General features: G+C 43.9%; 2 protein-coding genes and 1 long non-coding RNA gene across 7 annotated transcripts in view; all 3 read right to left on the reverse strand.

The window, feature by feature from the left end:
• RNF7 (ring finger protein 7) overlaps window positions 1-5,795 on the reverse strand; it is a 7,962-nt gene extending 2,167 nt beyond the window's left edge. The window contains exons 1-2 of one of the 5 annotated variants that reach the window (XM_055295210.2): window positions 5,485-5,795; window positions 680-727 (exon numbers count right to left, since the gene is read on the reverse strand). In XM_055295210.2, the coding sequence (XP_055151185.1) occupies window positions 680-727; window positions 5,485-5,652 (216 nt within the window). In that variant the 5' untranslated portion in view covers window positions 5,653-5,795. The other 4 variants (XM_055295208.2, XM_063610701.1, XM_063610700.1 and 1 more) reach the window with 4 other exon arrangements.
• A 13,900-nt stretch (window positions 5,796-19,695) lies between these two features.
• On the reverse strand, window positions 19,696-88,361 carry LOC129491646 (uncharacterized). Its single transcript, XM_055296165.2, has 9 exons — window positions 88,150-88,361; window positions 85,072-85,224; window positions 68,748-68,896; window positions 65,153-65,293; window positions 64,332-64,477; window positions 59,525-59,620; window positions 35,028-35,163; window positions 23,115-23,221; window positions 19,696-19,862 (listed from the first exon to the last, which is right to left on the reverse strand). Exons 1-9 carry the CDS (start codon window positions 88,327-88,329, stop codon window positions 19,696-19,698), a joined length of 1,275 nt encoding a protein of 424 aa, XP_055152140.2. The 5' UTR covers window positions 88,330-88,361.
• A 12,659-nt stretch (window positions 88,362-101,020) lies between these two features.
• LOC129491219 (uncharacterized) lies at window positions 101,021-121,385 on the reverse strand. The gene is made up of 3 exons (XR_008660487.2): window positions 121,039-121,385; window positions 107,935-108,050; window positions 101,021-101,183 (listed from the first exon to the last, which is right to left on the reverse strand). It is a non-coding gene; the product is annotated as an uncharacterized lncRNA (long non-coding RNA).
• Between the last annotated feature and the right edge of the window lie 13,776 nt (window positions 121,386-135,161).

The raw sequence follows: 135,161 nt of genomic DNA on the forward strand, positions 1-135,161 counted from the left end.
CAAGAATCAATATTAAGTTCTATGTACACCATGTATTTGTGTTCTATGTACACCATGCAAACACAAAATACAAAGCCAATCTTTTATTCTAAGAAAATCTATAAACATGTTTATATAGCAATCTAGACTTGATCACCTCAAGAACTAGGGCATAAAAATCTTTAAACTGACTAAAATATTTAGCCTACGACAACTTTCGTAGTCTAAGACTCTAAAGAAAATTTGATACACAAACCACATTCCAAAAACATACTTGAGACTTAGAATTTTTCTACTCTGGTTTTAAAGTTAAATACTGTATTATAACAGTATTGAAAAGTGAAATGCATTATTAGAACCAAAAGTGACCTATAACAGCCAAAATTCAAATAATGTTTTGACAAATTTCTGATTTTATAATTTTCTTAATAGAAAATATTTAATTTTTGATTACCAAAATGTTTATTATGACCATGTCTGGAATATATAACCAATTCTTCTTAATTTTGGCAATAAAAGGATTTGCAGGTTCATTCCATTAAACTCTTTTGAGAACCAACATATTTTATATTAATAATGGATCACTGCTTTACAGTTTATTTTTGTGTATTGATAAAGTCAATCTTAATTTCAAATTCAAACATCCCTACTGAGAGAAAACCTTCAGTTGAAAAAGCAAGAGAACGAAATTACAACATACCAACACAGTCCTCTTGTTTGTTTTCAGCTTGACATCTAAGACAGGCATCTAAAAGTAAACAAATAGCAATTCTCATTCTGATGCTCAGAATACAATTTTTAAAAACCAGACACTTCAAAGTCAAAAGCCCTAAGGGTTAGAGATGGCAATAAAGACTCATACTATTAATTTCTCATCTGAACATAACTACTTAAAGAGGAATAAAGTACAAGGCATTCTACTAATAATAACCAGGAGCAATTTCACAAGGGTTAACAAATCCTCTATTTTTATAAGCTCTGATGAAAAGATGTCTTGACAGTGCCAATAGAGAAAACTACTAAAGAAAAATATGCCACACTCCATTATATTCAAAGTTACTATACGCTTACTGGGCATGCTCATGGGCAGTTTATTTTCAAGACACCCTTTAAATAAACCATATATATATATGTTAGCATTTGTTCATACATACATCAAGAAACACTAGGATACCCAAGGAACTAATAATAAAGTTTACCGGGAGGGTTTGGAATGGGAAGGAGAGTTTTTACTCCTCTTCCAGGTAATATACATACCTTCCTCAATTTCTGAACTGTGTGAATATATAACTTATATAAAAATTAAATTGAAAAAAATTGATTCTTTCATAAACAAGTTTTTTGAAGTCATCCATACTTACTGACAGAAGCTTTCCTTCAGCAACTCATAAGAAGTAACTTTTTACTTTCTACCCTAAGACACTTCAGAGTTCCTCTAAAATGAACTGCTTTGTATGCTTCCAATAGGTTGCTACTGATGGTCATTCAGACAAGGCTGGTGAGAAGCCAGTGAGACACAGAGGGGAAAGCAAGGGCTGTGGAGCCAGATCTACAGTCAAATCCCATTTCACTGGCATTTATCAGGTTCATGGCCTCGGACCAATTACAAACTCCAATTCCCTCATCTATAAAAAAGGGACAATACTGTGAGGTATTTATATATTAAGTGGGGATGATACAAACTGGTGAGAATTTTACAGATAAAATAAGTAAATACTAGATATCCCTAAACACTTAAGGTTTTTTCTTTGTAAGAAAATGCTTGGGAGCTAAATGATGAGAATACATGGACACATAGCAGGGAACAACACACACTGGGGCCTTTCAGAGGGTGGAGAGGATCAGGAAAAATAACTAACGTGTACTAGGCTTAATACCTGGGTGATGAAATAATCTGTGCAACAAATCTTGTGACATAAGGTTCGTTTCATGAAGCCATAAACAACAAACCCTTGTGACACAAGTTTACCTATGTAACAACCCTGTACTTGTAACCCTGAACCTAAAATAAAAGTTAAAAAAAAAAAAAAAACAAAGAAAATACTTCCTTTACAGATAAGTCTGAGCCCAAAGCATTTACCCAACAATGGTAAAATATTTTAATAAATTACTTTATTACTGGTTTCTTGGGTATCCTTCTAGAATTTCTTGATATATATATAAACAAATACTAACATTATATGTATGGGTTATTTAAAAGGGTGTCTTGAAAATAAACTGCCCATGAGCATGCCCAGTGAGCTTATAGTAACTTCTAATATAGTGGAGTAGGTGTAAATACTAAAAATGAGATCCTAAAGGCTGTACTAGAAGTTTTCAAAATTCAATTTGGAATACTATCAGCTTAATGAAAAAAGTAATATAGAATATTTTAGGGACCAAAAATGGACTCATTCACTAGCTGGAAGAGGAGTCAGAGTTGGGTAAAAGGAAGTTCGAACCAACAGAAAATAGTTTTTAACATAAATAGGGGATAAATAATCCTGTAAAAATAGAAACACGGTGAAGGTGAAGGCTGCTTCTCTTCTTATACTGGATTCTGCTCAGGCATTTGTTTGCTCCTCGCCACATGCTCTTACCCTTAAAAAAACACCACTGCCCTAGTCTCTTCAGTGTGGATTAAAAACAACCACTGCCTCCTGAGGTTTTCTTCAATCCCACAATTACTATCTCCTCTGTGCAAGGAGTTACGCACTGGGGACACCAAAATGACCAAGGCTGGGTCTCAAGGGGCTCACCAGCAAATGGGGACGTAGACAACAACTAAATATCATGAGGGTTGTGATATAACAGTGAAGACATCCTACCTGAATCTGGCACTAGTTCTGTGCAATCACAGAATTTTAATATTAAGGTTGGTGATCCCAACTGCCTCTTTACAAATTAGGAAAATAAGGCTCCAAAAAGTTATGTGAAATATCCAAGGTGATACAGTCATGAAGGGTTACTCTGGCTATTATAACTGGCTGTACTAGCAAACCTATTCCCCTTTTCATCAGCACTTGCTCACTGTGCAATCATCACTCCTTTCTGAATGAAGGGAGGAGAGTGGAAACCAAGATGAGAGTGTTATCCATATCAGAATGGGCTGACAGGCAAGTCTTGGGAGCAGAAAGTATAATAAATCACAAGTGTGTGAGATAAATTCCAAATACTAAAGAAAGGGAACTAAGTGGGTTCTTGTTGCTGAATCTAGGAATCTCTAAATTACACTTATAGCTCTGATGTAGATTATCAAAACTGACCCAAATCTACACAAATTCCTAAAGTTTCAGATAAAAGATGAAAAATTGCTTTAATGATCTTCCTAGAATCTAAAAGAGTACATTTCTAAGGAGTACAATAACACCTTTTAGAATGATGCTAGGGTAAGGACTAGGAAGTCTGGAAAAAAAAATTTCCTTCTGCTGTCACCTGACCTCTAAGTGGGTTTTAACACCTCATAAACAAAATACAAAGGTCTAGCCTAGAATACTTCCCTGAACCCAAAGTACAGCTGTTGTAAATACGCAAGACTGATCCTGTAGCAGCAGAATACCTGCTATAATTAGAAAGTTTATGATGAAATGTGTCATTTATAGCCTATACTTTGACCTACATTAAAATCTCTCAGTAAAGTTTATTTGTTGCCAAGTTTCAATCATTATTTCAGGTTATACATTTCCACTTACTCTTTAAATGTTTTTCCTTTGAGGAGGAAATAGCTTTTTGGGAGATCAATCTTTTGAAAATACCCTTTGGGAACATTATTTTTAAACTGGAAAGGAACTAAGTGAAAGCTTAGTTTCCTTTAAACTAAAGAAAACTTATTTAGGAGATAAAATGTTTAGCAAAACTTGTCTTAAAAAAAAAAAAAAGCGTCTCCTGGATCAGTTAAAAATGCTTCCCAAACTGGAAATTATGATTCCTAAGTGGCGGCAGAGACAGCTGTATTGCTGGCAAATAAACTAGATACTTTTAAAGCCTAATGTGTTTTGTTTGTTGCTGAGACAGGGTCTCATTCTGTCACCCAAGCTGGAGTATAGTGGCAGTGGCAGGAACAAGGCTCACTGTAGCCTCGACCTCCTGGGCTCAAGGGATCCTCCCACCTCAGCCTCCAGAGTAGCTGGAGGCCACCATGCCTGGTCAGTTTTTTTATTTTAATTTTTAATTGTACAGACAGGGTCTTGCGATGTTGCCTAGGCTGTTCTCAAACTCCTGGGCTCAAATGATCCATGTAAAATAAGTGGGTCATGTCTAATATCAAGGTCTTTCAAAAGAAAGAGATAAAAATATCTGAATCCAATTGTTTTAAACCCTCTTTGAAACAAGCCTTTAGGAATAAAAGACAAAAGAGCATAAACTGAGAAATCTCTTGATTCAGGTATGTTTAAAGTCTCACCCCCCTTAAGGTGAGCAATTCTCTTTATGTTCTCCAATTCTCTCATTCTTCAAGACAAGTCACAGTTTTCAAACGACAGAAATGTCCGTTTTCTTTAACTACCCTCAATAAAGAACTCCACTGAAGATGCTCTCATAGTAATTTTAAATGCCCTATCTGAAAATACAACTTGCATTTAAGTAGCACCTGCTTTTCAAAGTGGTCTGAGATCTTAGAACCATATAAAATATAACAAGATTAAGCTGTTCTGAAAAGTTTCGCTTGGTCTAATATTTTAACTCAAAATATCACAGAAAGAAGACGTATTTGTAAGAGGGTTCTCCACAAAGGCATGCCTCAGAGCAGCACAGTATCTTCTCCAGGAAATGGCATCCGATATGGAGAGGGGGTGTGATGGAGGTGAAGTTTTACGTTTCTGAAAAAAGGGCTTACAATTCTTCAGCTTCCATGAAACTTAGATATTCTTGAACCACACTGTCCCCTTCAAGCCACGCTAGTGCTATCTGACCCGTCTTAGATCAATCCGGATTTAAAAGCCATTCGAAGAGCGGCGGTAAGCTAATCCGGAAATGCAATGGCTGTGAACACTTTCCTGCGTCCCTCGAGAAGAACTAAGGGTGTCGTTTTGTGGAAGATGACTCCGGAGCATCACTTTCGTGGTGACCAAGACTATTAAAGTTCACTGCTGAATCACGGCCTTTACCCTGACCACCTTGTGACGAGCTTTTAGAGCAGGGGCTGGGGCTGGCCACACAAACCGAAGTGTTTCCGGCTAGTTCCCAACAATCACCCAGTTTTACTTTCTTGGTCACACCCATCACTACCTGAAATTACCTTATTTACCTCCGTTTATTGCCCGTCTCTCTCCCTAGGACACCAACCACCCGGCGCCAGGCGCCTGTTGCACAACCCCGCAGCCCCAGGCGGCGGCCGCAGCCCTCAGGAGCCGCAGCAGGAGTGTGGCTCCGCGTTCCTCCGGCGCCGGGGCAGGGCAACCTCCACCCACTCTCCCAGGCGGGCACTTTCCGAGGCTTCTGGCGGACGCCCGTCCCTTCCCAACCCCGAAGTCGGCTCCCGGAGGCCGCAGCGCGGCCCTGGCCTCGCGTGCAGCGCTTACCCATCACCTGGACCCTGCAGATGGCGCACGTATCGCACTCCACGTCCCAGCTCCACATGGCCACCGCGTTCCACTTCTTGAGGGAGAACATCTTGTCGCCTCCCGACTTGGAGCCTGAGCTCCCGGAGTGAGAGGCCAGGGTGCAGGTTTCCTCTCCGTCTTCCACGTCGGCCATGGCGGCGCCGCGGAACCGCCGGCGGAGACGTTGGCTTGGGGAAGGCGGGAGGCTAGGGCGGCTCTGTGGGGCCGCCCGACGGGCCACAGCGCCGCCCGCAGGCCGCCAGCCACCATGGTGCCTAGACCCCGGCTGCCCACGATTGGCTGGCGCGGCCCAGTGACGTCACCTGACGCCAGCGCCGGGGGGCGAGCAGGCCCCGCCCTCGCCGTCCTAGGGCAACTGAGAGGGCTCGGGCTCTTCCGGGGCGACGCCGCTGAATCTGCCTGCTGCGCTGCGGGGTGTTACGTCTGAGCAGGCGCACAGATTGTGCAGGAATATGTGTCCTGCTTTATGGCTTCATTAAACCTACTGCTCTCCTTGTTAATTTATTCGTTTGTCTCTTCCCTCCCAAATGTAAAACTCTATCAGAGCAGGGAACATGTTGTTATCACCACGTTATCCTCGGTATCTACAAAATGCCTGGCCACAGGAGGCACAATTATTTGTTGAGTGAGTTAATGATCTTAAAGATCTAGAAATCTGGTTCAGTGATTCTCAAACATTTTGGTCTCAGGACTCCTTTTCACTTAAAAATTATTAGTACATTAAAGAACTTTTATTTATGTAGGAAATGTATAAATATATATATACACACACGTATGAATATATATACATATATACAATGAATATATGTACATACATATATACAATGAATATATGTACATACATATATACAATGAATATATGTACATACATATATACAATGAATATATATATATACAATGAATATATGTATATATATACAATGAATATATGTGTCTATATATACAATGAATATATACATATATACAATGAATATATGTATATACATATATACAATGAATATATGTATATTCATACATACAATGCATATATGTATATACATACATACAATGCATATATGTATATTCATATATACAATGCATATATGTATATACATATATACAATGAATATATGTATATTCATATATACATGAATATATGATATATTCATGTATATAATGAATATATATTCGTACATTTCCTGTATATGTATACACACATAGAGATTAATGTTTGCTTTTTAAGAAATTAAAACATATTTTAAAATGTATTCATTAAAAATCACAGTAATAACCTCATTACAGGTTATCATTAGAGGGATGACTTCACATACCATGTAGTTGCTGGAAACTCCGGTGTACACTCGTAGAATGAGAGTGAAAAGAGAAATAGCTCTAAATATTGTTAAGCAACTAGTTTGCCCTCTTTTGACCCCTAAAAGAGGTCAGGATCCCAGGAGTCCCGGTGTGTGGCGACACAACCCACACTTATTTTTCAGGCCCCGCTCCCTCAGCTGCACAATCTCCATTCCTTCTGCTCAGTACATTTGAGCTAGTTTAACTTCCTCTTTTTATATGTAGGACTAGTGAGGTCCGAAGAAGTGAAATGACAAAGATCGCATCGTTATTACAGTAGTGCTTCTACGGCTAGCTGACCATCACATGTGTTTCCAAGAAAGCAGGTATCTCTGTTGAAAAGAAAACAGAAGCACAGACAGCCTAAGGAGATGCCTGACCCCACCATCACCTAGTGGCGGACACCTACTCTGTCAAGTTTGGATTCTGAGCCTCTCCCCATCCCCTCATCTCCTGATACATGGGCAAAAGCTAACCAGACTAATGGAGCCTGGCAGGGGAAACAAGAATGAGTTAATATATAGAAACATAAATATGGACACAGGGTCACATTTGGTTAGATGTAAATGTGTATTTTTTGAGTGGTGTGTTAAGGGCTGTGAGGATACAGGATGCAGTGAGGGAAAGCCTCATGAGAGAGGTGAAGTTTGAACTGGGGGAACATGGGAGGCCTTCAGGGCCAGTGGAGAGAGCAAACCTCTCTGAGCTGTTGACCAGAGCAGGGCACAATGGTGGCAGCAGACAGGAATTGGACCACACCTACTTTATAAGCCAGACACCCATTGGAGTGAGCACACAAAACGTGTTCTCTTCTTACTGAACGACCACACATCTACCTAGAGATTGCTGTAAATGCTAGGTATCTAACAAAGAAGGAAGGCTGGCACCAGAGGAGGACAAAACGCACCCAGTTGGTGAGAAGTTTGAAAGACAAAAGGATGAAATGGTGAAAAGGAAAAGAATGGTTTCGCTGGAGGAATGGTATGTGCCCTTGCTGAGGCATGAAATCTGGAGAGAGGTGTCTGCTGCAATGAAATTTAAAAAAGAAGCCAGGAAGGAGCATAGGCGCGGGAAGTGGGAAGGCAGGTGGAGGAGATGAGTACGGTTTTGACACATTGCATGTCAGGAGAACTTTTTCTCCTTACAAAAGAACAGGAATGAGTGATGCGCCAGAGTTCAGTGCAACAAGCAAGCACGCATGGGGAGAAGGGAAAGCAGGAGTGAGGCAGAAAGTTCAGGCTGCAGTAGCTGTTCAGGCGTGGTGGGGCCAACGGGTCCCCTGTGATTACCCTTCTTTGGTTCACCTTCATGAGGGCTTGTCTGCCATCATGAGCACCCAAAGGGCAGGAACTATAGGCGGCCTTGAATGCAGCAAAACAAATATCTGTCCTCCTCATGGCCTGCTCAGTTCCCGCTTCACCGCTGTGTGTTGTTCCTCTCACCAGTCCTTGGTGTGTGGTGACACAACCCACAATTATTTTTCAGGCCTGGCTTCCTCAGCTGCACAGTCTCCATTCCTTCTGCTCAGTACATTGAAGATGTAGTTTCTTTCATTTTGAGGACTTCTCTTAAGCAAAATATTTAAGGACTAACTAGTAAATATTTAGGAAAAACTTGTCTCAGTACAAGTGGACATTTTTGTTATTTCTTTGGTCCTCACTCCGACCATCATTTCCCCCTTCTGTGCCATTCATCTTTAACAAAATAAGTTTTCCTGTTGCCAGGAAGGTAAAACTTTCACTCTACCCTCTTAGGTTCAGTATTCGGGGGATTGCAAATTAGACCAACAAAACGCAGCTTAGCAGGAGAAAAGATAGATTTTTATTCACTGAAGCAGAGTTCACAGAAAGTTATGACTCAAGGAGCAATTAGAATTTGGGGCTTATATACTGTCTAAATAAAGGAAAGGGAGAAGGAGAAAGGGCATTTCTGGGAAATAACATTCAGAAAAGATAAACAGGCCTTTGGGAGAATAGATGGGAGATATGATAGTTTTGTGACAAAGCCTATTAGGTGATTTATTACCCGAGTACCAGCTTCTTGTTTCTAATGATAGGGTCAATCTTCCCTGGTTTTGAAATTCCTGGGAAGGAATTTAAGACAGTTGAATTCTTTTGAGAGGCATTGCTTTTAGGCAGGTAAGTTCAGGGAAAAAATTAAAATAAAATAAAACAACTCTTTCTGCATCCACTGATTCTCAAATGCCTTTAGCTCAAAATAATCCTTATGCTATAGTGGCATATTCTGGACTTCTTTCCTGTACTAGGGAAAGAAATAAACACAAAAACAAATCTGATGACATTTGCTTGTTGAGCTGGAGTAGTTTCCTCAAAGGGAACAATGTTTGGAACCATAATGACAAAGCAAGAAAATCGTTCCTAGAGGCTAGAGATCAAAGCTAGCCCGAAATGTATACGCTATCTCCTCCTGGGAATGTCCTTCTAAGCAAGTCTGCTCTCCATCACACTTGTCAGACAAGAGTTATGGCTCATCTTTTTTCTTGGAAATAATTGTGTTCATGTCCATAGGTCTCTGAGCATTTTCTGGTCTTCTTTGGTCAGATGGAACCCTCCAGTTCATTTGCCTCTCTTGGTCTTAGGTGAAGGTGCTATGGCTGGAAATCATTAGTCCTGCCACCCCACTCCCCCAACACACACACACACACACACACACACACACACACACACACACCATACTGAAAGCATACATTTGACCAAGGCAATCAGCCTTTGTTGGAGAGTTCCTTAAATCCTCCCAACATTATATTTCATTAATTTTAAGACATCAATCATCAATTGTGTGACGTAAATCAATTTCGGATGTAAAAAAAGAAGTGATGTAGAATATTTCAGAATAGATGAAAAATGAAATAGAAAAACCCATGCCTAAATCTCATGATGCCTTCTTTAGAAACCTGGTGACTTTCCTGAGAAAGCAGAGTTTTGGGGATTGATTTTAATCCATTTGTCTACAATTGCTCCACATTGAGTCTTCTTGAGCTGCAGGTGTGGAGGAGTATAGCACTGTGTGTATGCTTTTGTCTCTGTTTTGAAATTTGCTGAGTTTTTCTATTAGATATTGGTGACATCTGCTTGAATGGCTCCTTGTTGCTTCAAACTCGACAGGTGAAAGGGAGTTCATTTCCTTTCTTGCAAAATTTAGCTTTCTTTCAATTCCGTTTCTCTGCTTGAGATGTAATTCTCTCCTAGGTATAACTGTCCTGGTCTGAAACCACAGTCGCTGCTGACTCTTTCCCTTACTAGCCCTTCATACATAATTATCTGTTCATTCTTTAGAAATTTCTAGAATCAACCAAATTTTCCATTCCCTATTGTGGAGTCTTAACCTCATCACCCTGCTTCTGGATTACAGTGTCCTGACTTCTTCCCTGCCTTTCCTCCCCAGTCTAACTGCCATTCAATCTAACATGCCTGGTTAATTTTCCTACCTCCTGACACTTTCCTGCTCAAAATGTTCCAAAGCTCCACATTATCATCAGAACAAAATCTAAACGTCCTGATTGTTCATTTAAGTCCTGCCACAATATGGCCCCAACCTACCTGTCAAGGCCATCCCCAGCACCCCTCTGCAGGATCCTGGTGAGATTGGTCTGCACAGTCATCCAAGTGTCCCATGGACTGTCTTTTCCTCACATGTTAACATCTCTGAAATTGGACAGAACTTCCCCTACCTTCTTCAGCTGGATTGCCCTCTGTGCTTAGAAAAAAATGTACTCATCTTTGTGTTCTCACTGGCCACTCTTTGCCACTACATATTCATGTCCTCCCAGGAAATCACAGCATTTACTGTGCTTCTTCTACACTTTTGGCACCAGGTCACACAGCAAGCAAAGAGTGCTGTTACAGATGTTTAACAAGCTCATCATAATTTATGGAACAATTTTAAGTTTTTAAAAATTGGCAGCTCACAAATGATAAAAACAGTAAAACAGGAATACAATAAAAACCCAAGTACCATTAATGGACTCTCCAGAAATTCCTGTATATGTACAAGCAGACACACAAGGCATCAATTTAAAAATTTTTTTAAATTGTGGTAAAATTTGCATAACATTTACCATCTTAACCATTTTAACTGTACAGTTCAGTAGTGTTTAGTATGTTCACAGTGTTGTGCAAACAATCTCCAGAACTTTTTCATCTTGCAAAACTGAAACTCTGTACCTATTAAACAATAACTCCCTCCTCACATGTCCTCCCAACCACCATTCTACTTTCCGTCTCTGATTTTGACTACTGTATCTAAGTGGAGGCATGCAGTATTTGTCTTTTTGTGACTGACTTATTTACTTAGCATAATATCCTTAAAGGTTTATCCATGTTGTAGCATGTGTCAGAATTTCCTTCATTTTTAAGGCCAAGTAATATTCCATTTTATGTATAGATCACATTTAATTTATTCAGTCATCTCTCCATGGACATTTGGGCTACTTCCACCTTTGATTTATTGTAAATGATGCTGCTTCGAACATGGTGTTCAAATATCTCTTAATAACGCTACATTCAATTCTTTTAGATGTACACACAAGTGAAATTGCTGGATTATGTCAATTCATTTTTGTATGAATTTTTCACATATACTATTCTCTCACCTGTTTTTAAAAATGGTGTTACTTGGATACTTTTCCATATAAGCACTTACGTATCCACATTATTCTTTCAATGGCTGCATAGTATTCTACCACTTACATTTACTGTGATTTATTCCCCTGAAACTCTTTGAGAAAAATTTAGTTATTTCCCATTAAAATAAAGAGTGCTGCAGTGAACATCCCCATACATATTTCCTTGCACACATGTGACAGTAAACAAATTTCTAAAAGTAGAATGGCTGAGTCGAAAGCTATGTATTTTTCATTTTAATAAACACTGCCAAAAGACCCGCTAAAGGGATATTCTGATTTTACACTCCTACCCAGTAGATATGTGTGGCAAATTTCAAAAAAGGTCTTTCTAAATTTTATTTTCATTTCTTTTTTTTTTTTTTTTTTGATGGAGTCTCGCTCTTTCACCAGGCTGGAGTGCAGTGGCATGATCTCAGCTCACTGCAACCTCCAACTCCCTGGTTCAAGCGATTCTCCTGCCTCAGCCTCCTGAGTAGCTGAGATTACAGGCATGTGCCACCACGACCAGCTAGTTTTTGTATTTTTAGTAGAGACAGGGTTTCACCATGTTGGCCAGGATGGTCTCGATCTCCTGACCTCGTGATCCACCCACCTTGGCCTCCCAAAGTGCTGGGATTACAGGCGTGAGCCACGGCACCTGCCCAGCCTATTTTCATTTCTTTTAAGCAGGAACAGCTCTCACATATTGGATACATCAGTTCTGGTAAATTTGTTACATTGATCTTGTTACTCTACGGCTTTTCTTATCCTGCTTAATGACACATATTTTTCCAACTCGTATACTTTATTGTTGTTCACTTTTAATGCAAGAAAATCTTGTCTTTTTTTTTTTGGAGACAGAGTTTTGCTCTAGTCACCCAGGCTGGAGTGCAATGGCGTGATCTCGGCTCACTGCAACTTCCGCCTCCCGGATTCAAGTGATTCTCCTGCCTAAGCCTCCCGAGTAGCTGGTATTACAGGCATGTGCCACCACGCCTGGCTAATTTTTGTATTATTAGTAAAGACGGGGGTTCACCATGTTGGCCAGGCCTGGTGTTGAACTCCTGACCTCAGGTGATCCGCCCGCCTCAGCTTCCCAAAATGCTGGGATTACCGGTGTGGGCCACCGCGCCTGGCCGAAGATCTTGTCTTCTTAGCTAGATCCTAAGACCCTGGAGAGTGGAGCTAATTTACTATACCATTCTTACCCTACAGTTAGTTTGATTCCACAAATTTGCTAGCACTTGTTAAATTTGTAGGTAGAATTAATGAAGTTTTTGTTTTTTATTTTTACTTCAAAGTGAAGAGGTCTGAAGTCTCCTTTTTTTCATTTCTTTCCTGTTTCTCGTGTGGTTGTCATAGGCAAAATAACGGGAACCACTCAATTCTAACATCCACAATAACAGCAGCAATAATAAGAGCCACTCATATTTATTTTTTAGTGTATAATATGAACAAGGCATTGTTCTAAAATGCTTGACATGTGTGGTCTCATTCAATGCTCACCAATTGAGATAGGCGCTACTCTTTTTTTTTTTTGAGATAGGATCTTACTTCCTTACCCAGACTGGAGTACAGTGGTGCAATTACAGCTCAGTGAAGCGTTATCCTCCTGGGCTTAAGCAATCCTCCTGCCTCAGCCTCTCAAATATCGAGGCCTATGGGCACATGCCACCACAGCTGGCTAATTTTTAAATTTTTTGTAGAGATAGGGGGTCTCACTATGTTGCCCAGGCTGGTCTTGAAGTCCCGGCCTCAAGAGATCCTTTTGTCTCAGCCTCCCAAATTGCTGGGATTACAGGCATGAATCATTGCACCCAGCCCTGCTACTCTTAACTATATCTTACATAAGAGGAAACTGAGGAGCAGGAGGTGAACGACTTGCCCAGGCTCAGTACCTGGAAAGCGGCAGTTCCTCCATAGAGACTTCAGGTTCATCTAACTGCCCAGGCCATGCTCTTCACCCTGCACCATATTGTTGTGGCATATAAAACCCAACTCACCCACTGTCATCTGTACATCAATCAACCACACCTCTTCCATTTCTCACGGGGCTATGTGGCATCTTCATGGTGGGGCAGAGGGATTAAAAGTTTCCTCATGTGGCCGGGCGCTGTGGCTCACGCCTGTAATCCCAGCACTTTGGGAGGCCAAGGCAGGTGGATCACCTGAGATCAGGAGTTCGACACCAGCCTGGCCAACATGGTGAAACCCTGTCTCCACTAATAATACAAAAAATCAGCTGGGCGTGGTGGTGCGCACCTATAATCCCAGCTACTCAGGAGGCTGAGGCAGGAGAATCGCTTGAACCCAGGAGGCAGAGGTTGCAGTGAGCCAAGATTGCGCCATTGCACTCCAGCCTGGGCAACAGAGCAAGACCCTGTCTTAAAAAAAAAAAGTTTCCTCATTTAGGGATGGTCCTCATTTTTAGGGATGGTCCTCATTTTTAGGGATGGTCCTCATTTTTAGGGATGGTGTCTTTTAGGAAGTGGTTATAATTTCCAAGCATTCTTACTATTCCCAACTATAGGTATGTTTATGAAAGAGGATTCTTTCTTTCTTAGATAAAAGTATGACTTCCTTCAACTTATAAATTTCATATGCAGGAGAGATGAAGCCTCAGAGAATTGAGTCTTTTTTTACTAAGGCCTACTTGTGAAACCCACATTTTAGAAAATGACAAGTGTAATCATCACAAGACAGGATTATCATATGACTTTAAACTTTCATACAATAATCATCAAATTTGAGAACTTGAAAGGGACTTGGTTACAGTGAAAAATATTACTATAGAATAAGCAATATCTATCTAGGCATGTCTTCTTGGCCATGGAAATAGATGACATCCATATGGAAATATAGCACCCATATTCAGTTTTTAGTCTGTGAAATAATAAACAGGAAATCATAAATTACAGAAAAAAGGGAATTCAACTTCTTACAGTAGAGAATAAACACATATAAAGCATTACCTCCTAAGACGTAGCACAGCCTTCATAAAGAGTTTAGGTAAATTTAAAAGTAAATTTATCTTTTCAGATCCACAATAGGCTAGCAGCAACTAGGATTTGGGTAGGGGTGGGAATTAAAGAGGTGAGGCCCAGTCTGTGCCAATCTTTGAGGAAACTGTTGTTCTCTTACGTACTTGTCTCTTGGTTCAATCATCATCCATCAGATTGGAATGATGGTTTAGGGGAGCATGAGCGAGAACGTAAATTCTCATATAATCAAATGCAAAACCTGCAGCTGATGGTGCCGTCTGCCCCAAGGGCCCAGGCTCCACACAGCACTCCCTGGTGGCTGCTCCTCACTGACACAGACGTCCAAGAACTTACCTTTTTCTTCTTTTTACAGATAGTATTAGACTTCTTGCTATTTTTCCAAATTGATCTGAAGGTATCTGAAGAGATCTGGGGAGTGACTGTAATTTTTAAGACCGGCAGCTTACCTGCACGGGGAAAGAACATAATCATAAATAGGTAGGATATCTCACAACTACATTAGAGGGAGTGGGTCTTAGGCTTCTGAGGGAGGCGTTCTCCCACATTCTTATTAGCGGAGCGACTTTCCTCTGACCTCATACCTCTTCTTTATACCTTCTTGGTGCGAGTGATGCTGACAATTAATTTACCTCTGAAGTAACTTCTTACACTTGTCCTGTCTTTCCTATTCTCACTGTCATGTCTCTTACCTGGATGATAGAGCAGCCTCCTAACTGGTTTTCTAAATCCCAAACTTCCCCAACCCCAAGCCCATGCTGGACCCTGCTTCCAGATTAATCATCTGAAAGCAACATTCTGATCTTATCATTACCAGCTCTAACACCATTACTGGCCCTCTTTCTTTAGTAGACATCTCGTTTCCGCCTACCCAGCTTCCATTTGAGCTTCTTTCTGCAACAGCACCTTGAATTTGTTTTAGGGTTCCACTCCCCTGCCCTCCAGGGATGTCTAGTGTATTTCATCTCCCTGGCACAGTGATTGGTTAACAGGTGTGCATGTGACTCATGGTAATCCAGTGAAAGTCCAAAAAAGAGCTCCTCCTTCAGATTATTAACCAGGCAGAATGTAACCCTCTGGCTAATGCTGCTCAACTTGCCCCCATGTGGGAAAGAGCCTGCCTGAGAGTAAAGTCAAGAAAGCAGCAGAACTCCCAGGAGATGGAGGTGGGTGGCGTTATGTGAACCCTTGATTCCAGCTGGACTTTTAGCTAGAGCCACCCTGGACTTACAGGAGTCAACAGATTTACTTTTGTACTTGTCAGTTAGAACTGGTTTTGTGTCACTTGAAACCCAGAGTTCTCACTGATTTTCCTATAAAGACCCAAATCCCTAATGTGTTATTAGAGAGCCTGTGTCAACCCCTCCTCCATATTCTTTTTCATGGAACTCTCCCTTCTCCTCCTTCCTGCCTCTCATTTAGCCATACGGCCAGGTCCTGCTTATAAGGCCGGAGGTGCCTAACACTACAGTTTCTGGAGGCCAGGCTTCTCCAGGGACAGTCCAAAAGTAGAAGGGAAAACAAGAAATACAGTTGAGAGGAAAAACAAGAACTTTAGAAAATAGTACTGAATTTCAGCTCCAGAGGGTAAATTGAGGTTGAAGTATGAAAATCGTTGCACAGGTATGAGATCAAATCAGGCTGGGCACAGGAAAGAGCAGTGGAGGGCAAGGTGGATGAATATGGAAAGGAACCTAGAGGTGTAAGACAATGTGGTTTAGAATGTCACAACTTGAGGCCGGGCGTGGTAATCCCAGCACTTTGGGAGGCCGAGGCAGGTGGATCACCTGTGGTTGGGAGTTTGAGACTCCCTAACCAATGTGGAGAAACCCCGTCTCTACTAAAAATACAAAATGAGCCAGGCGTGGTGGTGCACGCCTGTGATCCCAGGTATTTGGGAGGCAGGAGAACTGCTTGAACCCAGGAGGCGGAGGTTGCAGTGAGCCAAGATCACACCATTGCACTCCAGCCTGGGCAACAAGAGCGAAACTCTGTCTCAAAAAAAAAAAAAAAAAAAAAAAAAAAAAGAATGGGCCAGAAATCAGATACTAGCACTTCCTCCTTGTCCTTTCTTCTCCTTCTTCTGGTCTGGAATGGAGATGAGAGGTCACAGGTGTGGCAGCCACCTTGCAGCCATGAGGATAAGGGCCACTTGCTGAGGCAATGGTGGAGAAGGAGAGAAGGAATCTGGGACATTGATGATGTGGTGCAGTAGCTGTACCTGCCCAGTCCTCTTCCACCTGTGTAGGGCACTGTGGCTGGTTCTGTTACCTGTAGCCAAACACTATCTCTATATGATGCAGTATTTAATCAGAAACAGGTATAAATCATGGTCAAGGAGAAAAACAAAGCTCGGAGTTAGAAATATAAAGAGGACAGGTCCAAAGCAGGGGAAGGCAAAGCCTTCAGTAGGAAAACAAAGGTCAAAGTCTTGACCACTGAGGCAAGGAGGGAGTGTGGGAAGCACGGCGCAGGCCGTGAGGTGTTTCATGTGCTACGGACCATTTGAAATGGGGCCAGGAGTGTGGAATGGAGGCCAGCTGAGACCTCAGAGGATTCATGTGTCACCTAAGCTCACAAAAGACTATTACGTTTCCTGGATGCCACACTTTCGGTCATCCTTTCTACTTATTTTCCACTTATAAAATTCTACTCATTATTCAATGAAGCATATCCCAAGTGTATGAGACTTCCTCTTCTTTTGTGGAAACTAAGATGATTTAAGCCAGCATTAGGTATTGACCTGGAGTTATATAACAGCAAATTACATGGTGAGAAAGCTAGGCACTTTTCAATTCTCTCTTTAAAAATATTTTTGGCTGGGTGCAGTGGCTAGTGGCTTATGCCTGCAATCCTAGCACTTTGGGTTTCAGGAGTTCAAGACCAGCCTGGGAAAAATGGCAAGACCTAACTTCTACAAAAAATTTAAAATTAGCCAGGCATGGTGGCACATGCCTGTAGTCCTAACTACTTGGGAGGCTGAGGTAGGAAGATCACTCGATCCTAGAAGTTCAAGGATACAGTGAGCTAAGATCATGCCACTGGATTCCAGCCTGGGCAACAGACCAATTTATTTTCTTTCTTTCTTTCTTTCTTTCTTTCTTTCTTTCTTTCTTTTCTTTCTTTTCTTTCTTTCTTTCTCTTTTCTTTTCTTCCTTCCTTCCTTCCCTCCTTCTCCTTCCTTTTCTCTCTCTCTCTTTCTTCTCTTTCTCTCTCTGTCCTTCCTTCCTTCTTTCTTTTCTTGTCTTCTTCTTCCTCTTCCTCTTCCTCCTCCTCCTCTTCCTTCTCTTTCTCCTTCTCTTTCTTCTTCTTCTAGAGATGGGGTCTCCCTAGGTTGCCCAGGCTGGTATCGAACTCCTGGGCTCAAGTGATCCTCCCACCTTGGCCTCCCAAAGTGCTGGGATTACAGGTGTAGGCCACTGCACGTGGCCCCAAGTCCTCTTCTGCAGAGGCAGCCATTTTCAACTTATTCGGCAGTTTTTCATGATATTTACTGCCTGATTTTAAACAAAGTGCTTATTATATTATTTCTTGATATTTCCATTTAAAATTTTACATACTGACTTTTGTAACTTCCTCTCACCAAGCCTCCCAATAAAGATATATCACAATTTTTAGTTAAATCAACACTTGGTGTATTCATTGGTATATTTTTGTACATATTTCATTGTATATCTATCTTTTGTCTAAGTTAATAATTGCCTGTTTTTTCATTTGCAGAGTTTTCTGTGTACCTATTCTAAATATTTTCCCACAGGTTTCTGTCATTTCTCATATACTTATCAATATTTCTTTCAAAATACCTAAGTATTTATTTTTTATTTTTGTATGTTTAGTAGAGATGGGGGTTTCCTCATGTTGGCGAGGCCGGTCTCGAACTCTTGACCTCAGTTGACAAAATACTTAAGTATTTCACATGCTCTATAAGTTCAGTTTTTAACCAAGTCTTTCTCCTTTCCAAAGTCTTCTACTTTTCTGCTCCAATTTGGACTTACCTCAACCATCATCTGGGACTCCCTTTTTTACTGTCCTGTATTGGGCCTTCCGATTTCTGAACTTGGCGTTTTTTGTCTTTGTGGTTTATTTTATTTTATTTTCATTTATTTATTTTTTTGAGACAGAGTCTCATTCTATCGCCCAGGCTGGAGTGCAGTGGTGCAATCTCGGCTCACTGCAACCTCCACCTCCTGAGTTCAAGTGATTCTCCTGCCTCAGCCTCCTGAGTAGCTGGGCTTACAGGTGTTTACCATCATGCCTGGCTAATTTTGTATTTTTAGTAGAGAGGGGGTTTCGCCAAGTTGGCCAGGCTGGTCTCGAACTCCTGACCTCAAGTGATCCGCCTGCCTCAGCCTCCCAAAGTGCAGGGATTACAGGCATGAGCCACTGCGCCTGGCCTGTCTTCATGGTTTATTTTCTCATTTTGCCCAAGCATGTTCTTTGGAAGTTTCCTAAGAATAGACTCAGAGGAGGCACATGTTTGGAATGCTTGCATGTTGAAAACAGCTTTATTTTGGCCTCATATGTGGTTAGAAGTTGGGAATGTATAGACTTCTCATAGAATTGTCACAGTAGCACTTTGTTGCCCCTAGCTTCTAGTTACGATGTCTGATATCATTCTAATTCCCAGTCCTTTGGATGCAAATTGTTTTCTTTTAGTTAGTTGTAAGGATCCCCTTTTTATTCCTAGTGTTCTGAATGCCATCATGATATACTTTTTGTATTTCCCTGTGCTGGACACCCAATGGGCTCTTTCAACATGCAGATTTATGTTCCTTGGTTCTGGGAAAGTTCTTTATTTATTCCTTTGATAATTCCCTGTCTTCACTTTTCTGTTTTCTCTTTCTGAAAACTCTTAGGTAGACACTGATGTTCGTAGGTTGATCCTCTGTCTCTTATACTTTCTCACCAATTTTTCATCTCCTTATCTTTTGTTTCACTTCTGAAGCTTTCTTTCTTTTTTGGGGGGTGGGGGGGGGCTGAGTACAGGTGACTTTGTTGATGGTACACAACAAAGCAGGGTTCCCCAGCCCTTCCCTCTGCAGGTGTCTGTGTGGAAACCGAGGAGGGGGGAGTCTCAGTGTGGTGGGGGACTGAGTGCAGCAGGCACTCCCCAGCAGCTGAGGGCCTCTCTCGTCCTCTTTGCTCTGACTGGTGGTCCAGGGGTCTTACTCCTTGGAGGTCATGTGGAACTTGGCCTTGTTCATACTGGAACATGCTCATACTAGAACATGTAGGCCATGTAGTTGTGGTCAATGAAGGGGTCATTGATGGTGACAACATCCACTGTGCCAGAGTTAAAAGCAGCCCTAGTGACCAGGGCCCACTGTGGACACATCTGTTTATTCTGGCCTTCACCTTCACCCTGGTGTCTGAGGGGCACAGCTGGCGCTGCATGAGAAAATGCAGCTGTCTGTCGAACTGGAGGAGCAGAGGGCTGACTTTCTTGATTTTATCTGTCTACCCTTTTTTTCCCCCAGAATATTTTGTCTATCATTTTTACTGTCCAAAAACTTTTTCTTATTTTCTAATTGTTCTTTTTTCATAGTACCCCATTCCCTTTTTATGGATGCCTTATCTTTTCTTCCATTCAGAATGCTATAATGTTACAGCTTTTTTTGTTTTTCTTTAGTTTTCTGCATTGTTTCTGTGTCTTCAGGGTTCCTTCATTCCCTCTGTTTCAGGGTTGGTCTCTCGTGTTGGAGACTTGCCTCAAGTGTCTGGAGGTTCTCAGGTATCTGTTCACAATGAAGCATAAGACATACAAAGGCTGATGGGCAGCTGTCGTGTATGTTCAGGGCTTGCTGACCTGCTAGGCTGCTTTGAATGGTGAGGAGATGGCCAGTTGTCAGCATCTAGAATTTCTTTTTCTAGGGCTATTCAATTTCTCAAGGAATACCCCAATCTTCTACATGGCTGTCAGCCTTCTGGAAGCAGGGCAGACAAGCCTGGGTGGTGGTAAGGACTGAGTTTCAACTGCTCGATGTATACAATTTTCCTTAATTCTCATCTTTGTAGCTTCTCCCCAACCCACATTTTCCACCTTGCTGGGTGTTCTGGGTCTGCTGAAAGGCTCTGTGTAGTTTTCCCAGAGAAAACTCCCTAACTAGAATCCTTGTTCTGCCCTTGCCTCCCCTATAGTCTATTTTTAACATAGAACTGAAGCAATCCTGTTAAAACGTGGGTTACATCAAGTTACTTCTAGGTTTATCATTCTCAAAAGCCTTTCCATGTCAACAGTTACACCTGAAAGTCCTCATAAGGGTCTAGAAGGCTTTCTGCTCTGCATACTTGCATCTCAAATTGTTCGTCCTCTGACTCTCCCATTCTAGCTCACTCCATTCAGCCATGCTGGCTGCTTTACTGAACACACCAGGAGGCTCCTGCCTTAAGGCCTTGGCACTTGCTGTTCCTTCTAGCCAGAAGCTCATCTCTCAGCTATTCACATGGCCTGCTCCATCACTCCTTTAGGTCTTTACTCAAGTGTCCCTCCTCAGCAAAGCCTTCCCTAGCTACCCTAACTAAGACGGCAACCCCCATGCTCTGACACACTCTTTACCCCCCCATTGCTTTATTTTTCCGCTAAGTATGATCCCCATCAGATATACAATCATATATATGCCTCATGAAGGCAGGAATTCATGACTCTCCTCCGCAGGTCTAGAACAGGGCCTGGTACATGACAGGCATTTAACAAATGTATATTGAAAGAAATAAGAATGAATAAATGAAATGTTCCTTCAGTACTCTGTTTTCTTGTTAGTGAAAAAGCAGTAAGACAGGATAACAGCTTATTGTTTCGCTAGCTTTTTTTTTTTTTTTTAATGAAATGAGCTTGCTAATGTTTCTGAGGAAGATTTCATTGGGCCTGGTCCATCATTAAAGGCAGATCATTAAGATCTCCTTGATAGCCAAGTAAGTGACCTCAGGCTGTTAATTTGGATTTCATGAACGAATTAGAATTAGAATTAGAAATTAGCTTGTTAACTTGCAAATATTAAGAAACAATCAATTGAAGAACATTAGTTCTATAATCAGCAATACTACTAATTGCTTTTAATGTTTAAAATGATGCCATTAGGGCTAAATGGGAAGATATTTTCCCTATAAACCCCAACCAGTTAACCCTGTTTTGAGGAATCTTCTTCGTGTTCAAACTAACAATCCAATTGAAGTGTTCCATCAGAAACACCATAATTATTTCATCTCAAGAGAGGGATGCATTAAGGCTACTCATGATATATATTACTATATTTGAAAAAAATTATTTCTTGAAGTATAAATTACTTTTTAATGCCTTCTAAATGAGTATTTGTATTTTCAGGTGGATATTTCATAATTATCTTCTCATTTATGCAAATTAAAACATTTACTAAGCAAAGCATGATGTTTTCCAGCTCCAAATACGTACTCAGAGATAATCATTTTCCATCAAGTCATCTGAGACTGACTGTCATTAGCATTCACTATAGTCATGGTCACAAGACTGCCTGCAGACTTGTAATGTCTTCTCCCTCAATGTACAATGAAAAAGTTACTATGATGCCAGGAAAAACAAAATGAAAGCATTAACCTGCCTTCAGTTTATCAAGCTTAAAGCTATATTTGAACTAAATTTAACAGAGTAATTCTGCTGAAATTGAATTCAACTCTAATGGAATAGAAAGTAGATATTCTGTTTCTCTAAAACAAAGGGATAATTTAAACATCATGGAATCACTTGATTGGCTGTTAAAAATGTAGGAGTTTCAGTTTTAAAAATGTCAATATAATATATAGTAATATCGTTATAATTCTTTTATCTAAAACTCTAGAGCATTAAAAGAAAAATGCAGTCTATGATTATGCTATGTCTCTAAGACCATTCTGAGGAAATGGTAGAGACAGAGGCTTGGACTGCTTAATTTTCTCTGCTTGACCTGCCCAGTAACATACCAAGAGTTCTTTCTACTTTTCTTAAGGTTGAATTTGCATTTTCAAATCTGTTTATGAAGTCTTCCACTGAGCTTCGTTTAAAATGACATTTCTTCACCTCCTCTGCATTAGCAGGGCAAGCAGCCGTCATTAATTCCGGTCATGCACGCTGGCGATGGAGAGGGCAGGAGTGGCCATAGGAACCAACTCCTTCCACATGTGATTCTCTCCTTTTCAAAGGATTGCAGGATCATAAAAGACTTACTGCTGTCCCTATGCCAATCACAATTTAATCATCCTTTGATGATCCAGAAAGCACATCAAAATCTTATGGGGGGGTGTTACTTGAGTTTTCCAATTGATATCTGGAGACCTCTTTGCAGGTTGGGCTGAGAGGAGAATGGAGAGTGGGAGAAGCATTTCTTCGAGAACAGGCAAGGATGAGAGGAGCAAGAGAGAAAAAAAGCAATAGAGAAAATTTCCCTTTAAAAACATGCATTACTTAGATCGAAGGCTACATATGACATCCTAGAAATTCTTGAACTCTGCACAAATCACTGGGAAAATTGACACAATGATGGCTGGCCTGTGACAGTGTTCCTGGTCATTGCATAGATCGGGCCAGTTACTTAAATGAAAACAGCGGAGCAAGTTGTGAGTAGTCCAGCATTTAGGAGTGCGTGGTTGTGGGCAGGTGGAGGGGAAACACATAACCTGAAAACACTCTACCTGTCTTTCTGGCTCTCAGCACTTCAGGTATGTTAGCAGCAGCCATTTCTCCCAGAACATTGTTTCCAAGGTCAATTTCCCTTAAGTGGGCAGAGTATTTGATCAGGCTGTCAAAAGAAAATCACACACACACACACACACACACACACACACACACACACACACACGCATTGTGTCAAGCATTGTTACTCAAAGAACCTCAATCTAGTTATTTTGGAGAATGATCTCTCTTTTTAAACCCCCTCCCCCAACCCCAAACCCAAGATGATGTATTGGCCCAATGTGAGACCAAAGATACCCCGAAACCAATTTTTACCAATCTACTCTCTCTAGTTTGGATACTTCTCCTAGGTAAGTTGGTAGAATAAGGATTTTTGGTTGCTTGAAATCCTTCATTCGTTTATTTACTCAAAAGATATGGTATGATATAATGTGATGCAGGACTTCCTGGTTTAGATTTTACATACCAGCAAATGTCCAAAAGTTTAGAGGGACAGACAAAGGTTTGGCAACTTTTAGTATGTCAAGAAATAACAACTATCAACACTGTAAACGAGCAAACGTTTTTACATCAAATTAGGAAGGGCATAGTCTGAAAACAAAGGATAGCTCTTTAAATCAAATAACTTTAGTTTTATGAATAGTAAACTGTACTGTCATTACATTTGTAATTTCTTTGAGGACTATTGAAAAAAAAATTTTTTTTGAGGCAGGGTCTCACTGCGTCACCCAGACTGGGGTGCAGTGGCATAATCTTGGCTCACTGCAATCTCCATCTCCTGATTTAAGCAATTCTTGTGCCTCAGCCTCCCAAGTAGCTAGAATTACAGGCATGTGCCACCATGGGAAATTTCTTAAAGTACAGGCCTTGCACTGGACTGCTGACTGGTCTTTGGGACTCTCTGGCGTCATGAGTGAATAAGAAATCTGGGCAAAGGCCTGGACTCCTGGTCAGCTTTGACCCCTTGTCAAATCATGTGTCAGATCATGTGATGATGGCAGGCTATGTGCCCTCACCTCCTTCATCTATAAAACTGGCCTGAAAAGGCTGTTCTGCCTATTTCATAAGGTTGTAGTGAAAACAGAATGAAGCCATTTCTATGAAAGCATTTTGCAAATGCAATGCCAATGATGGTATATTGAGTGCATACTTATTACCTGCATATTATGTACCTAGCACTGCAGGGATTAAGAGAAGTTTGACACATGGCCTCTGCTCTGAAAGAAGTTATATGACTATCAATAAAACAGTTTCAAGCTCTTACCATTGGCTGCAGGTATGAAATTTCAGTTAGGGTCCACACTGAATATGAGGCTACTTTCTCGCTCATTGTATATGTTTTCCACTGATTCAGCAGCCGGAATGCAAGGCCAGAGCTGAATGGTCCTGCCAGACTCTCTCAAAGGTCTTGCTCTTGAGGAAACAGTCGGCCTAGTCAGCATTTGACCAGCCTTGGCTTCCTGAACTGCCTGGCTGTGTGCAGTGTCTTCAGACAAAATGAGTGAACAGCAGGGATGTGAGGTAGAACAGAAGGTCCATAGAAGGAGGGCAGGAAGTGAGGAGGACAAACTTCATAACTCAACGATTCTACATCTAGGTAGACTCCAGAGGCCGTGGATCTCACCACTACACTGTGAAGCCTCACATGAGCTAAGGTTTGATGGAGCATTCACTACACGCCAGCTGTGACCAGGGCCACCCACATGGTTAAGTGCTTGTGCCCTGCACAAGGTGCCTTCTGAGAAGGTAAGTGGGGCTGAAATCCAGCAGAGTTCTGCTTGCCAAATGCTGGGCTCCAAAGCATGGACCTGGAAGGGGAACTTCCTCTGATTCATTGGCCAGAGGTGGTGCCTTTTTAATTCATCTGTGCAAAGGGACTCTTTTTCTAATTTGTACAAAGGTGCTAGCTGGATCCCTGGCCGCTATATTTAGCACCTTACACACATGATCTCATTTAATCCTATGACAGTCTCTTGTGTTAGGCACTATTATTATCCCCATTTTTATACATGAGGAAATTGAGGTAAAGAGAAGTGATTTAACCTGCCTAGGGTTACACTGCAAGTAAACTGTGGAGCAGGGCTGTGCAGCCAGCCAGTGTGCTTGAGAATAACCATTAAGCATGATTCAAGTATACCAAAATACACATTCATCTCCAGCAGTTGTCAATTCCTACACTTTACAAAAGAAGACAAAATGATTTTTTTTTTGAGACAAAATGATTTTTTTTTCTTGAGACAGAGTCTCGTTCTGTCACCCAGGCTGGAGTGCAGTGGCATGATCTCTGCTCATTGCAACCTCCACCTCCCAGGTTCAAGCAATACTTCAAGCCTGCCTCATTCTCCCAAGTAGCTGGGATTACAGGCGGCTGCCACCACTCCCAGCTATTTTTTTTTACCTTTATTTTTAGTAGAGATGGGGTTTCACCACGTTGGCCATGCTGATCTCGAACTCCCAGCTTCAAGCGATGTGCCCACCGCGGTCTCCCAAAGTGCTGGGATTACAGGCGTGAGCCACCGCACCTGGCCCAAAATGATTTAAATATTTTATATCAGCTGAAAAAAAAGCAAGGGAAAGGAATCCCTGGTGCTAACGTACATCGTTAGTGGTATTCACACACCCTGTCACACACAGCCCGGCGCTCTGAATGTCCCCTCACCTGGTTTAGTGCTCTGCTACCATCATCATGAAAGTCTTCATAATATTTGAACAAAGGCTCACAGATTTTCATTTTTCACTGGATCCCCACAAATTTTGTGGCCAGTTCTGCTGTCATGTTTTGTGTGGTCAGAGCCAAAAGCAAAATCTGATAAAAGGTCAGCCTTAAGTAATTATACTGTTCTGCCAGCCCCTTAGACCACTGCTGGATGAGTGCCGATCAGAGGGAGGCCTCGCTCATAACAAGAGGAACCAGCAGGGCCATTTGGCTCCTGCCTTAAGCTCAAAGAAGTCACTGGTATTGTCTGTAGGGGTAGACTTAAGCAGCAAAGCTCGGTAAGGCCTCATCACAAACAAAAGTCCTGGTATCATTTGTCCCTGGACTAGTTAACCTGAAGGTGGGGATAGACCCAAGTAGTACCAAGGGTGACCAGGGCTAGTAGGTAGGTGAGTGGTTAGTGTCCTCTATTCTCCATCATCAAACTTTACCCCAACATAAATGCATATGCATAAGCCATTCCAAGTATATTCAGGCAAGCAGACTCCAGGAACTGACTGTGCTAACAGCCCCTGGACAATCCCCTCGGCTCTCTTGCATCCACTGAGCTCCTCTTCCTAGATACTCAGAGCCCCCAGTGATGAAAGGTGAGGAGCTACAAATCTGTTCCCTGAAGTCCTCCTGAAGTCTGTGATCATCCTCCAGCTCTCTCTACAGCTGGCCCAGAGTGGGGCCTGCCAGGGTGGGCTGGGGCTGCAAAGACGGTGCTTCTACTTCTAGGGCACAGCCTGTCAGCACTGCAGAGAGGCGCAGCAGGAGAGTGGGGGTTTACCTGAGAAGGTGGAAATGGAGACGGGTAGCTGTGCTTGAGGTGAGCATGCAGTCGACTGCACAAGTCACATCAGAAAGCTACCAGCTGCCCATGAGATGGGGTGAGGCTGAAAAAGTGGGGAAGAGTTCAATGATACAATATTTAAATTAGTCAAGTTAAATGGATGCTAAGTTTGCACTAAGTTATCATTATGAGTTCAAGTCGTTCAGGTCGCTAGAGTAGGAGTAGTTGAAAGGGAATGCAAAACCAAGGATATTAGCTACAATGGTCAGTGGAGGCAGGTGGCAGTCATCATGAATGAGAGCCAGGAGTGGTGCAAGAAACATCAGAGTGAAATGAGGGTGAGCTGGGTGGAGAGGGGAACATGGGAGTACTCCAGGGTTCTGGGAGGGTAGGGATGCTTCAAACAAGGAACTTGGCTTAGACTTTGAGTCAGTAAGACCCAGGTTTAAAACCTATTTTTTTTTTTTTTTTTTTTGAGACGGAGTCTCTCTGTCGCCCAGGCTGGAATGCAGTGGTGCAATCTCAGCTCACTGCAACTTCCATCTCCCAGGTTCAAGCGATTCTCCTGCCTTAGTCTCCTGAGTAGCTGGGACTACAGTTGCGGGCCACCACACCCGGCTAATTTTTGTATTTTTAGTAGAGATGGGGTTTCACTATGTTGGCCAGGCTGGTCTCGAACTCCTGGCCTTAGGTGATCCACCTGCCTTGGCCTCTCAAAGTGCTAGGATTACAGGTGTGAGCCACCACGCCAGGCCTAAAACCCAATTTTACAGTTACAACTCTGACTTTCTGGGCAAGTGACTTACCCATTTTGAATCTCAGTTTCCTCATCTGTAAAATGAGAGTAATGATATTTATGACTTAGAGTTGGTGTGAAGAGTAACAAACCTACATTCACAGCATCTATTGCATTATAGGTGACCATAAAGTGATGCAGGACTTCTGCTTTTGATGGAGTAACAGGGACTGGATTTACCCTCTGCCCAAAATCAAATTTTAAAAACCAGAGAAAATATATGGAACAATGGTTTTCAGTTATCAGACAATAGGCAGGATAGGACAACAAGCTCTGAGAAGGGGAACACACAAGGTGAGCCCTGTGAGTGCCCCACTTAACTGCCTGGAGAGCCTTTCCGGGTCCCAGCACTGCGGGGAGGGAGGGCTATCAGATTCTGTTGGCCTCACTGAGTTGAGACACAGACTTCAGAGTTTGGGTAAAGGTGGCTAGAATTTATGGGACAGAATTCTGGAAAGGAGAGGGCCTTATAGAAATAGAGAGTTCTGTGCCTTTTCCAGAGAGTTTACCCTAAAACTTTGGTTGAGTACACTTTTGAGGAAAGTGCTAAGGCTAGGGAAACACTCAGAGGACAGGCAGGTGGAACAACCCCTGAAGCTCATACAGGGCTGAGAACAGATAATATTCCCAACAGCCAGAGGGTAAAAACCTCCTAATACATGAGGCATCGAGAGCTAAAAAGCGTATTGCCTCAGTAGTGGGACCAAATTAATCCTACAGTAAAAGCTGTTCTGGACGTGTCCAAACAAAGCTTTAAAACAAGCCTTGGCCGAGTGCGGTGGCTCATGCCTGTAATCCCAGCAGTTTGGGAGGTTGAAGCAGGCAGATCACTTGAGACCAGGAGGTCAAGACCAGCCTGGGCAACATGGACAAACCCCATCTCTACTAAAAATACAAAAATTAGCAAGGCATGGTGGCACGCGTCTGTAGTCCCAACTACTCAGGAGACTGAGGCACGAGAATCGCTTGAACCTGGGAGGCGGAGGTTGCAGTGAGCCGAGATTGTGCCATTGCACTCCAGCCTGGGTGACACAGTGATGCGAGTGACAGAGTCTCAAACAAACAAACAAACAAACAACCCACCCCAGAAGCCTTAAAAGGATCCAACTATTGCCAAGAAATTAACTGCATCAGAGGGCAAGCCTGTAAATATTAAAAAGAATAAAAAAGGAATTTAAAAAATCCATCACCCAATAACATAAATTCACCATGTTTGGCCTCTATTAAAAAAAGAAGCAGGAAAATCTGACTTATAACTGGGAACAAATATTAATCAATCAAAACATCCAAAAATGATACTGAAGATAGAATTAATAGTCAAAGATATTAAAACGTTTAAGTATACTCTATATATTCAAGAAGGCAGAGGAAAATATGAACATGAAGAAGACTGAAATGGAAGCTATAAAAAAAACTCAAATTGAGCCAGCGTGGTGGCTCACACCTGTAATCTCAGCACTTTGGGAGGCCAAGATGGGCAGTTCACCTGAGGTCAGAAGCTCAAGACCAGCCTGGCCAACATGGTGAAACCCTGTCTGTACTAAAAATACAAAAATTAGCCAGGCATGGTGGCGGGTGCCTGTAATTCCAGCTATTTGGGAGGCTGAGGCAGGAGAATTGCTTGAACCTGGGAGGTGGAGATTGCAGTGAGCTGAGATCACGCCACTACACTCCAGCCTGGGTGACAGAGTGAGACTCTGTCTCAAAAAAAAAAGAGAAAAGACTTAAATTGAACTTTCAGAGATTAAAAAGTACAATGTCTGAGATAAGAAAAATACAATGGATGGACTTGGCAGCATAGTAGACATTGTAGACAATATGTGAAGACATAGCAACAGAAACTACCCAAAGTGAAATGCAGAGGAAAAAAAGACCAAAAAAAAAAAAAAAAAAAAAAATACAACATCATTTAGCTGTGGGACAAAATCAAGTAGCCTAACATATATGTAATTAGAGTTTCGGAAGGATAAAAGACAGGAGTGATAGAAAAAAAATACTTGAAAAGGAGTGTTCTAAAATTTTCTAAATTTGATGAAAACTGCAAATGCATAGATCTAAGAAGTTCAACAAACTCCAATCTGAAAAAAACAAGAAGAAAGTCACACTAAGCAAGTCATACTTAAATTGCTGAAAACCAGTGATAAAAAGAAAATCTTAAAAGCAGGCAGAGGCTGGGCACGGTGGCTCACACCTGTAATCCTAGCACTTTGGGAGGCTAAGGTGGTTGGATCACTTGAGGCCAGGAGTTTGAGACTAGCCTGGGCAACATGGTGAAACCCCATCTCTACTAAAAATACGAAAAAAATTTCGCTGGGCATATTGGTTGCACGCTTGTAGTCCCAGCTACTTGGGAGGCTGAGGCATGAGAATTGTATGAACCAGGGAGGCAGAGGTTAAAGTGAGCCAAGATCACGTCACTGAACTCCAGCCTGGGTGACAGTGAGACTCTGTCTCAAAAAAGAAGCAGAAAAAAAGCATACAGAGGAATAAAAACAAATTATGTACAAAAGATTAGAGATAAAAATGATGTCTCTTCGGAAACAATACAAGCAGAAGATAGTGGTGCCTCTTCACAAACAATAAGAGCAGAAGACAGTGGAGCAACATCTTAAAAGTATTAACTGTCTGCTGGGGGCAGTGGCTCACGCCTGTAATCCTAGCACTTTGGGAGGCCAGGGCAGGTGGATCACCTGAGGTCAGGAGTTCGAGACCAGTCTGGCCAACATGGCGAAACCCTGTCTCTACTAAAAATACAAAAATTGGCCAGGTGTGGTGGCACATGCCTGTAATCCCAGCTACTCAGGAGGCTGAGGAAGGAGAATCACTTGAACTCAGGGGGTGGAGGTTGTAGTGAGCCGAGATTGCACTACTGCACTCCAGCCTGTGTGACAGGAGTGAGACTCCATCTCAAAAAAAAAAAAAAAAAAAGTATTAACTGTCAAGCAAATATTTTGTACCTAGCCAAAAAAAAAAAAAAAAAAAAAACACTTTAAAAATTAAGGCAGCATAGACTTGTTAGATACACAAAGGCTTAGATAATTCATCACCAGCAGACCAGGATTATAAGAAATGTATAAAGTAAGTCCTTCAGACAGAAGAATATTGTATCATGTAGAAATATGAATATAGCCAAAGGAATAAAGAATGCCAGAAATGGTAAATACTTGAATAAACATAAAAAACTCCTATTAAAAAAACAACTGCTTAAGATAGACATAATAACAAGGTATCCTTGGATTTATAACACTTGTAAAGGTAAAATATGTGACTACAAAATCACAAAGGATAGGAAGAGAATGGAAGTAGACTGTCGTAAGGTTCTTATACTATAAGTGAAGTAGTATAACATTATTTGAAGGTAGACTGTAATAAGTTAAAGATGAAGGCTGTAAACACTAGAGCATCCACTAGAAAAAAGAAGACTAAGAGGTGTAGCACACGAGCCAATAAAAGATATAAAAATGGAATTATAAACATTACTTAATCCAAAAAGCAACAGAAAACTAGTTTAAAAGGAACAAAGAACAGATGAGACAAATAGAAAACAAATGGCAAGATGATAGATTAAAAACCAAACCATAAAGATAATCACATTAAATATCATGGTCTAAACAATTAAAATACAAAGATTGTCAAATGGATAAAAAAAGAAGGTCTCAGCTATACGCTGTCTATAAGAAACCCAATTTTAATATAAAAACACAGATAGGTTAAAACCAAAGGATGAAAAGAGATATATTATGTAAATATTCATTAAAAAACCTGTAGTGGCTATATTAATATCAATCAAAGTAGGGACCATTACCAAGGATAAAGAAGACCATTTCATAATGATGAGTGTCAATTCATCAAGAGGCACAACAATCAAAAATGTTTATGTACCTATAAACAGAGCTTCAAAATACATGAGGCAAAAACTGATTAAACTACAAGGAGATATGAACAAAATCACAATTTTCCCCTCTCAATAACTGATTGAACACGTAAAAATTTGTACATATATAGAAGACTTCAATAACACTGCCAACCAACTTGACCTAATTGACATTTATGGGACATTCAATCCAGTAACAGCAGAATACACATTCTTTTCTCATGCATATGGAACATTTACCAAGATAGATCAGATCTGGGCCATAAAAGAAAGAAAACAAGTGCGTTTCTTTTTTCCCCTAGAGATGAGATCTTGCTATGTTGCCCAGGCTGATCTCAAACTCTTGAGCTCTGGCAATCCATCCACCTCAGCCTCTCAAGTAGCTGGGACTACATGACCACACCAGGCATGGGACCTGTAGTCCCAGTTACTTGGGAGGCGGAGATGGGAGAATCGCTTGAACTGGGGAAACAGAGGTTGCAGTGAGCCGAGGTCATGCCATTGCACCAGGTATATTTTCCAACCACAGCAGAATTTAATTAAGAATCAAGAGATTCTTAATCTCTTAATTAAAACAGAATGATATCTGAAAAAATATACACATATGTGGAAACTAAACAGAGCTGTTCTAAATAACCCATAGGTTAGAGAAGAAATGAAAAGGAACATTAGAAAATAGTTTGAACTGAATGAAATGAAAATATAACATATCAAAATTTATAGGATACAATAAAAGGAGTGCTTAGTGCTAATATAAACATTTATATTAGAAAAATTAAAAGATTTAAAATCAATAACTTAAGCTTTCACTTTAATAATCTAGAAAGAGAAGAGCATATTAAACCCAAGGTAAGCATAATAATTCCTACTATTATAAAGGAAATAATAAAGACAAGATGTGAAATCAATAAAGTTAAAAACAGAAAAACAGTAGTGAAAATCAAGAGTGGTTTCTTGAGAAGACCAATAAAATTAATAAATTTCTAACCAGATCAATCAGAAAAAGAGAAAACACAAGTAATCAACATGAAGAATGAAAAAGGAGACATCACTATAGATGCTACAGACATTAAAAGGATCATAAGAAAATATTACAAAGAACTTTATGCCAATAAATCTGACAATTTAGATGAAATAAATTTCTTGAAAGACACAAACTACTAAAGCTTTACTCAAGATAAAATATCCAGGATAGCCTTATACCTATTAAAGAAATTGAATTTAGGCCAGGCACGGTGGCTCATGCCTGTAATCCCAGCACTTTGGGAGGCCGAGGCCAGTGGATCACGAGGTCAAGAGATTGAGACCATCCTGGCCAACATGGTGAAACTCCATCTCTACTAAAAATACAAAAATTAGCCGGTCATGGTGGCAAGTGCCTGTAGTCCCAGCTACTCAGGAGGCTGAGGCAGGAGAATTACTTGAACCCGGGAGGTGGAGGTTGTAGTGACCCAAGATTGCACCACTGCACTCCAGCCTGGTGACAGAGAGAGACTCCGTCTCAAAAAAACAAACAAATAAACAAACAAAATTGAATTTGTTGTTAAAAACCTTCCCATAAAGAAATCTCCAGGTCCAGATGTTTTCACTGATAATTCTACCAAATATTTAAGGGTGAGATAATGCCAATGCTAAACAAATTATTTCATAAAATAGAAGAGAGGGGCACACTTATTAGCTCATTCTGTAAGGCTAGAATTACCCTGATCTTAACGCCAGACAAAGGTGTTATGAGAAAAGAAAAGTACAGCCGGGCATGGTAGCTCACACCTGTAATCCCAGAACTTTGGGATGCCGAGGTGGGCAGATGATTTGAGATCACAGCCTGGCCAACATGGTGAAACCCCATCTCTACTAAAAATACAAAAAAGTAGCCGGGCATGGTGATCTGCACCTGTAGTCTCAGTTACTTGGGAGGCGGAGGTGGGAGAATCGCTTGAACCCGGGAGGCAGAGGTTGCAGTGAGCTGAGATCGTGCCATTGCACTCCAGCCCAGGCAACAGTGCGAGATTCCATCAAAAAAAAAAAAAAAAAAGAAAAGTACAGACTAATATGCTTCATGAGCATAGATGCTAAAATCCTTAACAAAATTTTAGCAATATACTAAAAGCATAATATATCAGCAATATATTAAATCTGCATTGTATTAAAAGGGCAATGAAATGAAGCTTATTAATAGGATTATTATAGAAAAAGCAGAGAAGCTATTAAAGTTGAAAATCTTCCCATCCTTCCTGAATAAGTATATTAGAGAAAAATCTTTTCCTTCTTCCTTCCTTCCTTCCTTCTTTTCTTTCTTTCTTTCTTTCTTTCTTTCTTTCTTTCTTTCTTTCTTTCTTTCTTTCTTTCTTTCTTTCTCTTTCTTTCTTTCTGTCTCTCTCTCTCTCTCTCTCTCTCTCTCTCTCTCTCTCTCTCTCTCTCTCTTTCTTTTCTTTCATCTCCTGTTCCCCAGGCTGGAATGCAGTGGCACAGTCTTGGCTCACTGCAACTTCTGCCTCCTGGGTTTCAGTGATTCTCCTGTCTCAGCCTCCTGAGTAGCTGGGATTACAGGTGTCTGCCGCCATGCCCAGCTAATTTTTTTGTATTTTAGTAGAGACAGGGTTTCACCATGTTGGGCAGGCTGGTCTCAAACTCCTGACCTCAAGTGATTTGCCCACCTCGGCCTCCCAAAGTGCTGGGATTACAGGCATGAGCCACCATGCCCAGACAGAGAAGGAATATTTTTCTTCTAAAATAATAAGTAGACCGGGCGCAGTGGCTCACGCCTGCAATCCCAGCACTTTGGGAGGCCGAGAGGGGCAGATAACTTGAGGTCAGGAGTTTGAGACCAGCCTGGCCAACATGGTGAAACTCCATCTCTACTAAAAATACAAAAATTACCTGTGTGCGGTGGCGCATGCCTGTAGTCCCCGCTACTTAGGAGGCTGACGCAGGAGAATTGCTTGAACTAAGGAGGTGGAGGTTGCAGTGAGCAGAGATCGCACCACTGCACTCCAGCCTGGGCAACAGAGCAAGACTGTGTCTCAAAAATAAAAATAAAAGTAATAATAATAATAATAAGTAGCCATCCATCAAGCCCTCAAGCCTCAAGTCTTGGCTGTGTTCTGTTGCTCTTGGCTGTGTTCTGTTGCCCTTGACTGTCCCCATGGTGCTGTCACTATCGACTACCTGAAACTATATATCTTGGAGTTGTCTCCACCCAGCAAGCTTTTTCTACAGTAGCTGCAAATCCTATTTGGCGCACTGAGGATGTGGACTCAGTAGGCCTGGACAGGGAAATGCCTAAGATTCTCAAGACAAACATGGCAAGGAAATATCCTGTTTTTGAGAAGCTTTTGAGAATAGCTGTGTCCTTCTGCCTGAGGAGGTTGGGACAACTTTGTAATCAAACACAAAAGAGTGTTCACTCCTGAGTAGGCCGCCCTTCTTCCTCAGGCCACATTGATTACATTTTACATTATATCCTGACTTTAAGAAAGAAAAATCGGGAGGTCATATACTTCCTGTTTTTTCTTGGTTGCCAACTTTTTAAAATGGGGCTTCTAGTGAGGTCTTTGAAACTGCTTTATGGTCCACACACAACTGTTTGCCACGTTAGGTACCAAGACCAAGATGGGTCACTGCTTGGTTCTCAGAGCTGAAAAACCTCACTGGAAACTGCTAAAAAGGTGCAGTTAAATAATTATCCCCATGATTTAATTCACTTAGTTTTAAAAGGTGAACAAATAAAGCCTCTTAACTTGCTACTTACCATGTTAAAGTTTGAATGAATTCCAATAAACCATTTTCTCCTTCTTTCCCTTTTCCATCTATGCCATTATCTGCCAAATGCAACTTCACTAACCAAGGACCAGCTTCCATCAGACCTTCAATTTTCTTCTTGATTCCTACAAGAAAATCAGAGTATTTTATTATTTTTAGACAATAGTTCCCCTGTTTATCACAAGCTAAGCTGACTTTATTCTTTTAGATTGTACTTTACTGGACTTGTGTAAGTAGATGCATTTGCAATATAGTCAAGGAAATACTGTATATATAATTTTTAAAGTCCTTGTTTTATACTCAGTACATCCTTCCTTCTTTAGAACAAGAAGCCCAAAATTACTTTGCATGAAAGGAAATTCCATCTAAGATTTAGATTGTTGCCTTTACTTTGAAGAGGAAAACTGATGTATCTAGAAATTTCCTGGAAGAAGATGAATGAGTTGCCCACTGATCTAGGGGAAGTGATAGTTCTTATGAAGGAATTCAGCCCTTTAAAGGAGGCTGAAAAGCTGTTACCTTTTTGAGCTTTAAAAGAGAAAATCTGAAGGAGAAAGAACCATCCTGCCTTTGTAGAATTCATGACTGGGCTCAGGGATCCTGGGGTTGGTTCACCCTTGTCAGTCGACACAGCTTTTGTAAAGAGTCTATTGTCAGTGCTGGGAAACAGCATCAGGTCCACGTTTAATTTATGTCAGTTCAAGTTTAGGAGTTTGGCAAAGAAAAACACAGGAAGGGAATGGAGGAAAAGAAATAATCACAGGCATAATGCGGGCTCATCCACTCAGTAAGTATGAGATGGGAAATCGGAATTGGCAGTCCCAAGTTCAAACCTTTTTCTGGGGGCCTACAAGTGTTTAGAGTTATATGTGCCCCCTAAACACTAACCAACTACTTCATCTGGACACAACTGAAGAAAGACCAAGTGATCTGTTCCAAAACTGGGGAAGAAACTGTGTGGGACTCAGAGATAATATGCCTAGATGTTGTAATATGTGGGCAAATTACGGAATTTTAAAGGATCATTTAACTATACACTAACTTTGTCCACCATGTCCACCATCGTGAGCCTAACCCTGGAGCTAGACAAGACTTGAATTCCTTCAGCATTTAACAATTATTTTCAAGCTCCTATTATGTGTCAGGCAGTGGTGTAGGTGCTAGGGACCCAACGGAGAACAAAAGAGACAAAAATCCCTGCCCTTATGAAGCTGACATTAAGTGAATGTTAACTAGCGTGGTTAGAGCAAGGAAGAGAACAGAGTCCAGGATAATCAAGCATAAGTTTTCAAGCCTGGAGGAAAAACTTACTTTTCAGGAAAAGGAGATAAATTTGGACATCAGGCCTTCCTAGGTTGCCGATTGGGGAAAAAGAGTAGAAAGTATGCTTTTAAAAAAAGGATTTGATTGGTTTCTTTGGACATGAATCTAATCTGCTGGGTTGTTGGATGAAACAGACAGGATTGGCTGGGCGTGGTGGCTCATGCCTGTAATCCCAGCACTTTGGGAGGCCAAGAAGGGCAGATCACTTGAGGTCAGGAGTTTGAGACCAGCCTGGCCAACATGGCGAAACCTATCTCTACTAAAAATACAAAAATTAGCTGGGTGTTGTGGCATGTGCCTGTAGTACCAGCTACTTGGGAGGCTGAGACAGGAGAATTGCTTGAACCCGGGAGGCAAACGTTGCAGTGAGCTGAGACTGCACCACTGCATAGCCTGGATGACAGAGCAAGACTCTGTCTTGAAAAAAAAAAAAAAAAGGAAATAGGCAGGATTTATTTTCCTTTAGAATACAGTTGGAGGGATGAACACTGGCCCATCTTTTGGTTTTATTAGGGGTAAGCCTAACTTGTCTAAATCTCATTCATCCTTACATCTAAGTAAGGCATGGGAATGATAGCAAACGACAGCTGTCATGAATGATATAACAGTGCTACATTATTCACACTAGAATAGTATCTGGTACATGGTAGGTATTTAATAAATGTTTGTTCAATGAATCAATGACTAATAGAGTGTAAAGTGCAATCGTGTTACGGAAACTTTATCTCACTGTTCAGTGCTTTTCCAAATACAGTGTTGCTAATAATGCTTTGAGACCACTCGTGAACAAGATGAAATATGATTTTTCTATTTGTAAAATCTCTTCACAAAGAAAAATGCATTTGAAAACATAAGTTGACTGCCCAGAATGATGAACGACGTGGATACTGATCACATGTGGCATCCATTTCTTTTTGTCCCCTTCTGGCATGATAGAAAGCAGTGGTGACCAATAAGGCCAAGGCTGAAAGCCAAAAGCTAAATTCCTTTACAGCTGCTCAGCTTTGCAAGGAAATACATCATCTTAGCCAGCCTACATCCCTAACTTAGCCAGTGTGGCACCAACGTGTGCCCTTGGAGAGGAAGGGACTTCCAGGCCTGTGATTGGCCTGGTCCAATGTGTACTCCCATGGGAAAAACAAACAAAGTCTCCCTCCGGCTGATGATAAGACAGGTCACAATGTCATCTCTGTCCATGAAAAATAACCAGTTTGGAAAATGCTAGCCTAAACCACTCTCCAGAATTTAGACCTCTAATGAGTTATGGTGGCCCTGTTAGATAATAGGAAGGCTGGCATTGCTCAGTACAGGAACTTCCTGCTCCAGGGCTTTAACCGAAGTTCAAGCAAAACTGGATTCTTTTCCCTAGGTTGAAAACAAATTCCTTGGAGTAAGGGTGGGTATGTGCTCAGGCCTTGGTAATACTTGATACACTCCAGCTGTATTCACCGTAACCCATTTTTACCTAAACTTACATTTCTTTACTTTGAAACAAAAACAAGCTCACCAACAACGACCATTTTAATTTACCCCCTCCGTCTGGGAGAATTTAGCAGTGGCATAGCTATGCCTGGTTGTGCCCAAGAGGCAGGGTGGTATAGTCAGATGTGCGGAATCTCCAGGTTTAAAACCTCTCCGGAAAATGCTATGAAACGCCTTGGAAAGTCACTTGACTTCTCTGAATCTAAATTTCCTCTGGCAAAATAGAGATCATAATACCCATCCCTTAGAAGCACTGTGAGGACAGCTGGGAAGCATTGTGAAATAGTGGTGGTAGAGGCACATAGGACACAGTTTTAGTGCCTCACTTGCCAGCGTTATCTCTGGATTTCATACGTCACTGAAAAACTGAAATGGGAGCAACCTGGTGAAGAAACTTCGTGTGCAAGTGTCCTTCCTTCTACCACTGTCTCCCTGAGGATCAGGAGGACAATGGCACGCCTTCCCTGGCAGCCACTCCACAGACCCAGTATGGACCCACCCAGCCTTGGGCTTCCTCTCATTTTCTCTTTGGTCAATTGCCAAGCTTCCCCAGGTGTCTTGGACTTCAGAATCTTTCTCACCACCCTCTTTGAACTGGCTACTTCCTTCTAAATAAATCAAGACTCCATCTTTCTATCACTGCAGCCTCACTTTATCTGCTCTTGCCTGAACCAGTGTAAAAGCTTCCTGCTTTTCCTACTGCTCCCCTCTCATCCCCAACTCCCGACACTGCTCCAGAATCCCGCTAAGCTAGTGCAGTTGTCCCCGTCCTTCAGTGGACCTCGTCAGACACGATGAGAGGCCCTCTGACATTGATGAGATCTGGGAGATTGTGGATAGACTGTGCCTGACAGTGGAGGAGAAGATAATCACCAGGACAGAGGGTAACACTGATGATTTGCTCATTGGTGGAAATGCCTCCTCTGAAGGCCCCAAGGGCAAAGGTATCCAAAGCACCCAAAGTCATCACTGGTGTTGATACTGTCATGAACCATCACTTGCAGGAAACCAGCTTCACAAAGGATTCCTACAAGTACATCGGCAGGGCAAGGTGGTTCACGCCTGTAATTCCGGCACTTTGGGAGGCTGAGGTGAGAGGATCATTTAAGCCTACCAGTTTGAGACCAGCGTGAGCAACGTGAAGAGACCCGGTCTGTACAAAAAAAAAATTAGCTGGCCATGGTGGTCACACTGTGGTCCCAATTACTTGGGAGGCTGAGGTGGGTGGATTGCTTGAGGCCAGGAGGTCAAGGCTGCAGTGAGTCATGATCACACTACTGCACTCCAGCCTGGGCCACAGAGTGAGATCCTATCTCAAGAAGAAAACAAACCAAAAAAGAAGTACATTAAAGATGACACAAAATTAATGAAAGGCGAACTTGAAGAAGAGAGATCAGAAAGAGCAAAACGTTTTATGGTAGGGCTGCAGAATAAATCAAGCACATCCTTGCTAATTTCAAAAACTACCAGTTCTTTTTTGATGAAAACATGAATCCTGATGGCATGGTTGCTCTACTGAACTACCGTGAGGATGGTGTGATCCTGTATATGATTTTCTTTAACAATGGTTTAGAAATGGGTAAATATTAACAGATTTGGCAATTACTTTGAATATATCACCTATCGTCATAAATGGCTGCTGCTTGCCATCCACAAAACACCAGGTCTTAAGATAAATGGGCCCTTCATTTATTTTCACTGTGATTTATGTGGAGTGAAGGCCTTGTTTTTTTAAGAAAAAAAAAAAAAAACAAAAAAAAAAAACATGTCACATAGGTTGTCTAAAAATAAAATGCATTTAAATTAAAAAAAAAAAGCCCATAACTAATCTCCTGTCCTGTAGCTATTCCTCACTCTAAAGCACATTCTGCAAAACTGCCAAAGATGCTTTTCAAAAACACAGTTCTCACTATGCTACTGTCCTGCTTCAAAACCATCATGTCTCCCCCTTTGCACACAGGAGAAAATCTAACTCCTGAACTCAGCATTCATGGCTTTCAGTCATGTGGGTCCACTGTCCTCTTCAATCACATTTCCAGCCTCTTTCCCAATGACCGCTCTACAGCAAAAGTCACCCCTCCAGATGCCTAATACACCAGGCACCTTCCTCCTGTGAGCCTTTTCTCATGTGGTCTGTCTGCGTGGAACCTCCTCTCTTAACGCAGCTGACAAACCTCTTCTCATTTCTTCCAAGGAGAGCCCTGTTTCCTAAATGGGCCAGTACTCAAAGGTCAAGTGTAAATTTTCATGGAACCAGCATCCCCCAGAGAGGCTCTCCATATCCTTCACTTGCTGGCCTCTTCTGGGACCGCCAGAACAGGTGGGCATCCTACATTCTGGGGGGCTTCAGATTAACCACTACTCAAATGTTCATCTGTGGATGCCAGGCCCTGGTAGGACCTTCTCCTTGTGGTTGAATTATTTTTTTTAACTTGTTAAAAATAGCTTCTTTCCATTGAAAAGGAACGTGTGTAATTTCCTGTGTAAGTCCTAGTTTTATAAACCAGAACATAAACTGTTTGCTTGATTATAGGACTTAAGAAGGCAAAATGTAGTGTTTGATGATTCACACCTTGGGCCTTGGGACCTTTCTATAAAGGTTTCCATTGTTTAGCTGTCACCCCAGGATGAAGCCCCAAATAAAATAATTGCAGGATTATAACTGGCAACTTCCTGTTTTGGAACTAATAAAGCTGTTTTCAAGATTACATCTTGACTTTTGAACTTGGTCTTTGCATTCCTTAATGCCACTGGTATTTCTGTGGACTGTGGCTATGATATAAGCAACGATGCCTTATTTGGGGAAGTGTATTTGCCACTTGGGTGGCATGGTACTGTAGTAAAGTTCTGATCAATCCCAAGTTTGTGGACATGCCATTTTATGCTTGGATTTTTGCCCCATGTACATGTCTAAGTCACTTACTGGCTCTCCCTGTCCTAAATCCTCCAAAACTGAAACAGCCCTGGAGGTTGTCTGTGGGGCTTGGGCTGGGAGTGAACAGGCACAGGATACCCCAAGTCCTCACGGGGTCTTTCAAGAACTTTGGGGGCCTTGAGGCAACAAGGCAGCACTGGCTGAATAGGGCTCAGGGAAACCATCTAAACTGAGGTTGGCTATTCCTGACGACCTCACAGTGACTTCCAGTCTTCAGCTATCTTTTGGCTCTTTGTGGACCTCGCAGGTTTATGACTAGGCATAGACCAAGCCTGACATCATCCACTTGAGCACTGATCAACTTCCAGGCCCATGATTCCTAGTTCCTGTAACCCCATGGTACAGAGAGCCATGGGGCTCAGAGGTGGCTTCCCTGAGTATAGAAGAAGAAAGTATAGAAGACAGTATAGAAGAAGACAGAGAAGCCAGAAGGGAAATGGGACTGAGTCTTGTCGGTTCTGTGGTTTTCAGGGCAGAGAAGAGGCATCTCAGAGCCTGGTTCTGCTCTCTGATTTTCTTCATTGTGCAAAAAAAATCAGGAGCAGACGGTATGATTTTTTCAAGTCCAAAACAGTGGTTCTCAAAGCATGATCCTCGGACCAGCAGCATCAGCACCCTGGGAACTGGATAGAAATGCACACTGTCCAGCCTCACTCAGACCTACTCACTCAGAACCTGGGGGGTGGCGCCCAGCAATCTGTGTTTTAACAAGCCCTCTGGGTACCTCTGAGGCTGCTCAAATTTGAGGACCCTTGTTCTAATGACTCTTCATCTTCAGGGGTGCACTGAGGCAAGACTGATTTGGGCAAAAATCTTTAACTCCTGCAAACATAGAAAGAAGATATTTTGCTTCCTTAATTAACGTATAAATGGTTGCTCAGTGTAAAGCTGTCAAGTTCCTGTATTGCTCTAAATGTTCTTATCACTCCAAATGAGAGGAATAATAGGCATCAGGTTTCCTAATGGGGGGTTTTGCCTCAATGGCATTGTGGGGACAACTTTCCAAGCAGCAGGCCAAAAGCCTCTTGTCCACAAAGAGGCCGGCATGGAAATCGTTTGACTGTTTCCAGTCAGAGCCAAATGGAAACCATCTGGACTTGTCACCCAGGAGGCTGATGTAGACCAATCTAAACCTTTACTTTGAAACAAGTAGAACTCTTCTACCAAAGACCAAATTCACCCCCCAAACACTTTATGATAGCAAAAACAATTGTCAAATGTGGGAAGCTGTTGTTGAATTTGCTTTGTAAACTCTGGAAAGCATGACACTAGTCTGCCCTGAAAGGAAGCTATAAAATAAGTATAATATTAGATACAAAAGGATTTGAGGCAAAGAATTCCTTGGGAAACAAAAGACTTTAATGGCTCCCAATGTCTACTAGGTTAAGTACAAACTCTCCACCTGACATGCAAATTCTTCCTTACTATGACCCTCCCCTCATCCTCTTATTCTACCTAAACCTCCAGGCTCATGGCTTGCATTAAGGCCCTTCTTCCTCACTTAAGTCCTTCCTCACCTAAGTCTTTCCTTTGAAAAAAATTTTTTTTTTATTTCCATAGATTATTGGGGAATAGGTGGTGTTTGGTTATATGAGTAAGTTATTTAGTGGTGATTTGTGAGATTTTGCTGCACACCCATCACCTGAGCAGTATACACCAAACCCTATTTGTAGTCTTGTATCCCTCATGCTCTTCCCAGCCTTTCCCCCAAGTCTCCAAAGTCCATTGTGTCATTCTTTTTTTTTTTTTTTTCCAAGACAGAGTTTTGCTTTTGTTGCCAGGCTAGAGTGCAATGGTGCGATGTCGGCTCACCAAAACCTCTACCTCCTGGGTTCAAGTGATTCTCCTGCCTCAGCCTCCCGAGTAGCTGGGATTACAGGCATGCGCCACCATGCCCAGCTAATTTTTTGTATTTTTAGTAGAGACAGGGTTTCTCCATGTTGGTCAGGCTGGTCTTGAACTTCCAACCTGAGGTGATCCATCCCCCTCAGGCTCCCAAAGTGCTGGGATTACAGGTATGAGCCACCGTGCCCGGCCCCTTGTGTCATTCTTATGCCTTTGCATCCTCATACTTAGCTCCCACTTATGATTGAGAACATACGATGTTTGGTTTTCCATTCCTGAGTTACTTCACTTAGAATAATAGTCTCCAATCTCATCCAGGTCGCTGTGAATGCCATTAATTCATTCCTTTTTATAGCTGAGTAGTATTCCATCATATATATACACCACAGTTTCTTTATCCCTTCATTAATTGATGGGCATTTGGGTTAGTTCCACGTTTTTGCAATTGCGAATTGTGCTGCTATAAACATGCGTGTGCAAGCATCTTTTTCATATAATGACTTCTTTTCCTCTGAGTAGATACCCAGTAGTGGGATTACTGGATCAAATGGTAGTTCTACTTTTAGTTCTTTAAGGAATCTCCACACTGTTTTCCATAGTGATTGTACTCGTTTACATTCCCACCAGCAGTGTAGGAGTGTTCCCTGTTCACTGCATCCACACCAACATCTATTACTTTTTTATTATGACCATTCTTGCTGGAGTAAGGTGGTATCGCGTTGTGGTTTTGATTTGCATTTCCCTGATCACTACTGATGTTGAGCATTTTTTCATATGTCTGTTGGCCATTTCTATATCTTCTTTTGAGAATGTCTATTCATGTTCTTAGCCTACTCTTTGATGGGATTGTTTATTTTTTTCTTGTTGATTTGTTTGAGTTCATTGTATATTCTGGATATTAGTTCTTCGTCAGATGTATAGATTGTGAAGATTTTTTCCCACGCTATGGGTTGCCTGTTTACTCTGCTGACTGTCCCTTTTGCCGTGCAAAAGCTCTTTAGCTTAATTAAGTCCCAGCTATTTCTCTTTGTTTTCATTGCTTTGCTTTTGGGTTCTTGGTCATGAAATCCTTGCCTAAGCCAAGGTCTAGAAGGTTTTCCCAATGTTATCTTCTAGAATTTTTATAGCTTCAGGTCTTAGATTTAAGTCCTTAATCCATCTTGAGTTGATTTTTGTAGAAGGTGAGAGATGAGGATGCAGTTTCATTCTGCTACATGTGGCTAGCCAATTATCCCAGCACCATTTGTTGAAAAGGGTGTCCTTTCCCCACTTTATGTTTCTGTTTGCTTTCTTGAAGATCAGTTGGCTGTAAGTATTTGGGTTTATTTCTGGGTTCTCTATTCTGTTCCATTGGTCTATGTGTCTATTTTATACCAGTCACGGCTGTTTTGGTAGCTATGGCCTTATAGTATAGTTTGAAATCAGGCCGGGTGCTGTGGCTCACGCCTGTAATCCCAGCACTTTGGGAAGCCAAGGCGGGCAGATCACCAGAGATCAGGAGTTTGAGACCAGCCTGACCAACATGGTGAAACTCCATCTTTACTAAAATACAAAAATTATCCGGGCATGGTGGTGGGCGCCTGTAGTCCCAGCTACTTGGGAGACTGAGGCAGGAGAATCACTTGAACCCAGGAGGCAGAGGTTGCGGTGAGCCGAGATCATGCCACTGCACTCCAGCCTGGGTGACAGAGCAAGACTCTGTCTCAAAAAAAAAAAAGAAAAAGAAAAAAGAAATCAGATAACGTGATGCCTCCAGATTTGTTCTTTTTGCTTAGCCTTGCTTTGGCTATGCAGGCTCTTTTTTGGTTCCATATGAATTTTAAACTTGATTTTTCGAATTCTGTGACAGTATTTTGATGGGAATTCCATTGAATTTATAGATTGCTTTTGGCAGTAGTCATTTTCACAATATTGATTCTACCCATCCATGAGCATGGGATGTGTTTCCACTTATTTGTGTCATCTGTGATTTCTTTCAGCAGTGTTTTGTAGTTTTCCTTGTAGAGGTCTTTTGCCTCCTTGGTTAGGTATATTCCTAAGCATTTATTTTTTTTTTTTTACAGCTATTGTAAAAGGGATTGGGTTCTTGATTTGATTCTCAGCTTGGTAGCTATTGGTGTACAGAAGAGCTACTGATTTGTGTACATTAATTTTGTATCTGGAAACTTTGCTGAATTCTTTTATCAGTTCTAGGAGCTTTCTGGAGGAGTCTGTAGGGTTTTCTAGGTAAACAATGATATCATCAGCAAACAGCAATAGTTTAACTTCCTCTTTACCAATTTGGATGCCCTTTATTTCTTTCTCTTGTCTGATTGCTCTGGCTAGGACTTCCAGTACTATATTGAAAAGGAATGGTGAGAGTAGGCAACCTTTTCTTGTGCCAATTCTCAGAGGGAATGCTTTCAACTTTTTCCCATTCAGCATTAGGTTGGCTGTGGGTCTGTCATAGATGGCTTTTATTATGTTGACGTATGTCCCTTGTATGCTGACCTTGCTGAGCGTTTTAATCATAAAGGATGCTGGATTTTGTCAAATGCTTTTTCTGCATCTATTGAGATGATCATGTGATTTGTTTTTAATTCTGTTTATGTGATGTATCACATTTATTGACTTCCATATGTTAAACCATCCCCGCATCCCTGGTATGAAACTCACTTGATCATGGTGGATTATCTTTTTGATATGTTGTTGGATTCAGTTAGCTAGTATTTTGTTAAGGATTTTAGCACCTATGTTCATCAGGGATATTTGTCTGTGTTTTCTATTTTGGTTATGTCCTTTCCTGGTTTTGGTATTTGGGTGATACTGGCTTCATAAAATGATTTAGGGAGGTGTTAGAGACAAATCACCCCCAAAAAGCTTCTTGGTATCGCCAACATCCCTCCCCTTCCCCCAAACCTTTTTATATTTCTAAGCCCTTATCTAGGCACCACGGTGAAGCCAGCAGACTTTACCTATCAGGCCTTACTGCTATAAAGCAAACCCCAATCACAAACCATCCAGACCGCACAAGGGGAGGTCGCGGAAAGCATAAACAAACTTTACCTACACCCTTGGTACCATAAACGTCACAAGGTGATATGTGGCAGAGTTAACCAACAAACAACCCCAGGGTCTCTCTCCCCCATATAAACCCTTCCTTTTTTAAGCTCAGGGCTGCCTCCTCTGTCTGTAATGGAGCAGCCGGCAGGTTCAATAAACTTACTTGCCTGAACTTGGGTCTCTCTCTCTTGTCCTTTCTCTCGGCTGACCTTACATTCTGGTTCCAAAACCCAGGAAGGGGATAGACTCTGGCTGGGACTCTCTTTCTCTCTTTCTCTCTTTCTCTCTCTCTCCCCTATCACCCCTCTTCAAGCCAACTTCCCCTTCCCTGAAGCTGCCGAAGACCCAGAGACTCTCCTAGAATCTCCCATTCCTGGCAACCTCATCCACCATCAAAGCCTCTGCCAGGGTGAATGAAAAAGAGACGGTTACCATTCCCCAGAACCCTTGACCGTCCGTCTCTCCGTTTCCAAAAGACCCAGCGCTGGGCCAAGGGTTTTCTCCGGCCTCCGGGCCTCTGGTTCCTCCGTTTCAGGGACGCCTGACTTGGCGATTATCTCCTCTATTCCAGACAAGTTCCACGGGAAAGGGGACGCCCTCTCCTGCCATCCTCGTCACCAGCAGTCTCTTTTTCCTCTACCCCATCCCCTTTCCATTCACTATGACAGCCTCTCAGTCTACCCCTTCCAAGACCACCCTCCTTAGGCGTCTGCTCCTCAGTCTCAAGGCTCTCAGCCTCCGTTCAGAAATCCGCCCTAAAAGGCTTATTTTTTACTGTAATACTGCATGGCCTCAATACAAATTGGACCGTGGCTCCTAATGTCCCGAAAATGGCACTTTCTATTCCGACGTGCTCAGAAACTTAGACAACTTTTGCCATTGCAATGGGAAATGGTCTGAAATTCCTTATGTTCAGGATTTCTTCACCCTCCATAGCCGCCCTTTCCTCTGTCAGTCCTGTTCTACTTTCCAAATTCTCCTCACCCTCTCCAAACCTGACTCGCCTCCTGCCCGCACTCCCACAGCCCTAGCCGATGATTCCTCTTCCTTTGACACCGCTGATTTTCCCCCTTCCCAACAGCATCATAATCCTCCACCGTATGTCCCCGCTCCAGCTCTATCCCTCTCTCCCCCACTCTCTAACCACCCCGCTTCTGACTCTGAGTCTTCTCCGTCTCCGCCCCTCACCCGTTCCCAGGCCCAACATGCTCGGCAACCAGCTCCCTTGCTTCCTCTCCAGGAAGTAGCAAGAGCTGAAGGTATTGATAAAATTCGTGTTCCCTTTTCCCTCACTGATTTCTCTTTAATTAACAAAAGACTCAGTTCATTTCCAGAGGACCCTGCCTCTTATATTAGGGAGTTTCAGTACCTTACCCAGTCTTATGAACTAACCTGGCATGACCTCTATGTTATCCTCTCTTCCACCCTCACCGCAGAAGACAGGGACTGTCTCTGGACCCTAGCTCAGGCACATGCTGATACCATTCATCACCAGGCTCCTGCCCAGCCTACTGGTGCAAAGGCAGTCCCCAGCCAAAACCACCAATATTCAGCACAATGACCCTCAAACCCCACCTTCTTAATTTAGCCTTCAAAGTCTTTAACAATCATGATGAGGAAAAAAAGGCAAAAACAGGCAGAGTTTCAAAGCTTACCTCTGTCATCAGGGGCTCTGCAGGCCTATGGGGCCGCAGCTCCAGACGGAAACCTCCTAGCAATCCACCTCCACCTGGCACCTGTTTCGAGTGTGGCAGTGAAGGCCGCTAGTCCAGACAATGCCCTAACCCAGCTAAGCCCACCAGGCTGTGCCCCCTCTGCGGAGGACCCCACTGGAAGTCGGACTGTGAGCAACCCCCACAAGGACCGCCCCCATCTCTTCCTGAGCTGGCCAAAACCTGCTACTGGGATCTCATCGGCCTTGCCGCTGAAGACTGACGGTGCCCTGGAACACCCTGGCAACTACCATCACTTCACCTGAGCCAAGGGTAACCCTGATCGTGGCAGGTAGGCTAGTATGTTTTTTCTAATTAATACCGGGACAACCTACTCTGCTTTACCTAATTTTTCAGGACCCACCGAGTCCTCCCCGCTCTCTGTTATAGGAATTGATGGGCAAGTCTCCAAACCCCGAGCCCCGCTCCACCCTTCTGCTCCCTGCACACCTTTTCCTTCACTCACTCTTAGTCCTGCCCTCATGCCCAACTCCATTCCTAGGCAGAGACATCCTTTCAAAACTCCACACCACTCTCCACTTCCAAGGTGACCTACTTAGAAATTCAACTTTCCCCTGAGGCCTGGGCTATGAGGCCAGCCCAAGCAGCATTAATAGTCATCTACCTGCTTCCTCCTCCAAAAGCAAAATCCTTTCCTTCCTAGGGTTAGCAGCCTTCTTTAAAATATGGATTCCCAACTGTGCTTCCTAGTTCGCCCCCTCTATAAAGCGGCCAAAGGCCCTCTCAATAAACCCCTAAATCCCTCACATAACATACTCCCCAGCTTCCACAAACTCCAAACCGCTCTTGTCCCTACACCAGCTCTGTCCTTACCTGATCTCTCCCAACCTTTCACTATCTATACAGCCAAAAGCTGAGGAACAGCCCTCGGTGTCTTAGGACAACAAAAAAGAAATCCTCCTTTCTTCGCTCCCTGTAGCCTACCTCTCTAAACGGTTAAACAACACAGTCGGAGGATGGCCAATCTGTCTTAAAATGCTAGCAGCAGCGGCCACTTTAACTCTAAAAGAGCAAAAAACTAACATGCAGTCAAAATATCACCATTTACAGTCCTCATAATGTACAGGATCTCCTCTCCCCCTGAGCGTTAGGCTCCCTTCCTCCTTCCCAAATACAATTACTCCATGCTCTCTTTATCAAAAATCCTAAATTCAGTCTTGCCAACAGTGCTCCCCTCAACCCAGCGTCCTTACTCCCTGTGTCTTCTTTCCCTCCTACTCATTCTTACCCTGACATCCTAGATCACCCGCAGCCACACTTTCCAAACATTTCCTCCCAGCCTTTCACCAACCCCGATGACCAGCTATTTATAGATGGCTCCTCTTCTGGGCCCACTGGCCCTCCAAAAAGTGTTGGGTATGCGGTTGTTTCCCTTAACTGAGTAATCGAAGCTAAGCCCCTACCTCCAGGAACCTCCTCTCAGAAAACAGAACTCACAGCTCTCACCAGAGCCCTAACCCTCTCCAAAGGCAAACGAGTCAACATTTACACAGACTCCAAATATGCATATCACATTCTTCATTCCCACACTGCCATCTGGCACGAGAGAGGATTTCTTACTGCCAAAGGGACCCCCATTACTAACGGCCCCCTTATTTACCAACTCCTTCAGGCCGCACACCTCCTAACTGAAGTGGGAGTTATACACTGTCGGGGACATCAAACAGGAACAGATAAAGCCTCAAGAGGGAACAGAAAGGCTGATTAAGCAGCAAAAGAAGCCTCCCTTTCTTCCGCTCCTGCCTCCCTCCTCCTCATTACCCCTGCAATCCAACCTCAATACGCCTCCACTGAAATAGCCTCATTACTACAACAAGGAGCCTTCCTCCAGTGGGGCTGGAGAGTTAAGGACCAGAAGCTAGTCCTACCCCAGTGCCAAACCGACAGAATCCTGACATCTCTCCACCAATCCTTACATATTAATGCACGTCCCCTGTATCTCCTCCACCACCCATATTTCTTTTCCTCTCACCTATTCACCTCACTAAAAAACGTAACTTCAAACTGACATATATGCTCTGCCACCTCCTCTCAAGGAGGCCTCCATTCCCCATCTATTATACTACTTACCCTATTGTTTACAGTAAAATTATATAGTGTAACTCCTTCCAGTTGGAATACCAGCCAAAAAGTCTCCCTCACTTTAGCCTTCTGCCTAATCGTTATCCTTATAGCAAAAATCACAATCACTAACAAACAAGCATTCCCACATCCTCCCTAGATGCCCTGCTTTTGTCTGTCCTGCCACTTCACTCTCTTCCTTCGTGCCTGTCACAGAATATTTCCTGGTTCCACCCATGGAAAAACACTATGGAAGCCTTTTTCGAGTGGATAACCGAACTTTTCCTCCAAGGCTCTCTCTATGGCTTCACTCCGGGCAAAATCAAACTATTTACTTTTCTACTCACTCTCTGCCTTTCTAACCTGTCCCATAATTAATACTGCAACCCTTCTTTCAGCCCAACCAATACCTACAACCCCTATACAGAAACTAAAAAACTCCAGTTCCTCCCTGGAAAGAGACTTCTGGTTCTGCGCATCCCTCCACTCCACAACATACAATATAATCCCTGCCTCAACCTATAACTGAACTTCCACCCAAGTAACCTACCATCCTAAAATCCTCATTAACAGCCCCCTCAAACTCAACATACAGGCATTAACAAAAATCTCCCCCCAGTTAGCTAGCGAGTTTGGCCTGGCAGTTACAATCTTACATCCTTACTTACACAACCTATCCCCAACCTATCCCCCTGCCACAGCCGTAAATAAAACCCACATTAGGAACCCATATTAGGAATAAAACCCACACAATCTTATCCTATCTAGCATCATTGTGCATCCAACGACATCTACCCTCTGGCAGTCCCCTCAGCCACCTAAATTCCAAACTGTGAAACTATAACTTACAACTCAAACCTTCCACCAAACATACTACTCTCAAAGCTGCCAACAATAAAGACAGGCTTCCTTTCTCCAGCCCCCCAGCCCTTGACACCTCCCACCTCATTAGCAAAAATTCAGAGTACTACAACGGCCAACATCTCACCTGTTTATCCCTCTTCCCTTGGCTCCCTTCTCCACACACCATTCCTGTACCCACCACCCGCAACTGTCTCCTTATCCCAACATCCAGCCACACTCCCACATGAATCTTAGTAAACACAAAATGCTTCCTCTCACACTGGGGAAAAACAGCCTCAAAGCCTCCCAGCCCAAACTAAACACCCCTTTACAACCACTTACAGCAGCAGCCCTAGCCAGGACCCTAGAAGTATGGATGCATGAAAATAACAAAATAGAACATCTTTTCAGCATATGCCACAAGTTCTGTCTACCAAGCCAAGGCAGACTTTCCCTCTGTGGTACCTCAACTTATATTTGCCTCCCCTCTAACTGGAGAGGCACCTGCACCCTGGTTTTCCTCAGGCCAAAAATCAACATTGCCCCAGGAGACCAGGCCCTACCAATCCCAGTTAATACCCCTATCTGACACCACCATGCTATGCAACTCACACCTCTGTTAGTAGCCCTCGGAATAACTACAGAAGTTGGAACTGGGATTGTGAGATTAGCCACCTCCGTTTCCTATTACCAATCCCTCTCCAAAGACCTCACAAATAGCTTGGCAGACATAGCCAAATCCATTACAACTCTCCAATCACAAATAGATTCTTTAGCAGTGGTAGTTTTTCAAAACTGCAGAGGCTTAAACCTGCTCACAGCCAAAAAAGGAGGATTCTACCTTTTTCTAGATAAACAGTGTTGCTTTTATCTTAATCAATCTGGCTTAGTACAAGATGCTGTAAAAAGACTAAAGGACTGAACACAAAAAATTAAGAAAAATGTCCCCCAGTGGCCAGCGTGGCCCTCCTGGTCCTTTAGCACCTGGTTTCCATGGCTAATGCCCCTCCTAGGCCCAGCCATAACCATTCTTCTCTTTCCAGCATTCGGCTCATGTCTCCTATGCCTTCTAACCCAGTTTTTACAGGACCGTATCAGCCTTCACCTGCTGGACAATACAAAATATGATGCTTCTCCAGGAATGCCAACAGCTCCAAGAACAGCAGTCCCTACTGTCCAGCCTTCCCCCATAACCGTCACCCCTTCCCAGCAGGAAGTAGCCAAATGACAATGGCGTCCCTCTTCTATTACCTATTAAAAGGCTGGAATGTTAGAGACAAACTGCCCCCAAAAAAGCTTCTTGGTATTGCCAATACCACTCCCCTTCCCCCAAGCCTTTTTACATTTCTAAGCCCTTATCTAGGCACCACGGTGAAGCCAGCAGACTTTACCTATCAGGCCTTACTGCTATAAAGCAAACCCCAATTACAAACCATCCGGACCACATAGCGGGAGGTCATGGAAAGCATAAACAAACTTTACCTACACCATCCGGTACCATAAACGTCACAAGGTGATATGTGGCAGAGTTAACCAAAAAACAACCCCAGGGTTTCTCTCCCCCATATAAACCCATCATTTTGTAAGCTCAGGGCTGCCTCCTCTGTCTGTAATGGAGTATTAGTAGCTGAAAGGACTGTTGTAACTTGGGCCTTGTCAGGCCTCTGAGCCCAAGCTACCCAAATCCTATAAAACTGTCCCACCTCTAACTCCCTTTACTGACTCTCTTTTCAGACTCAACCCACCTGCACCCAGATGATTAAAAAGCTTTATTGCTCACACAAAGCCTGTTGGTGGTCTCTTCACACAAACGCACATGACATTTGGTGACTTGGATCGGGGGATCTCCCTTGGGAGATCAATCCCCTGTCCTCCTGCTCTTTGCTCCATGAGAAAGATCCACCTACGACCTTGGGTCCTCAGATCAACCAGCCCGAGGAACATCTCACGAATTTTAAATCAGGTAAGCAGCCTCTTTTTATTCTCTTCTCCAACCTCTCTCACTATCCCTCAACCTCTTTCTCCTTTCAACTTTGGCACCACCCTTCACTCTCTCCCTTCCCTTAATTTCAGTTCCTTTCCTTTTCTGGTAGAGACAGAGGAGATACATTTTAACTGTGAACCCAAAACTCTGGCATCAGTCATGGACTCTGGAAGACAGTCTTCCCTTGGTGTTTAATCACTGTGGGGAAGCCTGCTTGATTATTCACCCACATTTCAGAGGTGTCTGATCACTGCGGGGATGCCTGCCTTGATCCTTCACCTTGGTGGAAAGCACCACCTCCCCTGGGGGGTAAGTACCCCCACCCTACGTGTCTCTACCCTCTCTTCTCTGGGCTTGCCTCCTTCACTATGGGCAACCTTCCATCCTCCATTCCTCCTTCTTCTCCCTTAGCCTGTGTTCTCAAGAACTTAAAACCTCTTCAACTCACACCTGACCTAAAACCTTAATGCCTTATTTTCTTCTACAATACCGCTTGACCCCAATACAAACTCGACAATGGTTCCAAACAGCCACAAAACGGCACTTTCAATTTCTCCATCCTACAAGATCTAGATAATTCTTGTCGTAAAATGGGCAAATGGTCTGAGGTGCCTGACGTCCAGGCATTCTTTTACACATCGGTCTCTCCCTAGTCTCTGTGCCCAATGTAACTTGTCCCAAATCTTCCTTCTTTCCCTCCCACCTGTCCCCTCAGTCCCAACCCCAAGCATCGCTGAGTCTTTTCAATTTTCCTTTTCTATGGACCCATCTGACCTCTCCCCTCCTCCCCAGGCTGCTCCTCGCCAGGCCGAGCCAGGTCCCAATTCTTCCTCAGCCTCCGCTCCCTGACCCTATAATCCTTTTATCACCACCCCTCCTCACACCCCCTGTCTGGCTTACAGTTTCATTCCATGACTAGCCCTCCCCGACCTGCCCAACAATTTCCTCTTAAAGAGGTAGCTGGAGCTGAAGGCATAGTCAAGGTTAATGCTCCTTTTTCTTTATCCGACCTCTCCCAAATCAGTTAGCGTTTAGGCTCTTTTTCTTCGAATATAAAAACCCAGCCCAGTTCATGGCCCATTTGGCAACAACCCTTGGACACTTTACCGCCCTAGACCCAGAAGGGCCAAAAGGCCATCTTATTCTCAATATATATTTTATTACCCAATCTGCTCTTGACATTATAAAAAGCTCTAAAAATTAGATTCTGGCCCTGAAACCCCACAACAGGACTTCATTAACCTCGCTTTCAAGGTGTGCAATAATAGAAAAGAGTTGCAATTACTTGCCTCCGCTGTGAGAGAAACCCCAGCCACATCTCCAGCACAGAAGAACTTCAAAATGCCTGAACTGCAGTGGCCAGGCATTCCTCCAGGACCTCCTCCCCCAGGATCTTGCTTCAAGTGCTGGAAATCTGGCCACTGGGCCAAGGAATGCCCACAGCCTGGGATTCCTCCTAAGCCATGTCCCATCTGTGTGGGACCCCACTAGAAATCAGACTGTCCAACTCAGCTGGCAGCCACTCCCAGAGCCCCTGGATCTCTGGCCCAAGGCTCTCTGACTAACTCCTTCCCAGATCTTCTAGGCTTAGTGGCTGAAGACTGACGCTGCCTGATCGCCTCTAAAGCCTCCTGGACCATCACAGATGCTTTGGGTAACTCTTACAGTGGAGGGCAAGTCCGTCCCCTTCTTAATTAATACAGAGGCTACCCACTCCACATTACCTTCTTTTCAAGGGCCTGTTTCCCTTGCCTCCATAACTGTTGTGGGTATTGATGGCCAGGCTTCTAAACCTCTTAAAACTCCCTAACTCTGGTGCCAACTTAGACAACATTCTTTTATGCACTTCTTTTTAGTTATCCCCACCTGCCCAGCTCCCCTATTAGGTCGAGACATTTTACCTAAATTATCTGCTTCCCTAACTATTCCCGGGCTACAGCCACACCTCATTGCTCCCTTTTTCCCCAGTTCAAAGCCTCCTTCACAGCCTCCCCTTGTGTCTCCCCACCTTAATCCACAAATATAAGATACCTCTACACCTACCTTGGTGACCAATCATGCACCCCTTATCATCCCATTAAAACCTAATCACCCTTACCCCACTCAACGCCAATATCCCATCCCACAGCAGGCTTTAAAAAGGTTAAAGCATGTTATCACTTGCCTGCTACAGCATGGGCTTCTAAAGCCTATAAATTCTCCTTACAATTCCCCCATTTTACCTGTCCAAAAACTGGACAAGTCTTACAGGTTAGTTCAGGATCTGCACCTTATCAACCAAATTGTCTTGCCTATCCACCCCATGGTGCCAAACCCATATACTCTCCTATCCTCACTACCTCCCTCCACAACCCATTATTCTGTTCTGAATCTCAAACATGCTTTCTTTACTATTCCTTTGCACCCTTCATCCCAGCCTCTCTTCACTTTCACTAACCCTGACACCCATCAGCCTCAGCAACTTACCTGGGCTGTACTGCTGCAAGGCTTCAGGGACAGCCCCCATTACTTCAGTCAAGCCCAAATTTCTTCCTCACCCATTACCTATCTCGGCATAATTCTTCATAAAAACACTTGTTCTCTCCCTGCTGATCATGTCTCACTAATCTTCCAAACCCCAACCACTTCTACAAAACAACTCCTTTCCTTCCTACGCATGGTTAGGTAGTTTTACCTTTGGATACCTGGTTTTGCCTTCCTAACTAAACCATTAATTCTCCCCATTTCCCCATATTTCCCTCTTTCCTGTTCCCCACCCAGACCACATTTGGTTTATTGATGATAGTTCTCCCAGGCCCAGTCGCCACTCACCAGCAAAGGCAGGCTATGCTATAGTATCTTCCACATCTATCCTTGAAGCTACTGCTCTGCCCTGCTCCACTACCCCTCAGCAAGCCGAACTCATTGCCTTGACTCAGGCCCTCACTCTTGCAAAGGGACTACGTGTCAATATTTATACTGACTCTAAATATGCCTTCCATATCCTGCACCACCATGCTGTTATATAGGCAGAAAGAAATTTCCTCACTACACAAGGGTCCTCCATCGTTAATGTCTCCTTAATAAAAACTCTTCTTAAAGCTGCTCTACTTGCAAGGAAGCTAGGGTCATTCACTGCAAGGGCCATCAAAAGGCATCAGATCCCATTGCTCAAGGCAATGCTTATGCTAATGAGGTAACTAAAGAAGCAGCTAGCCTTCCAACTTCTGTCCCTCAAGATCAGTTTTTCTCCTCATCTTTTCACTTTACATTTCCAGTTTTGCCTTACAAAAGGTCTCTTCTTCCTCTGTGGCTCCTCCACCTACATGTGTTTACCTGCTAATTGGACAGGCACATGCACACTAGTTTTCCTTACTCACAAAATTCAATTTGCAAATAGGACCGAACAGCTTCCTGTTCCCCTCATGACACCAACACTTCACTACTGTTTTGTTTTGTTTTTCTTATTATAAATATAAGAAGACAGGAATAGGCCTCGACTTACTCACTGCTGAAAAAGGAGGACTCCGCATATTTGTAAATGAAGTGTGTTGTTTTAACCTAAATCAATCTGGCCTGGTATATGATAACATAAAAAACTCAAGCATAGAGCCCAGAAACTCACCAACCAAGCAAGTAATTATGCTGAACCCCCTTGGGCACTCTCTAATTGAATGTCCTGGGTCCTCCCAATTCTTAATCCTTTAATACCTGTTTTTCTCCTTCTCTTACTCAGATCTTGTGTCTTCCGTTTAGTTTCTCAATTCATACAAAACCGTATCCAGGCCATCACCAATCATTCTATATGACAAATGCTCTTTCTAACAACCCCACAATATTGCCCCTTACCACAAAATCTTCCTTCAGCTTAATCTCTCCCACTCTAGGTTCCCACGCCACCCCAATCCCGCTTGAAGCAGCCCTGAAAAACATTGCCCATTCTCTCTCCATACCATCCCCCAAAATTTTTGCCGCCCCAACAGTTCACCACTATCTTCTTTTGTTTTTCTTATTAATATAAGAAGACAGGAATGTCAGGCCTCTGAGCCCAAGCCTGCATGTATACATCCAGATGGCCTGAGGCAATTGAAGAACCATAAAAGAAGTGAAAATGGCCGGCTCCTGCTGTAACTGATGACATTACCTTGTGAAATTCCTTCTCCTGGCTCAGAAGCTCCCCAACTGAGCACCTTGTGATCCTCGCCCCTGCCCACAAGAGAACAACCCCCTTTGACTGTAATTTTCTGCTACCTACCCAAATCCTATAAAACTGCCCCACCCCTATCTCCCTTTGCTGACTCTCTTTTTGGACTCAGCCCACCTGCACCCAGGTGATTAAAAAGCTTTATTGCTCACACAAAGCCTGTTGGTGGTCTCTTCACAGGGACACACGTGACAGGCCTCAACGATGCTGTTATTTAAAAGCAGAAGGATGAGTAGTTGTATTGCTCTTTTTTTTTTTTTTTTTTTTAACTATTCTCTCAAACTATCCACCTTCTAAGGGGGTTTAACACCTGCAAGGGCTACCCTAGGGGTGTGACACATAGGAAGAGTCACATTTACAAAGGGTCACAGCCACCTTCCGGTACTGTTGCCTAATGATGTCATGCAGGCATTCGCTGGGATTTTATGTGTGTTAGGAGAGTTATTGCATCAAACATAAAGTCTTCAAATATTATGCTATTTATTTTAACCTTCTTTGCCATTAATTAATTTTTGTTTTTAAAATCAGGAAGGCTCAAGAAATATGGGTAGTCAGGGCCTGACCCCAGCCTTCAGAAGGCTTGAAACTCCCAAACAGATCTTGACCCGCTGGTTTTTCTGCGGTGCCGAGTTAGCTGCACAGTGTGATGTAGTTAGATGCTGCTTTGTTCTTTTACCACTTTCCGGTAAAAGATATTGAGCCTAGATTCCAAGTTAGGATTGGTGATCCAGAGTTCCTGTCCCCTCTGAGGACATCCAGCCCAGTGCAGGGCCACTTGTCCTGGAGATGCTGATTATTCTCATCTTCACAGGAATCCCAACTCCTGTGGAAGAATTTCTGGCTGAATATATTTCCAAATGGTAACTCTGTTATGGACTGAATGTTTGTGTCACCCTAAAATTCATATGCTGAAACCCTAAACCCTGATGTGATGGAATCAGGAAGTGTAGGCCTCTGGGAGATAATTAGGTCATAAGGGTAGAACCCCCATTGAATGGGATTTGTATTATGAAAGGAAAGTATCTTGGGCCCCCAAAATCACTAAGGAAAACTCAAGCTGGAAACTGCTTAGGGCAAACGTGTCTCCCATTCTATTCAAAGTCACTCCTCTGCTCACTGAGATAGATGCATATCTGATTTGCCTCCTTTGGAAAGGCTAAGCAGAAACTCCGAAGAATGTAACAGTTTGTGTATTGCCTATATGTGACCTGGAAGCTCCCTCCCCGCTTCCTGCCTTTGCTTCAAGTTAACTTGTCCCGCCTTTTCAGACCGAACCAATGCACTTCTGACATACATTGATTGATGTCTCATGTCTCCTTAAATGTATAAAACCAAGCTGTGCCCTGCTCGCCTTGGGCACATGTCGTCTGGACCTCCTGAGTCTGTGTCTAGGGGAGTCCCCAGTCTTGACAAAATAAACTTTCTAAATTAACTGAGACCTGTCTCAGATTTCCTGGCTTCACAGTACTTTTAGGAAAGAGATCCCAGGGAGCTCTCTAGCCTTCTTCCCATCATGAGAGAACACTGGAAAAAAATGGCCATCTATGAAGCAGCCCTCTCCAGACTCTGAATCCTCCAGTGCCTTCATCTTAGACTTAGCCTGTGGAACTGAGGGGAATAAATGTTTGCTATTTAAGCCACTCACTTTATTGTATTCTATTCTAGCAGCCCAAACTGACTAAGACACTGTCAAAAACAAGTGATAACCTCACTTTGTTCTTTTTTTTTTTCTTCCTTTAATAGACTTTCCAAAACTAGCTCTGCCCAGTGGAAAAGCTATATTAATAGCCTTTATTAGCCAGTATCAGATAACAGAGACAGTCTGATGAATTTTCTTTTTTTTTTTTTTGAGATAGAGTTTTGCTCTTGTCACTCAGGCTGGAGTGCAATGGCGTAATCTTGGCTCACCACAACCTCTGCCTTCTGAGTTCAAGTGATTCTCCTGCCTCAGCCTCCTGAGTCGCTGGGATTACAGGCACCTGCTACTATGTCCAGCTAATTTTTTTTTGTATTTCTTTTAGTAAAGACGGGGTTTCACCATGTTGGCCAGGCTGGTCTCAAACTCCTGACCTCAGGTTATCTGCCTGCTTCGGCCTCCCAAAGTGCTGGGATTACAGGCTTGAGCCACCACACCCGGCCAGTCTGATGAATTTTCTTACTTTACATTTTCATTTGACATTTTGGATCATAAGAATTTGTAATTTTCTAATTCAATGAGATTTCACGGAGGAGTTATAAGGATAATTTCCAGGACAGAAAAAGACTGCAGAAAAACAGATGAATATTGAAGAAGAGAAAGCCAAAATGTGACAAGCTTCATTATAAGGGCCAGTTGCCCTCCCCTAGACTCATGGTAGAGAAAAACATGAAACGGACTAAAACAGAACAACACAAATTTAGATTAGCCTCCACACGGAGCTTCCCAAAGACCGTGTTCATGACCACGCAGTGATAATCTTGCGTTGTCTCTTTAGAATTTCAAAATGGTAAAGCTGGGGTGGAATTTAGGATCCTGTGAGTGAAAAGTTCTCATTTTGCAGAAGAGGATTCTGAGAGCCAGACATTAGTGGAAACGTCAGGGATAGAATTCGGGTCCCTAACGCTTAGCTGTCCACCTTTAATACTTAGATAGCTTCTCATATGGTCTAACCCAGTTCAGAGGTTACGGAGTGGTTGATTTCTTAAAATTCCTTCTAGATTACACAATTGCTGATTCTAAGTAAATATCATAGGATAGAAGTCTGTGAGCTGAATTGATCAGATTCCACAGGCTGTTCATTGCAGAGATATTCCCAAACCAGCTGAGGCCCCATTACTTTTTTTTTTGGAATGTTGAACATGTCAAAGATGAATTCCTCTGATGGCCGTGGCAAAGCCATTTGGTGTTTGGTTTACATGAAGTCACAAGACATTGAGTGTTCTTTTTTCTCCACTTGAGTTTTTCTCTGTTTGGTGCAACTACTTAGTAGTGAAACACACAGCTCATGAAAGAAGGAAGTGATTTAGAAGATGAGGGAAGTGGAAGGAACAGTTGAAACAACAACAGAAAAAATACCTTTTTTTCTCTTTTTCCTCCCTGATGTAGTTTTCACTGTTACAGCTTCAGACAATTTTGTAATCTGGTTCATAGTTGAACTTCCTCTCTGTTTGGCTGGTTGAAAAAAAAAAGACTTTTTAAAGAGCATCCTGTTCAAAGTCAAATGAATGGGTTTCTGACACACCTTGATGTTGGTTACGGCCTTTATTTTATGTTCAATTTAGGCAGAGATATTTCTCACAAAAGAGAATAAGCTGACCTCTTGTCAAGATCACATTCACTTCGGTTTAGTCCTGCATTTTTTTTCTTTGTTTTTTTGTTTTTTTGAGGTAGAGTCTTGCCCTGTCGCCCAGGCTGGAGTGCAATGGCACCATCTCGGCTCACTGCACCCTCGCCTCGGGGGTTCAAGTGATCCTCCCACCTTAACCTCCAGAGTAGCTGGAATTACAGGTGTGCACCACCCCACTCGGCTAATTTTTTGTATTTTTAGTACAGACGGGGTTTCATCATGTTGGCCGGGCTGGTCTCAAAGTTCTGACCTCAAGTGATCTGCCTGCCTCGGCCTCCCAAAGTGCTGGGATTACAGGTGTCAGCCACTGCATCCAGCTGGGTCCTGTGGTTTTTGTGTTCCTTTCCTTAAAGTCTCAGGGTGAACATGCAACCAAGTAGAGCCCCCAGAACCATCCTGCCAGCCTCGTGTTGCTTCTTCTTTACATTTCAAAGCTGCCCTCTATAAAAGTGACTCCAAAGCCCTGGAATTAGTAAGAATGTAGCAGAGAGGAACTCTTTTTTGGCATGTTTAAAGCAACATATTAGAACATACCACTCCGCAGTCATTCTGGACTCTTCCTTTCTCTTGTTCCCTACATCCAATCTGTTAGGAAATGGGATAATGCAGAGTCTGACTGCTTCTCGCTGCCTTCCCTGCTATGGCCCTTGTCTGCCCTAGGTAGACAGCTCTCTCCTAGAGGTCAACGGCTACCCAACAGGCCTCCCTGCCCACCTGCACCCTTTCCTGCCCACAAGGGAATAATGTAAAAATGGACATATTACTTATATTTCAATTCTACTTATTCTGCAAAATCTTGTATTAAAAAGTATTTCAGGCCGGGCACGGTAGCTCAAGCCTGTGAGCCCAGCATTTTGGGAGGCCAAGACAGGTGGATCGTTTGAGGTCAGGAGTTCGAGATCAGCCTGGCCAACATGGCGAAAGCCCATCTCTACTAAAAAAAATATATAAAAATTAGCCGGGCATGGTGGCTCATGCCTATAATCCCAGCTACTTGGGAAGCTGAGGCCGGAGAATAGCTTGAACCCAGGAGGTGGAGATTGCAGTGAGCCAAGATCGCCCGACTGCACTCCAGCTTGGGTGACAAAGTGAGACTCCATCTCAAACAAAACAAAACAAAAAACAACAAATAAAATTGTATTTCTGCACTGTAACAAGTAATTATGATTAAGAAAACAAACTTGTCTTTAGGTCCTAAGGCATTTGGGCCCCTTGGGTTGTTATCAACTGAAAGCTTCTGTGGCTGACTCTGGCCAGAAGGAAGAGTTACCGAGAGGCCTGGGAGTAGCTCACAGAACAGGAGGTCAAACATTTGGTCCTCAAAGAGCAGTGGTCTCAAACATTTTTGTTCTCATAATAACATAGAGGAATATTAAAAAGTTTATGGACCATCTTGCACATTTTTAGGTTGGTATCTAAGTTTTTCATCATCACTTTTTTTTTTGAGACGGAGTTTCGCTCTTGTTGCCCAGGCTGGAGTGCAATGGCACGATCTCGGCTCACCGCAACCTCTGCCTCCCAGGTTCAAGTGATTCTGCTGCCTCAGCCTCCCAAGTAGCTGGGATTACAGGCATGAGCCACCACGCCCAGCTAATTTTATACTTTTAGTAGAGATGGGGTTTCTCCACGTTGGTCAGGCTGGTCTTGAACTCCCGACCTCAGGAGATCCGCCCGCCTCAGCCTCCCAAAGTGCAGGGATTACAGGCATGAACCACCGGGACCAGTCCATCATCACTTTTAAATTTTCAAAAGAGATTTTTGGAATATGGAAAATAGTGACATTTAAAAATAAAATCTGTTATATCATTCCCTTAAGTGTATCAAATAGAATATAAACCAAACCATTTGATACTCACCATCACTTACCAGAATATCACAACAACAGAAAACATGAGCAAACTCTTCTTTAGCAATTGACATTTTTACATTATTCCCTTTTCTTCTTGTGTTTTACTTATATTTCCATTCTATTTATTCTGTAAAATCTTGTATTAAAAAGTATTTTATAGGCCAGGCACGGTGGCTCACACCTGAAATCCCAGCACTTTGGGAGGCCGAGGTGGGCGGATCACGAGGTCGGGAGATCGAGACCATCCTGGCTAACGCGGTGAAACCCCATCTCTACTAAAAATACAAAAAATTAGCCTGGCGTGGTGGCGGGTGCCTGTAGTCCCAGCTACTCGGGAGGCTGAGGCAGGAGAATGGTGTGAACCCAGGAGGTGGAGATTGCAGTGAGCCGAGATCATGCCACTGCACTCCAGCCTGGGCAACAGAGCAAGACTCCAACTCAAAAAAAAAAAAAAAAAAAGATTTTATAGGTAATCCTGTTATACTTCTCTGTAATAAAAATGTTACATGTACAAATACTCAAATTTCAAAATTTCTTGGGATCAGGCTGGGCACGGTGGCTCACACCCGTAATCCCAACTTTGGGAGGCTGAGATGGGTGGATCGCTGCCGTCCAGGAGTTTGAGACCAGCCCAGCCAGCGTTGAGAAACCCTGTCTCTGCTAAAAATACAAAGATTAGCCGGGTATGATGGTGGCCTGCACCTGTATTCTCAGCTACTCTGGAGGCTGAGGCAGGAGAATTGCTTGAAACTGGGAGGCGGAGGTTGTGGTGAGCCAAGATCGCACCACTGCACACCAGCCTGGGTGACAGTGAGACCCTGTCTCAAAAAAAAAAAAGTTTCTTTTCCAGTTATTCATCAATTTTTAGAAGTATGTAATTGATTCTAATTACATAGAAAAATAAATTTTTTGAATGCATTGCTCAGTGAGATGGATAGTGCAGTTTTATTTATTTGTTTTTATAATTAATTCATGTATTCATTGAATATTACTGCTAGCATGAGGCAGATTTCAGCATCAATTCTATTTCCATTTTTCATTGTTATAGTTGAAATGCTGAGGAACCTTGTTCACACATGATGGGAATGGAATAGAGTTGCCAGATTTAGCCTCTCTTTCCCATCTACTCCTCACCCCACTGTCTAATATGTGGCATCGGCTGAAGTTAAATGTCAGCTATGTAAAGCCATTTACAGGGGAGTAAGCAGCTGTTGTTCTTGTCTGTCCTGCCTTTGTCCTCCATCTGCCTACTCTTTGGGGGACTGCCAATTCCCCACTGCAAATCCAGTGGTGCTGGCAGGGCTGCCGGTCACAGTGCTCTACCCTCCAGGATGGGCGTGGGATGCGTCCTGGCCAATCACATTTCGCCCTGACCTGAGATTGGGCCAAGAGGTAGGTATGTGACCCAAGGAGGGTCAATCAGAATCTCTGTATGGGATCTGATACATAGTCATTGGAAGAAAGAAGCTTTCAGTTTCTGTTTAATTACAGTCATGATGATGTAGCCCTGGGACTGTTGGCAGGCACATCAGCTGTCTTTTCCTGCTTGGAGAAACCCTGGCTGCAGCCAGAGGGAGAAAGGCCAACCCTTGGAAGGGAAGTAGAGTCAAGAGCAGCAAATTCTGGGTCTCCTGATGGGGTGGTTTGAGCCCCTGAATTCAGTCATCTCTGAAGACAGCTGTACCCATGGATGTCCCAGTTATGTCAGCCTATAAACCCATAGTGGTCTTTAATCTTGTTTGGGTTGCTTTCACTTTTAACCTAAAGAATCTGATTAACACACTATATTAGTTTTCTATTGCTGCTATTGCAAATGACCACACACTTAGTGCCTTAAAACAATACAAGTTTCTGGCCGGGCGCGGTGGCTCACGCCTGTAATCCCAGCATTTTGGGAGGCCAAGGCGGGCAGATCACGAGGTCAGGAGATCGAGACCATCCTGGCTAACACAGTGAAACCCCGTCTCTACTAAAAATACAAAAAATTAGCCGGGCGAGGTGGCGGGCGCCTCTAGTCCAAGCTACTCGGGAGGCTGAGGCAGGAGAATGGCGTGAACCCGGGAGGCGGAGCCTGCAGTGAGCCGAGATTGTGCCACTGCACTCCAGCCTGGGCGACAGCAAGACTCTGTCTCAAAAAAAAAAAAAAAAAAAAAAAAATACAAGTTTGTCATCTTATAGTTCTGGAGGTCTGAACTCTGAAATAGGTCTTAAAGGCAAAAGTCAAGGTGTCAGCAGAGCTGTATTCCTTTAAAGGCCCTGGGGAAAATTAGTTTACTTGCCTTTTCCACCTTGCAGAGGCCACCTACGTACCCCAGCTCCTGGCCCCTTCCTCACATCACTCTAACCTCTGCTTCCATCCATGGTCACATCTTCTCTGACTCTCCTGCCTCCTTCCTATAACGATCCTCGTGATTTCACTGGACCCACGAGGATGATCCAAGATGATCTCCCTCTCTCATCCTTAACTCCCACAGGCAGAGTCCCTTCTGCCATGTGAAGCGACATGTTCACAGGTTCTGAAGATTAGGCCAAAGACACCTTTGGGAGCCATTATTTTGGCTCCCACACGTACTCAAGAAGAAGAATCACACTTGACCACTGAGAAGGTCACTTTTCATCACAGAGCAAAGCGTCCTCCTTTTAGGTGGCCCCAACAGGATTTTAGTGCCAAGTTCCCCAGCACTTACCTTGGAGCCGCGGAGGGGGATCTCCAGCGTCTGGTGAGCCTGGGGCCAGCTGGTCTTTCCCCTGTGTCTCTGCAAAGCCTGCTATGGGCCTGAGAAAAACCAGTGCTCTGGAACGTTCTAAGTAATTGCCATCAAGGAACAGCTCGCTGGGGAAGGGAGCAGAATACATTGTTTATTTTATGTTAGTTCTACTTCCTCAAATTCGGATTTAAGGGCTGGGCACAGTGGCTCACGCCTGTAATCCCAGCACTTTGGGAGGCCGAGGCGGGCGGATCACAAGGTCGGGAGATCGAGACCATCCTGGCTAACATGGTGAAACCCCATTTCTACTAAAAATACAAAAAAATTAGCCGGGCGTGGTGGCGGGCGCCTGTAGTCCCAGCCGCTGGGGAGGCTGAGGCATCAGAATGGCGTGAACCCGGGAGGCAGAGCTTGCAGTGAGCCGAGATTGTGCCACCGCACTCCAGCCTGGGTGACAGAGCGAGACTCCTTCTCAAAAAAAAAAAATTTGGATTTAAGGTTTTCATCTGATGAAATAATACACCTAGTCTTAAAATAATAAAGAAATAATCATAATTAATTAATTAATAATAGGCCATGTCATGAAAAATAGACCTAGTGACCACGTCAGCTGGCCAAACACCTGCATTCAGTATGACACCACTGATTTTCAAACTTAACTAAAGGACCTTCTCTTACGGTTAAGAAAAGGCAAGCAAAAATAACAAAAGTGGGGAAAAGATAATTAGAATTATAACATTATATAACTCAAGACAGAATAGAGCCAAGATAAGAAGGGGGCAGTGGAGGACACATCTCACCAAATGGCACTCTGGCTGATGACCGAACCCAACCTTAGCCCGCTCTGACGTCCCAGACCACAGTAACGCAGACTGAGGCCTTGAAGCCTTTGGTTGTTCTCCAGGCCTGAGAAAATGCTCTCAAGTTCTTCATTTCCAAATCTAAAAAGAAATGACAATGTCAACTTAAATAACAGAGAGGCTCTCTAAAAGGAGCCTGTTTATTCGGAACCAGAATTGCAATGGGAATGGGAATACACAGGCCATGGTAAACTATGCGCATATTCAGGGAGGCAGAGGAAGACAAAGGTCTTTCAATGAAAAGTGAGGAGGATTACATCATTGTTTTCAGATAATTATCCTTGACTACAAGGATCAATAACAAGGGTGGCACCAGACTAAGGCTGGACAGTTGCTGGCTAGATGTCCTCGTAGAAGTATTTTTTTGTGTAAGGTTATGATGGCTTTGTGCAAGGCTGTGGTTGCTGCAGGGTCTTTTGTGATAGTTCTTGTTACCAGGCATTTATGCATGAGAGCCCTCTTTCATGGCCTTCCCTGGCTCTGTTTGTCAGGTTTTCTTGTTGTTGTTCAACACAAGTGACTCCATTTTAATCTGACAATTTTCACAATAGAAACAAATTAGTGACTTTTTTCTTTTTCTTTTTTTTGAGAGAGAGTCTTGCTCTGAAATTCACCAAGGATTACAGGCACACGCAACCACATCTGGCTAATTTTTGTATATTAAGTAGAGACAGGGTTTCACCATGTTGGTCAGGCTGGTCTCGAACTCCTGACCTCAGGTGATCTGCCCGCCTCGGCCTCCCAATGTGCTGGGATTACAGGCGTGAGCCACAATGCCCAGCCAAATTAGTGATTTTTTAAACCTGTGGGGCCGGGCGCAGTGGCTCATGCCTGTAATCCCAACACTTTGCGAGGCCGAGGCGGGCGGATCACAAGGTTAGGAGATCGAGACCATCCTGGCTAACACAGTGAAACCCCGTCTCTACTAAAAATACAAAAAAATTAGCTGGGCATGGTGGCGGGTGTCTGTAGTCCTAGCTACTCGGGAGGCTGAGGCAGGAGAATGGTGTGAACCCAGTAGGCGGAGCATGCAGTGAGCCGAGATCGTGCCACTGCACTCCAGCCTGGGTGACAGAGCGAGACTCCGTCTCAAAAAACAAAAAAAAACCAAAAACCTGTGCCACTCACTGGATTATTAATTGTAAAGCCCATGCCAGGATAATTAGCAGCATTTCTGCTGATCCCTAATTTGAGCTTCCAGGGCCAGGGCTGGCTATGGGGGTGGGCTGGGTTGGCCACAGTGGTTAGCCTGGGCATGAGGGAAAGGGCCGGAAGTCTGCCTCCTGGGTAAAGGGAGCAGAAGATGGTTGGAACTACTCAATCCAGGCAGCGGATGGAGAACAAGCTCTAAACTCCAGACAGAAGAGCTACAGAGAAGGGCAGAGACAGGTGGAGTCCTAGAGACTCCGAGCAGGGCTGTTCCCTCCTCTCGCATTGCAGGCTTCACTTTGCAAAGTGAAATCTTGTGCCTCGTCCGCAGCCTCTGGCGGCAGGTAATGGTAAAAGCCATGGGTCAGGAAACCGAGGCTTGGTGAAGGAAAGCAACATCTTTAAGGAATTTGGAATGTCAAAGCTTGAAACTTAAAATGAGGTGGGTAAGATGAACAGAAATAACTTTTAACATGTATCAATTCATGAACAAGTAATGACTGAGGGCCTTCCCTGAGCCACCTACCAAGGTGGGCGTGGGGATGCAGCTTGCGTGAGAAAGAAGGACTGTCTGATGGACCTCATGGCCTCTCAGTGGAGACAGTGAGGAGAGAACTGCAACCCCCAGAGGCCAGTATCCTGCAACGTTACCAGTGTTAAGGTCTCGGGTAGTGATTCCCAGCTAGGCAACCCTGACAACACTAGGTGTCCTGGCGTCAGCGGCAGTATGTCATCTGACTATTACAACAAGCTGTCTCCTGAAGAAGAGAATTCCTTCTTTCTTCCTTCTCTCTTCCCACCAGTGCAGGTCTCTGGGTGCCCCTCCCAGGAGCTGGGGCCTGGAGGGGTCTCTTAGCAGTGGGGCTGGTGCTGTCCAATAGAGTGAGAAACTGGGGGACTCGCAAGAAGATCCTACAGTCACTGCATGGTGTCCTGTGTGCATTGGGTTCCTGCTGCCCCCTGTTGCGAGACCCTGCCTGACGTTCCTCCCAGCATTTCAGAAACCCTGAGAACAGCATTTCAGAAACAGAGAATGCCCTCTCCCCAGCTTTTACCACCAGGGCCCTGACCGGATCCCAGTTCTGTGTCTCTGGGCTACCACTTCTCAGGCTTGAATCTCCTCTCTCTCCTCACAGCCCACTGGCCTTTTGAGTCTAAGACCCCACCCAATTGCATGGGAAGAGTCACAGAATCACAGACTCCTGGAGTAGGGGAGATCATTTCATTACAGACCAGAAAGGTTCTGTGACTTACTCCAGATCGTACACACAGTTTGAAGTTGTTTGTGGACGGCAACTTACAGACCCCAGGCAATCTATCTAGTGTCATGGATCGGAGGTGGGCTCTGTTTCAGACAACCCGAATCCATATCAAGGTTCCATCCCCCGGGGACTGAATAGGCTTGAACAAGTCTGTGGACCTCATCCACAGTCTAGGGATAGTAATGGTGCATAGCTCATGAGGTTATTGGGAGGATAAATGAGCTTATTCCTGCATCATGTTTGGCACACAGTAAACACTCATTAACCATTAGCTGGAAATATTATTATTATTCTAATCTTGTGGACATTCCCTTAACATGCTTGGTACCCTAGCTCTGAAGGACTTGCTCCACTCCTCCCCACCACCACACCTTTCCCTCCCTCTTTCCCTCCCTCCCTCCCTCCCTCCCTTCCTTCCTTCCCTCCTTCCTTCCTCCCTTCCCTCCTTCCTTCCTCCCTTCCTTCCTTCCTTCCTCTTTCTTTCTCTCTTTCTTCTGTTTTCTTTTTGAGACAGAGTCTTGCTCTGTCACTCAGGCTGGAATGCAGTGATATGATCTCAGCTCACTGCAGCTTTCATCCCCCACCTCAGCTCAAGTGAGCCTCCCATCTCAGCCTCTCAGAATGCTGGGATTACAGGTGAGGGCCACTGTGCCCAGCCCACCACACCTTTCTTTCTACCTCCTCATCTGGTGAATATTGACCTGTCACCCAGGGAATTGTGGTTTCCCTTGTCCAAACTACCAAAATAATATACATGGACATCTTTTGTGGTCTTCAGATTTTCTACCTTGCATTAAGAGCATCTCTTCTCTACTGTACCAAGGACACCCTGGAACAGCAGCTTTGCCTTCTATATTTGTATCTTTCTTAGCACTGAGCACAATATCTTGCATAAACTAGCTTTCAACAAATATTTGTTGAAAGAACAAATAAATGAAAGTGACTCTTCTTGAGAACTCTAATATTTACTCAGAAACATTAACTCTAAGAAGGTTTTAGAGGGTCCTCTTCAGCCATGCCTTGATAAGGCGCAAGGAAACTGGACATGCAAGCCCCCCAACCCTCCCCATCTTTGCTTCCTCCAGCTGACAGCAGTAAGAGCCCTGCAGGAGTTTCAGCCTTACTTGCAGTAATCGAGGACAAGAGAATGCAAACTACTGAACCGCAGAGCCTTCCCAAGTCGCTCTAGAGAGCACAGATCCATCTTGCAATCAATGATTTCTAGGGTGGTAAATGGGCAGGTGGTGTGCCCCTTCAATTCCAGAAGCAAAGTCTAAGAATGCAAGATAAAAAAATGCTTACATAATGATGACAACTATGCTCTGTGCTTTAAAATGTTGCTTTCAAGTCCATCATGTTAGTTACCTCAACATTTTTGCCCCAAGATAACTTTCTAATCATCTAAGGAAAAGGTCGCATGAAAATAAAACACTTTCCCTTTAAAACAAAGAGTCACTGAAGAATTACAAGGGAAACATCAAGCTTTATAATGAGATAAGACACATTGCAGATTATTATTTTAGATGTTGTTATGGGCTGAATTGTGCCCCTGACCCAAATTCGTATGCGGGAATCCTAACCCCCAGTACCTCTGAATGTGACTGTATTTGGAGATAGGATATTTAAATAAGTAATTATTAAAATGAGGTCATTAGAGTAAACCTTAACCCAATATGACTGGTGTCCTTATAAGAAGAGTAAGCTTGGACACACATGTACAGAGGGAAGACTGGGGAAGACACACGAAGAAGGTGGCCATCTACAAGCCAATGACAGAGACCCCAGAAGAAACCAATCGTGTCAAGTTTTTTTTTCTTTTGAGACAGGGTCTCCCTCTGTCACCCAGGCTGGGGTACAGTAGTGCTATCACAGCTCACTGCAGCCTTGACTTCCTGGGATCAAACGATCCTCCTGCCTCAGCCTCCTGAGTAGCTGGGACTACAGGTGTGTGCCACCATGCCCAGCTAATTTTATTTTTTCTAGAGACAGGAGTCTCGCTTTGTTGCCCAGACTGGTCTCGAACTCCTGGGCTCAAATGATCCCCTCGCCTTGGCCCTTCAAAATGCTGGGATTACAGGCGTGAGCCGCTGCACCTGGCCCAACCCTGTCAACTTGATATGACTAGCCTCCAGGGCTGTGAGAAAATAAATTTCTGTTCGTTAAGCCACCCAGTCTGTGGTACTTTGTTATGGCAGCCTGAGGAGACTGTAACAGATGTTGATGTTCTAATGAGCACATTTATCCTCCTATGGTTGTGTTATTTTTTTTCTTTTCTTTTAATTTAATTTTTTGTTTTTGAGACAGTGTCTCCCTCTGTCACCCAGGCTGCAGTACAGTGGCGCAATCTCAGCTCACTGCAACCTCCACCTCCTGGGTTCAAGCGATTCACGCCACCCGAGTAGCTGGGACTACAGGTGCCACCACCATGCCTGGCTAAATTTTGTATTTTTTGGTAGAAATGGGGTTTCATTATGTTGGTCAGGCTGGTCTCAAACTCCTGTCCTCAAGTGATCCGCCCACCTTGGCCTCCCAAAGTGCTGGGATTACAGGCATGAGCCACCTCACCTGGCCTGGTTGTGTTATTTTTAGTAGAGAGGTGTGACTATGCCAAACTTCTAATAATTAAATAAAAATTATAATAGTTAAATTATCTGTCATTCATAGTCCTAAATATATTATTAGGAGTTGGAGGTCCACTGAGAACTGGACTGTGCAGATTCAGCAACTAGGAGCTCCTCATATGGAAGCATCTGGATTGGAGCCAGCACATGAGCACTGGAGCCAGCCCAGGTTCCCACAGTTTCCTGTGCGGAGGGCCCAAGGCCAGGTCATTTCCTGTGGTAACAATGGATACCAATGACAGATAAATCCCCACCTAATGAAAGGAGAGGGTATTTAAAAATGTAAATCACAAGAATGTCGTGAACAGGCCATCTTTTAGCAATTAGAGCCATCACAACCTGAGGATCCTTCAGTTCAGAATTTAAGCCTAGTTGATGGAGTTTGGAGAATTCAGAGTTTTTTGAGGTAATGACATGGTCAGATATAGGATTCCAAATTATACCTTGGCAGAGATTAAAAAGGCACTTGTGACCTTAACTACAGAGCTGGTGCCCAAGGCCTCTTTAATGAGAGGTGCCTCGTTTGAGTGCTGGATTGGATTCCGCAAGCTGTGTTTCTGACAGAGGAGCCAATCAATGTGGCATGTCAGCGTCTATGTTAACATCGGTCTGTGCTAAATAGGCTCTTGACTGGGTCCTAAAGCTCCTAATCAGAGGTTTGTGCGTCACTCCTTCGGCACCAGTACTGCCATGGGCAAGGGCCATGCTATCCAAGATAGAATTCCTCAGCAGCCTCCAGATTAGCAAAAGGGCTACATTTAAGGAACTATTAAGGATCACTTTTAACATGCATGGACAGCACCTTATTTCCAGTTTGAGTGGACTGAGTACCCTGACTCTCTGAATAAAAGCAACTAAAATTGCAGGATCCATATTTAAAGTAACTTTAAAAATGTATTTCCTTTTTTTTTTTTTTGAGATGGAGTCTCGCTCTGTTGTCAGGCTGGGGTGCAGTGGCACAATCTCAGCTCACTGCAACCTCCAACTCCCTGGTTCAAGTGATTCTCCTGTCTCAGCCTCCTGAGTAGCTGAGATTACAGGCACGCACCACCACACCCAGCTAATTTTTGTATTTTTAGTAGAGACAGGGTTTCACCATGTTGGCCAGGATGGTCTTGATCTCCTGACCTCATGATCCTCCCACCTCGGCTTCCCAAAGTGCTGTGATTACAGGCGTGAGCCACTGTGCCTGGCCAAAAAATGCATTTCTTAACTGTGGCAAAATGCACATAACATTTACCGCCTTAGCCATTTTTAGTATACAGGCCAGTGGCATGAAGCATTCACATTGCTGTGCAATCCTAACCACCATCCATCTCCAGAACTCTTTTCATTTTACAAAACTGAAACTCTACTTATTAAACAATAACTCCGTATTCTCCTCTTCCCGCAGACCCTGGTAACCACCATTCTGTTTTCTCTCTGTATAAATCTGACTACTCTAGGTCCATCATGTAAGTGGAATTCTACAGTATTTGTCATTTTGTGACTGGCTTATTCACTTAGCACAATGTCCTCAAGGTTCATCTCATGCTGCAACATGTGTCGGAATTTCCTTCCTTTTTAAGGCTGAATAATATTCCATTGTCTGTATACAACACATTTTGTTTATTCATTTGTCTGTTGATGGACACTTTGGTTGCTTCCACCTTTTGGCTATCATGAATAATGTTGCTGTCAACATGGGTATAGAAGTCTCTCTCTGAGATCCTGCTTTTAATTATTTGGGGTATATATTCACAAGTGGTACTGCTGGATTATATGGTCATTCTATTTTTAATTTTTTGAGGAACGATTGTACTGTTTTCCATACTGGCTGCACCATTTTACATTGCCACCAACAGTGCCCAAGGTTCCAACTTTTCCCCATCCTTGCCAACACTTGTTATTTTCTGGGTGTTTATTTTTATTTTTATTAGTGAGGTTGGCATGTCATTGTGGTTTTGATTTGCATTTCCTTAGTGATTAGTTTTATGCATGTATTGGCCATTTGTATATCTTCTTTGATGAATGTCTATTTAAATTCCTTGCCTATTTTAAATCAGGTTGTGGCCAGGCATGATGGCTCACACCTGTAATCCCAGCACTTTGGGAGACCAAAGCAGGTGGATCGCTTGAGGTCAAGAGTTTGAGGCCAGCCTGGCCAACATGGTAAAATCATGTCTCTACTAAAAATACAAAAAAAAAAAAAAAAAAATTAGCCAGGCATGGTGGTGTGCACCTGTAGTCTCAGATACTCGGGAGACTGAGGCACGAGAATCGCTTGAACCTGAGAGGCGGAGGTTGCAGTCAGCTGAGATGGATCACGCCATTGCACTCCAGCCTGGGTGACACAGCGAGACACCATAAAAAAAAAAACAAAAAATCAGGTTGCTTGCTGTTTTGTTGTTGAGCTGTAGCAGTTTTTTTTTTCTTTTTTCTTTTTTTTCGTGACAGGACAGGCTGGAGTACAGTGGTGTGATCTCGTCTCACTGCAACCTCCACCTCCCGGGCTCAGGCAATCCTCCCGCCTCAATCTCCTGAGCAGCTGGGACTACAGGTACATGCCAGCATGCCTGGCTAACTTTTTGTAGAGATAGGGTTTCACCATGTTGCCAGGCTGGTCTCGAACTCTTGGACTCAAACAATCTGCCTGCCTCGGCCTCCTGAAGTGCTGGGATTACAGACATGAGCCACCATGCCCGGCAAAGTTGTAATAGTTATATATATATACACATACATATATATGTATATATATGTATTCTAGATGTTAACCTCTTATCAGATATACAACTTGCAATTATTTTTTCTCATTCCATAAGTTTGCCTCTTCACTTCATTGATTATGTCCTTTGGTGCATGGAAGTTTTACATTTTGATGTAGCCAAATTTATCTACTTTTTCTTTTTTTTGCCTGTGCCTTTGGTGTCATTTCCAAGAAATAATTGCCGAATCCAAGGTGAAGAAGCTTTTCCTCTATGTTTTCTTCTAAGGATTTTTTAAAAAATCTCTTTTTAAAATGTGTCAATTGGCTGGCAGTTTAGTGAGGAATACCCAAAGATCAATGAATGAGAGAAAGTGGGAGCCCAGTGGGGTATGAAGCCCACTGACTTCAGCTTTTCCTTTGAGAGTATCACTCAAACAGTAGTTGGTTTTCATGGATCGTGGAGTCCAGGGAATAGGAGCTAAAGTCATAGATACTGGAGACAAGGAGTCCAGTAGAAAATGCTGCATGAAGTTATGGCCCCAAATACAAAGTGGCCCATAGGTTTTTTCTCTTAGAGTAAGGATAACTAGAAATAAAAACCTAACTCTCCTTTTTCCCAAAAGACCCTAGGGAAAATTGCCCATCTCAGACTGATAAATATAAGGAAAAAATGTATCTCCTGAGAACTCACAAACTGGCTCTAATACACTTTTGCACCCTGCGTTAATTAACCATCTGGATGGTTCAAATAAATCACAGGTCAATAATTTAATTTAATGTAACCCTGGGATGGTAGAACCCAGAGTGAATGGCAGACACAAATTCAAGCCCTGAAGAGGAAGTTCTCGTCAAACCAGAGCTCAGGAAATTGCCACAACCATTTTCCCAGGAAATATGAGTTAACAGTAAAAAAGAAATCACAGGCCGGGCGCGGTGGCTCACGCTTGTAATCTCAGCACTTTGGGAGGCCGAGGGGGGCGGTTCACGAGGTCAGGAGATCGAGACCACGGTGAAACCCCGTCTCTACTAAAAATACAAAAAAAAAAATTAGCCGGGCGTGGTGGTGGGCGCCTGTAGTCCCAGCTACTCGGAGAGGCTGAGGCAGGAGAATGGCGTGAACCTGGGAGGCGGAGCTTGCAGTGAGCCGAGATTGCGCCACTGCACTCCAGCATGGGCGACAGAGCCAGACTCCGTCTCAAAAAAAAAAAAAAAAAAAAAAAAAGAAATCACAAAACACACAAATTGGTGTCACCATGAGTAAGAGCCAATAGAAGCAAGAGATCACAATATCAGCCCCAAATAATTCAGATTATTGAAACTATTAGACAGAATACAAAATAACTTTAACACATGCAAAGAAATAAAATAAAGGATTTTTTTTAAAAGTAAGAGACTAGAAAATGACTACTAGTGTCCTTTCCTATTCTCTACTTCCTCCTTCCTCCCTAAACATAATTTTGTGATAATCAAACATTATAGTCGTACCTGTTTTTTGAACTTTACATAAATGCAAACATACAGTATTCATTCTTTTGTGCCTTTCTTCATTTGTAGACATTATGTTGGTGAGAGTCACCATATTTTATGTTTGTACAGCTACAGTTAGTTCATTTTCATTGCTACATAGTGTCTCACTATATGAATATGCCACAATTTATGTATTTATTCTATTGTTGATGGAAATTTGGGTTGTTTCCAGTTCTTGATTTCCAAGAACATTTTTCTCTAAGTCTCCTGGTGCCCATGTACATGCATTCATGTTGGATATATACCTAGAGTGGAACTGCTGGATCACTGACTTTGGAATCAGTAGATACTACAGTATAGTTTTCCAAGGTGACTGTGCCAATATACACTCCCACCACAGTGTATAAAAATTCCAGTTGCTCCAATTCCTCACCAACACTTGATGAAGTACTTTTATTTTCACTATTTCAGTGGATGTGTATTGGTATCTCTTAATGTTTTTTATTTGAATTCCACTCATTCCTAATGAGGTTGAGCACCTCTTAATATTCTTATTGGCTATTTTGATAGGGTTTTTTTTGTGAAGTTCCTGTTCACGTTTCTTGACCATGTTTCTATTGGATAATTTGTCTTTTTCTTAATGATGTGTGGGAGTTATATATACATCCTGCCTAAGAATCCTTTTTGATTATATATGTAGCAAATATCTTTTCCAGTTCTGTAGCTTGCCTTTTCACTCTCTTAATGGTGATACTTGATGAACAAAAGTTGTTAGTTTTAATGGAATCTAACTTAATCAATCTTTCCTTTTATGATTAGTGCTCTTTGTGTACTTTAAAAAAAGTGTTTCTCCACTCCAAAGTCATGATGATATTTTCTTATATTAACTTCTAGAAACTTTACTGTTTTGCCTTTCAACTCTGTAATCCACCAACATTGATTTGGGGGTATGATGTGAAGTAGGGGTCAAGCTTCTTTGTCCCCCACACTTATCTCCAGTGGTCTCATTATCATTGATTGAAAAGATCATCTTTTCCTCAATACCATGCATTGTCATCTTTGTCAAAAATTAAATGTCCATATAGGTAAGACTCTGTTTCCAGCCTTTCTCTTCTTTCCCTTGGTTTACTTATCTACACTTGTAGCAATATTACACTATCTTAATTTCTGTAGCTCTATAAGAAGTGTTTAACATCTGTTAGAGAAAATTCTCCAACTGTGCTCTTCTGTTCAAGATCGTCTTGCTTATTCTTCACCACTTATATCTCCATATAAAATTAACAGTCAGTTCTTTTTTTTTTTTTATACTTTAAGTTCTAGGGTACATGTGCACAACGTGCAGGTTTGTTACATATATATGCATGTGCTATGTTGGTGTGCTGCACCCATTAACTCATCATTTACATTAGGTATATCTCCTAATGCTATTCCTCCCCCCTCCCCCAACTCCACGACAGGCCCCAGTGTGTGATGTTCCCCTTCCTGTGTCCAAGTGTTCTCATTGTTCAATTCCCACCTATGAGTGAGAACATGCAGTGTTTGGTTTTCTGTCCTTGCGATAGTTTGCTCAGAATGATGGTTTCCAGGTTCATCCATGTCCCTACAAACGACATGAACTCATCCTTTTTTATGGCTGCATAATATTCCATGGTGTATATGTGCCACATTTTTCTTAATCCAGTCTATCATTGATGGACATTTGGGTTGGTTCCAAGTCTTTGCTATTGTGAATAGTGCCACAATAAACATACATGTGCATGTGTCTTTATAGCAGCATGATTTATAATCCTTTGGGTATATACCCAGTAATGGGATGGCTGGGTCAAATGATATTTCTAGTTCTAGATCCTTGAGGAATCGCCACACTGTCTTCCACAATGGTTCAACTAGTTTACAGTCCCACCAACAGTGTAAAAGTGCTCCTATTTCTCCACATCCTCTCCAGCACCTGTTGTTTCCTGACTTTTTAATGATCGCCATTCTAACCGGTGTGAGATGGTATCTCATTGTGGTTTTGATGGCCAGTGATGATGAGCATTTTTTGATGTGTCTGTTGGCTGCATAAATGTCTTCTTTTGAGAAGTGTCTGTTCATATCCTTTGCCCACTTGTTGATGGGGTTGTTTGATTTTTTCTTGTAAATTTGTTTTAAGTTCTTTGTAGATTCTGGATATTAGCCCTTTGTCAGATGAGTAGATTGCAAAAATTTTCTCCCATTCTGTAGGTTGGCTGTTCACTCTGATGGTAGTTTGTTTTGCTGTGCAGAAGCTCTTTAGTTTAATTAGATCCCATTTGTCAATTTTGACTTTCGTTGCCATTGCTTTTGGTGTTTTAGACATGAAGTCCTTGCCCACGCCTATGTCCTGAATGGTATTGCCTAGGTTTTCTTCTAGGGTTTTTATGGTTTTAGGTCTAACATTTAAGTCTTTAATCCATCTTGAATTAATTTTTGTATAAGGTGTAAGGAAGGGATCCAGTTTCAGCTTTCTACATATAGCTAGCCAGTTTTCCCAGCACCATTTATTAAATAGGGAATTCTTCCCCCATTTCTTGTTTTTGTCAGGTTTGTCAAAGATCAGATGGTTGTAGATGTGTGGTATTATTTCTGAGGGCTCTGTTCTGTTCCATTGGTCTATATCTCTGTTTTGGTACCAGTACCATGCTGTTTTGGTTACTGTAGCCTTGTAGTATAGTTTGAAGTCAGGTAGCGTGATGCCTCCCAGCTTTGTTCTTTTGGCTTAGGATTGTCTTGGCAATGCGGGCTCTTTTTTGGTTCCATATGAACTTTAAAGTAGTTTTTTCCAATTCTGTGAAGAAAGTCATTGGTAGCTTGATGGGGATGGCATTGAATCTATAAATTACCTTGGGCAGTATGGCCATTTTCACAATATCGATTCTTCCTATCCATGAGCATGGAATGTTCTTCCATTTGTTTGTGTCCTCTTTTATTTTGTTGAGCAGTGGTTTGTAATTCTCTTTGACGAGGTCCTTCACATCCCTTGTAAGATGGATTGCTAGGTATTTTATTCTCTTTGAAGCAATAGTGAATGGGAGTTCACTCATGATTTGGCTCTCTGTTTGTCTGTTATTGGTGTATTGGAATGCTTGTGATTTTTGCACATTGATTTTGTATCCTGAGACTTTGCTGAAGTTGCTTATCAGCTTAAGGAGATTTTGGGCTGAGACGATGGGGTTTTCTAAACATACAATCACATCAGCTGCAAACAGGGACAATTTGACTTCCTCTTTTCCTAATTGAATACCTTTATTTTTTTCTCCTGCCTGATTGCCCTGGCCAGAACTTCCAACACTATGTTGAATAGGAGTGGTGAGAGAGGGCATCCCTGTCTTGTGCCAGTTTTCAAAGGGAATGCTTCCAGTTTTTGCCCATTCAGTATGATATTGGCTGTGGGTTTGTCATAAATAGCTCTTATTATTTTGAGATACATTCCATCAATACCTAATTTATTGAGAGTTTTTAGCATGAAGGGCTCTTGAATTCTGTCAAAGGCCTTTTCTGCATCTATTGAGATAATCATGTGGTTTTTGTCTTTGGTTCTGTTTATAGGATGGATTACATTTATTGATTTGCACATGTTGAACCAGCCTTGCATCCCAGGGATGAAGCCCACTTGATCATGGTGGATAAGCTTTTTAATGTGCTGCTGGATTTGGTTTGCCAATATTTCATTGAGTATTTTTGCATCAATGTTCATCAGGGATATTGGTCTAAAATTCTTTTTTTGATGTGTCTCTGCCAGGCTTTGGTATCAGGATGATGCTGGCCTCATAAAATGAATTAGGGAGGATTCCCTCTTTTTCTATTGATTGGAATAGTTTCAGAAGGACTGGTACCAGCTCCTTTGTACCTCTGGTAGAATTTGGCTGTGAATCTGTCTGGTCACGGACTTTTTTTGGTTGGTAGGCTATTAATTATTGCCTCAATTTCAGAACCTGTTATTGGTCTATTCAGGGATTCAACTTCTTCCTGGTTTAGTCTTGGAAGGGTGTATTTGTCCAGGAATTTATCCATTTCTTCTAGATTTTCTAGTTTATTTGCATAGAGGTGTTTATAGTATTCTCTGATGGTAGTTTGTATTTCTGTGGGATCGGTGGTGATATTCCTTTTATCATTTTTTATTGCACCTATTTGATTCTTCTCTCTTTTCTTCTTTATTAGTCTTGCTAGCAGTCTATTAATTTTGTTGATCTTTTCAAAAAACTAGCTCCTGGATTCATTGATTTTTTGAAGGGTTTTTTGTGTCTCTATCTCCTTCAGTTCTGCTCTGATCTTCGTTATTTCTTGCCTTCTGCTAGCTTTTGAATGTGTTTGCTCTTGCTTCTCTAGGTCTTTTAATTGTGATGTTAGGGTGTCAATTTTAGATCTTTCCTGCTTTCTCTTGTGGGCATTTAGTGCTATAAATGTCCCTCTACACACTGCTTTAAATGTGTCCCAGAGATTCTGGTATGTTGTGTCTTTGTTCTCATTGGTTTCAAAGAACATCTTTATTTCTGCCTTCATTTCGTTATGTACCCAGTAGTCATTCAGGAGCAGGTTGTTCAGTTTTCATGTAGTTGTGTGGTTTGAGTGAGTTTCTTAATCCTGAGTTGCAGTTTGATTGCACTGTGGTCTGAGAGACAGTTTGTTATAATTTCTATTCTTTTACATTTGCTGAGGAGTGCTTTACTTCCAACTATGTGGTCAATTTTGGAATAAGTGTGATGTGGTGCTGAGAATGTATATTCTGTTGATTTGGGGTGGAGAGTTCTGTAGATGTCTATTAGGTCTGCTTGGTGCAGAGCTGTGTTCAATTCCTGCATATCCTTGTTAACTTTCTGTCTCGTTGATCTGTCTGATGTTGACAGTGGGGTGTTAAAGTCCCATTATTATTGTGTGGGAGTCTAAGTCTCTTTGTAGGTCTCTAAGGACTTGCTTTATGAATTTGGGTGCTCCTGTATTGGGTGCATATATATTTAGGATAGTTAGCTCTTCTTGTTGAATTGATCCCTTTACCCTTATGCAATGGCCTTCTTTGTCTCTTCTGATCTTTGTTGGTTTAAAGTCTGTTTTATCAGAGACTGGGATTGCAACCCCTGCTTTTTTTTTTGTTTTCCATTTGCTTGGTAGATCTTCCTGCATCCCTTTATTTTGAGCCTATGTGTGTCTCTGCATGTGAGATGGGTCTCTTGAATATAGCACACTGATGGGTCTTGACTCTTTATCCAATTTGCCAGTCTGTGTCTTTTAATTGTAGCATTTAGCCCATTTACATTTAAGGTTCATATTGTTATGTGTGAATCTGATCCTGTCATTATGATGTTAGCTGGTTATCTTGCTCGTCAGTTGATGCTGTTTCTTCCTAGCATCGATGGTCTTTACAATTTGGCATGTTTTTGCAGTGGCTGGTACCAGTTGTTCCTTTCCATGTTTAGTGCTTCCTTCAGGAGCTCTTGTAAGGCAGCCCTGGTGGTGACAAAATCTCTCAGCATTTGCTTGTCTGTAAAGGATTTTATTTCTCCTTCACTTATGAAGCTTAGTTTGGCTGGATATGAAATTCTGGGTTGAAAATTCTTTCCTTATCGCAGGGACAAAAAACCAAACACCACATATTCTCACTCATAGGTGGGAATTGAACAATGAGAACACTTGGACACAGGAAGGGGAACATCACACACCGGGGCCTGTCGTGGGGTTGAGGGATGGGGAGGGATAGCATTAGGAGATATATCTAATGTAAATGATGAGTTAATGGGTGCAGCACACCAACATGGTACATGTATACATATGTAACAAACCTGCATGTTGTGCACATGTACCCTAGAACTTAAAGTATAAAAAAAAAAAAAGAATGTTGAGTATTGGCCCCCACTCTCTTCTGGCTTGTAGAGTTTCTGCCGAGAGATCCACTGTTAGTCTGATGGGCTTCCCTTTGTGGGTAACCCGACCTTTCTCTCTGGCTGCCCTTAACATTTTTTCCTTCATTTCAACTTTGGTGAATCTGACAATTATGTGTCTTGGAGTTGCTCTTCTCGAGGAGTATCTTTGTGGCGTTCTCTGTATTTCCTGAATTTGAATGTTGGCCTGCCTTGTTAGGTTGAGGAAGTTCTCCTGGATAATATCCTGAAGAGTGTTTTCCAACTTGGTTCCATTCTCCTCGTCACTTTCAGGTACACCAATCAGATGTAGATTTGGTCTTTTCACATAGTCCTATATTTCTTAGAGGCTTTGTTCATTTCTTCTTACTCTTTTTTCTCTGAACTTCTCTTCTCGCTTCATTTCATTCATTTGATCTTCAATCACTGATACCCTTTCTTCCAGTTGATCGAATTGGCTGCTGCAACTTGTGCATGTGTCAAGTAGTTCTCGTGCCATGGTTTTCAGCCCCATCAGGTCATTTAAGGTCTCTACACTGTTTATTCTAGTTAGCCATTTGTCTAATCTTTTTTCAAGGTTTTTACCTTCTTTGCGATGGGTTCGAACATCCTCCTTTAGCTCGGAGAAGTTTGTTATTACCGATCGTCTGAAGTCTTCTTTTCTCAACTCGTCAAAGTCATTCTCCATCCAGCTTCGTTCTGTTGCTAGCGAGGAGCTGCGTTCCTTTGGAGGAGAAGAGGCATTCTGATTTTTTGAATTTTCAGCTTTTCTGCTCTGGTTTCTCCCCATCTTTGTGGTTTTATCTACCTTTGGTCTTTGATGATGGTGACATACAGATGGGGCTTTGGTGCGGATGTCCTTTCTGTTTGTTGGTTTTCCTTCTAACAGTCAGGACCCTCAGCTGCAGGTCTGTTGGAGTTTGCTGGAGGTCCACTCCAGACCTTGTTTGCCTGGGTATCAGCAGTGGAGGCTGCAGAACAGCGAATATTGCTGAACAGCAAATGTTGCTGTATGATTGTTCCTGTGGAAGCTTTGTCTCAGAGGGGTACCAGACCGTATGAGGTGTCAGTCGGTCCCTACTGGGAAATGCCTCCCAGTTAGGCTACTCAGGGGTCTGGGACCCACTTGAGGAGGCAGTCTGTCTGTTCTCAGATCTCAAACTCTGTGCTGGGAGAACCACTACTCTCTTCAAAGCTGTCAGACAGGGACGTTTAAGTCTGCAGAAGTTTCTGCTGTCTTTTGTTCAGCTATGCCCTGCCCCCAGAGGTGGAGTCTACAGAGGCAGGCAGGCCTCCTTGAGCTGCGATGGGCTCCACCCAGTTCAAGCTTCCCAGTTGCTTTGTTTACCTACTCAAGCCTCAGCAAGGGCGGGTGCCCCTCCCCCAGCCTCACTGCCACCTTGCTGTTGGATCTCAGACTGCTGTGCTAGCAATGAGCAAGGCTCTGAGGTCACGGGACCATCCAAGCCAGGCGCAGGATATAATCTCCTGGTGTGCCGTTTGCTAAGACCATTGGCAAAGCACAGTATTAGGATGGGAGCGACCCAATTTTCCAGGTGCTGTCTGTCACGGCTTCCCTTGGCTAGGAAAGGGAATTCCCTGACCCCTTGTGCTTCCCGGGTGAGGAGATGCCTCGCCCTGCTTTGGCTCATGCTCTGTGGGCTGCACCCACTGTCCTGCACCCACTGTCTGACAAGCCCCAGTGAGATTAACCTGGTACCTCAGTTGGAAATGCAGAAATCACCTGTCTTCTTTGTCACTCACCCTGGGAGCTATAGACTGGAGCTGTTCCTATTTGGCCATCTTGGAGCCCCCTTAAGTTCTATAAGAAAGCCATTTTCATGGCTCTTTGATTCTTCCTGCACCTCCAGCCTTCTATCTGGGATCATTTTTCTTTGAAGAATGTGCTTTAGTATTTCTTTTAGGGAAGATCTGCTTGTGACAAATTCTTCTAGTTTCTGTTGGTCTGACAATGTCTTTGTTTCACTTCCATTTTTGAAAACTATTTTTGTTGGGTGTAGAATTCTTAGTTGGCATTTTCCCTTCAGCATTTTGAAGATATTCGATTGGTAACGGACTTCCATTGTTTCTGTTGAAAAGTCAGATACCAGTTTTATTGCAGCTCCTTTGAAGGTAATGTGTTATTTCACTGACTAATTTTAATATTTTCTCTTTCTCTTTGGTCTTTAATAGTGTTATTATGATGTTTCTAAATTTTCTTTGTGTTTAACCTTCTTGGGATTAATAACTCTATTTGAATTTGTGGTTTATGTCTTTCACCAGTTTAATTAAGTATTGCTTTTGTCCCATTCTCATTCTCCTCTCCTTCTGGGACTTCAATTACACATATGTTGATTATCTCACTTATCTACTACGTCTCTCTCTCTCTTTTTTTTTTTTTTTTGAGACAAGGTCTTGCTCTATTGTCCAGGTTGGAGTGCAATGATGTGGTCATGGCTCACTGTAGCCTCCACCTCCTGGGCTTAAGCAATCTTCCTGTCTCTGCTTCCTGAGTAGCTGGGACTAGAGGCATGTGCCACCACATCTGGCTCATTAAATTTTTTTTTTTTTTTTTTTTTGAGAGGAGGTCCTGTTATGTTGCTCAGGCAGGTCTCAAACTCATGGCATCAAGTGTTACTCCCACTTTGGCCTCCCAAAATGCTGGGATTACAGGCACAAGCCACAGTGCAAGCTTATCTACTTATGTCTCTTACCTTTTCTTCTGACTTTTCTTTCTTTTGTTATTTCATGCTTCATTCTTTCTTCATATTTTCTTCTGATCTGTCCTTATTTTACTAATTATCTCTCTATATCTATCAAAAATGCTGTTAAACCCATTTATTAAGATTTTAGGGTGGGCGTGGTGGTTCATGACTGTTACCCCAGCACTTTGGGAGGCCGTGGCAGACAGATCACCTGAGGTCAGGAGTTCGAGACCAACCTAGCCAAAATGGCAAAACTCTGTCTCTACTAAAAATCCAAAGGTTAGCTGGGCTTGGTGGCACATGCCTGTGGTCCCATCTACTCGGGAGGCTTAGGCAGGGGAATCACTTGAACCTGGAAGGTGGAGGCTACAATGAGCCAAGATCATGCCACTGCACTCCAGCCTGGGCAATGGAGTGAGATTCTGTCTCAAAAACAAACAAACAAACAAACAAACAAAACCCCAAACAGAAAAACAAACTTGTTTACAGGTGTAATTTGTAATTTGAGGCATAAGACATTATAATTGTCTTTCAGGGGGTATTTTCATATGCTTCTGGACCCATGAGGGCACCAGCAATCCAGGCTCCTTCAATCTAATTTCGGGACTTGAGATTATCAGAAATCAATCTATAGTCCCTTGAGGACCTGTCTACCTGCAGTTTGGCTTTGTTCTTAGGCTATGGCCCTTCATGGTCTCAAATCAAAGCACAAGAAAGTTTATTAGGGCTTCCCCGGAAAGTCAGTGTCTCCTAGCATTGGAAAGATTGTCAAAAGCTCTGTTAAGTTTCTCAGCTGCCTTCTAACAAATCAAATGCTTGTAGAGATAATTGCCTCTGTGATGTTCTCCTCCCTGGGTCTCCTCCCAGTCTCTCTTGGATTCCTTGCCTAATATGTATGTATGTATGTATGTATGTGTGTGTGTGTGTGTCTTCAGTGAAAGGGTTGGTGTGAATTATCTGATTTGCCCTTTTCAGAAGTAAAGTCCTATAAATGACTTCTCACTAGTAATAATAGAATTTGTTTTGTTTTTTTTTTAATAGTTAATCTGCTGGGTGCTGAGGTGGGTGGATCACCTGAGGTTGGGAGTTTGAGACCAGTCTGGCCAACATAGTGAAACTCTGTCTCTACTAGAAATACAAAAATTGGCTGGACGTGGTGGCTCATGCCTGTAATCCCAGCACTTTGGGAGGCCGAGGCAGGTGGATCACCTGAGGTCAGGAGTTCGAGACGAGCCTGGCCAACATGGCGAAACCCCGTCCCTACTAAAAACACAAAAATTAGCCAGGCATGGTGGCACATGCCTGTAGTCCCAGCTACTTGGGAGGCTGAGGCAGGACAATCGCTTGAACCTGGGAGGCAGAGGTTGCAGTAAGCCGAGATCACACCACTGCACTCCAACCTGGGTGACAGAGCAAGTCTCCATCTCAAAAAAAGCAAAACAAAACAAAACAAAAAACACAACAAAAATTAGCCAAGTGTGGTGGTGGGTGCCTGTAATCCCAGGTACTGGGGAGGCTGAGGCAGGAGAATTGTTTGAACCTGGGAGGCGGAGGTTGCAGTGAGCTGAGATCATGCCACTGCACTTCAGCCTGGGCAACAGAGTGAGACTCTGTCTCAAAAAAAAAAAAAAAAAAAGTTAATCTATAATTATATATCCAGCAAAACTATCTTTCAAGAATGAAGGTTATGTATGATATGATAGCAGTCAAAATTTATAAACAGGGAGAAATCTTGACAACATAATGAGAGTAAAAGAGTGAGTCACAAAATCATACACAGAGTGTAATTCCATTTTTGCAGGTAAACACATGCATGCATATGTAATAATATATTTGTCAATATCTGCAAATTTTGTGCCTTTAAAAAAATATATTACATTTGGGTCACGCGTCCATGGATGTCAGTTCTAATATTTTCTCCAATTTTATGTTTGAAATATTTAACTTAAAATATAGTGTTGGTTTTTGTTTTGTCTTAGAGAAAACCTTGTAGCATATCAGTCAGTAACCACATGAAATACAGCCGGAACACATGATATAATATGCTTATATTCAATTTTAAGGTTTGAAGAAATATTTTTAAAACCATAACTCACAAGTCTGGCAATCTCTGGGTTGCTCAGTTGAAGGCCCCAGATGCAAATCTCTTTTGCTAGTGTGTAACACTCATCTTGAATGGTTATGAGCAAAGGTTCCAAGGAAACTGGTAGGATTCTTGGTGGGGAGTCATCAGGTCTTACAAGCATAAACTGGAGTGTAAGAAAAAAACAGCATCACAGTGGATATCATAAAGAGAAGTCTATGTGGAAAAGGAATACTCTTAATAGACAACAACATTAGAAGAGCATTTAAAATAGTATTAACGTTGGGCCAGGCATGGTGGCTCATGCCTGTAATCCCAGCACTTTGGGTGGCCCAGGTGGGTGGATCACCTGAGGTCAGGAGTTCGAGACCAGCCTGAACAACATGATGAAAAATTAACCTGGCATGGTGGCGCACGCCTGTAGTCCCAGCTACTCAGGAGGCTGAGGCAAGAGAACTGCTTGAACCTGGGAGGAGGTTACAGTGAGCCAAGACATGCAACTGCACTCCAGCCTGGGTGACAGAGCAAGACTCTGTCTCAAAAAAAAAAAAAAAAAAAAAAAGTAGCATTAACTTTGGATCAAGTGTGCATTGAAGTGGTAATTAAAGACAAACTTATAAAGTTCCAGCCATGTACAAAGCTCCATGAAAAGTCCTATAGGACAGAGATTTTTCTGGCAGGTTACCCAGTGTTATTGGGTCAGAAAATCAATCTAATTAGTTGCAACCAGCCCTTCCTTCCCTCCTTCCTTCCTTCCTCCCTCCCTCCCTCCCTTCCTTCTTTCCTTCCTACTCTCCTTCCTCCCTCCCTCCCTTCCTTCCTTTCCTTCCTTCCTTCCTCCCTCCCTCCCTTCCTTCCTTCCCTCCCTCCCTCTCTCCTTCCTTCCTTACTTCCTACAGAGCCTCACTCTGTCACGCAGACTGGAGTACAGTGGGGTGATCATAGCTTACTGCGCCTCAAGCTCCCAGGCTCAAGCTCCTACCTCAGCCTCCCAAGTAGCTGGGACTACAGGTGGGTGACACCACACTTGGCTAATTTTTTAATTTTTTGTAGAGACGAGTCTCACCATGTTGCCCAGGCTGGTCTCAAACTCCTGGCCTCAAGCAACCCTCCCACCTCAGCCTCCCAAAGTTCTGGGACTATAGACATGAGCCACCACACCCAGCCTCTTTTTTCTTCTTTAACAAAATAGAAAAGAAGGGAAATTGTCTGAGTGCCTCTTATGGAGTAAAAATAATAATGATTATCTCATGAGACCATTATTTTAATGATATTCAGAATCATAATGAAGACCCCACTCAAGCAACCCACCCAACAAAAACAGCCTTTATGGTGGTACTGATGCATGCTGATACTTACACCTGGGGTCATGATGTTAATTGTATTTCTTACAGTGATTGCAGTGAAAAAAATAATTGAATATTGCTGAAGGGACTGGTTTGAACAAGTTATGATTAGCCCTTATAATTAAGTAGTGGAGGCTGATTATAAGAACCGGAGTTTTAAAAAAATGACTTAGGAACAATTTTACCACAAAAGGGCTGGTTCTGGGAAGGTCCTCCATTGGGATGGGCAGGGAGACATGGCAGGGACCCCAGCAAAGGCACCGTGAAGAAGGATTAGAGAGACTGGGGAAGGCGGATGAGGGAGGGCAGAGTGGAGGAGGTGCTGGGTGGAAGGAGGCTTGGGGGAAGGAAAGGAAAGAGGGAGCCTCAGCTGGGGATCTGGAAGTTCAGAGTACAAAGGGAAGAGTTGGGGCCTGGCCCAGATGCGTTTGGGGTGCCAGGCTCCCCCATCTGGTCTGTCAGGTGCCCGCTTCCCAAGTTACCCATTTCATCTCAATGCTGACCTCTCCTCTCCTCTTTCCCCCTCACATCCAAGCCCTAGATTTAGTCTCAGAAAAGATAAAACATCAGAATATTTTCTGAAACCCAGTGCTTTTGGAGTCCGAATTCTGATTGCTGGTCTCACTCCAAGTGAGCCGGCCTCAGGAGGGGAGGCATGGGCGAGAGCAGGTCTGACCTCACGGCAGGGACACATCAGCAGCCAAGAGAAGGAGGCCCTCACTTGGAGGGGTCAGTGGGGGTGGCTGGAGCGCCGGGAGCAGAGGTCCTGAGGTGATTACCGAAGTGCTGACTTTCAAGCTGGGCCTTCCAGATGTGGAGGAGGGGCCGGTGGCCCTTCCAGGGAAGTGGTGTGAGAACAGGCCCTCTGGAAGGAATGGGAGGGGCAGCCATGTAGGTCAAAGGGGGAATGGAGGAGAAGGGCTGAGCAGGCAAGCCAGGCTTTGAACTCCACTCAGTCAGGAATGCAGAGTGGATGAAACAACCAGCTCTGGACTTGCAAGTGAAACAACCTTTGCAAAAGTTGTAACTGAGAAAATTATGACAGTGAAAGAAATCTGACCTAACCAACTCCTTCTTGCTTTTAACCTTCAAACTGTCCTTGCGCATTCCTGAGCACAGGGGCCAGACTAACTTGGGGAGGAACTTAGTTTATGTTAATAGCTTAACTTTGAAACAAAGACAATAACAACCTTTTCCCAAAACAAACCCCCTTCTTGACTAGGGACTAGACTGTCTTTGCAGGACTAACAAGTTAGCCACAAGATTAGAAATTATGGTTTAGGAGTCACTGTTGTAAAACCTGAGATCAGTGCTTGAGATAGTTTGCAGACCCTGTGTTCCAAAGCACCAGCTGGTGCCACTCAGATGGATAAGATGGCTCGTCTGGTCTTCTGGACCCTACCCAGGAACTGACTCAGTGCAAGAGGACAGCTTCAGCTCCCTATGATTTCATCCTCAACCTGACAAGTCTGCATTCCCCACTTTGTGACACCCTACCCACCAAATTACCCCTAAAAACCTCAATCTTGAATTTTCAGTTTGATTTGAGTAATAACTTCATCTTTTGCATGGCGTGGCTGGCCTGGTGTCAATCAAACTCTTTTTTTACCACAATGCTGTGGTGTTTATTTGTGCGGCAGGCAGGAAGAACCCCTTGGGAGGTTACACAAGGACCGAGGACCCATGTGGCTTGGGAGTAAACCCTAGCCAGTTCATTTCAGAGAAGAATAAGACCATACACTCACCTTCCTGAGCACCTGGTCACTGTCAATGCTGCTTTTCAAGTCACTTTTGATGGCTGGACACACGGACGTCTGAGACTGTGCACAGTGTTTCTCATATGTTTTCAGAAACTTTTGAAGAATCAAAACGATGGGCAGGGGTGCCCCTTTAGATTTTTGTTTTCCTTCATTTGCTCTTGGCATTGTTTTATAGTGTTAGATTTCACTTGGATTCTGAAAACAGTAACTTGACCTGAAACCCAACATACAGGTGTCTTTTTAAGGAGCAGAACATACTTCCCGCACTAAAAATATTATGAAAATATTGCTGCATACCCTTCTTTGAAAATCTTGAAGTGCTTCATTTATCTTAAAATGGGACTAAGGAGTCAAAATGGAGACCATTGAAAGGAATTGTTCAATTTCCAATTTCCCTATTTATGGGTCCACGTCCTTCTTTTAGATTCTTCAAAATAGGGGCAATGCCCAGTGGAACTCAGTTGTAAAGGAATGCAATTAACATTAATACTGGTTACTAAAAATTACCAAGAACATACTGATTTTTAAATGGCATAGTTCCCTTTACAGACACAATTCTTGCCAGACAGTAATATATCATAGTGGTTAAGAATGTGGATTTGGAGACGACTGGGTCTGGACTTTAGCCTTGTCTCTACCACTTGACACACTGGGTAGCCTTAAATAAATTATGAAGCTTCTTCAAATTTCCATTTCCCCATCTGTAAAATAGATTATGGGCCAGAGTGATGTTTTTGAAATGTAAATCAGGTCATATGACTCTTCTGCTTAAATCTCTCCAATGGCTTCCCACTACATTTATCTTTACTTAATTTATTACATGCTTATTCTACCAGTTATTGAAAGAGTGAATGTGAATTCATCTATCTTTGCTATTAATTCTGCCAACATTTGTTTTATATATTTTGAAGCTATGCTATTAGGTGTCTATACATTTAGAACTGATAAATCTTCCTGAGGAGTCTACTCTTTTATTTATATGTAATATTCCTGTTTATCTCTAGTAAAGCTTTGCACTTTCAAGCCATGGTTCCCATACTACACTGAGGTGCTTCGGGGCACTGCCACAGATTTACAGGGCACTGTAGGATAATTTAAAATTTCAAGAGAAAGCCAGCAACATCTGTTAGATGTCATGTGAATTATTAGCTGGAAGTATTTTACAATTTCAAATTAGATCACACTTGTATTAGTATCCTATTTTTACATAGCAAATGACTCCATCATGGGTGAAAAGCATCTGGAAAGGGGAATGAACCCAGTGGAATGTAGAGACATTCAGATACTAGGGTAAGGGAAAATCACAATATCATAGTTCTGGTTGGGACTTTACAGATTGTCTAATCCAGGACGTTGAATGCTAAAAACAGAAAAGCACTAGGCGAAGCAGGATCACTGTTAACTCTAGCAGTCCTCCTCCACTCACGGCCATCTCCCAGGTGTCCTCTCAGAAGTCTGTACTCCAGTCTGCTGCCACAGAGCAACCAGACTTGGCAGCTACAGAAAACTGTTTCTTGGGCAAGGTCAACCTTTTTTTTGGTGCAGTGGTGCAATCACAGCTCACTGTAACCTTGATCTTCTGGGCTCAAGGAAGGAAAAGAAGGGACTTACTTCAGCTGAAAACAGCACTGAATTGCCTGACTCCCAGGACTGTTTCAGGCACAAAGACATGGGCCATAAGAGCACGCAGAGAATGGCCGGGCACGGTGGCCCCAGTCACTACTAAAAATACAAAAATTTAGCTGGGCATGGTGGTATGCGCCTGTAATCCCAGCTACTCCGGAGCCTGAGGCAGGAGAATCGCTTGGACCTGGGAGGCGGAGGTTGCAGTGAGCAGAGATGGTGTCACTGCACTCCAGACTGGGGGACAGCGCAAGACTCCTTCTCAAAAAAAAAAAAAAAAAAAAAAAAGCACGCAGAGAAATGGTGACACCCCAACTGTAGGCCAAGAGGAGTGGCCTCCGAATGAAACCCACCTCAATAGCAGCTTGATCTCAGACTTCCAGTCTCCAGAACTGTAAGAAAATTCTGTGGTTTAAACCACCCGGTCTATGGTATTTCGTCATGGCAGCTCAAGCTAAGACAGGTAGTATACAGTATTACTGCTCACATTATGGATTATTCCTCACCAACATTTAAAGTATTTACAGATGCACAAACTACCCACATAGATTATGCAAATGCTCTAATAAGACACTTTTGAATCTTGAGTTTTCACTTAATGTTTTATCACGAGAATTTATGTCATTTTTATATGCAGTAAATGCTCAGGTTAGCAAATATCTAGGCACTTCAAAGCCAGCATTGATTGAATCATTAATGAATATTTATTGAAGGTCTAAGGTGTATGTGTCCCGCCCTGTGCTAGGTTTTACTTGTCTTTTCTGAAAGTGACTCTCCCTCCCCAGTGTCCTGGAGACAGTGTGGGGACAGTGTGGGTGCCGCAGGAGGGGCTGAGAGTGGGGGCGGCCGGACCCTGCCCTCTGTCCCGAGGGGATGCGGAGGGCCCTCCTCTGGGTCCCTTGCCCGCCCAGCTTGGACAGCTCCTGGTCCCACCTCGGAGTCCCAGGGGACATGGAGAGGGCCTGCAAGGAGGGGCTGCTTTTCGCTCCCTCTCCAAGGCTCCCGTGCTTTTAATATATTTCCCTAGAGAACCCTAGCTGCTCACCCCGAGACCGGGAAAAGCCCAGCTCCGTGCACTGTTCCCCGCCCCTGCCCTGGGGCTGTGCAGGTGGATAGGGGAGAGAGCAGGGAGTTGCGGGCACCATGGTCTCCATGGAGCCTCGCTCCCGGGAACAAGCATTTCTCCCGGAGCTGGGGCAACCTCCTCCGGCCCCTGCCCGCCCCGCCGGGCGCCCGCACTCACTCGCGCTCACTCTCTCTGCGTCCCGGGCCGGCTGCCCGCGTGGCGTCCCGCGCCTTGGAGACGGCGGCGAAGGGCGGAGGCTGGAGGGACCGTGGCCACCCAGGGCGCCGGCGCTGGGGAGACCGCTGGAGCTGGAGGAGGAGGCAGGTGGCGGCGGGGAGCAGTGTCACGACTGGTCGGAGCTCGGGCTTGGGCTCGGATTTGGAGAAACTGAGAAATCCTGGTGTCCTCGTTGCAGGTCAAACTTGTCGCAACCAACGTCCCTGGACGCTGCCTGACAGGGAGCAGGGGAAGTTGGGGAAGGCGGACCGGCGTCCCTGTTCATCAGTGGGGAATCTGGGGGAGACAGAGGCCTCCGAAGCGTGGACGCTCCAGCCTGTTGCCGCCGCTCCCAAGGCCGCCGTGGACCAGCCCTGGAGCCGCTAACACGATTTCCCAGGGAGCCCCGTCCCCGCATCACCCAGCAGGAGCTGCAGGCGCCCGGGACGCGCTCGCCGTCCCGCCCAGTCCTCTCCCGCCCACTAGAGGGGCTTCGTGGAGCGGCTGCTTCCTCCTCCCAATCCCAGGAGAAAAGGGGCGCAGGGATAAAGGCAGAGGCGCAGGGATAAAGGCAGAGGCTCAGGGACTATACAGGAGTTTTTCTGGGGAATGTTAAGGAGAAAGGTGCAAAACAGCTGAAGCTTTCAGGAATGGATGGGGAGGAAAAAGAGGATTTTAAGAAGCTTTGCTGGCCGGGCGCGGTGGCTCACGTTTGTAATCCCAGCACTTTGGGAGGCCGAGGAGGGCAGATCACCTGAGGTCAGGAATTCCAGACTAGCCTGGCCAACAGAGTGAAACCCTGTCTCTACTAAAAATACAAAAATTAGCCGGGCGTGGTGGCGGGCACCTGTAATCCCAGCTGCTCGGAAGGCTTGAGGTAGGAGAATCATTTGAACCTGAGGCAGAGGTTGTAGTGAGCCAAAATCGCGCCACTTGCTTCAGGCAGTAGTTTGGGGGCGTAGAAAGGAAGGATTGGGAGGATGTGGTAGGCAGAAAAGAGTATCCCAAAGATATGCATGCCCTAATCCTGGGAACTTGTGGATATATTACCTTATATGGCAAAAGCGACTTTCCACAGGATTAAAGTTATGGACCTCGAAGCAGGATGCAGGTTGGAGTGAATGGTTAGCCTTGATTACCCAGGTGGGTCTTATCTAATCACAGGAGTCTGAGAACGTGACAGTGAGCACCTTTTAGGTTAGGTCAGAGAGAGATGCAATGAGCAGGATTTTGAGCCCTGTTGAAGCCTTTAATGGGGGAGGTAAGGAGACTTAAGCCAAGGAAGGTGGGCAGCCTCTAGAAGCTGGAAAAGTGGAGAAAGAATTCTCCCCAAAACCTCCATAAGGAAACACAGCCCTGCCAACTCCTTGATTTCAGTCCAGTGAGAGTTGTGTGGGATTTCTGCCCTCCATATCTGGCACATAAGTTATCTATATCTATCTTAGGATATAGAGTAGGTGCTTAATGCATAGTTGTTTAATGGAAAAAAGTGAATAAAAATAACAGTTGGATTAAACAAATTCACAGTAAACTGCAAATGGAAAGTAACCCCTTCATTCCTGTAGGGCTGGCTGTAGTTTTCTAAGCGTATGTTTTAAACCCAGTTGGCTCTAATGGGAGGAAGTCTGGGCTCACAGTGAAGTGAGAAGGGTCAAGAAGGGCCAGGAGGGATCCTGAATTTGGTCCAACATGACTTTCCAGTGAGTGTGCCCTCAGGAGTCTGTGCCCCTCTGTTATTTTTGCCTCTTCTCTTCCTCTCTCTGCTGGAACTTATAGCTCTTCTCAAAGGGTCCTATTTTGTGCATGACTATTTCTGCCTTCCTAAGACAAAAAGCAGAGGAGGGCAGTGAGGGAGAAGAGTTCCAGAGTGGGCAAGAGGGCACCTGCAGGGCACCCGCTGGGACTCAGGGCAGATGCTTAGGGAGCAGAGGAATGGTCAGGAAGGCCAGAGCCCGAGGACAGGGACAGTGAGGGGCAGAAGCTAGACAGCCCATCAGAGCTGAGATGAAGGGTCCTTCGTATGCACTGTGGGCAAGTTCTTACAGGAACTATGTCACTAGGATTTGGTTCAGCTGCTAGTGACAGAAACCCCATTATACAGTTGAAACAATACAGAAAGTCACTTCCCTTTCATGTAAATGAAGTTCAGGAGTGAGCAGTCCAGAGCTGCTGCAGAAGCTCCAGGATTATAAAGAACTGAAGCAACTTTTACTTTATTACTCTTCCATCCTTGGTGTGTGACTTCTACCTCATGGCCAAGAATGGTTGTTGAACTCCAGCCATTTTGTCCCAACTTCAGAAAAGAAATCTGGAAAAAGAAGGGCACATTCTCTGTCTTTAAGGATATCTTCCAGAAACTGCACATGACACTTGTGCTTACATCCCCCTAGATTAGGGACATGACCATACATGATCATACCTAGCTGCAGAGGAGGCTGGGAAATGTAGTCTTTATTATAGGCAGCCATGTGCCCACCTGAAAATGGGAGCTTTTGTTACTTACAGAAGAAGGGAAAGACAGATATTGGGAGATAACTAGCACCCTGAGCCACAGCAGCTGGTAGCTGCCAGAGCCACAGCAATGACAGGTGCAGTGGTGAGATAGTTGCCAGTTTATCAGTACTGACACAGGATTTTTCTCGGCCACTTTGCCAACTGGGGACCTCCTTAGCCAACAATGCCCCACCTGCCTCCCAGGTCTCACTTGCCCGCAGCCTGCTGCTGGAGGCACCCTCCCCACTTGGCCCACCTGTGTTATGGCTTGTACCCGCGTTCAACGATTTCTGAGCTCTTGTCCCACATCCAAGAAGAATTAGGATACATTGACAATTCAAAGGGTGAGGAGGGTGGAGAAGAATTTTATCGAGCCACAGAACAGCTCTCAGCAGAGAAGGGATGTGGGGGTGGTCCCCCATCCCAGCAATTGGGTGGGTTTCTCTCCCAATGTGGCTGAATCAGGGCTTTTATGGACTCAGAATGGTGAGTGTGTGCTGATTGGTTTGTGAGTATGCAAAAAAGTTTAAAGCAAAGATACCATTCAAAAGTGTGCACAACAGTGTAGAAAACCCTTAGGGAAGTGTGGCTATATGTAAAATAGGTGAAGGGTGGGGATCAATTAGAGGAAAGCATGCCAAACGGAAAGACAGGTTCTCAATCTGGTCCATGGATTTGACATGTAGCTTGGCTTTCAGGCTTTAAACTTTCTTTGGCTTGGAGGTGGAGTTTCACTGGGGACCCGCCCCTATCTCCCTAGGCATTTGGCTGACTCCTGTCACTATCAGTACTATGTGGATTTCTCACATATTGAGCATTTGTAAATCAGGGGCAGCCTGGAACTCATTTAACAGTTGTAATTTTGGATGTGACTCACCAGGGCTGAATTACCCAAGAGGCTAACCAAGCATGTGTGCAGGGCTCCAGCAAAGTTGGAAACAAAACAATAGCAATGAGAAGGAAAGAACTTGCTATTTCATATTACAAGCAAACAAACAAGAAAAAGCTAGCAAAATAGTTTTGGGAAAAATCAGTACTTTGTCGGGCTTCATTATTTATATTTTGCAGTGCAGTGCCATTTTGGTTTTTGATTTACATAGAAGAGAAAGACGGATGTGCCACAGTTGGGCTTCATTATTTATATTTTGCAGTGCAGTGCCATTTTGGTTTTTGATTTACATAGAAGAGAAAGACGGATGTGCCACAATCTCTTTGGTTCTTGAAAACATGATCAGGTACTCAGAATCAATATCAGCCTACCCCACTGGGTGCCTTTGCTCCCTGCTAATCCATCACTGGAACTCTTAAAAGGCCTTTGAGATGAATTTTGCTTTCGGTGGAGAGGGGCTATTGTGCTACTAAATACACAGGAGATTATATGCCAGAGGGGAGAAATCCTGAGAGAAGAAAAGGAAAGGAGGAAGAGAATGAAAGAGAAAAAATGAGAATAGGAGGGAGAAGAGATAAAGGAGGAAGGTGAAGTCAAAGGGACAGACCAGTTCAGGGGTGGCCCACTCCTGATGTGGGATTTTAAATGTATCCACAAATACATCTACTCCTCCCTTCAAAAGATGGAGCTTCATTCTGCTTTCCTTGGGTGTGGGCTGAACTTAGTGACTGGCTTCTAGTGAATAAAACATGGTAGAAGTGATAGTGTGTGACTAGGTCAGAAAGGCATCACGACATCCTTCTTGTTCTTCCTCTTGGCTCATCGGCTCTGAGAGGAAGCAGCCCCCGTTTTGTGAAAATGCCCAAGAAGCCCTGGGAAAGGTGCATGTGACAAGGAACTGAGGCCTCCAGCCAACAGCCATTTTGGAAGTGGATTCTTCAGGCCCAGTGAAGCCTTCAAGTCACTGCAGCCTCATGAGCAACTCTGAGCTAGAACCACCCAGCTAAGCCACTCCCAGAATCCTGACTCTCAGAAATTGTGTGAGATAATAAGTGCTTGTTGTATAAAGCCATTACATTGTAGCATAATTTGCTGTACCACCAATATAAGACTAACACACTTAGGAACTTCTTTCTCCATAATGGAAGATTCACAAGTTCTAGACGGTGCATGGCCAAAGTGCCTGAATATCCATTCTCCTCTTCTACCTTGCTAACAGAACTCAGTTTTGGTATGTGGGCCCACAACCCAGGAAAACAACATTCCCTAGGCTTTCTTGTTGACGGCGTAACCATGTGACATAGCGCTGGCCAATGAGACATACGCATATATTGATGAAAGAGGCTTCCCAGAAGGCTCTTTACAAGGAGGCAGATCCAGGTGGCTTGACCTTTCTGTCTTTTGTTCCTCCATTTCTTCTTGCTTGGACTACAGTCACGGTGCTGAAGATTAAGCTGCCGTTCTGTAATCACTAGAAGTCAAACACACCTTGGATGGCTGAGCAGATGATGGAAGGAGTCGGGGTCTTTAGTAGCATCATGGAGCCCCTGAACCAGTCTGAGTTGCCCTCTTCTGTATTTTCTTTGTTTGTTTGTTCGTTTTTCAGACAGGGTCTCACTCTGTCACCCAGGCTGGAATGCAGTGGCACAATCATAGCTCACTGCAGCCTTGAACTCATGGTCTTAAGCAATCCTCTCACTTCAGTCTTCCAGGTAGTTGGGACCACAGGCACACATTACCACTCCTGGCGAAGTTTAAAACAGAATTGTTTTTTAAGAGATGGGGTCTTACTATGTTGCCCAGGCTGGCCTCAAACTCCTGGCCTCATGTGGTCCTTCCCACCTTGGTCTCCCAAAGTACTAGGATTACAGGCCTAAGCAACCACACCTGGCCTGGATTCTCATTTCATAAAGCAAAATTGTTCAGATTTCTCAGATTTATAGATATATAAACTCCTTGACTGATGCATCTTTAGAAATGTGCAAACACTCAATCCCAAATTTTAGAAAGTATGCAGTGGTAGTATCACATTTTTGATTGGTGAATTTGTGTTGTTCACCTGTCTCTGAAACCTACAGAAACTGTTCTGAAGAGAACAGGGATTATAGTGGTAAGAAATTAGGACACGGCCGGGCGTGGTGGTTCATGCCTGTAATCCCAGCACTTTGGGAGGCTGAGGTGGGCAGATCACCGAGGTCAGGAGTTCAAGACCAGCCTGACCAACATGAGGAAACCCCATCTCTACTAAAAATACAAAAAATTAGCTGAGCTTGGTGGTGGGTGCCTGTAATCCCAGCTACTGGGGAGGCTGAGGCAGGAGAATCACTTGAACCTGGGAGACAGAGGTGTGCAGTGAGCCGAGATCACACCATTGCACTCCAGCCCAGATGACAAAGCAAGACTCTGTCTCAAAAAAAAAAAAAAAAAAAGAGAGAGAGAAATTAGGAAACAATCTCCAATCTCGTTTCATTTTCTCAAGGAGAACACTGAGTTTTGAATATTAAAAAGGTGACAACTGGCCCTGCTGGCCGCCAGACTGTGGCTTCCAAATTGCACATAAGCATTGCTCCCACCTCCCAACAATATGTTTGGGTCAAGACAGACAAGGCCATTCTCCAAGCACGAAAGTGACTAAATGTCCTCTTCTGATGGACCTGAATGACTGCTGTCCATCACCAATGACAGCCATCTGGAGTGCTCCTACCATCTTGATAAAATTCACATACGATTACAAATTGCCCGTACTCCTTGACAGCATCCAGTCTAAGACTGCCCCCTACTTTCCTCTTCCCCTCCTAGAGTCACCCCATGTGAGTCCAATCCTGTAAGAAGCCTCTCCCAACTCCTTCTTCTTCCTGAAGTCCCTATATTCCTCTGGGGACATTTGCTCCTGTTGCAGGAAGGCCAGTAAATCTAATGTCTTTTTTTTTTGGACTGCAGGTCAAAGAAATCCTGGTAATCTTTGGTCAGTGACATTTAACAGAACCCCAAAGCCAGAGCTGTAAGCCCCTCCCCTGTTTATGGGCTCCAGCAGGGTCAGGAATTGGTGAGAGTGGGAGGAGCAGGCAACAGAGCACAGCCTAGCAGGAGTTGGAATTTTTGGAAACTCATTCAACCTTGGCCTCAAATAACTTGTCCTCCATCTATGTGTCTGTTTCTTCTGGCACCAACAGGAAGAGAAAGGAGAAGACTTGGACCCTTAAACAGGCAGCCACCATCTTCCCAGCCCACTTCCCCCAGCAGAGTTCTAGGGAAGGAAGCTCTCTCTCTTTTCTGCTCTTTCTGTAGTCGTCATTCAGTCCTGACAGGGTTCCTATGCCAAAAAAAGCAAAATCTTCAGTGAGGAAATGGTGAGACCCTTACATCAGGCAGGTAAAGAAGAGTTTTCTTCTAGGGTGTGCTTAGAGGGAAGAGGAGGTTTTCCTGGGGCTGGGTATATCTGAAATTCACAGGCACTAGGTGTTGCGGGCTCAGTGAGGACTGGCCTTGCAAACCATTTGCAGGTGTTTCTGAAACGTGATCTGACTGCAAAAAAAAAAACTCAAATAAACTTCTGAACTAAAGGGTCAGGAATGTTTTCCAATAAAAAACTCAATGGAGAAAGACATTTGAAAACAAATCTCAAATAGTTTTTCAGCAAGGTGAATGGGGTAATGATACAAAACTAAGCCTTAAATGTGGGCTATATCCGTGCTTCTTAACCCCAGTGCTGCATTAGAACTACCTGGGAGTTTGAAAGTAATGTCCATGCCTGAGACCCTGCCCCAGACCAGTTACATCATTATCCTTGTGGTGGGGCAACAGTGTTTGTTCTCAGGTGGTTCTAACATGCAGCCGTGGAAAGGCACAGGGGTGTGGAAGAGTGCTGAGACCAGGAATCAGGAATCAGTCCTCTCCACTGTCAAGCAAGGTACTCCACCACTCTCATTGTTCTCATTTGCAATATCAGCGTTTCTGACATTTTAATGTGCACACAAGTTACATGGGGATCTTGTCAACGTGAGAGTCTGGTATAGTAGGTCCAAGAGTGAGGCCTGAGACCTGCATTTCTAAGAAGCTCATGGATGCTGCTAACGCTGCTGGTCTGTGGGCTATAATTGGAATAGCAAGGTCCTAGGTCCGTGGTTCTCAAAATGTAGTCCCAAGACCAGCAGCCTCAGCACCACCTGGTATCAGGTTCTGGCCCAAGCTGAGGTCCAAGGGGAGTCAGTGGATGAGGGGAGGGCAGCTGAAAGAACACTCGAGAAACCACAGGTAGGTGGGACATGGCTTTGTTCAGCAGCTCTTTCACACTGTCGGTGCTGCATTTATGCACCTCACAGACAACAGTGGCTCAGAGCCACGTGATGAGCCCTACCATGTTATGGCTACATAGCTGTGGTGGTAAAATACACAGGATTGTGTGCCTGTGCTCCAATCCTGCTGTGTCCTGCTGTGCCGGATGTGTACCTCGGCCTATACTTGACTGCAGTGCGGCTATTGTCTTTACACCTGGGAAACTGTTAGAAATGCAAAATTTTGGACTGTTACTCTGATACTCTGAGTATGACAAGATCTAGCCATCTGTTATAACAAAGCTTCTAGGTGATACAGAAGCATGCTCAAGTCTGAGGACCTCTGCCTTGTAAATTCCAAAATCTCTTCTGGCTCTGAGATTCTCTGGTACTTGGTATTTCTGATTGCTACAGAAACCACTGCTCTTCCTCAGCACCCCAGATGAAAATCCATCAACACCAGACATGATCCTGGGGGCCACTAGTGCATGCCTTCCCAGCATTGTCCAGGATTTTGTTCCCTGAGGAGCCATTCCTTCTGGGAACGTGGACCTATCACCATTTCCCTAGTATGATGGTTAATTTTATGTGCCAATCTAGCCAGACCATGGTGCCCAGATATTTGGTCAAACATGATTCCAAATGTTTCTGTGTGGATTTTTTTTGGATGAGATTGACATTTAAATCAGTGGATTCTGAGTAAAGCAGATTGCCCTCCGTCATGTGGGAGGACTTCCTCCCATCAGTTAAAGCCCTTGCTAGAACAAAGACTGACCTCCCCGCAGAAAGAAGGAATTCTGCCTGCAGACTGCCTTTGGATTCAAATTCTCACCCTTCTCTGAGTCTCCAGCCTGCCCCATCAGATTTTGAACTTGGCCAAGCCTCCACAATCATGTGAGCCAATTCCTTATGATAAACCTATCTATACACACATTCTGTTGGCTCAGTCTCTAGAGCACCCTAACTGTTTTGGAGGTCCTTTCTGCTCCTCTCCAAATCCAGCGTGCCTGCTTTAAAAATATTATCTCCCCATCTTTTCTGTTCTCATGGCCAAGTTCTCTGTGTCAAGTATTTGCAAGGAAATAATATCCAGAAACCTAATAAATCTGTCACCTTAAAAGATCACAGAGCAGAAGTAGCATACCAGAAGAGCCAGGCGGAATAAAATTTGTTGTCTTTTCTTCAAGTAAGATCTTATTGTACTTTGCTATCTGCTGCAAAATATCAGGCACCTCTTTTAGTAGTTGTTAATAAACAGGGCAAAAATATGAGGTCAAAGTCTTGTTGCTGAAGTTGATGACTTTTTCTTATTCAAATTAATTAACTCAAATTAACTTAAATCTTCTTCAAATAAATTTGAGTATTCAATTTTATATTTGGTAATAGGATGGAACTTTTTTCTTCCCTTCATCCTCCTCAGCTCCCAGCAATTTTGCTTTCCTGCTGCATACTGAAGTTGAGTTAACAGATATAGCCTTGGTAATGCAACTCAGCACCCCCTCCCTTTTTCAGTATAATAACATATTTTAAGCTCAACACACATAGTAAACTGCTAAGAGGGGGCCATTTTTTACAACATGAAGGCCTACTTGCCCTGTAGATGCCTCATCTCCAGGACTACAGTCCTCCTCCCACACCATCAAGAGGAAAATGGAATGATTGTCCACATAGATGAGAAACTGCAAAGAGGACCCTGGGGAAGAAGGTGAGAAAGGGCCAAGGAACTGGAGGGCTGTTAGGTGTGGAGCCCCAAGGGCTTCCCTGTGAAGACCACGCCCCTGGAGAATCTGAGTCGGATGAGTTCAAGACAGAGGGGAGCCACTCCCAAACCACTGTGGACTCTGGGCTGGAAGATTGGATGTCTCCATGAGGTAAAGGAGTGTTTGGACTTTGGGTGCCTTGACTTTGTGCTTGTGATAAAGGTCTAGGCTATACTTTCTTTTTCTTTTTAATTTTTTTTTTTTTTTTGAGTTGGAGTCTCGTTCTGTAGCCCAGGCTGGAGTGCAGTGGCGCGATCTCGGCTCACTGCAAACCCTGCCTCCCGGGTCCTGGTTCAAGCAATTCTCCTGTCTCAGCCTCCCGAGTAGCTGGGATTACAGGAATGCGCCACCATGCCCAGCTAATTTTTGTATTTTCAGTAGAGATGGGGTTTCACCATGTTGGCCAGGCTGGTCTTGAACTCCTGACCTAGTCATCTGCCTGTCTTGGCCTCCCAAAGTGCTAGGATTACAGGTGTGAGCCATTATGCCCGGCCCGGTCTAGGCTATACTTTCTTAAAGAAACACCAACATTGCATTAAGAAAACCAAAGTGTTTTATCTCTTCCCCCATCTTGTGAGGTGAATGTGGGCCACAGACCATGGAGAAAGCTTGCAGGCGTGCAGTTCATCGAATTTGGAAGTCCAGTTGCATGGTTCCATAATTGTTCTCGCTCCAGTGGTCTTCCTAGGTTCCCTTTCCTGGGTACAGAAGAGGAGCAAAGACTTTTTTATACTTGTGGAATCCAATAATAGAATTTCACTGTAGATTTGCAATCACCACCTTTGTACACTGAAGTTCTCATGTTGCAAGTGTCCTTGTGGCAGCCGTGCCACAAGATTCAGAAATCTGAGTGCACAAGAACATTTGCTAAGCCTGAGAAGACAGGTATGTTCCCTGCGGGCTTTGTGTGGGACGGCAGAGACAAATAGCTCCTGCTTTTGCTGAATCAAAATTCAGCTTAGAATCCAGACAAAAATTACTGAATTAAAAAGTTAATTTTAGACATTTTATTTAACTCCCACAGCTTTCTTTCTTACAAGCCTAAGACACCACAATGGAGAAGATGACATTCTCATTATTGAACTCTCTTTGTGTTATTCAGTCCTCACTATTCTACATAATTCTTTATGGTATTGTTAATGCATGAAATTGTTTTATTTTTAAAACCTAGTCATTTCCACAAATAGTTAAGTGTTATATGCTGAAAATGGGTATATTCTCAAATACAATATATAATTTCTTGAGGTAGAGTAGCAGCTAGTTAAGGAAAATTTAAGTTTGAACAGATTCATTAATTAGGGTTATGGTTGCAAGCATCAGAAAGCATTTCCTACTACATGAGTTCACATATTTGGAAATGAGTGAACTTTCTGTTACTTTTCGGATTCTGTAGTTGTTAATGCTTTGTATTCCCCCAGATAGTTTAATCTTTCCTTGGTGAACTTAATGAGCTGCCTTCCCAGCCAAAATATCTATGAAGGTGAGTAATGCTTCCATTCAATTTTATATCCAGTTGGAGAAGAAGAAGTCTAGCTAACAGGCATATGGGCATATGGATTTGTTTCTTTCTTTTTTTTTTTTTTTTTGGTTTTTATTTATTTATATATTTGTTTGAGATGGAATCTTGCTCTGTCACCAGGCTGGAGTGCAGTGGCACGATCTCAGCTCACTGCAACCTCCACCTCCTGGGTTCACGCCATTCTCCTGCCTCAGCCTCCCAAGTACTGGGACTACAGGCATGTGCCACCACGCCCAGCTAATTTTTTTGTATTTTTAATAGAGACAGGGTTTCACCATGTTGGCCAGGATAGTCTCGATCTCTTGACCTCATTATCCACCCGCCTCAGCCTCCTAAAGTGCTGAGATTACAGGCGTGAGCCACTGCTCCCGGCCCTGGTTTGTTTTGAAGTCTGAGAGTATGGATGATTTAGATCAAACCAATGGTTTGTCCCAATGTTTTAAATTTGATTTGATTATCCAAGGTGCCACAGGTCTGCAGCTCTATTGCTCTTATAGCAGGGGCTTCATTCCAGCCCCCTGTTGGGACCATTGCTAAATTTCAGATCTGTTGGGCACATCCGAAGAATTGACAGCATGGGCTCTCTGAAGTTGACTGGATGTGGAAGACCAGGGAGGTTTCCTAAAGGAAAAAGGAGCTAGCCTTATCTGTGGAATGGGGAAGTGTACGTGTACTAATAAGCATGCCTCTGTGGTTGGTTTGATGTGGGAGAGCAGACAGTGGGGAGCAAGGGAGTGTGGTACTCTAGCCAAGCTCCCAGCCTCCCTGCAGGCCCTGGGTAGTTCAAGACCTCACATGGCCTGGTGGCAGTCCTCGGGAGGAAAGGGTGGCTCAGTGGCACTAATAGCGATGACCAATTAGAGCTGTGTCTGGGCCCAGCAGATGATGGGGGAGGAGAAGGAAAGCAGAGCAACAACTCAGCTGCCTGGGCTGGCTGGGGGATCTGTGCTGCCCGGGCTAGCTGGGGCATCTGCGTGAAACACCTGAAAACATCTCCCAGGAACTTCCAGGGACCTGAGGTCCAAAAATAGCAAGTAAAGACAAGAACTAGTGAGAGGTAGGCCATATATTATTTTTAAAGTATTTTTGCTATTATTAACATATGCCTTATTTTCATATAAAAATTAAGTGATGCCATAGGAAAGGGAACCCCCGCTACTCACAGTCAGATCTCTGTTTACTGAGGCAAATTATCAACCTGTCAGATCAAAGTTCAATTTGGACAGCCTGGTGTTCAAACAAATTACATTCTGTAGCAGTTCGTGTTCTGCAGTTGCAAGCAACAGAAAATATTTCCGATAAACTAGGGCAAAAAAAAAAAAAAGGATGTATTGGCAGAATCCTTGTGATAAGTAATTTTAGTGTCAACGTGGCTAGGCCATGGTACCCAGTTTTTGGTCAAACACTGGTCCAGATGTTGCTGGGAAGGCATTTTTTAGATGTAATTAAAATTTAAATAAATTGATTTTGAGTAAAGCAGATCACTCTCCATGGTGTGGGTGATCGCTAATCTAGTCGGTTGAAGACCTTAGGAGAAAAGACTGAGAAGTCCCTCGGGGAAGAAGGAATTCTGCCTCTGGACTGCCTGTGGACTTGAACTGCAACCTCAGCTCTTCCCTGGGTCTCCAGCTGGCAGGCCTGCCCTGCAGATTTCAGACTTGCCAGCTGCTACGATTGCACGAGCCAATTCTTCAAAATCTCTCTCTCTCTCTCTCTCTGTTTCTGTCTCTCTCTCTCTCAAGACACACCCACCCCCATCCTAGTGGTTCTGTTTCTCTGGAGAACCCTGACTAATACACTGCTAAGGGACAGCTGAACAACCAGGCCTTGGGAAAGGCAGAAAACAGGTCACCCCTGGGGACCTGGGCATGTACCAGTGCACTATACTATGTGCCATTAGATGACTCCATAGCACCATGATCTGTGTCTGTGTCTATTCAAGATCCAACTTCTTGAAAGAGGAAGAATCGGCTGGGTCTTCCTATTGCAAGGTGTGGGGTGCTATTGCCAGGCCAGAGGTGGAGAGGAAACAGGTCAGAGGAAAAACAATAAACATTTCCTAGAATGAGGTTCCTTGAGGTAGATATGTTGGCTATCAAAGCACACCTTGAAACAGAACCTCTCAAATGCCGTCTTTGACTGACATGGGTCCTCACTCAGTGCAGCCATATGTAAAAGACAGCGCCGTTCAGTGCCAAGCTCCTGCGTTCTGTGTAGAATGGCCAACACAAATTGTTTTTCATAGTCAACTTTTATGAAAAACTCTCATGGAGGGGAGTTAGATTCATATGAGAAATTCACCCAGAATCAAATATAAAAATAAGTTATATAGTCCAATTTAGAGTAAAAAATAGAGGTTGTAGAATTGGATATGATAATGTGCAAGTTACTTCCTGTTTATTCTCGGCTTCATTCCTGCTGTGGTACATTCTGAACTACTGGAGTTGAGAGGCTGCAAACTACATTTCCCAGGCCCCTTTGCCAACTAGATCTCCGTGGGCTCCTCCAATCAGAGGACAGGCAGGAGACCAGAGAGTAGGGAGAAGGGAGGAGAGTCTTACACTGGCCCTCATTCCCTGGCAGTTGTTGGCAGGTCCTAGCAGTTGCTGTTGAGGCAGCAGAAGTAGGGTCATTCCGAGGCCCTAGAAGCCCAGATAGAAGCAGAACATTTTCAGTGGTTTTATCTCTTCATCTCTTTGATGGATTTAGAACTAATTGCAACAGTGGCTCCAAAATTGTGGCAGCAGATGTAGGGTCTCAGAGCCCCACTCAGGGTGATATTAGCAGCTTCTGGTCTTTGGGTATCACTGTTTCTTTTTTTGTTTTGTTTTGTTTCTCCAGCATTCTTTCTTCATCCTTTTGCTCTTCTAGACCTTCTAACAATTTTGTTGAAAATTCCCCAAATTAGGCCGGGCGCAGTGGCTCACACCTGTAATTCCAGCACTTTGGGAGGCCGAGGCGGGGTGGATCACCTGAGGTCAGGAGTTCAAGACCAGCCTGGCCAACATGGTGAAACCCCATCTCTATTAAAAATACAAAAATTAGCCAGGCGTGGTGGCACATGCCTGTAGTCCCAGCTACTTGGGAGGCTGAGGCGGGAGAATCACTTGAACCTGGGAGGTGGAGGTTGCACTGAGCTGAGATTGCGCCACTGCATTCCAGGCTGGGTGACAGAGGAAGACTCTATCTCAGAAAAGAAAAGGAAAAAAAAATTCCCAAATTAAATTTTCTCTGTTTGAAATAACTGGAGTGTTTTCTGTCTTTCTGACTGAACTCTGACTGATACAAAAAGCACAAGTGTTGTTTCTGAGTTTCAATGTAAGGAAACTTAATTCCCATATTTAATTTTGGCTCTGTTTAAAATTTGAGCAGACAGTTTACAGTAGTTAGGTCATCTTGGCCTCCTCCATTTTCCTGTTTGGGTTTTTTTTGTTTTTGTTTTTGTTTTGTTTTGTTTTTTTCAGACAGAGTTTTGTTCTTGTTGCCCAGGCTGGAGTGCAGCGGCGCGATCTTGGCTCACTGCAAACTCTGCCTCCCGGGTTCAAGCAATTCTCCTGCCTCAGCCTCTCAAGTAGCTGGGATTACAAGCACTTGCCACCAAGCCCGGCTAATTTTTTGTAGTTTTAGTAGAGACAGGGTTTCACCATGTTGGCCAGGCTGGTCTCGAACTCCTGACTTCAGGTGATCTGCCGGCCTCGGCCTCCCCAAGTGCTGGGATTACAGGCGTGAGCACCATGCCCATCCTCTAATTTGGGTTTTATCAAGAAAGATCTTGGCCAGGTGTGGTGGCTCACACCTGTAATCCCAGCACTTGGGGAGGCCCAGTTGGGCATATAGCTTGAGCTCAGGAGTTTAAGACCAGCCTGGGCAACACAGTGAGACCTCATCTCTACAAAAAAATATACATGAATTAGCTGGGTGTGGTGGTGCACGCCTGCAGTCGCAACTACTAGAGAGGCTGAGGCAGCAGGATGGCTTGAGCCTGGAGGGGGTCAAGGTTGCAGTGAGCCGAGATTGTGCCAGTGCACTCCAGCCTGGATAACAGAGTGAGACCTTGTCTCAAAAATAAAAATAAAAATAAAAGAGCGAGAGAGAGAAAGAAAGATCCTCAGTGGCTAAGGAGCATCTTTAAGATCATCTCTGGGTGGAACACAGAGCACAGGCACACAATCTGGCTGAGAAGACACAAGACTTTGGGGCCTTCCAGAGGGCCACTCCTCCCTGGGGCCTGCCCTTGTCTGTGATCCCTGGTCACCTCCTGCCAGCTCAGGCCAGCTTTACATCCTTGCCCTCATATTTCTGGCCTCACCTGGAAGAGCTCTTGATCCTTCCCATGTGAGTTCACTGTTGACCCTTACCCGTCACTGTCACTGCTTCTGGAAGCCTAATACCAACCACACCTCTTCCTGCAGTGCCTGGGCGGGCCACCAGGAGGCTCTCTTAGGCCAAGTGCAATCACACTGTGCTCCACCAACTCCAGATGAGCAAACACTGATTTTGAAATAGCAGATTTTGCCTACCAAATTAGCAGTGATTTTTAAAGAATGATAATCTGTAATACTCAGTGACTCAATATTGAAGAGACTGTGGTGAGAAAGTAGTCTCCTATATGCTGATGGAGGTATAAACGGAGGCTTTTCTCGAGTGGGATTTGCCTGTATAGATGAGCTCTAGAAGTTCCACATGTGGGAACCTACTCTAGGAAATAAATTAAATTTAGGTGTAAGAGCTCAAATGCTTTCAGTTGCCAATGATAGAAAACTCAGCCGGGTGCAGTGACTCACGCTTGTAATACCAGCCCTTTGGGAGGCTGAGGCAGGCAGATCACCTGAGGTCAGGAGTTCGAGACCAGCCTGACCAGTATGATGAAACCCTGTCTCTACTAAAAATACAAAAATAGCCAGGCGTGGTGGCACGCACCTGTAATCCCAGCTACTGGGGAGGCTGAGACAGAAGAATCACTTGAACCCAGGAGGCAGAGGTTGCAGTGAGCCAAGGTTGTGCCATTGCACTCCAGCCTGGGCAACAAGAGTGAAACTCTGTCAAAAAGAAAAACAAAACAAAACAAAACAAAAAACTCAGCTAATGTGACTGCAGCATTCAGACATTTCTTGCTCATATAAGTTTGGTAGTAAGAAATCCTGGAAGTGGTTTTGTGTCCCCACGGTATAACGAAGAACCTGGGATCTTTCTTTTCCCACTCTGCCATCCAGAGTTGGGGGGACGTGTTGTCTCCCTTCATGGTAGGACTCACAGCATCCTATTCTCATATGACAATGGACAAATACAAAAGAAGAGAGTGGGGCAAAACAGACTTTCTCCAAAAATGCCTTTCTCAGAAGCTTGTAAACACTTCCCTTCACCTTCTGGCTGTGTATCATTAACAAAGAGGAATGAGATCTCCATGATGGGCTCAGGCCATTCAAGGCCCAGCAGGTACATGGCTGCCTGAATACCAGTGGGGTAGCATTCCAAAGGAAGGAGGGTAAATTTCTTTTGGGTAAGCAGCCAATGGTGTCTGCCACAGGGAACCAACATTTTCATACGAAGATATTTGATATAGTGTTATTCATAAATATAAAGAAATAGAAACTATGTGGTTAAGAAATTATGGTACATTTAAGGCTGAGGTGGCAGGATCATTTGAACCCAGGAGTTTGAGTCCAGCCTGGGCAACATAGTGTAACCCTGTCTCTAGAAAAAAAAGTAAGAAAGAAAAAAGAAATTATAGTCCATCTATTTGGATAGGGAAACTACTAAAACAAAAAGGGATAGAATCTGGCTTCCAACCAGGTTGGTCGGATTCCAAACCCACATTCTTAGCTGCTACTACCTCTTTGGATTTAACAAAATCATTAACCACCATAGAAGAAAAAGCAATAGAAAGCCTTCCAAAATGTAGGTTACTTAATAAAAAGCAGTCAACGTACCACAATACCCCCATTCTCCAATAACTAGGGTAGTTGAGGGATTTCTGACATTCTTATCCCAGTTGTCACTTTTGAGAGGTTAGCAGACTCCTCTGAGATTCTTTGCCTGATTCCTGCTGAGAGACCAAAACAGCTAAAAGTTAAAGTCAGTTTAAGTTTCCATGGATTCCGACTGCTTTACTGGGTCAATTGTCATAATATCATTAAAACACCTAAACCCCTCAGCCAAACCCAGGGTATATGAAGAAGGCTTATCAAACAAAAACAATGTTTGGAGAATCTGGATAGTAGAAATACGACTTTCTAACAATAATGGAAGGTACTTTTTTAAATTAAAAGGATTTTTTTTTTTTTTTTTTGAGATTAAGTCTTGCTTTGTCACCCAGGCTGGAGTGCAGTGGCACAATCTCCGTTCACTGCAACCTGCACCTCCCAGGTTCAAGCAATACTCCCACCTCAGCCTCCCAAGTAGTTTGGATTGCAGGTGCGCACCATCACATCCAGCTAATTTTTGTATTTTTAGTTGGCCATGTTGGCCAGGCTTCTCTCGAAATCCTGACCCTTAAATGTTCTGCCCACCTCAGCCTCTCGAAGTGCTGGGATTACACGTGTGAGCCACCGAACCGGGCCTAAAATTAAACGGATTCCGGTTGCAGGTCTTTGGCTCAGGCTGTTTTCCCTGATGTTTCTGCAGGTCAGTTACATATGGACTGATTGATTGTGCAGATGGCCAACCACAGTGACCGGTTACTTTTCTCAGGGCACCTGCCTTCTAGAAATGTATCCCCTCTCCTCTCCCTTCTCCTCTTTCTGTCAAGAGAATAGCAGGGGTTGTGGAGGAAAGCTGAATTCTAAATTAGTCATTTCGATAATTAATAAGGCTAGCTAGAGGTTTGATGAGAAAAATATTGCTACTTTTTTTTTGTAAGTGTAATGTGGTTAGATATAAAGTATCCAAAATTTAGACAGATCTCAAAATCCAAAATTTTATTTTTCCCTCAAAACCATGCTTAAGTTTACTCAGAATAACCACAGCATTTTTTCTGAGGCTCTGCAAATACCTTCTCGAGCTTCCTCTATTTGCTTGGTAAGAACGGTGTGCCATCACACAGCCTGCAGGCTGACTGGCTGGGCCACTCCACCAGCTTGACCATAGATGACTCTGCTGATCATGGTTACATGACTGTTTCATGCCCATACCACAATCTCATTTATTTCAGAAATTCAATTTGCAGTTTATATGTGTTCATACTGGCGAAATGCCTTGAAAAACACCAAAGACCCAACCATTTTGCCTTCAGCCTAACAGCAAAAATAAAAATATGGCATGGATATATCTGTGAGAGCAGAGCATTGAAGTTCTTGCAATTCCTCACGATGCTGTCTTATGCCAGCCTCCTCTCTCTTATGCTTTGTAAATCTAGTGCTGCTGATATCGAATGATCCAGAAAACTCCTATTCATTCTTTAAGACCCAACTCAAAGTTTCCCCTCTTTCATAGGGCCTTGCTAACTTTCTCAGGCAGAATTAGCACGTCTCTCCTCTTGGGTCCCATGGCATCTTATACCCACCTACATTATATTGGAATGATCTGTTTTCTTGACAATATTTCAAGCCCTTCCAGAATCAAAATAGTATCTTTATTTTATCTTATTTTTAGTAACTTAATTTTAAAATGATGGAATATTTCTCCTGTAATCCTAGCACTTTGGGAGGCTGAGGCGGGTGGATCACTTGAGCCCAGGAATTCGAGACCAGCCCGGTCAAGATGGTGAAACCCTATCTCTACTAAAAATACAAAAATTAGCCGGGCGTGGTGGTGCATACCTGTAATTCCAGCTACTCGGGAGGCTGAAGCACAAGAATTACTTGAACCCAGGAGGCAGAGGTTGCAGTGAGCTGAGATTGCATCACTACACTCCAGCCTGGGTGACAGAGCCAGGCTCTCTCTTAAATAAATAAATAAATGCATGATAGAATATTTCATATATACATAATGGAACACACATATATGTGTACAATAGAATATTATATTAAACACATATAAGGTATACAAAATAATAATAGAAACATCTATGTAACCAACGTTGCCTCTGTACTGAGACTGGGAGGCCCTCCCGGGTGCCCCTCTGTCTTTATACCACCCCTCCTACGGTAACCCCTATCCTGAATTTGGTGTTTATTATTCCCTTCTTTTTCTTTTTCTTTGTTTTTTTTGAGGTGGAGTCTTGCTCTGTCACCCAGGCTGGAGTGCAATGGCATGATCTTGGCTCACTGAAACCTCTGCCTCCCAGGTTCAAGCGACTCTCCTGCCTCAGCCTCCTGAGTAGCTGGGATTACAGGTGCGTGCCACCACTCCTGGCTAATTTTTTTGTATTTTTAGTACAGGGTTTTGCCATGTTGGCCCAGCTGGTCTTGAACTCCTGACCTCAGGTAATCCACCCATCTCAGCCTCCCAAATCGCCTGCTGGGATTACAGGCATGAGCCACCACGCCCAGCCTATTCCCTTCTTTTTCTTTATAGATTTACACCATATGTACACATCTTGTGTAAATGAGTTCCTATTGCTCCCCAGTTGTTAGATTTTACAATTTTGCCACTCTAGTGAGTGGAAAACATTTTATTGTCATTTTAATTTACATTGTAATGCACCCTGAAGTTTCCATATCTACAATTACTAATGAATCTAAGCATCATTAAATGTGTTTAATTGGTCATTTGGGTTTCCTTTCTTAGTGAAAATATGTTCCTGTCTTTATTTCATTTTGCTATAGGGTTGTTTTCTTTTTCTTATTGATTTGTAGCAATTCTTTATATACTTTGGATACTACTTCTTTGTCAGTTGTATGTGTCATGAATATTTTCTCCTAGCCTGTGGCTTGTCTTTTCATTTTCTTTTTTTGAGATGGCATCTTACTCCAGCCCAGGCTGGAGTGCAATGGTGCAATCTTGGCCCACTGCAACCTCTGCCTCCTGGGTTCAAGCAATTCTTCTGCCTCAGCCTCCCTAACAGCTGGAATTATAAGCACATGCTATCATGCCCGGCTAATTTTTGTAGAGACAGGGTTTCACTATGTTGGCCAGGCTGGTCTCGAACTCCTGATCTCAAGTAATCTGCCCACCTCGGCCTCCCAATGTGCTAGGATTACAGGTGCGAGCCACTGCACCCGGTCTGTCTTTTCATTTTCTTTATGTCTTCTTTAGATGAACTCAACTTCCTAATTTTTGTGTCAATCATTTCCTTTTTTCATATGACATTTTTGTGACTTATTTATTTATTAATTTTTTTTTTTTGAGACAGAGACTTGCTCTGTTGCCCAGGCTGGAGTGCAGTGGTGGGATCTCAGCTCACTGCAACCTTTGCCTTCCAGGTTCAAGCAATTCTCCTGCCTCAGCCTCCTGAGTAGTGGGGATTACAGGCACCTGCCACCATGCCCAGCTAATCTTTGTATTTTTAGTAGAGACGGGGTTTCACCATGTTGGCCAGGCTGGTCTCAAACTTCTGACCTCAAGTGATCCACCCACCTCAGCCTCCCAAAGTTTTGGGATGACAGGCGTGAGCCATCACGCCTGGCCTTTTATGACTTATTTTTTAAAAATCCTTTCTGTGTGGTCTTAAAGACATTCTTCTATATTTTCTTTTAAAAGTGTTGAAGTTTTTACCATGCACATTTACCTGTTTATTTAACAACAAAAAAAGCAACTAATGGATAATTTGGATAATAGTAATGTGGACATTAGGACACTCAATTGATTCCAACACCATTCATTGAAAAGTCTGTTCTTTATTTGCTCATCTGTGGTTCACCTACTTTTGTGTCCCTCACAGATGTGGGGCTCTGTTTATGGGCTTTCAATTCTGTCCATTGGTATAGTTTTCTGTTTTTGAACCAATACCACACTGTTTAAATTATTATAGCTTTAAAGCAAGCCCTTTTTCCTGACGGTAATTTCTCCCCACATTCAGGACAATTTTGGCTATTCTCGGCCCTTTCCTTCTTCACATGCATTTTAAGATCAGCTGTTCAAATTCTGCAAATAGCTCTGTTAGAATTTTGGTGGGCATTGCATTGAATCAAAAAGTCAGCTTTTTTTTATTATTATTATTTTTAATACAGAGTCTTGCTCTGTTGCCCAGGCTGGAGTGGAGTGGTGCGATCTTGGCTCACTGCAACCTCCTCCTCCCGGGTTCAAGTGATTTTACTGCCTCAGCCTCCCATGTAGCTGGGATTACCAGTGTGCGCCACCATGCCTGGCTAATTTTTGTAATTTTGGTAGAGATGGGGTTTCACCATGTTGACCAGGCTGGTCTTGAACTCCTGGGCTCAAGTGATCCACCCCCCACCCCCCCACTCAGTCTCCCAAAGTGCTGGGATTACAATTGTGAGCCACTGTGGCTGACACACTTTTGTAATGTCAAGTCATCCTATCAACAAACATTTATGTAGGTCTGATCTGTCTGTGGCAGAAAACTGTCCAGTGGTTCACCAAGCCCAATCCCCTTTCTTTTAGCTCACAGCTGGGCTGTGTTTCCCAGCTTCCCTAAAAGTGAGTTGTGGCCAAGGTAAGTTTTGGGCAATGGGATGAGGGCAGAGCAAGGGACAGGAAACCCCTCCAGGCCTGGCCCTCCTTTGTGATCTGCCTTGCTCTATTTCTTCCCTCAACTGTAGGTGGTTGCAGAGGATCAAGAAGACGATTCTGAGACCCTAAGGAATAATAGAGCCACAAGATGAAAGAACCTGGTTTCCCCCGTCATGGTGTGGAAGTCTTCCCACTGAACACTCACATGGGACTGTTGGAAGAGCAAGAAAAACACTTCTGGCAGGGCGTGGTGGCTCACGCCTGTAATCCCAGCACTTTGGGAGGCCCAGGCAGGCAGATCACTTGAGGTCAGAAGTTTGAGACCAGCCTAGCCAACATGGTGAAACCCTGTCTCTACTAAAAATACAAAAATTAGCCATGTGTGGTGGCAGGCACCTGTAATCCCAGCTACTTGGGAGGATGAGGAAGGAGAATCGCTTGAACCCGGGAAGCGGAGGTTGCAGTGAGCCGAGATCACGCCACTGCACTCCAGCCTGGGTAACAGAACGAGACTCCATTTCAAAACAAAAAAGTAAAAGAAAAACACTTCTACTGTGCTACACCACTAAGAGTTTGAAGTTTGCTAGAATAATTAGTTTACATTAAGAAATGCAATATCTTTCCATTATATTCCAAAATTTTTTTCATAAATGCCTTATGCATCTTTTGTTAGATTCTTCCTAGGTACATTAACTGTTTTATTAATGTTGAATATGATATTTTGTAAAAGAAAAAAATTTTTTTTACTGTTGCCAGTACACAGAAACATAATCAATGTTTGTATATAATCTTATGTCCATCAGTCTTGATCAAATCTCTGATTAATTCTGTTAATTTGGCTGTAGATTCTTTGAGTTTTGTTTCTTTTTTTTTTTTTAGACAGAGTTTTTCTCTTGTTGCCCAGGCTGGAGTGCAATGGAGTGATCTCTGCTCACTGCAACCTCCGCCTCCCGGGTTCAAGCGATTCTCCTGCCTCAGCCTCCCAAGTAGCTGGGATTACAGGCATGCACCACCACGCCCAGCTAATTTTCATATTTTTAGTAGAGATGGGGTTTCTCCATGTTGATTAGGCTGGTCTCGAACTCCCGACCTCAGGTGATCCACCCGTCTCAGCCTCCCAAAGTGCTGGGATTAGAGGCATAAGCCACTGCACCTGGAGCAATTCTTTGAGTTTTTATATGGACTCTGTCAACCTAAAAAAAAAATCAGACAAGGCCAGGTGGTGGCTCATGCCTGTAATCCCAGCACTTTGGGAGGCTGAGGTGGGTGGATCACCCAAGGTCAGGAGTTCAAGACCAGCCTGGCCAACATGGCGAGACCCTGTCTCTACTAAAAATACAAAAATTAGCTGGGCATGGTGGCAGGCGCTTGTAATACCAGCTACTCGGGAGGCTGAGGCAGGAGAATCGCTTGAACCCGGGAGGCAGAGCTTGCAGTGAGCCAAGATCGCACCACTCCACTCCAGCCTGGGCGACAGAGTGAGACTCCGTCTCAAAAAAAAAAAAAAAAGGTTTTGCATGTATGTTCATAAGCAAGATTAGCTCTTTCTCTGTTGCCTTTTGTCTATTTTGGTATCAAGGTCATATTAACTTTATAAAATGAGTTGGAGAGTTCAGACTTCTCAGAGGGGCCTTTTCGTTCCTTCTACCCAAAGTCAAGGCCATGGTTGGCAAGTTTTCTTACTATCCCCTTTGTGGAGTGGATGTTTTCCCTAGATACGCCTTCACTACGGGTGTTGTCTTTAAGGCCCCAGCTGTATTTGAGACACTCACTGGGTGCCAGCTCGCTCCTTAGGTGTTATTTCACAGCCCCCTTCTTGGGCCTTGAAAACGGAAGCTGTTCATCTCCAGGGACTTCCTGATGCCCTAGGGCAGTCAGTGGCTTTAGCTTTGTCTTTCCTAGTTTTGTATTTTCTCTTTTGTTTTGGCTTCTGAGGATTTCTCTTAATTTCATGTCAGTTTAGCCATGCATTTAAAACTAATTTTTAAGGGCTGGGTGCGGTGGCTCATGCCTGTAATCCCAGCACTTTGGGAGGCTGAGGCTAGCAGATCGCCTTGAGGTCAGGAGTCTGACAGCAGCCTGACTAACATGGTGAAACCTCGTGTCTACTAAAAATACACAAATTAGCCGGGCGTGGTGGTGTGTGCCTGTAATTCCAGCTACTTGGTAGGCTGAGGCAGGAGAATCACTTGAATCTGGGAGGCAGAGGTTGCAGTGAGCCGAGATTGCACCAATGTACTCCGGCCTGACCATAGAGTGAGACCCCATCTCAAAAAAAGAATAAACAAATAAAGAAATCAAACTATTTAAAAAAAATTTTAGGTGTTTTATTGTTAGAGGGTTTTTGGATATCCATCCAATCTGCCATATTGCTCTATGTGGGAAGTTTCTGTTTTCTTCTTTCATCTTTTAAAAACTCTTAATTTTTTTGAAGAATGGGTAATATATCACATATTTCAAAATTCAAAGGCACAAAAAGGTATACAATGTATAGTAAGCACTTCTGTCATCCCCCAATTACCTCCAACCAATGTTAATAATTTTAAAAATACCCAATATCCTTCTAAAGATGTTCTATGCATAAAGAATACAAACAGGATTACACAAGCGATAGCACACTCAACCTCCTGTTCTTCACTTTTCTGTTTTTTTTTTTAACTTAACATTAAATCTCAGAGTTAGTTTCTTATTAGTCCATAAAAGTCTTTCTCATTCTTTTATACTCCTGTATAGATGTAACAACATTTCTTTAATTAGTCCTACTGGATGTTTAGGATGTTTACAATCTTCTGCCATTTCAAATAAGGCTGCAGAGAATAACTTTATGCAGATGATTTTTTGCACACACCTATCTGGATATCCACAGGATAAATGTCTGAATGGAAAGCATAGTCAGTAGAGGTGTACATTTATAATTTGGTCAATATTTTGCTAAATTGCCCTCTGTAAGCAAATATGTCTTTTATTTTTTAATGTGGCAAGATCTCATCATGGAGGGAAATATTTCTAACATAATACCTAAAAGTAACTATTCCTTCACACCCTAGCTCACACTGTGTAAGACTTTTTATTTTTGCAAAACTAATAGATGAAAAATGATATATTTTGTAGTTTTAATTTGTATTTTAAAAATTACATGTGAAATTCAACATTTCCCCATGTGTAAGGAAGCCATATTTTCCTCTCTGTAAACCTACTGTGCATATTCTTTGCTTATTTTTCTTTACTTTTTTTCTATTTTGGTTTTTATATTGACTTCTAGAAGTTCATTATATATTAGAGATAGGATATTTATACTATGAGTAATTGGTAAAAAGACTTGACATACACCAGCTACTCCCAAAATGTGTCCTAAATCAATTTAAATTTTTTAGACACTGTGTGAATGCACTAAATTAATATTAAAAAGTAGTTTTTGCTATAGTGGTTGTCATCGAATATTAACATGTGCCCTATGTTTGTTGTTGTTTTTTCCTATGAAGTGAATGATGTGATACCTTTTAGGAAAACTAAAAAAAAGCAATAGATAGATCCACCATTCCTGGCTATTTCATAAAATACTTGTTTCTTATGCATAGAGTCATGCTTTTGAGGCTGTGTAAAAGTTTGTGAATCACTGGGGAAATTACTATATCAAGCAATGGACCTGATGGGTGTCATAGCTTGTGTTCCCTAAAAGCAAGTTGGAACTACAAGCCCAGGGCAACCAACGTGAGGGAAAAGGCTCAGAAAGAGAAAAAGCAAATGCAAAGTGGTGCATTCCTGGGCTGATCACAGTCAGAGCTGTGTTTATGGCCAAGCTAAATGCAACCATTGTACCTCAGCAGAGTCAAGAGGAAGAGAAAAGAATTTATCTGCCAGCTCCCTCCTGCCTCCTACCTCTCATTGGTCAATTTCAAGCCCCTTGCACCTGCACTTCCAGATCGTGCCACCTGGCTCTCAGCGCAGCCACTGCGGAAGCAGATCTCAGTTTCTGAGGCGAGTGCTTCAGCCGAGTCTGGAGGTGATGGAGATGCAGGCATCATGGAAGGAACAAGGCCATGCTGGAGCACTGCCTGCATGCCAGGGAGGCCGAACGAGGTGACGGGCATGGCTAAGATGAGGTGGGTGACAGGTGTCTTCATTGAATAAGCAGCTGACAGCCCAGAAGGCAGGCAGGGGGCAGATAGATTAGCTGGATTTCATAGCTGTGTGGCCACTGGTGTGTTAGTTTGTGGCTTCCAAGTGTCAGTCCAAGTTGACCCACTGTCAGAGGAAGCTCCAGTGTTGGTATGTGGTGAGATAATGAATCCATGTAGTCCCCAAGGAAGAGGTTGGGTGGATAATCTGTTTCATAGTGAGGGAAAGAAAACGTGCAATTTTATGGAAGAGTAGAAATACTTGGACTGACGGTCTGCAAGCATCAATATGGAGAAATATTTTGAGCTTTTCCTTAAATCTTCTTTCTTGAGGATGAAAGAGTTAATTTCTCTGAGCCTTTCCCTGTCATGTTTTGGAATGTGACTGACCTGCTTCTAATTGTAAGGGTATATTTTGCCCCTTCTCTCTCCGTTCCTTTTGAAGACGAATGTAAGTTACTAGGTAGTTTTTTGGCTCCTTGAAAAGCTCATTGCAAACCACTCTTTAAGAACGGCCGAGCAGTGATTATAGTACATCAACAGCATGAAGTATTGTATGGTCCTCTAAAGAACCAATGAGAAGTGGAAAAAGTTCAAAAGTAACGTGGAAAATATTTCTCAAACCGTCTGACGTGGGGAAAAATAGAACCATGACAGATAGACGCAGTGACTTCAGCTATGCTAAACATGTGCACACCTGACCAACACTGGTTGTGTTGTCAGAAATGTTAAAATGGCTGTAGAGCGTTTGGTCAGATGTGGTGGTATTTGGTGTCATGCTAAGAATAAGCGGTTCCAGGGCCAGAGTGCTCTGAGTTGAAATCCTGCCTCCCACACTTGTCATTTTGGGAATACAACTCACCTACTCAGAGCCTCAGCTTCCCATTTTTTACTTTGTAGATTAAAATGACAGGTTAAGCTTGTGGCATTTACTAGGCTCAGTAAGCAGTACGGATTATCTTTACTGGAGAAGAATTTTTAAAGTATTGTTACAAAGTAGTTATAATAACTTAAAGGCTTAAAAACACTTCTGTTAATAATAGTACATGTTAGGCTGGCGCTGTGGCTCACACCTGAAATCCCAGCAATTTAAGAGGCCAAGGCGGGCAGATCACCTGAGGTCAGGAGTTCAAGACCAGCCTGACCAATATGATGAAACCCCGTCTCTAATAAAAATACAAAAATTAGCCGGGCATGGTGGCATGCACCTGTAATCCCAGCTACACGGGAGGCTGAGACAGGAAAATCGCCTGAACCCTGGAGGCAGGGGTTGCAGTGAGCCAAGATCGTGCCATTGCACTCCAGCTTGGGAAACAAGAGCGAAACTCCATCTCAAAAGAAAAAAAAAAAAAGTACATGTTCATTGTAGAAAGTTTTAGCAATACATAAAAATAAAAAATATTTTAAAATTTCACTTGTAATCATGCCATCCAGAAATGGCCACAGTTTAACATCTTAGAATGCAGGTCTGTGAACCTGGTTCAAGGCCTGGGTCTGCCTGCTGCCCCTTAGGAAATTACTTAGTGTCCCTGAGACTAAGGTTCCTCCTCTGGAAAATGGATCCAATAATATCTACTCAAAAGGTTGTGTGAGCGTTAAATAATATGATGTTTGTAAAATGCTCAGCCTGGCAGATGCTCAAATTGTTGATTACCAATATTAACGTTGATACAGAGAAGACACATTCATTCCCTACCTCTTATACAAACACCTGCACCATTCACCCCGGAATATCTTTTATGTCTCTTTTGATAATAACAGCTCACCACAAAAATCTGTATGATTCAAACTCAGGAAGAGGAACTCTAGCACATATGTGAACAGTTTCTCAAAGAAACAGAATTGTTTATTTTTTAAGCTCTAAGGCACCGTTGACATATAATAGACTGTTCATATTTAAGTGTACAATTGGATAAGTTTTGACATATGGACCACTCATAAAAATGTAGGGGAGGAAAAGTATTTTTCCTTTACCCATTCTAGGTTCATGGCAGGGGCCCCATAATAAAAGGCAGACTAGAAAAAAAGCATATCAATTTATTTGTTTATTTTATTGAGATGGAGTTTCGCTCTTGTCGCCCAGGCTGGAGGGCAGTGGTGCGATCTTGACTCACTGCAACCACCACCTTCTGGGTTCAAGTGATTCTCCTGCCTCAGCCTCCCGAGTAGCTGGGATTACAGGTGTGTACCACCACACCTGGCTAATTTTTGTTTTTTTTTTGTTTTGTTTTGTTTTTTGTTTTTTTTTGTGTGTGTGAGACGGAGTCTCGCTCTGTCGCCCAGGCTGGAGTGCAGTGGCGCGATCTCGGCTCACTGCAAGCTCCACCTCCCGGGTTCACGCCATTCTCCTGCCTCAGCCTCTCTGAGTAGCTGGGACTACAGGCGCCTGCCACCACGCCCGGCTAATTTTTTTTTTTTTTTTTTTTTTTTTTTTTTTTTTTTAGTAGAGACGGGGTTTCACTGTGGTCTTGATCTCCTGACCTCGTGATCCGCCCGCCTCGGCCTCCCAAAGTGCTGGGATTACAAGCGTGAGCCACCGCGCCCGGCCGTATTTTTAGTAGAGACGGGGGTTTCACTACGTTGGCTAGGCTAGTCTCGAACTCCTGACCTCAGGTGATCCACCTGCCTCGGCCTCCCAAAGTGCTGGAATTACAGGCATGAGCTACCATGCCTGGCCTTCAATTTATTTTATGTAAGTTTTACATGACACAAGAGTCTTCATAAGGAAACGAAGACCAGAAGAAACAGTTAAACTTGCATATTTTTACGCTAACTTTGATGAAGAGTGGACAGTCATGGAGGAATATAATTGAACAAAGGTGTGATCTACTGGTGATGAACTGGGAGGGATTTAGCAAGGCCTGTTTGCTCAGATTCTTCTCTGTGACCCCATGATTTCAGAGATAAGGATGTTCCTTTCCTCCAAGTGTAGGAAGGGCACCTCTCAAGTGAGTGTCTTGTGACCTGCTTTGGTGGAAGGTCAGAAAATCCCTCCTAGGTTTTATGACTGTTAAGGACAAACTTCTCCAAAAGCTTGGTACTGCTGACACTTCCCCCAAACCTCTCCATGCTGCCCACCCCTCCACCTGATGCTCTGCAACTCTTCTCTGTGCCGTCCACCCTTCCCCCGAGCCCCTTTACATTTCCAAGCCCTTATCTAGGCACCAGGCACCAGGGTGAAGCCAGCAGACTTTACCTATCAGGGCTTGCTGCGATAAGCAAACCCCAATTACAAACCATCTGGACCGCATGGGGGAGGTCGTGGGAAGCATTAACAAACTTTACCTAAACCTGTTCATCTAGTTGCTACCATAAACATCACAAAGTGATATGTGACAAAATTAAACAGCAAACAACCCCGGAATGTGGCCACACCAAAGAACTCCTTCAAACACCCCTCCCCAGCAGAAACTCCTCATTTTGTAAGCTCAGGGCTGCTTCCTCTGAGTGTGATGGAGCAGCCGGCAGGTTCAATAAATGTACTCGCCTGACTTTGGATCTATTCTTCTTTTCTCTAGGCTGACCTTACAATGACCTGCTTCAGGAGAGACAGGTGGAGAAAAGGGAATGGGTCTGTTTTCTGAAATTCTTTCAGCTTAAAATAATTCAATACGCCAATGTACTGAAACCGCCATTGCGAAACTGTAACTGAGACAGTGAAAGAGACCTGACCTAACCAACTCCATCTTGCTTCTAACCTTCAACCTGTCCTTGTTCATCCCTGGGTGTAGGCTGAACTAACTTCGGGAGGAACTTAGTTTATAGTTTAAAACAAAGATGGTAACAGGCCTTTCCCAAGGCAAACCCCCTTCTTGTCTGGGGACTAGACTGCCTTTGTAGGACTAACAAACTAGCCAAAAGATTAGAAATTATGGTTTAGGAGTCATGTAGCTGGAGGCTACAAGATTTTGACCCTTCCTAAATTGCACCTGGAGATAACATCGCTATTGTAAAACCTAAGATCATTGTTTAAGATATTTCGCAGTCTCTGCATTTGATGGATCAGCTGGTGCTGATTGATAAACTGGCTCATCTAATCTCTTGGCCCCCACCCAGGAACTGACTCAGCACAAGAAGACAGCTTCGACTCCCTATGATTTCCTCTCCAATCCAACCAATCAGCACTCCTGAGTCACTGGCTGCCCACAACCCACCAAGTTATCCTTAAAACTCCTATCCCCAAATGCTTGGGGAGACTGATTTCAGTAATAAGAAAAACTCTGGTCTCCTGCACAGCTGGCTCTGCGTGAATTACTCTTTATCGCAATTCCTCTGTCTTGATAAATTGGCTCTGTCTAGGCAGTGGGCAGGAGGAACCTGTTGGGTGTTATGTGTCTGGAATTTATTCCTTCTGGTGGGTTCTTGGTCAAGAATGAAGCTGCAGACCCTCACAGTGAGTGTTACCGTTCTTAAAGATGGTGTGTCCAGAGTTTGTTCCTTCAGACGTTCAGATGTGTCCGGAGTTTCTTCCTCCCGGTGGGTTCATGGTCTCACTGACTTCAGGAGTAAAGCCTCGGACCTTCGCCGTGAGAGTTACAGCTCTTAGAGGTGGTGCTTCTGGAGTTGTTTGTTCCTCCTGGTGGGTTCGTGGTCTCACTGACTTCAGGAGTGAAACTGCAGACCTTCGCAGCGAGTGTTAACAGCTCATAAAGGTAGTATGGACCCAAAGAGTGAACAGCAACAAGATTTTCTGTGAAGAACAAAACAACAAAGCCTTCACAGCAAGGAAGTGAACGCCAGCGAGTTGCTGCTGCTGAGTTGGGTGGCCAGCTTTTATTCCCTCATTTGGCCCCCCCCCCCCCACATCCTGCTGATTGGTCCATTTTACAGAGCGCTGATTGGTCCATTTTGCAGAGTGCTGATTGGCCCGTTTTTACAGAGTGCTGATTGGTGCGTTTACAAACTGTTAGCTAGACACAGAGTGCTGATTGGTGTGTTTTTACAGAGTGCTGATTGGTGCATTTGCAAAACTTTAGCTAGACACAAAGCGCTGATTGGTGTGTTTACAATCCTTTAGCTAGACAGAAAAGCTCTCCAAGTCCCCACTTGACCCAGGAAGTCCAGCTGGCTTCACCTCTCAGTTACAGTACCACATTTTGGGAGTAGTTTGTCCTGAATCCCATCAAAACCATCACCACAATTAAGACAGTGAGCATCTCCTTCACTTCCTAGATTTCTTGGACCCCTTGTAATCCCTCCCCCAAGACAATCACTGCTATTGGTCACTATAGATTAGTCTTCACTTTCTAGAATTTTATACAAATAAGTCACACAGCAAGTACTCTTTTTTGTCCAGCAATTATTAATTATTTTACTCTGAATGATGGTGCTGAGATTCACCCCTCCTGTTACCTGTACCTGCTATGCATTTCTTTTCTTTTCTTTTCTTTTTTTTCTTTTCTTTTCTTTTTTGAGATGGAGTCTTGCTCTGTCGCCCAGGCTGGAGTGCAGTGGCACGATCTCTGCTCACTGCAACCTCTGCCTCCCGGGTTCCAACGATTCTCCTGCCTCAGGCTCCCGAGTAGCTGGGATTACGGGCGTGCGCCACCATGCCTGGCTAATTTTTTTACTTTTAGTAGAGACAGGGTTTCACCATTTTGGCCAAGCTGGTCTCGAACTCCTGACCTCGTGATCCACCCACCTCAACCTCTCAAAGTGCAGGATTACAGGCGTGAGCCACTGGGCCCAGCCTGTTATGCATTTCTTTATCTTGTAGAGTCGGAGCACACATCCAGCCTCAGGATCAAGCTCTCGTTAAGTGAGTGTTTAAGAGGCTGTTCTTCTTTTCTGCCCTGTCACCCCAGGACACAGAGCACCTTCTTTTCTCTTGCACTGAGTGCATGAGTCACGTAGGTCAATGTGATTCTTAGGCAGAAGGTTTATGGCTGCCACAGTGGGGATCCGCACTGATGGATTCTTCCTAAGGGGCTGGCTCCAGACAGGATCAGAGGCTTGAGTTCAGAGACATACACCTGGTTTCTCAGCTCCTCCAGGAGGCAGAGAAACAAGGGAAAACTGAGGCCCAGAAAAGGCAGTATAATTTGAAATTGTTGGGCCAGGCACCCTCTGCTAAGACTGCCTTCATTCCCCACTGGGCTGACCTTGCATTTTATAGAGATGCCTCAAGCAATGTCACCTAAAAAACAAGGCCTTATCGTTTAAGTCTTCTTAATTAGAAGGGAATGTCTACATTATTTACCAATTAACTCCTTGCTCCTCCTCAGGGGCAGTGCTTTAGCCCCAGGGTTCTATAATCACATACAAAATATTTCCACTATTACGATGCTCATTCAAAAATAAATAAATATCAGCACCCCCACAGATGTTTCCTTATTTGCTGAAGGAAAAAGAAGATAAACACAGTTATTGTGATTCACAATATTTGTGTAAAAGGCACCACACTAGAGCCTTCCCAAGTACTCCCAACAATAATATTTTGAGAACTTTAATTTTTTTATCTTGGGTGGCTCCATGCCACTTGGATTCAGCTCAGGGCTCCCCCTCAATGTTAACACCTACAGTAAGTCAGAGAAGGCTTGCAGGACAACCCGGTGCTTCCAGGAATTGCCTGTGCCCCCCAGAGGCAGGCGGCCGATTTCCCTTTGGCAGCAGGTGTCAGGGAGGTCTACAGCATCTGATCACCTTTCCAGATCAGCTTGGAGGGTGCTAAAAGCAGGGGTTCTCCAACTTGAGTCACCGTCAGAATCACCTGGAAGGCCTGTGAAACAGATGGCTCAGGCTTACCCCGCAGTGGCTGACTCATCTGTGCTGGGGCCCGGAGAGATGCATTTCTTTTTTTTTTTTTTTTTGACGGAGTCTGGCTTTGTCGCCCAGGTTGGAGCGCAGTGGTGCGATCTCGGCTCACTGCAACCTCTGCCTCCCAGGTTCAAGTGATTCTCCTGCCTCAGCCTCCTGAATAGCTGGGACTACAGGCATGCGCCACCATACCCAGCTAATTTTTTTTTGTATTTTTAGTAGAGACGAGGTTTCACCATGTTGGCCAGGATAGTCTCGATCTCTTGACCTCATGATCCACCTGCCTCAGCCTCCCAAACTGCTGAGATTACAGGTGTGAGCCACTGTGCCTGGCCGGAAAGATGCATTTCTAGCAAGTGCCCAGGTAATGCTGATGCTGCTGGTCTTGGGGACCACACTTGGAGAACCACTGGTCTAATGTTTCTCTTTCTTTCCAAAGCTCCCTAAAATGTTAACTCTCAGATGGGAAACCGATTTGCAGAAGCCTGAGAAGAGACACTCCATCTCCCAGGGATTGCACTGAAATAGGAGGTTTAGGGAGGGTGGGTGAGAAAGGCCCCTCTGGCTGATTCCCAGGCTCTGGGTGAAGGGGTTGTTTCAAGGGTCAAGAATCTGCCTGGTACCTGACAAATTCCTGGAATGGATGTGGTCACTCCCTGGGATGACTGTGCTGGGAGAGGATTATCCTGGATTCTTTGGGGCTATCTGAACTTCGCACAGAGCATCCACGATATTGGAAGAAAGTCCTTAAAGTTTTAAATATCTGAGCCCAGTCAGTTTTTGGGACTGAGCCACAGAGAGGAGGGAGTCTGAGGCCTGACCTTGGCCCCTAGCCTGTCCGGGGTGGGCAGATCCGCAGGACTGGGCAAAAAACTCTGTCAGTGAACGAGAGTTAGAAACAAGTGTCCAGTGAGCCTGAGGCCTGGGCCTGGAGGTGCAGGGAAGGAGGAAGGAGCAGAGCAGAGTGTGAGGAAATGAGGGTGGACGTGGCTTCTGAGCTCGGGAGGGCAGGGGTGATTCAGGCCCCATCCTGGCACAGTGCCCTGTGTCTGGGCCCAGCTTAGGTCTGGTGCTGGGAAGCATTTCACCAGGGCATGTGAGGGATGAACTTCAGGGCTCCAGGGCCGGTGATAGACCTGTCCCCCTGAGCTCTGGCTGGGCCCCCACTGATGTCTCACGTGGCTGTCCTCCACACCTCCTGCTGGGCCCATTCAGACCCAAGAGGGGCGCGCTCCTGGGCTGTCTTGTGTCAGATGTGGCATCTTTGAGGTGGGCTGCAGGTCAGACATCACAGGTGCCCGCCACGATGCTTCCTGTTTCCTCATCCAGCTTCCCCCATTCCTGGTCCTCCAGGTTCCCTTCTGGGCCCCTGCATTCGGAGGCTGGTCAGCGGCCCCGTTGCATCCTGTGACTCTGCCCTTGCTCCGCAGTGGTAGCTGAACCTCCCACAGAGGCACTGAGCATGCGCTAGCCCGCCTCCGAGTTCTCTAAGCCTTGCACTGAGGCTTCCACCCACTGGCCTGATGAGTCGGACTGCTCTGGGCCGTACCTTCCTTGCTGGGATGGCCACTTACTCTCTCTGGGCAGCAGAATCTCCCTCAGTGTCAGGACCGTTGTGAGGACTATGTAAGAGAGTGCTCATGAAATGCATATGAATGCCCTCTGCGTTAGTCCGCATCCCTGCTTCTAGAACTCTGGTCCACTTTGACCCCAGTGTCTGGCACCTGAATCTTGCCTGCACCTGGTGATCTGGACCGTGGGCTGTATACTGGCAGAATTGTGCACTGAGGCAGAGCCGGGTGAGGCTAGAAGGGTGGACTAGGCTCTCTCCCCAAGGCCATGAAAGTTTAGATGATGTGGGAATTTGAAAAAGAGTCAGTGATGCTCTGCAAATATGATTACTGGAATGTGAAAAGATTCAAAATGAGGGTTTTTGAACTGCAAGGAATGGAGGAGGCCTTTCTACTCTGAGGTGTGACTAATCCTTCTATAGGGGTAGAACCCACCTCCCTTCCCCTTCCCTCCCCTCGCCTTCCCTCCCCTCCCCTCCTCTCCCCTCTCCTCCCTTTTCTTTTCTTTTTTCTTTTACTGAGACCAAGTCTCCCTCTGTAGCCCAGGTTGGAGTGCAGTGGCGCTATCTTGGCTCACTGCAACCTCCGCCTCCCAGGTTCAAGCGATTCTCCTGCCTCAGCCTCCAGAGTAGCTGGGATTACAGGCACGTGCCACTGCACCCAGCTAACTTTTTGTATTTTTAGTAGAGACATGGTTTCACCATGTTGGCCAGACTGGTCTCGAACTCCTGACCTCAGGTGATCCACCGTCCTCGGCCTCCCAAAGTGCTAGGATTACAGGCACGAGCCACCAAGCCCGGCCGCATCTTTTCTATTAGAAGAGTTTAAAGGGTCCCTGGAGCCCGTCCTGAAGCTACACTTCACGCTATTACGTTTTCAAGTGAGAAAGAGCAGATGGCCGTAGTGGTGACCCCTTGCACGGACTTAGATTTAGGGCCCCAAAGAATAATGACTGCCCCGAACACAGGTGTCCTCCTTTACCACCAACTACACACTTCCTGAGGGAGGCAGAGGCCTTTGTCTCCAATTTCCAGTGAAAGGAATGGAGACTGGGTGAGCAAGGGACTTGTCTAAGGGGACATGACAGCAAGGAAAGGAGCCTAGGGCCCTGACTCCAGCGTCCAGGCTCTGAGACACATCCGCACCAGTGCGATTCCACTGATGGAGCAAAGGCTGGGTGTCCAGTGAGTCACCTGAGAGAGGCCTCTTGGGGCCAAGTCCTTACTGAGGCTGGGCAGGGAAGCCCTGCTGGAGGGAGGAAGGAGGGGCCCATGGGACAGGGTAGGGCTGGGAAAGGGAGGTTGGGGCTACCCTGGGCCTGCTTGGAGTTTTATCCCTTCCTTGAACTTAGGACTTTCTGGAGACTTGAGGATGGTCCCTCATAAGCTGACTGCATCCTGCTTAGAGCTCAGGGGCGCACCCCCCGTAGGCACCTTCCACCCCTCAGAACCAGCAGCCACAGGCGGGCCGAGGGCAAAGCGCCTCTCCCCAGGGGCTCCTTTTCCTGAGGGACTGTGTCCTGTGTGTGTGGAGAGAGGAGAGCTGCCAGATAAAATACATAAGTACTGCATGGAACATACTTGGACTAATAAATTATTTGTTGTTTCTCTGAAATTCAAACTTAACTGGGTGTCTTATGTTTTATTTCCTAAATCTGTTAACCCTAGCCCAGGCAGAACCCACATGCTGCTGCGGTGGGAGCTTCTGAAATCCTTTCTGCCCCCAGGACGGTTCCAGAACTGGGTGGGGCTGCCTTCAAGAGGCAGGGTCGAGGGGCAGAGGGCTGGGGGAAGGACAGGGCCTGCAGGAGGCAGTTTTTGGTCGACACAGTAAAAAATTTCCTCCTGGAGGCCAAGGGCGGTGGCTCATGCCTGTAATCCCAGCACTTTGGGAGGCCGAGGTGGGTGGATTGCTTGAGTCCAGTAGTTTGACACCAGCCTGGGCTACATGGTGATGAAAACAGGAGAGTTCCCTGACCCCTCCACACAGTACGTGTGACAGGGGTGTGGGTCGTCTGTTTGGCTGCCATATGCGTTCAAACCCCTTATGGGAGGGGGAGCAGATGGGCAGGTGCAGGAGCTGGGGCGAATACCCCTGGGCTCCAGCCCCAGGACAGCACCCAGGGGTGGGTGTCTGTGGCCCCCAAAGCCCAAGTGGGTGCATGTTGCATTGCCCTCTTTTAGCCTTGCTGTGCATGGATGGCTCAAGTTTTAACCAACTTCAGTGCCCTCTTGGTACCCAGGTCCTTGTCCAGCATCCAGGAAGCATCAGGTTGCACATGGACTTGAAGGATGGTGAATGCAGAGGTTTTGTTGAGTGGTGGAGGTGGCTGTCAGTGGGATGCATGGGGAGCTGGAAGGGGGATAGAGTGGGAAGATGATCTTCCCCTTGAGTTTGGCCATTCAGTGGCCAATCTCCTCTCCAGCTGTCCGCAGCTGAACTCTTCTCCGTGTTCACACACTCCTCTTCTCTCCGCCAGGCCATTCTGCCATTCTGCTCTTCTGTTCATCTCATCTGCTTGTGGAGCCTGGGGTTTGGGGTTTATACGGGTACAGGATAGCGGAGCATGGCAGGTCAAAAGGCAACTTTTGGGTACGAAAACAGGAATGCCTGTCCTCATTTAGGGCCGTAGGTTTCCAGGCTTGAGGGTGGGCCTTTGCCAGGGAACTGCCCTCTTCTATCCAGTATTTCCCTGTCTCCTGTATGTATCAGTGACACCCTGTCTCTATTAAAAATACAAAACTTAGCCTGGCATGATGGTGCATGCCTGTAGTCCCAGCTATTCAGGAGGCTGAAGCAGGAGAATTGCTTGAACCCAGGAGGTAGAAGTTTGCAGTGAGCTGAGATGGAGCCACTGCACTCCAGGCTGGGTGACAGAGCAAGGCTCCATCTCAAAAAAAAAAAAAAGAAAGAAAGAAAAGAAATTTCCTTCTGGCATGGGGTCATCGTCACAGCGTGCCTCCCATTCTGTGCCCTTCTGGCCACCAGGGCCTTGGGCAGGGCTCTGATCTCTTCAGGGAGCCCTTTAGCTGTCCATCTCCTAGGCCCAGCAGCTTCCCCACCTCCCTCCTCTCAGGTGTGGTGTGGAGGCCACTCCTCCTGAGGCCCCACTATTAGGCTTGGACTCTCCTACTAGGGGACCAGCATGGCTCCTAATATCCTAGTTAGGGTTGGTTCAACCCATACAGAGTACCACAAAGTCACCTTTGCTCCGCTGAGCCAGCAGCTCTGAGAAAAGAGGTTTCTCTGGAGCTCTTGCGTGGTAATGCTGCTGCTTTGCTCGGCAGGGTGGAGATTTCTCTTTGTACTTCTTGCCCCTGGTAGGCTTCCACCTGCACACTTGCATGAGTATCCCTAGCACTGAGCAAAGGTAATAGAGAGAAGAAGTCAGGGGCACAGCCAAATGGAGAACCTGGGGTCATGATGCTCTGATCTGTGAAAACAAGGTCTCTGTAGCTCAGACAGAGCAAAGTGGAGCTCCCCTTGCAGACAGCTTTGGATTACCCGAAAATAAAGCCTGGCACTCACCGAGCACCTGCTTGTGTGCTCAAGGACCTGAGCTGTGTGACTCTGTTTACAATGTTCCACACACCAACTCTGAGGTCAGATATCGTTATCATTCCCATTTGATGCTTGGAGACTGGGGTTTGCAGAGCTTAGGGAACAAGGCCAAGGCTGCTCGGTTGGCCAGTGGCACCAGGTCTGTCCCTTAGGCCTGTGTGCTCTTAACTGTTGGACACACTAGGCACTAGTGACATTTTGGACCTGACACTTCTTTGTGGTTGGGGTCTGTTGTGTACCTTGTAGGATGCTTAGCAGCATCTCTGGCCTCCACCCACTAGATGTCAACAGCAGTTTCCTAGTTGTGACCAACAAAAATTTTTTGAGGCTGGGCATGGTGGCTCATGCCTGTAATCCCAGCACTTTGGGAGGCCAAGATGAGAGGATCACATGAGGTCAGGAGGTCGAGACCAGCCTAGCCAACATGGTGAACCTCCTCAACCCCTACTAAAAATACACACACACACACAAATTAGCCAGGTGTGGTGGGGCATGCCTGTGGTTGCAGCTACTTGGGAAGCTGAGGCATGAGAATCACTGGACCCTCGTAGGCAGAAGTTGCAGTGAGCCAAGATTGCACCACTGCACTCCAGCCTGGGCGACAGAGTGACTGTCTCAAAAATTAAAAAAAAAAATTTTTTTTTGAGATACTGCCAAATGTCCCCTGGGGGCAAAAACCATCCCTGGTTGAGAACCACTGTTCTAAGGTGGTCCCTGTGTTGCTTTGTCACAGGCAGAGCCAGTCTTATGAAGAGCCGGAGCAGCCAATGGCTCTAAAAGTGTGACCCCCAGTCAAAACCCCCACAGGCTGAGTTAGCATCAAGGGTTTGAAGGAGGGCTACCTAAGTGTTTTGGGCATCTCTTATGAGATTGGGTGTCTGTCTCAGGCCTCGTAGTAATAGTCACATTTATTTAGAATTTATTATGTGCACTAGTTCAGCAGAGGGAACGATAGCACTGATCCTCTAAGCCCACCTATGTGGCCCTACGAGTGGCCCTGGAAGCCCTGAAGGAGGGTTGTGGGGTCTGAGGCTGGTGCAGGCCAGGCCTTCCCAGGCTCTGTAAGTGGCTCTTGGTGCCCGAGGAGCCCCCACGGCCCCCACATCCAGGCCATTTTGTCTTCTTAAGATGACAAGTGAAGGGTTCCAGTGGAAAGGAGGACAAAGGACAACTCTTCCTCCCACCCCCAACCCTGTGGGGCTGGTTGTATTGGAATTGCAGGAAATTGTAGGAAGGCTGGGTCTGGTTTGAGAAAACACCTCTTGAACTATGACTGGAAACGTGAACTCCATCCCCCTTCCTGCCACCCCCCCCCCCCCGCGCTGTTGTTATGGTGGCTGAAAAACAGAGGTTAACTGAATGTTCGCACTTTCAATGAATGCTATATAGATTTTAGGAATTTAGGGTACGCAGGTGATATGATTTGCTTCCCTACTATGTTTTAGTGGTCTGTTGGTAAAAGTTTTCACATATTTCTCAATATGTGGATAAAATGTTTCAAATAGAGTGATTAGATTTAAGCATTTCTACCTCATAACTGAGCAAATCTCTACATTCCCTTAAGCATTTAAATAAAATAAAATGTTTTGAAACTTTCCAAGATACCAGTGAATAGAGCATTTACTTATAAAAATTAGCTTGAGATAATGATTTACTTTTTTGCTGCAAATGTTTTTGAAATGTAGCATTTTTGTTTTGTTTTGTTTTCTTTTAAACCACCACACAAAAAAATCCAATTGAGTCTCCAAATGATGGTTACACTCTTACTGGCCACGTTTTAATTTTTTCCATGTTCCCTGTAAACAGTGGGAGGGGTAGACGAGTGGCTGCCCAGCCAGAGGAGAGAATATCTGGATCTATGCCACACACTGGAAGGGCCATTATCATCCAAGATGTGTTCTGTGCCAACAGAATGCAACTGTCAGTCCGCTCCTTATTTGAGCCATAAGGCTGCTTTTTTTTTGGGACACAAGGTCTTACTCTGTCCAACCCAGGCTAGAGTGCAGGGGTAAAATCTTGGCTCACTATGGCCTCTGCCTCCTGGATTCAAGTAGTCCTCCCACCTCAGCCTACGGAGTAGCTGGGATTACAGGTGTGCGCCACCACGCCCAGCTAATTTTTGTACTTTTTGGTACGGATGGTGTTTCACCATGTTGACCAGGCTGGTCTCGAACTCCTGACCTCAAGTGATCTGCCTGCCTCAGCTTCCCAAAGTGCTGGGATTACAGGCGTGAGCCAACGCACCCAGTCAAGGCTGCTTTGTGTCCATACACCTTGGCAGAATGGGTGCTGCCTTCATTTCCCACATCAGGCTCTTTCATTGGTTAAGCCAAAAATCTCGGGAATGACCAGGACTCTTCTGGGGGAAGCATGACAATACATTCTATAGGGTTGAAGATGCTGCTAAATTGGTCCATTGTCATGGAGTTTTTGGGGAAGGCTGGGAACATCCTCTCAGGAAGAGTCCACTGGAGGGATTATGGAATGATCTACACAAATAATTGGGGGGTGGGAGGGGCTCTAGGGGTTGTCTGGGCATTGAACTTGTGAAAAATCCTCAGGTCCCTCTGGTCCAGTCCCTAGCTTGACCCAGAGCAGCTTGAGGGCAGCATCTTAGGGCCCCTGGGTTTAGCAGGGTGTGTAGTGCGTAGCAGGGGCCCAGTACTTTTTCTAGACAATATAATCTTTAAAATCTTACGTGTGTAAAGACACACAAACCCAAAGAGGTTACTTAACCAAGATCATAAATGTAGTTTCTAGTTGAGTCATCACTGTCAGCCAAGACCTTGCTGTTCCACCATTAGCCACAGTAAGTTATTCCTTCATGGAATGTTTATTGCGCCTTTTTGCAACTAAGAGCAAAGGTTGTAGGGTATAATAAAAGCCCTTCCCTATCCTTGGAGTCATTTACAATCTGGTGAGGAAGTTATGATAACTGTCTAAAACTGGATAAAATACGTGCTGCTACTAAGTGATTTAAGTGGACCTGGCTTCCAGGAGTCATTAACATGGACATAGATAAAACACATAAAATCCTGCTGCTCCTATAGTCTTTCCCATCTCAGTGAATGACCCCTTTTCTTCCAGTTGCTTAGGCTACTGGATCTTCCCAGACTCCTTTCTCCCACATTCTGCCTGTCAATAAATCCTGTTGGCTCTACCATCAAACATAACCAGAACCTGACCACTCCAATCACCCATGGCGCTCGCTATCACCATCACCCCTCACCTGATGAGTGTACTGGCCTACCCTGTCCCCTCTTCCTCCTATGGCCTCTTTGAGATGTTTCTCAACATAGCAGTCAGAGCAATCCAAAAAAGGTAAGTGAATCACGTCATTGAGCCACTTGACCCCTCCATCACCCAGGTCTCCTGTCTCCCATTCCCTCTCACTCATCCTGCTTCAGCCACACGAAACCCCTTGCTGTTCTTGAGTATACTGTGTAATTTTATTTCTTCTTCCTATGAGGATCTTCCCCTCACATCACATCACTTCACTTCCTATCCACATCACTTCCTTCCTCACCTTCTTCAGGTCTTTGTTGAAAAATCTCTCCTTCCTTGACCCCTCATCCTATTCAACACTCCCTGCCTCTTTCCTGCACATTACTTTGCTCCATACCACCATCTGACGTATTTTACTTTTCTTCAATTTCCCAGAGTATAAGCTGTAAGGGACCAGTGATTTTTGCTGTATTCTTACTCCTGACACAAAATTTTGATGAGAGTTTAGTACTAAGACTTTAGGTCAAGATTTGGAATTTACTTTAGCCTATATTCCTGTGTTTTCCAAGCTTTAAAAGCAAATGTCCCACATTAACACCAAAACCTCAGGCCCCAAAGGTCTCCAGGTGAGAATTATGGCCTTATCTATGACTCTCTCTCAGTGATGATTTTGTTGACCTTTGTTTTTGGTAGTTTATATTATAAAATTAGGTGATATTTTGCATTTCCAAACATAAAATATTGACAATCTCTTTCAAACTACATTCTGGCTGGGCAAGGTGGCTCACACCTATAATCCCAGCACTTTGGGAGGCCGAAGCGGGCGGATCACCTGAGGTCAGGAGTTTGAGACCAGCTGGCCAACACGGTGAAACCCCATCTCTACTAAAAATACAAAAATTAGCCGGAAATGGTGGTGGGCACCTGTAATCTCAGCTACTCGGGAGGCTGAGGCAGGAGAATTGCTTGAACCTGGGAGGTGGAGGTTGCCGTGAGCCAAGATCCCACCACTGCACTCCAGCCTGGGCGACAGAGTGAGACTCCACCTCAAAAAACAAAAACAAAAACAAAAACAAAAAAACTACATTCTGATGCGATTCTGAAGTGTCTGTCTAGGGATCATTTACCTCATTGTGCACCGGGAACCATTAAAATAATGGTTGCTCCTTTAACTCTGCAGGCAGTGTGGTCTTCTTGGTTCTGGATGGAGTTGAGAAAAATGTTAAGTTTGGAAAACAATGTTATCTGCTCTAGACAGAATTCTTTCTTGATGAGTAAAATTTATGTATCTAAGACTGAACTCCATCTCAAAAAGCAGATCAATAAAAAGCACAAAGGCACAGTGAGATACCATCTCACACCAGTTAGAATGGCCATCATTAAAAAATCAGGAAACAACAGGTGCTGGAGAGGATGTGGAGAAATAGGAACACTTTTACACTGTTGGTGGGACTGTAAACTAGTTCAACCATTGTGGAAGTCAGTGTGGCGATTCCTCAGGGATCTCGAACTAGAAATACCATTTGACCCAGCCATCCCATTACTGGGTATATACCCAAAGGACTATAAATCATGCTGCTATAAAGACACATGCACACGTATGTTTATTGCGGCACTATTCACAATAGCAAAGAGTTGGAACCAACCCAAATGTCCAACAACGATAGACTGGATTAAGAAAATGTGGCACATATACACCATGGAATACTATGCAGCCATAAAAAATGATGAGTTCATGTCCTTTGTAGGGACATGGATGAAACTGGAAAACATCATTCTCAGTAAACTATCGCAAGGACAAAAAACCAAACACCGCATGTTCTCACTCATAGGTGGGAATTGAACAATGAGAACTCACGGACACAGGAAGGGGAACATCACGCTCCGGGGACTGTTGTGGGGTGGGGGGAGGGGGGAGGGACAGCATTAGGAGATACACCTAATGCTAAATGACGAATTAATGGGTGCAGGAAATCAACATGGCACATAGATACATATGTAACAAACCTGCACATTGTGCACATGTACCCTAAAACCCTAAAGTATAATAAAAAAAAAAAAAAAAAAAGCACAAAGGCTTTGCCTAATAGTACAAAACAAAAAGGGTTTGAAATATAAGGCAGAAAAGTGATGAAATCTTAATGGTACTTTAATTAAACAAGTCACACCTCTGCTGTCAATATAAAAAATAGGCATAAGCTCAAAATATGATGGCAAATGGTGTCCCCAAACTATGAAGTCAAATGGCAAAGAATGAACTTTTTGGCCACAAAAGAGCAAACCTCAGGTGAAGGTATGTATGAAGAATTAAGACCAAAGATCTCTGAATATGGTCAGTACCCAAGACAGGTTATTCTCTGAAATGTTTCCAGAGGAGTTCAGTACTTGCCACTGGAGTAGAAAAACGTATACCAGGAGTGCCAAAGTATGTCTTGTTTCTTATTCTTATGTAATAAAGGGACTCTGGCCCTAGGTGTCTCTCATTTTGGAATCATACAATTTGAAATAGGAGTATGGTCCCCTCTCCCTTAAATGCCTAGTTTACTTCTATCGTAGACTAGAACCCTAAATCTGATGCTTTTCACAAGTTCTATTCTATACATGGGCTAGTATGACAGGAATTCTAATGTTTCAATAAATATAGAGATTCAGAACCCTATCCTTTCTACTTTGTTAACCTTAAATTCCTCTGGAGCCCAGGGGCTTTGTTTTATAGAAGGGTTTTTTAGGGATGCTATTATAAAAGGGTTCAGGCACGAATCGGGGAGGATCCTGGCTTCTCTTGTTGAGGGCACAAGTTATACCCACTAACCTGGTCTCTGGTGCTGTCACTTTATATTCTCCAGGCATCTCACCAAAATGGCAGAACACGGGCAAATTCTAACATCCTGAAGGATGACGCACTGAAGGTCAAGCTATGGGGTAGGTTAATCTGCAGGGGTCAGTGCAGGGCCTGAATAAGCAGAGGCTCTGAAAGAATTCTTCTTCCTACTCTTCTTTAAAAAGTCAAACATAGTCTGGAAAACTCAGCTTTAAACTTTATCTAGACACAAGTGAATTATATTCCTCCATGACAGTTGTACATGGCTCTAGGGAATGACAGGAGCCTGCAAGGTGTTTTGAACACCATGGGTCCTCAAAACAAGTCTGTTGAATGAATGAACATATAAGAACACAGCCCATTAGAGGCCGGGCGCGGTGGCTCACGCCTGTAATCCCAGCACTTTGGGAGGCCGAAGCAGGCAGATCACAAGGTCAAGAGATAGAGATCATCCTGGCCAATATGGTGAAACTCCGTCTCTACTAAAAATACAAAAACTAGCTGGGCATGGTGGTGTGCACCTGAAGTTCCAGCTATTCGGGAGGCTAAGGCAGGAGAATTGCTTGAACCTGGGAGGCAGAGGTTGCAATTAG

The sequence above is a fragment of the Symphalangus syndactylus genome, chromosome 10 (genome assembly GCF_028878055.3).
Source record: "Symphalangus syndactylus isolate Jambi chromosome 10, NHGRI_mSymSyn1-v2.1_pri, whole genome shotgun sequence".
Lineage (NCBI taxonomy): Eukaryota > Metazoa > Chordata > Mammalia > Primates > Hylobatidae > Symphalangus > Symphalangus syndactylus.

Excerpts from the sequence above, each read along its gene's own strand:
- LOC129491646 (XM_055296165.2), bottom strand. The coding sequence starts at position 88,329 with ATGCCAAGAGCAAATGAAGGAAAACAAAAATCTAAAGGGGCACCCCTG. Across the intron at positions 68,897-85,071 it reads ACCCAGAGATTGCCAGACTT|ACTTTGCTTCTGGAATTGAA; the intron begins GTGAGTTATGGT and ends TTGCATTCTTAG. Across the intron at positions 64,478-65,152 it reads ATCAGCCAGAGTGCCATTTG|CGAGCTGTTCCTTGATGGCA; the intron begins GTGAGATGTGTC and ends TCCCTTCCCCAG.